Genomic DNA, 144,179 nt, shown 5'->3' on the forward strand with positions numbered 1-144,179 from the left:
CCTACAGTAAGATAACGCCAGTGAGTTCTCATGCACGGGAACAGCAGGACAGGATGTACAGTGTGAGCTTACATAAGACATGAGGCACTGCTGGGAACCCAGAGAAGTGAACAGCAGAATGGCTCAGGAAAATGCTGATGTCACTCGGATACCGTTCGGGTGGCGCTGGCCAAGTTTCTCTGATCCTAGAACTGGCCTTTCTCCCTGTTCATAAAACCTCACAGTTTGTTTTACCCACATCTTAAAGAAGAACTTACTTTCAAAAACTTGTTTTTTTCCCTAGGAGCAAGATGAGAGAAATAAAAAATACAAGAACACACCAGATTTACTGTAGCACTTATGAACAATAATCTAACCAAAAATGTAATGAAGAGCTAGAAAAAGCAAGTAGTTTTGTACACAAGTACTTGCTCCTAATACTTACTGAAAAAATAGTTCAAGCACAACTTCTCTGTTTTAAAATATGACCTCTGCAAAGCTAGTAAGGTCAATGAGACTTACAGTAGTTATTCAGTGAGCCTTGCTTGCATAAATTAAGGATGCCTAAGGGCAGCTCTGAAACGGGGTATTTGATTTTTCCAGGGCACCTACATATTATGAATTAACAATGAATTTTACCAGAACAGCTTTCAGTTTTTGTTAAGAAAAAAGAAAAAGAAAAAGCAAACTAAACAACCCAAAACTGTGTTGTGTGCACCTTCTCCTCTCTCAACACATAAAAGCTTTCCTACTGAATGTTAAAACTCGATTATGGAAGTTTCATATTAACTTGTGTAGAGCAGTGAGAAACTACAGCTCAAATTACTTTCAAAAACCCCCTAAGATACCAGTCAAACACTGCTTCCTGATGCATCCATCTACAATAAACTGATAAAAAGAAGGCAATCTAGCTGCAAAGTTAGTACAAAGTAAAACTGTAAAGAGGTAAAGCTTACTCAAGTCAGTATTCACAGAAGAAGCAGCAACTCCCAGCTCTATCCTTGGCTGCTCTCACCCCTTACTGCAGTGGCTGCACACTGCTTCCGAACAGTGTGTGAACCTCAAATCCTGTACAGTTCTGGGGTTCCTGGCTTGAAGCTTTTATTTATGGCATACTTAAGGCATTTGATTTTCTACAAAGAGCATTAAAGTGGGAGGGAAAATACTGTTCCTAAACCTGAACTACTCAGTTTCTCCTTTTATTACACGTGTAACGAACCCACTGTCACTCCCTTGAGCTTTTCTGTGCAAATACAGAGGCACTCGGAGACAGCTTGGAGTTAACACAACCACCCAACCCTGGCAAGTACCACTCAACGCTATCACAGCAAGCTACAAACCAGTGCCAGAAGTAATTTCTTCATCACAGCAAGTACATTATAATTCTTCTCTCTCTTGCAGTTCCCTACCAAAACACTGCGTCTAGTTCAGAGATGCCAACTATCAGAGGTAATCAGCCATGTTAGGGATTCATAAGGTTTCCTCAGCTGTGGAAGAGGGCATCAGCTTTGTTCTAGGCAAACAGAAGGAAAAAAGCACACACAAACTATTTGAAGGGTGAAATGGCAGCTTCCTGAAAGCATATTAGCACACACTCTCTCATAAATGTATGAAGAGTGATATGACCACAGTGCAGACCATGGAATCACAGAATAATTAGGGTTGGGCAATATCACAGAATAGTTAGGGTTGTGCAGTAACACAGGTTACTAACCATCCTTTTATGCAAGTGCCTGCTTCCAAAGTGCAGCTACTACTGGGAAATTCTGCAAGAAAAACACGCGCATCCTGGCTAGAGCCTCCATCCTCCTATAGTAAAAATCATATCTCTATCTACCTGTTATTACTACAGCAGATAAGCATTTCACAGCCATTAGTATGTTTATTCACAGGATGTTTTTGGAAAGCACCACTGTTCCCGATTCATAAGCAAACAGAGGGCTGATGCAGAAGGACTAAACCAAGGTCACAGAGTAGGTCTGCGGTAAAGTAAGAAACTTCATCTGGGTTTGCCTTCATACAACTAATACTTTCTATTAATGAGTCACTGCTGCTCCTCTGAATTATTCTTTGAGCATGAAGAGACAACAGACTGCCTGTGGCATTCAAACTCCACATGCTAAATAGCAGCTTCACTCCAGGGCTTGCTAAAAAATATCAAGCCCAAGGGCCTTGTTCTGTGCTAGCTCAGAATCTTGCTTCAGCACTGGGCTGCTGGAGGGAAAAAAAAAGGGATATATAGCTATATATAGAGATAGATAGATATAATAAGTGACATGCCTTGTTTGCAATCCAGCTAACTAGAGACAAAACCCAGTCCCTGAATAGTTCTACTCCCTCATACACAGACCACCGGGCAAGGGCAAAGTGCAGGGAGGAAAGAAGTCAACTGGGGAAACAAGTTATGCAAAGCTGGGGCCGGGGCAGGGGCAGAGCTCCCCACAGACCCCCCCTTATTCTCCCCCTAAAAATAAGCAGTAAGAAAAGCGCCCCAAGTTCTGTTCCCATCAGCGAGGCCGAAGGAGGGGACGTGGAGCACAGCCCCCAGGGACTGTGTGGTGGGAAAGCGACCTCCGGTGCGGGGGGAGCGGTGAAGGGCGCGGAGCTCCCCGCGGGCTCCCCACGCTCCCCCCCCCAGCCCCCGATGGCGGCTGCAGGCCCCCAACCCTCCCACCCCACAGCCGCCAGCTCGGCCCTGGTCCCCTCCCCACGCGAGACCGCGGCCTGCGCCCCCCGCCCCAGCCCGACCCCACCTCGGAGCTCCCCGTACCTGTGAGGGGACTCGGCGGGGGAGCACTGGAGGTGGGGTTACCTCACCCGGCCTGTTCGCAGCCCCTCGCTGGCGGCCGCCGCCCTCACTTCACCACCGGGTCCTGCGGAGCCGCTCGGCCGTGGCTCGGCTCGGCTCGGCTCGGCTCGGCTCGGCTCGGCTCGGCTCCCGCCCGGCCCACGGGGCCGCGTCTCCTCCTTCGCCTTTACTTTGACCTTTTCCGCGTCCCCGCTCCCTGTCCCCGGCACACTTTGACGTCACTCCCATGGCAACCAATCCCCGCCCCTTCCAGCCCGCGCGCGCGCTGCCCACACCTAACCCCTTATCCCCCTCTTTGCCCCCTAGCCCCCCCCCCCCGTGCTTTCTGCCCAGTTACGCACGCACGCACGCGCAGCCGGGAGGGGCGGGACATTCTTCCCCTCGTGGCCAATGAGCACGCACGGTGCGCGGGGCGCGTGTTCTGCGTAGCGCGTCTGGTGCGTGAGGCGCGCGGTGTCTCTGTGATCAGTTCCCGGTGCCCTAGGTACTGGGGGGGCCGTGCTTCGAATCCTGTGTTCAGCTCTGGGCCCCTCACTAAAAGAGAGACTTTGAGGTGCTGGAGCAGGGCCGGAGAAGGGCAACGGAACTGGTGCAGGGCCTAGAGCACAAGTGTGATGGGGAACGCCTGAGAGACCTGGAGAGGGGTTAGTCTGGAGAAGAGAAGGCTCAGGGGGGACCATATTGCTCCCTAGAACTGCCTGACAGGAGGATGTAGTGAGGTGGGGTCGGTCTCCCAAGTAACAAGTGATAGGACAAGAGGAAACGATCTCAAGCTGTGCCAGGGGAGGTTTAGATTGGGTATTAGGAAAAATGTCTTAACAAAGAGGGTGCTCAGGCATTGGAACAGGCTGCCCAGGGCAGTGCTGGAGTCTCCATCCCTGGAAGCATTCACACACCATGTAGATGAGGCCCTCGGTGACATGGGTTAGTGGTGGCCTTGGTAGTGAGGGGGTAATGGTTGGACTTGATGATCTTAAAAGTCTTTCCCAAGGTAGTTGGTTCTATGGCACCATGTGTGTTGTGTCACCACCACCATGCACGTCACTGCTTCCGCCCCAGAAGCCCCAGCAGTGTTAATGGGGATGTAGCAGGGAGGACTGATGAGCATTCAGGAGAGCACAGAGGGACGGCTGAGTCCTTGCAAGGCACATGCTGCAGCAAGAGCAGGGTTGGAGGGGTTGGAGCCCAAGCAGGGGGATGCTGGATGTGGCTGCTATGGAGCAGTGTGTTAAAGTAAATGCTACTCGTCCATCAGCAGAGGTAGGGGCAAACAGGGGATGACGTTATTTCACACTTACGGAGTTAGTATTTCCCCCTGCTCCAGAGGGAGAAGGGAAATCCTAACACATGAACTCAAACACTGCTTTTTCTTCGCACGCACATGCACAAGCCATGCTAATGCCATTGTAGTTTGCCTGCTCCTTAACATCTCTGCTGTTCTTCCTTACCCCATGGTATTCCAGCACTCCTCAACTCCTCAGCTGCTTCCCTACACCCCAGCTTACAGCATTCCCATTGTTTGGGGAGCTTATGGGCAATTGCATTTACTTTCTCCAAATACTTGGCATAGATAACCATGCATGTACTACATGACATACAGGAGGCTGCATAGCTCAATGCCTCAGTGCATAAATTTTTTATGTCTCAACACTTTGCTTCAAACTCTGTCAGCTGTGAAAAGGCTCCACACAAACGACATGAAACCTGTGCAAGGCAGGTGTGTGACTCAGGTTTGTACCTTGTTTCATGAGAGGTGTGCGCATTTACAACGCATTACATGTTGGAGGCTCTGAGCTGCGATAAGTACACAAGTAGGATGTTTTATCAGTTAGCAATTACACTGTATCTTTCACCTACTCTACATGAAGAATGCACTGTGTACTTTGTATGTGCCACATACTCATAATAGCTGTAAAATGACAGTTTGAAATGATTTATAATCATAAATACTCATTCAGAAATATAATCCAAGATCAATTGGGCATGCAGACTGAGATGTAGTTAACAAACCCTGCCTGAAGGTGTGTAAAAAGAGCATGGGTGCAGTTTCCCTGCATTTGAAATGCAGTTCCTTTCTCCCAGACTGTTAACAAACCAATTTAAATCCTATCCTGGTAAGACTTGCAGTGTGAATTCATATATAGAATGGTTTGGGTTGGCAAGGACCTTAAGGTCATCTAGGTCCAACCCCTCTGTCCCGTTAGGGACACCTAACACTAGATCGTGTCGACCAAGGCTCTGTCCAACCTGGCCGTGAACACTGCCAGGGATGGTGCATTCACAACTTCCCTGGCCAACCCATTCCAGTGCCTCACCACCCTAACAGGAAAGAATTTCCTCCTTATATCCAATCTAAACTTCCCCTGTTTAAGTTTGAACTCGTTACCCCTTGTCCTGTCACTACAGTCCCTAATGAAGAGTCCCTCCCCAGCATCCCTATAGGCCCCCTTCAGATACTGGAAGGCTGCTCTGAGGTCTCCACGCAGCCTTTTCTTCTCCAGGCTGAGCAGCCCCAAGTTTCTCAGCCTGAAACTGCTCTGGGTCTGGCACAAGTTTAATAATGAAATTATTTTGAAGGAAGCTTTTTAGCTATCAGTGACTTTATGACATGGCTGGCAGGGCTGTGAAGGGGATGAGTTTGGCCACATGGCAGCAACCGGGACTGACTTTATGCTAACATGTCAGACAGCCATCTGGGTCTGATGTGATGGTCAACCACCATGAGACATTCAGACACGAGAACTTGGGCATTTGTATTTGTAGCACTGAAAAACAGCAGTGTCCATGTTACCGTCTCCCCCTAAATCCCTCTTGAGTCAAATCAGGAGGAAGGCTTTGAACAGCAATGCCCTTGGGAAGGGCATAAATAAATGTGCCACCAGGGATATATCCATTTAATACCAGCATGTCCCCGGAGAAGATGTTTACTTCCTGCACACCTGCTGTTGACCCCTAGTTCACTGAGGAGAATACATCTTTTTCTCCCTGGGGAGAATCCATGCTTGTGTTCTATATATTGGGGTAGGTAAATAGCCCTCAACATGAGTAAATTAATGTAAAATAGACTTATTTGGCATTTTTAACCATGAAATCTTACAAATACCAACAAATTGGACATGACGAAGAGGAGATGGCACAAAAATGTCGGCGAAGGAGGAGATGGGGAAATCAGTCCTGAGGAAGGCTCTGGCACTCGCAGGATGTGAGAGAGCCAGAGCTCATCAGTTCAAATGTAATCTCCCAGAAAGAAAGAAAGGGGCAAGCAAGGGTGTCACCTTCCTGCACAAACAATGCTGGAGTTCTGTGCCTGATTTCCATGAGAAAGGCCACTCCTGGCATTGACATTCTGTGGCATCAAGTCCCCACCACAGACCTCCTCAATGTGAGGCTGAAAGAGGAGGGGAGGAATAAACTCTGCTTTCCCAAAGGGCTGGAGCTGCCGAAGAGGCCCATGGAAAGCCAATTGTGCAATGAGAGAAAACAGGGAGAGAGGATCCCTGCTCATAGCCACAGTGAAAATATAAGTGGGAGGGGGGCTAAGAGGTGCTTTGATGCATTTACATCAACTTTATGTGAGCAGCACTGGGTTAAAGTGAAATTGTTGATGAGGACACTGACGTAGGGTTGCTTTTGAATCCTGAAGTGTTTCCTTCGTATGCATAACATCCATAAGTGCTGCTGATTTCCAATCCTGGCGCACAGAGTTTTTATGAGTACTTTTCATCTGTCGATCTTGGAGGGCTTTACAAAGGAGAGAGCTATAAATAAGACAGATGGGAAAGTGAGGAATAAAGAGGGGCTTTTAAAGGGTGATAGATCGTTTCTTTAAGGGTTTCTGTGGATAAGAACTAGATAAGAACTGCCATTTTACTGAGTATAAAATATTTTGCAACTGCACACTGTGCCAAATTACTCAAGCATAGATATTTATGTTATTAAGGTGAAAGTTTTGTCATGCTGTGTGCAAATTGTCTCTAGCTAAGCTTTTGGAAAATACAAAAAGGAAAGCATTTAATGTTCAATTTTAACATACTGTATGGATGTTTTAGGCACTTTTAAACTGAACAGATCAAAGCCCTTTATTCCTAAATGCCAGAAATCCAGTGATATTTGTGTAACTGTGTAATTTGACCTGTCTGTTTTACATGTTCCCAAGGGCTTATTATAGGCAGCTTTCAAATTAAGTGGGCTGGAACATTTGATGCTCTCTTCCCTGGTTTTCAAAGCCTTTGCAGAGCCCATACTGGGTGAGTGACGCTGTTGTTAAAGTGGTCGCATTTTAGTTTTATCACGAGGTACTCAGCACAACGAGGGAATGGAGATTACCCTGGTCCTGATTCCAGCTCTGCCACTCCAAGGCAGCCATTTCATTTCTGCCCCCTTCATCTTTCCCCTCCATGGAACAGGGTACAATATTTCCTTATCCTCCAAGGTGTCACGAAACTTAATTAACCTTGAGGGAAGGAATGGGTGAATTGCAAGCAACAGGGATAGAGTGAGAAAGGCAGTTTAAGCATCTCTGTGTTGATACTCACCTGCATGGGGCCGCTTTACCACAGATGCTCTTCAGTGCCACAAATTTGGCAAGCTTGGGAGAGCCTCAGATAGTGTCCCTGCATTTGGAATAACATTATTGTATAACTGGCAGGCAGCCGTAGGCTGATGGCTCAGGGATGTTTTATGCAGCAATCCTTTCACCCAATGGTGACCTTGTAACTGGATCATAAAAGCCATATTCCACCCGCAATTGCACCTGAGCTGCCACTATTTACATTGCAATAGCACCTAGAGGCCCCATTGTATAAGGCACAGTAAAACTGTCACTGCAAGAGACTGAAAGTGGGAGGGGAATCAGGAACAGAAGAAAAATGTTTGTCTCAAGGACATATATCAGAAAAGGAGCTCAGACAGGAGCAAAACTCAGGTCTCCCAAGTCCTGGTAACAATGGGGTTTAAGGAAAAAAGGTGTATTTATATACTAGGAATGTAAATCGCTGGGATACCACAATGTCTGCAGCAGGTTTTTTCCTTTATTATTTTTCTGGCTGTAAATGTGCTTGTTTGGTAGTTTAGGGGTTTTCTTAGACACTAATATTTAGACAAATACTAAATTGCAATTAAATTGTCAATACCTTCATGAGATGCATGATTTTATCTGAAGTATGTTATGATTTTCCTAATAACAGACCCAAAGGATCAACATTTTTTGTGTTTGAAGAGCTAATTGTTTCTGAAGCAGTGCTTGCTGGGTTTGCAGTGCTCTTTTGTAGGTCATGAAACAATGAATTTTCAAGTCACATCATCCTGCTTTCTCTCCTGTGTGTTTCTATGTCACTATCAGCTCTGCTTTGGTTTGATCTAACCAGATGGTATCTCACAAGATGCTAGACATGAATATTTCATATGGTTTAGAAACTGTTTTTCCTTGCTCTTCAGTGGTAAAATGTGTTGATTTAAGACTTTTCACAACTTGAGACACTTTCTGGCATGGCTCCGTAACTCAGGCCAAAGACAGCTGAACATTGTTGTCATCTCACAATGTGGGAAGCAGAGGATGTTTTGGGCTGCTGGAAAAATGGAGCTGAAATTTTCCATTAAGGATAAAAAAAAGAAGAAAAGCATTTGTCAGGCAGCAATCTTCCAATCTAGCTGTACTTGGGTTACATTTTCTGGACATAATGTGGAAAGTCAGAGGCATTAGATCAATGCAATTTTTGATCCATCGAACCGGCAGCCAAGTTAATCTCCCATCTCTGAGCCAGTGAATACTTTGTTTTCATTCAAAGTCAATCATCTTATTTCACTTTAGGCCATTTCTAACACTGTTTTCTTATTTACAGTGTCAAAGTCTTCAGCCACCGTATCCTGTGATATAAATCAATTAGCAGGTACCTGCCTTTTACTCAGACTTTGGTTTTGCTTCTCTGTGGAGGCATGAGTGTTTTCTTTTTCCCTAGGTGTGTGTTGGTTTTAGTGGATAATCCATATCGAGTTGCAAGTGTTGCACTGAAACTTTGGAACTTGCAAACCCAGCTTATTCAGTTTCTTCAGCCACATACGAAACTCTTTATTTTAGCTCTAAGCATTCTCAGCCATGATCCAGCTCTGGATTAAGACACACAGAGCTTGATATTCAGTTTCCCACACATAGATCTTCAGTGACATTTAAGATGTCCTAGAGGATTATGCCTAACCTCCATCTCCTGCTGCAGAAGGTGGCAAATCCATTGTGTAATTTCTGCCAGTCCTGTAAATGCATCTGAGATACCCTAGGGCATCTCCAATGACACTTGATGCTTGCATATCAATTGGTTAAATGTAAATGCCTGTGTGTGGTTATCTACCTCCAAGCTGAGTGTCTGTATTCCCACTAGAGTCAACAGGGATCCAGTCGGCAGAGCCTGCAGAGTTGACCATACAGACCTTAAGCATCCACTTTAGGGTATGTAATCATCATGCTTTTCTGCTTGACTTTCAGATGACCCATTTTTGAGAGCAGGACATATTTTGCTCTTTCGTGAGCATGCTGGCAACTGATTCAGACACTCTGTATACCAAACAGTGCTACACAACTCCTTCTGTAACGTAGAAGGAGCTGTGTAGTAAAGAACTGAGGATCTAGGACTTTCTTTCCAGCTATAAGGGTGACACCTCAAAAAGGAAAGCAAATTGCCAAGCAAAATTCCTCCTTCACTCAGCTGTGCTGCTTCTTGTCCCCCAACAAATGCTTTGCAATCTCCTGGAGTCTTTGATGGTCCATTCATAGAAGTGAGCAGTTGTGGTCACTCAAGCCAAGCTTTATATCAATGTGCATCTGCTCTTGTTTAATTTATGCTCTCCACCATACGATACTCTAGTTAGGCACAGAATCTGGTAGGTATAGTTTCCATCTAATATCAATTTCCAGGTAAGTAATATCATGACACAGGGGTTGGAACTACATGATCTTAAGGTCCTTTCCAGTCCTAACTATTCTATGAATCTATGATCAGGGAGGCAAGTGGTGAATGGTGGTGGGAAGAAGAGCTGGAGTTGAAGTCAGCGATCCAAGGTGCTTGGGAAGATTAAGCAGGTGTAGCACAATCCAGAAGAAAAGAAATAAGAAAGAGGGAGATGGGAAGGAGAATATAGAGACAGAACTGGGAATAACAGGTATTACTGCTTGAGAAGCAGTGTCAGACAATGCTGGAAAACAGAGGATAAAGCACAAAGAAGGCGTTGGTCCTTTGGCTGGACTTCAGTATCTCCCTAGGACATCAGGAGAACAAAGTGTTGAGATTAACAAGAAATCTGTGAAAGCAAAAGCAAACACTCAGGGTGTGTTTATTAAAGCAACTTAAAGAGCAGTGTAACTTATCCCTGATGGCAGAACAGCATGGGGGATGCAGCATCTCTGCCCTCCAGCACACCAGCCCTGCAGGGCCAGAGGCAGAACAGCTCCTGGGTGACAGTCCCATCATGTGCTATTACAAACAGCCCCATGATCTGGTTCAAAAACTGCCAAACTCTGTCAGAAGAATAGTTTGGTTGGTCCCCCTCAATGCACAGCAGCTATTAGGCAGCCTTAGGACATTCCTATTTGGGTGGTTAGAAATCTTCTGGACTAATTCTTTTCTGGGCCAATTTATACCACTTGTTTTTTCACCAGAACTGGCTTTTCACTTACATAGTTCTCCCCAGTGTTTCCCTCCCTGCTGTATTTGTAGAAAGCAGTCATGTTCCGTTGCAGCCACTCTTCTGCCAGGCTAAACAAGACTCGTTATGAAACAGGACATTATAAAATAGGTTCTCCATTCCTGTGGTCCTTCAGAAAGTCCTTCCTTTCACCTAGTCCACACTGAATTTGCCTTTTCTGAACTCAATCAGTTAGATGTGATCACAGATTTCCAGAGGGGATTGATGGGTGGCAGCATTTGCTTGGGACCGTAGCTGCACACTACAGGCCTCTGAGACCCACTTTCAGCTTTGCCAGTTATTACACTCTTACAGCATCCATAGTTTCTATCAGTCACGGTTCCTACATCCCATTCCTGCTCCTCCCAATGGAGTACTTGATGGAATGTGGGTTTTCAGACTTAGCCGTTGCCCCCAACATAGGTAGGACCCTACAGATCTTCTGGCTGGTGATAGCTTGCCTTTAGGAAGGCCCTAATTTCCACTCATTCTTACTTCTAGAAATGTGGAAACCCTTTGCACAAGACAGGTTGGATTCATACCTGCATTTAAAATGGCAGCTCTCAGCTCCTGACTACTTTTGGATTTGCCACCTGTGTCCAAACACAATGTTTGGAGTCCAACAAAGGGACAGAAGATGTGTTGCACACTGAGCAGCACTTTTGGGCTCTGTAAGAGATCCCAAGCACACCATCCCTCCAGCAATGGTATGAACATAGCGCTAGTTTCTCAGCCATACCTTTGCAAGGAGCATTTACTGCTATGCTTCCCTTGGAAAGACAGAAGCGGGGTGGTTTTTTTCCTTAAAAATCAGAACAAAACAATTTATATGTTCAAAATAAAGAAGGTGTGATCTATCCTTATGACCCTTATTGCAGTTTGTCTTCAAGAGGACTTAATCTTCAACCTGCATATTCCAGGCATGGGAGCACTCTTGCAGTGACTGCAAATGTTCTTCCTGACTTATATTACTTTCCTTACTTATAAAAACTAGTTCACCACATTTTTGTTTCACCGCTGTTGTACTCACAGAGTCATTGAAGAGACTTCTGGAGGTCTGTGGTCCAACCACTCGTTCAAAGCAGGGCTCCCTCTAAGTAGCAGTTGGTGGGCTCAGCCATGGCTTTATCCTACGAAGCTATGAAAACCCTTAAGGACAGAGAGTCCACTGCCCCCTGTCTGGCTAAGGGGCTCAGCTTGGTCACATAGAGGAAGCCCTGAAACCCCATGGCCAGCGCTTGGGCATGGCCAAACCCTGCCAAAATCAACACCTTGAGCAGTTCAGTCCATCAGCTCATCCATGAGGCTGCTCAGGCAAGATCTGCCCTTGAGAAGCTTTCATTGCCTGTTTCACAAAGGGAGAACATACAGACGGACACTTACTTAGAGTGTCTTCAACACTGAAGTCTCTCACCCAGAACATCCAATTTTATCTATTTAAAAAACAGATCATTCTAATTTGTCTTCTAATAAAAACAAACCCTTCAAAGTCAACTCTCTTCTGGTTTGATGTGCTAGCTTTGGGAACAGTTTGCAAGTGGATCTTCAGTAAGGCTTTGGCTCTGCTTTGGTCTCATCACAGACCATCAAACCTGCCCTTGTCACACCTCTGCTCTCCTGCTACACCTATCAGAAGGATTTGGCTGGAGATCATTATAGTCTCTGCTCACTTCTGAGACCCCTCCACGGAGTCATCTGTCTCACTGAAAATGAAAAGAAAAGGTGTTTTTTGTCTGGTCTTAGTCCATAATTAGATTATCTTTAGCAATTACTCCACTCTGGTGAACAGATATACTTTTACCCTGTTCTCTTCTTAATTGTGATAGAAATCTTTTACTGTGATACGTCTTTTGCCTTGCTGTGTTAACTTTTCTCCCTAATGTCTCGCTAGATCAGAACAACATCTGTGTACACCATGGAGGCCATGGTTGCCATCACTTTTTTATGAATGGACCTCTACCAACCTTCAGCATTCTGCGCAGAACACCATGTACAGGTATTACCTAAAAATTAATTGTATACCTTATTGGAAACATGGCTTAATGTAGCTCCAGAGACTGGCTGTGAATTAATTCCTATGGCTGAATATACCCTACCTGAAATTTCTTCTGAACACCCTCAGGTGCTGAGGACAGACTAGATGGAGGGCAGAGGGAGTTATCCAGCCTTAGCAACTGATCTGCTGTCCTGAAGGGCTATGTGTTATGCTGTGTTTTACTGTGTCAGACCCCCTCTCATGGGGATGTATCGAACACACAAAAATTTTTGCCATCAGCCATTTCCCCAGTCTCTTTCTTTTGTGAGAAGTGGATCATGGTCCTTTGTTTACCTGCTTGGTTAATTATATCCAAAACCTGAAAGCATTCTGTTGGTTTTCTTCTATAGTGATCAGTGAGGCAAAATCTACAAAATCATAGACTCATAGAATGGTTTGGGTTGGAAAGGACCTTAAGATCATCCAGTTACAATCCTTGTGCCATGGGCAGGGACACCTCACAGTAGACCATGTTGACCAAAGCTCTGTCCAACCTGGCCTTGAATGCTGCCAGGGATGGAGCATTTACCACTTCTCTGGGCAGCCTGTTTCAGTGCCTCACCACCCTCATAGTAAAGAACTTCCTCCTTATATCTAACCTGAACTTCCCCTGTTTTAGCTGGAACCCATCACCCCTTGTCCTTTCACTACAGTCCCTAATGAAAAGTCCCTTTCCCACATCTTGTAGGCCCCCTTCAGATACTGGAAGGCTTCTATGAGATCTCCACATAGCCTTCTCTTCTCCAGGCTGAACAGCCCCAGCTTTCTCAGCCTGTCTTCATATGGGAGGTGCTTCAGCCCCCTGATCATCCTCATGGCCTCCTCTAGACTTGCTTCCATAGCTCCTTGTCCTTCTTATGTCAAGGATATCAGAACAGCACATAGTGCTGCAAGTGGGGTCTCATGAGGGCAGAATAGAAGGGTCAGATTCACCCTCTTCAACCTGCTGGAATAACAATACTGAGGCCATTATCTTGTTCAGGACTGACTGACATGGTTGGCTACAGCTGTATTCTAAAACTTCTACCATCCAAACTAGGATGGCCTCATCCAGGCTGCACCAGCTCTTGCATGGTGAGCAGGGACTGTTTGGGAAAATTGTAGCTGGCTGAGATAAATCCAACACTCTTCTCACAGGGTAAGATAGGAAGGATTCAGTTTCAGTGCCCAGCATCTTTCCTTGCATTTTTGCATCCATTTCTATGGGTGTAACCTGCATGGCAGCTCTGCTGATTTATGTTAAAACAAATCATGTCTTTAAAAAACGGAGGGAGGACCCATAACTGTAAATCAAGCATTGCAGCTCTGATACTTGGAAAGATAATACAACAAACTATTTGCTCATCCCTAGAGTATTACAAGCCTACTAGAAGCAGCCAACATGGATTTGTTAAGAATAAAGCATATCACATGAATTTAGTTTAGTTCTTTAACCCAGTGGATAAAGGCGAAACAGTTTTCTTGGCTGTAGTAAACATCTTGGCATAGCCCTGTGAAATGTCCTCACTGACAGATGAAGAAAACTGGTCTAGATGAGCACTGCTTAACCCAGAGGATGCCCCACATCAGCAAAGTCCAGCATATCAAGCCCCTGAAGCCACTTCTGTGATGAGGCATGAGGAAACTTCTACCAGCTGGAGCAAGCCATGGGCTTCCTGAGAAGGAGGAACATCTTTATTCGGAGGAAATTGCTATAAGGCAGAGAGCACAACTGTCTGAAAAAGTCATGCTCAAAGAGAACTTACAAGTTATTCACTTTCCACCACCCAAGGTCAGTTCTACCCCAATTTCACAATGGTTGGATGTTCTCGTCAGCTTTCCTGGTGATAGAGAGCATGCTCTTACACAGTTTGCAGAAGATAACATTATGGGAAGAGGTTCAAGTGGTTTTTTTGGAAGACAGCATTGGAATTCAAGTGATGGAGAATGCTTTCAGAAATAGCCTATAACTGACAAAGTAAAATTAAATAACAGCAAGTGCAAAGTACTTCACCTTTGGAAGAAAAATGAAGTCTAAAACCCCCAACCCAAATGGTGAATATTGGTCTATTCCCCAGTATAGTAAAAAAAGAGAACAGGGCTGTATTAGATGAGATGGCTGAATATAAGCCAGCAGATAAGATGCTGTTGAGCTATTCCCGTGTATGTCACATGGAACAGATGAAAGGCTATTATTCCACTCTGCTTAGCAGGGGCGAGACCTTTCCTGTGGTGTGTGTCCCATTTTGGGCACACACGCTTTAAGAAGTAGGGTGTGCATCTGTGCATGCATACATTTGTGTGTATCAGGGAAAGCTCAGCGAGAGCGACAGCAGTGCTAAGAGATTTAGACAGCGTGACCTATCCAGAAAGAGCAACCAAAGCAGGGGTTATTTAGTTTAATAAAGAGAGCATCAAGTGTGGATGTGGAAACAGGCTTCAAGCAGAGAACAGTGCTACAAAGGGGACACTCACAAGAGGCATTTGTTACACACCAAGAGCAGCCTTGCTTAGACATTAGGAAACACTTAACAATTAGGAGGATAATTACACACTGGGACACTAGGAAGGCTATGAAAGCCAGGATGGGGGTGGCAGGCACCTTTAAAGGTATATCTACCTTTCATCACACCTTAGAGTGAAGAAGTGGTGTGGTGTGAGTGCCCCTCTTGCACTGTGGTTCCCATTCCTCTCCACAGTAGGGCAGGAGATATTTCCAGTGGCAACAAAGAGTAGGTGGCTTTGTTATCCTGAAGTCTGTTCTCTGTTTCTATCCCTTAGGATATTCTTAAACTTCCCACTGAACTCACATTGATAATGTTTTTAAAGCAAAAATTGCCTTGTTATTTTTTTAATTTTTACTTGTTCTATTACAAATGACAATCTTTTTATTTTCTTTTGTTACTGAATATTTAGTCCAGTCATTTCCAAGAGATGGGATAAATTGTGACTGTATGGTTGCTTTTCAGTATCGCATGCCAGCAATTACGGTAATAGCATTACCTTCCTTGCTGGTGCCCAGTGTAACACGAGATCTTTGCCTTCCAAATCCTTTCTGCTTTCCCTTATCACCACATTCACTTTCTGGAAGCTGGCCAGATCCATGTCTGCAGGCCAAGGTGTTCAGACCTGGTGAGGGAACAGAAAAGCAGTGTTTTCCCTGCAGTTCTTTACTCTCAGGTGGGAGCTGTCAGGTTTCTCGGTTGTCAGTTCCTCCGAGGAAGGCTCACAAGCACAAAGCAGCTTTGCAAGGCAGAGATGGGTGACTGGAAAAGCAGAAGACCTGAAGGGCAGGTGCAGCTCATACCATTTCCCCATCCTAAAGAAAAGACAATAAAAGGCAATTAAAAGTGAATGCATAGCCCCCCTCTCCCTAATTCTAGTCCTCCTCTGGTAGATACATTGTATTTTCAGGATTTACCTATTTCTCCATTACAGTTTTTAATGTCTTACATCCAGTGAGTGTGAGGAGCAAAAGAAAGCAAAAATCGAAACAATATCCAGAAGAAAGGGCAGCAGTTTATTCCTCTGGGATATTCTTTAGGGTCTCTCAGTGCCTCCACTGCCCTACTTTGATTAGATGTCCCTTCTCCACCCCCTCCCCCCCCACCCCCTCCCCCCGCATGTCTGAAATCATGTTAACTTGTTGACACAGTCATTTTGGGCATGATGAGTTTTGAAACTACTGTTTTAAAGCAAAGGAAAATCCTGACATGTCCATGAAGTCAGGAGTTGTCAAAACAAACACTGCTATTTTCTGAATTGCCTCAATCTGCACCTTCTTGTGCTTGTTTCCTCTTTGCCTTGCAAGAGAGTAGAAGCAGAGCTGTGGTCAACAGGCACACAACCTTCTCAACCTGAGCTTTGTTTAAGCCTGAAGAGAAGGGAATGTGACCTTTGCAAGTCATTTGCAGCATCTTGCAGTTGGCTTTAAGCTTTGCATCAATTGGCCTGATCCTAGCTTGCTGTGCAGTCACAGCATGTCACGTGCTCCATGCATACAAGTGCTGCGTGAGAGCTCAAGGCAGATGCATGCAGACATAGATCATCACACTGGCATATTTCAGATACATCTTCATTATGCCATGGACTGAAAGACTAGTCCACATGAGCTCAAGCTGTACAGGACTCTTGCTCATTGCAGTGCACCCCAGACCGGTCTCATTTAAAAAGCTTATTATTTTACCTGTGTTTTCTTTCCTATACTGGATGTGGAATAGCTGTATTGTATTGCACTGCACTCTCTTGCATAGTAGCCAAGTTGCTTTGTACACTTCAGCTTATTAGTGAATGGAATTCTCCAAAAGCTGGAGGGGACAGCACATATTTGCACACCTTTGAGTCAGTTATCCAAAAACTTTATGAGGTATCTTGGGGTTTGCCTAATTCAGAAGCTAAAAGGGAGCCCTTATACTTCAAACTAAGAAACTTTGAGTTCTAAGGGGTTTTATTATTATTTTTAAGATTAAGCAGATCTGTGTCTTAACAGAAAAGTTCATAAGCTTCCCAGGAATGCCTGCAAGAGGAGCAGACAGCACAAGAAGGGGTAGTGAATCTTGGCAGAGCCAGGGATGCTTGTGCCAAGGGATGCTGGTAGAAGTAATGGCTTGGCTGATGCAGAAGCTGATGGTCGATGAAGTTGACCACCTGGCACATGAGCTTGGATGAGGTGCCCAGCTTGGTGGCAGGTGGTTTTCTTCCTGAGCATTAGCTCTGCCAGCACAAACCCATTCATCAGTGTGAAATCAGTGTCACTGTAAATACAGAATCTGGCCTGAATCCGGCAAAGCATTCAGTGCCCCTGTCTCTTTGTCAGTGAAGCTGGAATTGCAGGTGATCTGTCCTGTCCAGATTTGATGCTGTTCTGTATAGTAGAAAGAAACTGTAAAAGGCTGTAAAAGCCAATTTTTTTCCCCCAAAAAGGAAGAAAATTATAGCCTTTCTTCTCTTTGTTACCATGTTGTAAAACTGGTATTTAAACAGTATTTTCTCCCTGAAAATTCAGGGAAAACAGCAAAATTAAAACAGCTCAGATAAAAGCACCCACATTTTCTAGTGACCTCCTCCCATCTCTCAAAAAACCCTGAAACAAACCAACGAAATGGAAAAAGCAAACTAAGAAAAACAGGGTTGTTTGCTCATTGATATAACAGTAAAAAGAATCAGCCCTGCTGAGGAATTTCTTATTATTTTCAGTCCTGCTCGGTAAGTCATTTTTGTGAAGCACTATATTGTGGTGATGCCCTGCTGATGTGGTAACAGGAACGATCTATCCTCATTGCCATTCTGAAGCTCATCTTTATAACCTGGATGTGCACGTTTGCTGTTGCTTGGTATTTGTTATCAAAACAGTCAATTTTTTTAATGACCTGGTAATTCTTAAACTGGAAAAATATAAAAGGTTTCAGAAAGCAAAAAAGGGCAGTTTTAAAAAGGAGAGGAGAATCTATAAACGACACATTGTTAATTGTCTTTAGTAGTAATAGTGCAAGTTCTATTTGTATTGCAGTAGCGCCAATATACTCTGTAGAATGAGGTGCTGGACAAACATTTGGATTCTTTTGATGGGTTTAGTGCTCGCAGGAAGTGTTGGACTGAAAGCCCTTATGAATTCTTATTTATTGTTGGGGTTTTTTTGTCTTTGATGGTGCCCTAGTATCTGTCTGAGATTTGGCTTTTATTGTGATAGATGTTGTACATGTACTCAATTATCTACATTGTGAAAAGCACTTTAATGCATGCTTACTTTTAAAAGGGAGCTGAAACACTCGCCATGGAAAAGAGCATATTTGTGGAGCAGAGGACAAGCCTCATCAAATAAAACATATAATGCACAGATTTCTTGTAAAGCCACACTGCAGAGGTGTAGGAGATACCTGAGCAGCCTCCAAACATATTGGTGTGTTTACATGTCACTGAAGATATGGGCTGTTTGCTCAGATGCTGGAAGTGGCACACTATGTTAGTACCAAACTCATTGCACTAATCTGCAGGTATTACATGGAGCTACCTGCCTTCAGTACACCTCCAAACTGGGAGACCATTTATCTGCTAGCCCTAACTCAGTGAGGCCCTGAATATGTTCCTTGGCTCTGTCTTGCACAGGGAGGATTTACGCTTCAGCCTAAAGCTATATTCCTATATATTGTGGCTGTGTTGGGCTGCTATACAGTGCAAAGCCTCCATAGACTTGTGCTGTTGGTGGCACAAAAAAGAGCACTTTGCTCTCCATATTATGGAGACCATCATTTGGGTATTGGTACCCCACTAAGTGGCTTGCCCAGTGTCAGAGGGTTACAAGGCACAGACACCGCTGGATCCTAGGGACGTACACACAACCATGTTTCTGGCACAGTCAGTAGCTGATCCTTGGCTCCTTCATTTGCAGTCCAGTGCCTTGCACAGGATTTGATTTGTCCAGGATCCCTCTTGAATGGATAGCTTAATACGGAATGGTTGCTTTCTCCTGCCCTCAACTAAGCTTGTCAGCAGAGTCAGCCTGTGATGTAGACACAGGAATTGAAGCACTTCTAATTTTAGTGATATAGAGTTTATCCCCTTCTCCATGTCAAGTTTTGAGCACTGTACTCCCAAATTTACTTTAGTTTTTACTTTAGTTTTCTTAGCTTAACTCAGACTGGCTCTAATCACAAACTCACTCTTTGGATGCAGCATGCCCAGACAAAGCATACTGCGCTCTTTCTTTATGGTGAGTCATGCACACTGCTCATGTAGATTCACAGTTAAGGCTCCCTGTCTCATGATGCATTGTGCTGCCTCTAAAGACTAAGTAAGCTGTAACTTTCATTAAAAAAAAAATCATAAATATATTTTACTATTTGGACTTGGTGCAAATGCGCAACTGACTCACTGGCTCGATAGCTGTAATTGCTCTCAAGGAGCCTTTATGGTCTATTGTTTCAATTATAAGAGAATTACATAGTCCCTGAGTACTTACTCACTCTGCTTTCAAGGAGAGTGAAAAGACCAAGTCAAAGCAGGAAATTAGACAAAAAGAACATCACTTCATTGAAAGTCTTCACCTCCCAAGTAAGGAAGGGAAACACATCAAACCCAGTACCATCCATTTGTGAATGACATGTTTTATCCCTCTGAAACCATTACAAGCCCTAAATTGTATAAATTCAGATGCTGAGAGAGGAAGGCAAAAATCGACCACAATATACACATGGCAAAGATGCAGTCCATCAGGGATGAGGCAAGGAATAGAATGAAACAATCTTCTTTCCTGTGATAAGTGATTGGGCAAAGGGAAAAGGAACAAATCCCAAGGATTAGGGTTAGATCTGTGGGAAGCTGAACTGTATTTTGAAGGATACCCTGTTGTTTTCCTAGAAAAGTTTTCTCGGATCTGCAACTTCTGCTGCCGCACACTCGCCATCGGAAATCATGGCATTATCCAAAGAACTGTAGAAAATGCTAACATTAGGGAGGAGAAGCACAGATCTCATATTACTTTGTAAGATCAGACCTTCAGATACCAGTCGTCTCAACTCATTGCAGTGCTTTAATGACAATTTAGAATGAGTTCATCATAAATAAGAGACTGGAAATGGTTTACAATAATAGAACAATGCATGAGCAATAAGCAAAGATGTTCTGCATATTTCCTCTATGAAGTCTCTGAGAAAGAAAGCATTACAATCTTCCAAATTTACATTTTAAAATAGTGGTGTTTTAACCTATATTTCATCAAGAACAATTAATTTATAAATGGGAATGCGAACGCTTAAGGTAATCCCTTGGGATTTTCAGGTGTTTAATTTTCCAGGAGAGGATCAGCAGGTCTGTTGCAGCGTACAAAACCCTCTGAAAAATCCCATGTTCAAGTGGGATAGAGAAGATAACATCAATGGAATTGTTCAAATATCAGCTGCATGCACTGCTGACATCCCAGAACCACTAGACAGAGAAGAATATACAGGGTTGTTTGTGTTGTTGATGAAAGGATGCCCGTAACTCCTTGAAAGAGGAGTGAAATGTTTGTTTTCTTGTCAGTTAGGGACTAATTTGGAGCTTCTTCTCTCTGGTTGAGGTCTGTGTCTGGGTGCTTCAATTGTGGACACGTTTCTTGAGGAAGTTCCAGATGGAGGTTTTCTTTGCTCAAAGAAAGGATAGAAAGAACCCGTGGAAGAGATTTCGGGGAAGAAAGTGGAGAAGACAAAGTCCAGGGATGGGTTCAAGAATGAGGGAAGGCTGTGCAGACAAAGAGTTCCTGAACAGCAGAGCCAGGAAGGCAGAGCTGCTGTGTAGGTCAACTACACAAGTGTAAAGTTCAGTTCTGATGCATGATGTCCAGATGGGACTCTGTTTGCTAGCACCATGCCACAGCTTGGTGTTGATATCACTCTTCCGGGGCTACATGTGGCCTTTAGGTTACATCTTGTGAAACCAATGCTGCTTGCAGTCGTCAGCACCTAGAACCCTGAGCTTTTCCTTTGACTCTGTCTGTCTCTACACACATCCTTAAATCCTGGAGGACTTTGTTATTTGTGAGGTATAACTTTGGGTTTTTGCTGCACAAAATGCCAGCAGGTTACGTGTCTTTTTCTTTGGGATGTGCAGAAATTTAAAAGCACTGAATAGAGCTCAGAGTCTGTGTTTATTTAGCCTTATTATTAATTATTATTTTAATCCCATTCTTTGCTACCCATGAGGAAGCTTGAACTGATAGAAGCTTCAGTTGATGTCTCTAAACCACACACAATGCTAACATTCAGATTCAGAGGCTTGTGGTGTGCAGGACTCGGCTATGTCAGCTCTACCCTGTCTAACAAACTGACCCAGTGTGCAAGGTCACCTCTTATCGGTAGCATCTTCTGATATAATTAATTTAGGGAATTATCTAAGAGAGATACATTATTTCCTCTAGTCAATAGAGGGAAATCTATGCTTATCTAGCTAATGGGGACCCATGTTTGCTACACTATCAACGCAGTCTCTTTGAGCTGACTTCTGGTTCAAGTGGCACACCTCAAAGGTCTGTTTTTCATTGTTTTCCATTTGCCACCTCTCTGGCAGGAGGTCTTGTTTGATCAATACATGATTATTTATTTCCTTTCAGAAGTTTTCACTAACAGTAGGGTTCCCATCCCTTTCCACTCTGCTGACATATCCATATTCCAGCTCTGGACTCTGTGTAGGTTTTCCCACAAGCTGTGTTGCCTGTGAAGGGATGGGGTCATCACTTAATCCCAGGAGAAAGTGCAGTGCTTCCTACATTAAGGTATTTCTGTTTACTTAGGGGAGCCAGCCCTAAGGCACAGCACTTCCCACTGTGTTTCCTGGTGGCTTGTCTCCATATGCTATCTCCATATGCTAACATGCATGCACTCCGTTTCCAGGTGTCCAACAGCCCTGTTTGATCCTTCTCCCATGGACTGGCCCAGCCCAGCATGCTTTGTGAGGAACTACAGTCTTTCCCTGGCTTGTGTCCCAGACCACCCTCAAATGCATCCTGTCTTCCTAATGGAAGGAGATACGGGCATGCAACATTCTTCCATCCCTTCTTGTGGGATGAAACCTGTATGCATGGGCCAGAGAGGCACTGAGAAGACTCTCAGGTTGCACAGCTGAGGAGCAGAGCTGCAACTGGTCCTATAAGATGCTTCCCCACCATATACCCAGTCCAGTTCAGGTGGTTTTGAGACTCCTTGCACACAAGCTGGTGCCATGCAGCAACAAGAAGCAGCTCCTTTCACCTAACGTGTTGCTGTAACACAATATAAGATATTCAGGACTAATATGGGGGCAGTGGTGGTGGGGTGTGTGTTTGTGTCAAACACCAGCTATTTCACATAATAAATAGCTGGGCATAAGCCAGTGTAGGTAGATTTCAGATGACTGCTGGGATATAGAGAAATTGCACAAGAGAATGAAAGCAAATCCAAGAAAGTACATAACAGAATAATGGGATACAGAATAATTCTTTATAAAAATAGAATTATAATAATATCATAGTTTAAATAATAAAACATATTAAATAAAACTGTTATTTTGAATGTAATATTAAATAACTTTACATAAAATGGCATGAAAGTGACAGTGGGCATTATACACAGCATAAATAAAAGCAGTTTCTCCAAGTAATTTTGGATAAAGAAAAGGGATATGAATAAAGATCTTTTACTTCTCCCTTCCCCTGGAATAATTTCCCGTCTTCACATATCCCTGACTTTTTAATCAAATGCAGTATTAAATTGTGCAGATCACTAGATCTCTAAGTGATGGTTTGTTCTTTGACAAGCCACTGGGCTGTGCTATTACTCTACATTTTAAGATTTAGTGTCTCACATACCAGCTTCCAACATGTTCAGAAGAATGAGTACTTGCTAGTGGCAGATCTATATTGTACAGTAGCATAAGAATCTGATCAATAATGAATGCCACAATAGCAAATAAGGAGCTGAATTTTGTCTCAGCCACAATTTGTGTTTTCCTTGTGTACCTGTAAATGCATATGGTAAACTGATTACTGTTGGATCAAAGTCATTTTCAGGAACATAAAAAGTTATCTACTGATACAGATTACTTGTAATTGCTGCAGTCCAGCTACCAGCTTCTTTGCAAACAGATGCTCTGTTCTCTGTAGGTAAACAGAAAGTTTAACTGAAATTAAAGAAGGCTGAGCTTCTGCCCATGTTTTTGTCCATTTTTAAAGTGTCTCTTGCAGTTGATCTCAATCAGGAAGTATCCAGGTTCATCTGGATTGCATGGGCTTATTTTTTAAAGGTGTTGCTCCAGAAGAGTATGCAGCAGTCAATATACTAAAATATTAATCATATTTTAGCCAGAACAAACAGATCAAGCAAGTGGAAGTAACCCCCTCCTCTCCGGCAGCCTGCTTGGTTCTTTGGTTATCCAATTGCCTGTGTATTCCTTTTATTCTTTGTCTTTTCAGTGATCAAGCAGCAGTGTAAGGTGATAAAGGTTCCCAGTGTGTGCTCACTGGGATTTAACCTTGGTCACTCAGGCACAGATTTGGTTCCAGGATAAAATCCTGTGAATTCTATGTATGATTTACAAGAAAGTGCATTTTACTTGCCAACACACTTGCTCCTCTTTCTTAAGTTATCCACAGTGTTAAAATACTTATGAAGTCTTCTTACTATGCCCATGTAATGCACTGAATCTGCTTGACTGTGGCAGCACTAAATCAGGAAATAAACTTTGCATTCTTGAAATACAGCTTTGAGGAGTGTAATGCCTCTGGTATTATTCTGTGTGGTTTATATTACAGTAAGGCTACTAATCATGGATGGAGATCCCATCATACAGAGTACTGTAAAACACAAAACCAGACAGTAATGGCCAAGATCCTGCAATATCTAAGTAGTTTATTGGGGCAATTTGTGTTATGACTAGTATATGTTCCATAAGGTCTTCAGATCAAGAAATTCTATGGTTTAGAATCAAAGAATGCTTTGGGTTGGAAAGGACCTTAAGACCATCCAGTTCCAACCCCCCTGCCATGGGCAGGGGCACTTCACACTAGACCATGTCACCCAAAGCTCTGTCCAACCTGGCCTTGAACACCACCAGGGGTGAAGCATTCAGAAATATTCAGAACTCCCCTGGGCAACCCATTCCAGTGCCTCACCATCCTAACAGGAAAGAATTTCCTCCTTATAGCCAATCTAAACTTCCCCTGTTTAAGTTTTAACCCATTACCCCTTGTCCTATCACTACAGTCCCTAAAGAAGAGTCCCTTCCCAGCATCCCTATAGGCCCCCTTCAGATACTGGAAGGCTGCTATGAGGTCTCCACGCAGCCTTCTCTTCCCCAGGCTGAGCAGCCCCAACTTTCTCAGCCTGTCTCCATGTGGGAGGTGCTCCAGTCCCCTGATCATCCTCGTGGCCTCCTCTGGACTTGCTCTCACAGGCATTATCTCAAGTGAGGTCCCAGGTAGGACTGCCCGAAGAAGCTGCCTAAGTCCTTGCTTGACCTGGCAGCTAACCCAGGCCGTTAAATGTGCAAATGTCCTGGTGGTCCCTGCAGTGAATGGTGTGATCTCAGACCAGACCTTGCCAGGCACATTCACAACACAAGCCTCCATGGCCAAGGAATAATCCATTTCTACCTCATCTCATTTAGGGCATGACAAGGGAATAATGGTTGAAACTTGGTTTTGTGCTGACCAAGCTGCAGAAGATACACAGCAGCTCAAAGTCCAGTCTATCAGGAACATTACATTTGCTGTGATATCTTGCAAATGGCTTTAATTTTAATGCCCAGCTTGATCTATAATTAGTTAACAGGTCTCTCTTGAGCCAGCTATGACAATGAGTTCTAATTTTTAGTAGCATATTTATAGAACTGGTCACTAAGATATATGTAGTTCTTCATCTTTTTACTGCTGTCCTGAAGCATGTAATTAATTTACTGGATCTAGGCACACAGCTGAAAATATATTACTAATAACACAGTAACCATTAAAATAAATTCTAAAAATAATTAATTTACCTTTTTTCCATTAAGAACCTTTATTAACTGTTTGTATTATTCACATACTACTAGTGATTTTTACATAGGCTTGATTTTGATCTTTGGTGCCAAACATGGCCTGATAAAACACTGATTTGATGTCTTTTAGAGACACATGTTTTGACATGTCTTTGGAGCCATGGAAGAGAGAGATTACCTCTGGGAGAAGATGCAGTGGACAGAGGGAATGTTTCTCCTGGGGGTGGAATCCTCCTAGTTTGGGTCAGTTTGTGAAACATTGCTCTCTGCAGGGTCAGCTCCTTGCCCTCTCAAAGAGACTTTAGCATCCTTCACACACAGACATTCTCTTTCACACTGTAACAAGATTTCTAGAGGGTCGACCTCACTCACCAAGGGTGTTGTCCTGAGGGATGTGGCTCTTGGAAACACACCACCCTGAGCTGCCGAGGGGAAAGCAGCTTATTATCAAACTGCCTCTCTCTTCCAGTAAAGCAGAAAGCCCGATTTCTTGCTTCTAATCCTTTTTCACCCTTTCCTGAAAATAAATTAGATATTTCAGTGCCACAGGGTCTGCCACCAAGGACTCATCCTGGCACCCAAAAGGACCCAAGCTACTTTATGCCTTTGGCTTCCCTTTTTGCCTCCCTTTCCCCTCTGTACCAGGGCAATGTGGGCACACTGCTGTTATGCATCCAGATGTGGCCTTGCCCTGCAGAAGGCATCTCTTCCCTCTCTGGTACTACTTGTGGCATCCCAAATATCTCATTCAACTGACAGATTCCAGCTGATATACTAATTTCCTAGGAATAAATACCCTTGTCAATGGTGAAGCAGAAGGTGATGAAATAAACTTCTCTTGGATGCCAATTTCATGGATGCCCTGAAAGATGTTGCAGTGAGGGGCAAGAAAAGAGTTTTCAGTTTGCAACACAGTCAGATGCATGCTACTTAGCTTGCAGCTTTTATTCCCAGTGAGTGCTTTTCAGTGTCCTTGCCCAACAAGTGCAAACTTTTCCTCTGTTAAGCCAGCCACCTCCTCATAAAATGGTAATTCTAACTTGGAAAACAAACTCGAGTAACGCTCATAAACAGAGCCTGTGTCAGTGAGTTTTGTGAAGAACGCACAATGTGAGTCAGAGCTGGGAGAGCAGGGAGTCTGCAGGAGGGCCAAGTACAGGCATGGATGTTGGATGCTTGAAAGAGGACGTCACTGTCAGAGATTCTCCACTTTAAAGTGCAGTTATCATCTGGAAAGTGTAAAAGTGACATCCTGGTATGCCACATTTATTCCTCCTCCGTGATTTCTATTCCAAATTCACTCAGACTTCAAGTCAATACCATGTTTTTCCCTCTGACTGCCAGCACATCTAGCTCAGCCTGTTACCTGAGAATCAAGCTGTGCTCTTTCTGCTTATTAAAACATTGCCAACTGCAGAGCTTCTGGAATCAGACATTAACTGGCAATACTGTGGGAGAGGCAGGAGAGCTGAGTGCGACATGGCTAGCACATCCCTAGCTACAGGAAGGAGAGAGAGCAGGGAAACAAAAAGTCCTTAAACTCAGCACATACACCTTAGGAGACCCACAGAGAACATGTATTTACAGCACCTAGGTGCCTTTTTTATGCAGTTACTTTTCTATCACTAGATTTCATGATGCAGCAACTAAATACAGAACCAAAGAGCCTCTTACTCAGGTCCCAGCAGTGCCAGATTTCCAAAGGCTTCATTATAGAGGAAACAGGTGAAAAAAGAACACGCAACCAGGGTCTATTTGCTATTGACTTGCTCTGTCATCTCTAAACTGCAGCACCTCCTGCAGCATGCAAACCCGGCCAAGGTGCACTTACTCCTCACATTGTGTGTGTTCAGTTGCTGAAAGTGTTTAAACTCTATCTCCACCAAGGGATTAAGATTTCTGGGTAAAACAGGGAAATGAGAAATGATGGTAAAAGCTCCATCCCTGGCGGTGTTCAAGGCCAGGCTGGACAGAGCCTTGGGCAGCATGGTCTAGGGTGAGGCATCCTTTCCCATGGCAGGGTGGTTGGAACTGAATGATCTTAAGGTCCTTTCCAACCCAGACCATTCTGTGATTCTATGATGAGTGAACAAAAGCTTTAGACAGTTCAGAATATGCTGGATTCAGAAGAGCATTGCTTATTTGGAGCTTAGCTGACATGAATGAACTCCGGGTACCTGCAAGTGCAGGCAGCAGCTCTCAGGAGGTCTCAGGCACCGATGCTGCTTCCCCATCTGGAAGCACTGCTGGCTTGAGCCAGCACTGCTTTGCATCCCATCTGACCACTTATCTCCGCAAAGACTAAAAGCAAAGAAGGTGCAGAATACTAGAGGATTATGAGGTTTCTGCACTTTCTTTTGTGCACAGGCACATAAATGGATGTTCATAGAATCAAAATAGTTAAGGTTGCAAAGAACCTTAAAATCATCCAGCTCCAAACCCCAAATGAATGATGAACCCTTCAGAGCTGCTCAAACTGGTTCTCATCCCACCTGCTTTCCTCAAGGGCAATATGGCTACTGAAGGCAGCAGACAAGCTTCGATAGACAGCCTTCTTGGTTTAAGTACAAAATATATAGGACTAGAGAGCCTTTTGGGGATCTTGGTTTCTCCTTGAAGACTGCACAGCTAACAGGCCTGCTGTGTGCAGAGGATGTGGTCCCTGCTTATTGTGAGCTGTGGCATCATGCAGACTGACTGCATCAGTCAGTTACCAGAGTGGTTGTCTTTGGGCCAAACTTGAATGAAGGTTAATGGCAACGTGTGCCAGTGCTTGGTCACCCTCACAGTAAAAATCTGTGTCCTATTGTTCAGAGGGAGCCTCTTGTGTTTCAGTTTGTTCCCATTGCCTCTGGTCCTGTCAGTTAAAGATAACATATGTAGTAGCCTGCAGAGAACCAAGCAGTTGGAAGCTACTTCCTGTATTTCATTCTAGTGTCCAACTGAAGTGTGTAGCACAGGACAGTCCCTTAGAAAATCATTGGTTTGTTTCAGGGAAAGAAAGATGGGAGTCTTGGAGTTCACACTGAACCGTGCTCAGTGCTGTCAGCCACTTGTGGATGCAGGTTCAGCACTTGACTTGTCTTTAATTCCCAAGGTGTGAAATATTGTCTTCAGTCAACCTGACAAACATTTTTCTTCCAGAATGTAGCCTCCAAACCCACAAATCTCAGCAGCAAGTACCACACAAATCTTTAAATCTGAGCAGTAGGTAGGACTTGCTGCTTTTGGTTGTTTTCTAATCTTTGCTGAGGCGCTGTTCTATAAACAGCTGTTACAACTGCCTGATTTCCAGCCCCAGTATTGCCAGTTAATTAATTTTTAGTTAGTTATTGTTTCCTCTTGTCTGTATCACAGCAGACAGAACGTTGGTGGTGGCTGTATCACAGGACAGGTTGGTGATGTGAGTAGCCCAGGACGGGTGTGAAAAGGGCTGCCCCAGACCCGGCTGGCAGATGAGAAGCCAGATGATCAACAGGCTGAGAGGGGAAGCAGGGAAAGGTTCGGCAGGGGTTTCCTGTGATGGTGGAGGGCATCTGCTCTTCTTTTGCTTCTGTGTATTACAGCCAGATACCTGGATAAGGACATTATCAAACCATAACGCACTCCTGTTCTCTCCCTCCTCCAATACTCAGAGAGCTGTCAGCACACTGCAGGATGGATAACATAGCCCCAGCCTATAATCCGTTATGGTTTTACAACCATGGCAAAGCCACACATCCTTTTTCCCCAGGTAGCTGAGGCTTGGGCTACACATGAGCTGCTGGCACCAGCCCCAGCATCCAGGTCACAGCATGAAAAACACTGGTGGTGGCCAGTGTTGCAGTGGGGTTGGTGACATGGTTGGCTTAGGATTGGTGTCTCCTGTCCATCAGGGAAACATGGAATGGGAAGCCTTGACATGAGGCTGGGAAAACCCTGGTTAGGGAGACAGGGGGTGCCTGTCTCCCTGTGGCAATGGCTGGTGTTGCTGTCCTTGGCAGCTAAATCTCCAGACAGGAACATGACCAAATTATGGCATGCACCTATCTTCTGCTTTCTCTACCACTTCACTAGAGAGTGTTGCAACTTTGACCTTAAGATAAGGAAGCACACAGAGCCCTAGCCTGTATCCTGTCACGGTCCCATAGGCAGATGGAAGCTCTCCATAGCCATAAACAAAGGGAGCTCTGCACAATCCACCATCTTTGGACTATGCAGTTCAGAGTGAGAGGAACATAGGTGAGGAGTTATGCCATAGCACTCAGCAGTTCTGGTCTGTTTTGGGGCACAGCAGCTACCTGACTGTACCAATGTGCTTGTTTGACTGATGCTTGCTGCATTTCTGGCCAGGAAGCCACTAAGCTCCCAACCCATCTTCTTCCTATAATCATTGTGAGTCCATCTGAAGAGAGAAAATGAACAGGCTGCTTTTCTTCTTTCATGAATCCAAACCAAAATTTACTTTTCACATAAGAAAGCACTAGAGTAGAATGGGAACAAAATGTCCAGGCGACAACTGTGCCCTGCTACCAGCTTGCAATGTTTCCAAAGGCAACAGATTCACACTTTCCACCACACTGAGCTAGATGGTGCACCTCAGTGCACAGGAGGTCAAGAAGTATTTGTTTGCTAAATGAGTCAAGAAAGGAGAAGATGAATGGAAGAATAATTGCAGGGCTCAGTAACACATCTGATAGGTCAAAAGCAATGAATGTAAGAAGCCTATGCAGGCAAACAGATGGATGAGGCTCAAGACCCTGATATCCTGCTGTGGACCACAGCAGAGTTAGCCTCCTGGGAATGACCATAAGTGTTGTGCAGAAATTTAAGTACTGCCTGTACTTAGTGAGCTCTTCACAGGATGTAATGCTGCACAGGGAGGACATGAGCTTCCAAGCAGCCCTTTCTAGAGCCCAGCCCTGCTGCTGAAGGCTTAACAAAAAGAGTCAGACAAAAGAAAAGGTAGAATAGCACAGCAATAGAAAAATGCTGGCACTATCCGGGACTGCTGTTATACTTCCTTGCTGAGCAGGTGATGGAGCATGGTATTAGCAGCACAGATTCATATCATATCTCTCCCCAAAGCCATGTGCCTATGCATTAAGAGAGCTAATCCAAATTCAAGCTCTGCTCCTATGAAATAGAGTCACTGGAAGGCAGGATGCCTTGCTGAGCGCCACCTCTGCAGAACAGTCAATTATGGTAAGTTCAATGATATGGTTATGCTGGTGTTGAGGACCTCAGATGATTCTCCCTTTCCCAGCCCTCACACTTCAGGCACTGTATGAATTGAGAGAAATTTGCTTTGAATTCTTCAGCTTCATGGAATAAAGAGTCCAATTTCCCTCCTAAACAGCACTGGAGGATGATGACAGGGTCCCTCATGCTGGAACTGCTGGGGTCAGTGCTGATGTTAGACCCAGTCTAGGCTCTGAAGGTTGTTCTCTGCCAAATAGGACCAGTGAGATAGGAAGAGATGGAGTAGTACAATTGCTGGTTTAAGTAGTATTGCTGTGCTGTAGCTGAGGGTCTGGCCTAACCCCTCTGATGAAGAGAGTTACTTGAAAATCAGATGCTTTCCTTTGTGGTCTGTGTTTTTAATTCTCTGTCTCATACACTCCATATATAAAGGTATCTGTCTGCCTAGGAAGGGAGTGAAAAGATTGATTTGTTAAGTCAAATATTCATGACTCCCAGCAAAGGGAGAGGAAGTACCTGCAGATCATTTGTTGTGGGCAAGTAGCTGAGTTCCTCTGGAACATGATAGAGCTGCAAATCTGAGACACAGATGATTCCTGACAAGGGATGAGTTATCTCCCGTCCTCCTTGTGACACACCTGGAATTAAAATTGCTGACAGGTAACAATGCTGACACACAATGGCTCATTTTCCATAGATTTCAGTAGTTGCCATTACAAATCTTGGGGTCAGATTATTTAGAGAAGATCCCAGAGCATCTCTGTAGTGGTTGTGATAAAGCATTGTGATAAGGTAGGGGATTAAAGGACCTGCAGAAGACCAGGCAACTTTGCGAAGTCGAAAGGACTGTGCTGATCCAACCCTGGCACAACAGCCAGCTTAGGAGAGCTTTAGAGGGGGATTTTCCACTTGGATTTAACTAGGAAGGAAAAGGAATTATGTGAGTGAATGTTTCCAGCTGTGGCAATATCAACCCTTCGGATGCATTTAGCCAATGAACTATTAAGTACAGGGTACCTTTAGCATCACAGGAGACAATAACTTACCTTGCATGGCAGCTAATCACTGCTACCTCAGCTCTGCCCGCTCAGTGCCTTTGAGTGGAGTTACACCCACTCATAATAAGGCCATTCATGCTCAGTCATGCACACAGCCTTCTCCAAATTGACACAGTCCTACTAATCACCAGCTCTACTCTCACTTTGGTTGCCATTTGGAGTATGATTCAGTACTAAAATGGGTCTCAGCAGCATAAGAAGCCTGTCTTGTACTCCCTCTCATTTAATGTGGCAGTACCCTACTCTAATCATTCACCTGGTGTGGAGAGTAATCCTGTCACTGCAAACACTGCTCTCTGTAACTGCTGCTCTGTTGCATACACCAGTCTGTGAGCTTTAAAACTATGCTGCAAAAAGTGTGTAGATTTTCATAGGCACTGACGTGTCTTATGAAAGCAACTTTCCTTTGTAGGAGCAGGCGGTTTTCACCTTGAATTCCTGAATTCCTAACCAATGCTTGGGGATGGTCTGGCACATCAGCTCTTGGCTTAGTGCTGGTCCTGCAGACCCAGGGTTAACACCATGCAAAACCTCACCTCCAGGCCTCCACGTCCCAAATCTGAGCTTCCATAGATGCTGTATGGCTATTACAGGTCTGCATAATGCCTCCAGGGCAAAGCAGACTAGATGTCCTCCAACAGCATTTTGCTACCACTGCTTCTGCCTTATGGCTCAGGAGGGAAACAGGAAGCAGGAGTTGTCACTAGAGCTTTAAATACAATTTCTTTCTTCTCTCATCTATTCAGGCAGCAATGTTCTCTCCAGTGCACAGCCACGGTCCAAGCCTTGTGTCCTTTTGAGGGTCAAGAGGCGTTTTCTTATCTTTTATTTTAGGCTGGAATAAAGTTCTTGTGCACAACTGGCCACCCTGTCTCTGATGAGTCCCTGTAGCTCAGCACTGAGGATCTGTTTCTCATTGTGTCTCCTCAGATCTTGACATTGTTGCCTGCAATTCCCAAAGGTTGTTGGTGACAAACATAGAAATGTCCTGGATGTGCTTATGAGAGATTTGGATTGTTTTCGGTTACTCTTAGCTCTTTCTGTTTAAGTGGTCTTCACTTTTCCTTGGTCCTGTATATACAGGGACAATCAGGAAAGTTGATTTAAATTAACTAAAGGCAGGAGTTTAAAGTGAATTAGCCAAACTGCATTAAACCTCCCATTCCACAATTTAAGTGGCCTTAATATGACTTAGCCTTGGAAGAGAAGTAAACCAAATCAAATCAAAGCCACTTGAATTCTGACAGTTCCCACAAATAGCTTTAATTAATGCAGTTTAACTGATCCACTAAATATTCAGATCAACTTTTCTGGGCAGCTTCATGTAAACAAGCCCTTACAACTGCTCTCCACTGAAATGATTTTAGCCTGATTGAATAGTTTTCCCTCATAAGGTGCAAGACTTACTCCAGGAGTCCCACTACAGAGGCTTGCACTTGGGTAACCGTATTGACTGGGAAAACTGCATGAATATAAATCCAGGCTAGTTTAGCTTCTTGTAATGCCTACAAGCTCAAAGCTAATGTGTTTTCATACTATTACACACAGACACACACACACACACACACACACACAGAGACTACATCATCAGTTTAGGAAAGGAAAGTGATGGTGTGCAGCCCCATTTCTCTCCTTCGGTTAGCACAGAGGTCAGCTGTGTTGGTAAGTAGCTGCTATAATTTGCATTGTGCCCTAGTGAGTCCTTATACTGTATGCAGGCAGGCTGCAATCAGGCTGGGATTTCTTTTAGGTGGGATGAGACTTACATTATCACAAAATTCATCTGCTTCAATGGGCCCTAGAATGACATAAATTAGGGCATATGGTGATTTTGTCTCTTTCTTTTCCTTTCTTTAAAATTACTTTTACACGCATCTTATATTTGGCTGGTGTCAGTTCTGTCTGAGGTCACAGCAAAGGACATGTCTTACAAACAGCAAAGATCACAGATAACATTGGCCAAAGGGACAAAAAAGAAAAGGCTATTTCAGCCAAAACAGACATTTAGTCAATTTGAAGTATATCTCATCAGTGTGCACATCAATCTGGCCCATTAAATAGTATGTCCTTTAATTCCTTCTGCCTTTATGAACAATTCCCTTTGTAGCTAAAATGCTTAGTGAAGGTAGCACAGCCTCTTTCTTACCAGGAATGGGGATGTTTGACTTTCTCAGTTAGCTGAAAGTCCTTCAGCAGGGGGTTCCCCGAGGCACATAGCATTCATTGGCTGGTCACCCTCATTCCCTGTGATGCTTTACCCTGGCAGGGACAAAGTGCAGACTTTCCACCAGGGTTTCTTCATTTTTCTCCAAATTTGCCAGTCTGACAGCTTGAAACATCACCCCCTCTTTTGGGGGGGAATCATCTGTCTATTCCAGAATGCCCAGACAAGTGTAGGATGTGCTTCCCCTTCTCTCCTGGCCCTCCTTTCAGCATCCTGTTCAAATCTGTCTTTGAGGTGGCTTTCTTGCTGACACAACGGTACATTTATGGGTTTAGCCTTAATGCCACCTGCCTGGGCAGAGTGGACTGTTTCTTCTCCCATCCAACTGAGAAAACCATCTTCATGCTGGTTGTGTCCTTGGTGTCTCCTGTCCTGAACATCATTCAGCTTTTCTACATGTTTTTCAAGGGGATTTAATTTTGGGGGTAAACAGCCAATGAACTCAATTATATGCTGTTGCCTGCTATGTAACACTTTCATAGCCCATCAGCTAGATGCCCATCTCCACCACCCTGGGCTTTGAAGAGAAGATATGTGCTGTCATGATCATCAGCAGAGAATAAAGTCATGGGAAAAGCCAGCAGCAGCAGAACAGTCTTCAGGTCATCATTGACTGACCCTGACTTCCCTCTGATCATCACCCCATCTGATGGTCCCTGTGTGCTGCCAACCCGCAATGCCTTGTTCCAGACCGCGGCAGGTAGTTAGCAGAGCTCTTGCTTCCCATCCCATTTGTCAGGCTGTATCTTTGTGAAAGAGCTCCTCTCAAATAACTCAGGCAACTTGCAATGCTCCAGCACAAATAAAATATTCCCAGTGAAACGAAGTGTCAGCATCACCTCTGCTGGATCAAAAGTCGTGTCAGAGGAGATATCAAAGCATGAAAATATGCTTGCATAAAAAAGCCAAAAGCCTGAAGCCATCCACCACCTTCAAACGAGCCAGGAGTCTGCACACAGCCTCCGTGCAGTAGTGGTGGATCAAGAGGTAGTGCAGTTTCTAGCCAGCCTCTTTCAGATGTTGACATCTTCTCCCTGAGTTGTTTTCAAACTGTGCAAAGTTTAACTTCGGAAGGTCAAAAAAAGCCCTTGGTCAGTGTTGGAAGTCCTGCTGGATTCAAAGACTCAGCTCCTGCCAGGGATAGGGCAGGAGAAGTAGGACTCATCCTGTCCCACTCAGAAAGCAGTGCTGTAAGGGATCTGTTTTCTGTCCAGGTTTTGCAGGTGTGGGGAGCAGCTTGCTCTGGGGATGGGTAATGGGGTACGCAGGCCTCCAGCTCAACACCATTAGCTGAGGTGCCACCCGGGCAGGAGGAGCCTGCAAGTTGCACAGTCTGATGGAGCCTGTCATTTACTCACAGGAGCATCTGCCACACACAAGATGCTTTCCAAGCCCTTAAAAAGTATGTTGTTTTTTTTTTTTTTTCCTTTTCCCTAAGGAATTTTCAGTCTAACAGACAAGCTGCACTTTAGGCATCTTTGAAATGATTTTCCCATGGAACCAATTTGATTCACTACACATGACACAGCACTGAAGGCTGTTAAGTCCCCCGTGGGGCTGCAGAGCTGTTATTTGCAGGCATCAGCTTGGCAGTGGGTACCCATGGGGTGTTTCATGGTGGGCAGGCTGTTGTGTTCACTGGGCTGCTCATCCCAGGGCTCAAACTGAAACAGGGGAACTTCAGGTCAGATAGAAGGAAGAAGCCGTTTACTGTGAAGCACTGGAGCAGGGTGCCCAAAGAAGTGGGAAATCCTCCATCCCTGGCGGTGTTCAAGGGCAGGTTGGACAGAGCCTTGGGTGACATGGTTTAGTGTGAGGTGTCCCTGTCCATGGCAGGGGGCTGGACCTAGGTGATCTTAAGGTCCTTTCCAACCCAAGCTCTTCTATGATTCTGTGATGTCCTTGGTGCAACAGTGGCTGCATGTGAGCAGAGGGGCACAAGGGACCGAACATCTCCAGCGCTCCCAAGCACTGCTGCTCATCAATGGATTTGGCCTTGCTGCCTTCCTGCAGTGACGGGTGCTGCAGGTCTTTAGTACACACACTTGTCTCTTCTGTCATTATCCTAAAAGGGTGAGAGCTCATCTCCCTGCAGCCACAAGACAGCCACTTTGTGCAAACATGCATCAACCTTTCTCCTGGAGGCTTTGCCCTCATCAAAAGATACCCAGAGGGCCATGGATGAAGTGAGGACCAGCTTGTCACACTTCCCAATGCTTAGTTACTGGCTTGATAAAAACCCAAAGAATTCTGCTGTTTGTATTTTTGCATTTGAGTATTTTCATTCTTTTTTTTTTTTCCTTGGATATTAATGCAGGAGGATAATTTGTAGGAAAACCCAGGGGATCCCAATCACATAGTTACTCCAGATGTTTTGTGCAGAAGTCCTTCAGCAGCTGAGGCAAAAAGCATCCTCTGCTGACCCATAATACATTGTGTCTTTCCTCCCTGCACTATTTATCTCTTCCCAGTATAATTGTAAGGTAGAAGCCCTTTGCAAACACAGAGACTAAGAGAGGGGAGATAACTAACTTGTATCGCTCCTAGGGGAGACAGCTTTCCCCAGTCCTGCCCATCTGGTGTCCTTGCTAAATCTTGTTCTTCACCCCCTAAGGCATTTGAGAGTATTTCACTCTACGAAAACCCTGGTGCTTCCATTTCTGGAACCTAAGGCTGGAAAAGCTAAATCTAATGTCTCTACAATTTGATTCCTGGATGCTGTCGGTGGAGAGAAACAGCATTTGTCATTGATGAGGCTTATGATTACTGTGTTGGTGCATCACTTCTTGGGGATGTAGGTGCCTCCATTATGGTGCCATGTACCATTTTAGTCCTTTGCTACAGTCCTCTGTGCCTTCACAGGCCTGGCCAACTGCTTCTCTTACTTTTGCAAAGACACAGACTAAGTAGCTTATGTTCTACTGAAATGGGAACTCACAGTTTATCTCATAGCCTGAAGGACTCTGTTTCTTCACACTTGCTGTTGTTTTTTGTGGCCTTACTATGCCTGGCTGGCTTGGGTATCTCTCTGAGTTTATCTGTCTGTGCTGAGAGCTGCACTCTCTTTTGTATCCCTCCATGTAAACACACATTAGAGTGTGATTTCCTCTTATTGCTTTAAGTTGCTCATCTGTTTATACCATGTTTGCAAAATACTGTGTCTGTAGTATCAACCTACTACTATTCCTATAATTCTTGATCTTTGTAAACTAGGATATTGCTTAGATGTGTCATCATTTTGCAATAGTTTTCCTTTAGAAACACAAATGAAGCTGATAGTCATAATGTTGAGTTTGACAAATCTTATGTAAAGGAATGTGCATTTTCACATGTATGACTAATGGAAATGGTATGCCTGATAATCCCACTGCTGATACCCAGTCTCCTATAAGGCATTACTAGTTGGCAAGTGAAGCCAAATTGCTGTTGAAAAACCTAATCTCAATTTTCAGACTCTGAATTCTAAATTCTACTTAATATTATTTATGGGATCTTTTTGTGTGTCTTACAAATATACCGATTATTGCCAGTTATTAATGAAAACCAGCCCTCCCATTAGTCCATACGCATAGTTGGCTGGATGGTGATGGTAGGGTAAACTGACTTCCTGTACACTCAGTCAAGGAATCACATTGCCGCCACCTCCCGAGACTTTAGTCACCAAGACTTGGCAGTCCCTTTGTGGGGCAGATCCAGTGAACTGTGGGTACCTTGTGCAGACTCCAGACACACACACACACTCACAGAGACATTTTGCCTCCACCCTCAGTTTCCCCATCAGAGTCTGAGGCAGAATTCAATGCATGAGTTTATTTGGCACAGCAGCAAGATACAGCTCAAGCTGGGTGCCTCTGGAGAAGGACCCTGAACAAAGAAATCCCTGTGCAGTTATACCCTTACAGTCAAAGTTTCCCACTCCTCACACAGCAGTTTGGTCCGATAATAATATCTGGGTCTGGAGGCTCCTTGTTCTTCATTGGATCTCTTCATTGTCCATAGAAGGGCCATTCCATCTCTTATCTTGAAAGCTGAAGCTTCTGCCGATGGAGGTAGTGTCCTTCCTTGCTTCCTTATCTTTCAGTGGGAACCTGCTCTGGGGTCTCTTTCTACTTAAGCAGGTAAAAGTTTCAGCATATGAAAGTTCACAGCTTGCAGCCTGGGGCTTCAGCACACCTAGCTGCTAATGCTAAGCAAGTTATGCCAGTCAAGTTCTTAACAAGTAGTATACCAAATGGCACAACAGGGGTACCTGGACTTGGGGATACTTAATATTTGTTATTTTTCCATATGAAAAAAGATGCTCCGACAGTCCAAAGCCACGCTGAGAACAGCATCAAATAGTTCTGTCATGAGCAAAGCAAATATGAACAGTTCCCAAACAGCTCTGAATTTGGGATTTTGTCCAGAACCAAATCTGAAATCAGTTCCTTTAAAACCCAGTAATAAGTGAAATGTGCACGTGTGCAAAGTGCATCTGTTCAGAAATGTGAAAAGTTCTAAACATAGTCACACTTATTAAAATCATTTCAGTAAATAATCCTCCTAAAACCCCTCCTTATGGATGCCTATAGGGAAGAAAAGGATTAATAGAGTAAAAATTTGGAAGTCATGTTTGTACCATCAGTTACAGTGCTTAAGTACTGTGGTGAAGTATCTTGACAGGGTCTTCACATTGATCTGATTAGGGCAGTGTAATATTGTTTGGGTGTCAAACTAAAATAAGCTGCTTTATCTGTATGTTCAAAACCTTCCCTTTAGATTTAAATGGGTGTTTTGTTCAACCTGAAACAGATAATTTTGCTTGGAGGCCTTTTTCTTAACACAAAAAAGAGAAACCCAGATCCATAAAAGCAAGGAGGCAGAAACAAGCCAAGGTCAAGGTGATTTGAGACAGCTGCCTTCAGATCTCTTCTCTACTTGATCAGAGAAATGTAAAACCAGCTCAAAGCATGGGTTATGGAGGAAATGATGGAATTCAGCTCACTTTGGTGATTGGCCTCATCACTGGGTGAATATTATCATCTTGGCTTTCTTTCAGTGAATCCTACTGTCAAGAGCTGAGATGCAGAGAGCTGCTCTTGAGAAGTGCATGCAGTTGAGTGTGGGGGAGTCCTTTGGGAGCAGGAAAATGTGGATGCAGAACCCTGTTTTGACAGAGATAGGAAGGCCAGCTGAAGGAAGGGAGCGAGTGAGTGCTTCCACAGCAGCTTCCATTGATTTTGCATGGTCCAGTGAGGGAAGAGTCAAAATACTTGAGAAATCCGTGATAAAATATCACTGCTCCAGGTGAAACTAGCTCAGGTTTTGGGCTGTCCTGACTTACTGTGTTCAGCTCCAATGTCTAAACGATTTTGCATCAAACTGCAACTCTCTCTGGAAATGTGTGTCCAGCTGTGAACTTAACTTTTCCACTCCTGATCTCTCTCACTCCATTCTGTGGTTATGTTTGACTGTTCCCATGTTTTATTCTTGTACTGATCTGTTAGTATGTTTTTCATCAACCTCTAAAGAAAGAGAAGATAAAGGTTGGAACCCTGTCAAGAAACCCACTCTAATCCATCACCGAGGCAGGGCTTTTTGTGTGTAGCCTAGCCAAATGGCTGGATTGCCGTTTTCCTGTGAGCCTCAACCAGATCCCATACTTCCTTAGTGCGTGAGAGGATGCAAACAAAAGGCTTGGATCCTGCTCTGGCTTGTGACTAATGCACAAGCAAGTGGGAGAGTATAATATTCCCTTCCAATACTCCAAGCCATCGGGCATCTGGGACCTAGGAAGCAGAGCCTTGTGCTCCAGCACATGAGCACCACAGGCATGCTGGAGCTCAGCAGCACAACAACTGGGGTCTGGCAGCTGCTCCATGGGCAGCATCTGCTGTGCTTCGGAAAAGGAGGTGGGAGAATCGGCACCAACCACTTGGAAGGGATGTGCCTGTTTCTTCTTCCTGTGATCCTGTTCAAGCATTGTCCCCGTGTCCTTTGGCTCTGACCACTCTAAAGGAAGGGCCCCTGTGGTCTTCCTGGTGGATGCTCAGCTACCATCTCCTCCCACATCTGTTTGCACATGACAAAGAATGACTGTGGGAGACGTGCTGCACCCCACGTTGGGTCTCTGCAGACCAGAAGAATGGGTGTTAAATCCTGTGAGGTGCTTTGTTTTCATTTCCCTTCAGTTCACTCATATCTGGAGAACTCTGAATAATGAATGTGGCATTTACAAGCTGGCTGAGTTAAGCAGCATTCAGCTTAATTAGGAGTATGGTGATTCAGGGAGGAAATCAAGGTGTACAGCAGCTATGCAGTCCAGAGCAGAAAGTGGGCAAAGACCTCCCTGTAGACAACAAAGCAAGTGTACATGTGCCCTGTTTGGGCAATCTAACATGCCCACAGCCAGCCAGGTCTTTTCCCTGTGTTTGCACAGAGCTCTGAAGTGGCTTTTTACAGCACACCGTTTGTCAGCATAAAATAGTTTCCTGCTTGCTCCCAAGTTAAGATTTATTATTCATGTTACAATATCACTTAAGCATCCTGCACTGGCTGAGCTGGGAGTTACATGGACCCCAAAGATGATCCCAAAGTAAACTTATAAGGTTAGGTTTGTCTCTTTCTTGTGTGCATTAAGAAAATGAGGCTGTGGTATTTACTACCTTCCAGCTGAGCAGCTGTGACCTCGAAGGCACTTCAGGTTGACAGAAACAGGAAATTTCCATTCCCTGCATGAGCCTGAGTGGCAAGCAAAACCCCAAAAGCTCATTGCTAAACATACATAGATTTTTCTCTATTTGTGGTGGTAGAATAGATGGATATTGAGCTCTCATTTCCTAGTGTCTGAGTGTGTGATAAAGCCTTAGGTAAGTTATTTCTCTTTCCTGTACCTTATTTTCCTTAATGGTAGATTGCAGATAGTGGTGGAATTTGTAGGGTTTTTAAGTAGCTACAGCTAAGTAGAAATCTTAAGTGTGGACATTGCAGGTGTAAGCTTCTGGGGAGACAGAAACTCAGCCTCTCTCTGTACAGCACCAATACAATGGGATCCTGAAGCAGAACTAAAGACTAAGGGAGTATTCGAAATGAAGGTGCAAGTTCAGATACTTCAGCTCTCCTTTTTCCTCCCAGGCCTTGACTGTCTTTCTAAACATTACAAGTTCTCATTTTTTTTCTCCTGAAGCTTTTTGATTTTTGTTAATGGTTTTGTATTAGGTTTCAGCTCTGTTATTTTTATCCTTAGAGGTCAGGTTTTAGTCTCTGGCACATGCTTACATTTTCCAAGATACTGTAGAATTTTAATCTTATGAGAGCAACCCCGATGACACTCATAGAAACAGTCAAGTGCTCAAGTAAGGCATAAATTTAAGAACCTTGTTAAATAGGTTTAAATCTGGAATAATGCTGTGAAAGTTGGGCAAGTTGTCTGGGTTTATATTGGGTGTTCGGAAGGAGAATCAGGACTTCATTTGTTTTATTGGAAGCACCTCTAATACCTTAATAGGTAGGTGCTCTGTTGTATAAGTGCAGTTAGTGAGGATGATTTGAGACTTCCTATATACTATACTTTTGAAGGTTTACTGTAAGATATTGCAGTTTTAGCAGAAATTGCAGAAAGCACCATGTCCCCAAGGTACATTATGTGCAGCACTTCCCAGTGGCAGTAAATGTTCTGGCTTAATCAAAAAGGTCACATTTCTTTCTATTACTCCCTGCCTAGAGAAGCTAGAATAACTTTTGGCCAAGGAGTGCATTAGTTTAAATCTTAAATTTCAAAACTATATTACATGAGGACTTGCAGATGTGATTCATATGTCCCCCATTATTTCCAATCTCTTCCTTTTTTTCTCCTGCTAACTTAAATTTGTGTGAGAATTGCCTTGCTGTCAGTAGCAGTTCCACTGGTCAGAGGCTTGGCATGGCAAGCATGGCATCCAGGCATCCCCCGTGAGCTGGGGCTTTGCTCCCCAGCCCAGCCATCTTGCTGATGTCCTCTTGTTAGCATAGGAACAAACACATAACCACTGGAATGGTTATATGAGGTGCTTTACTGCAGCGCTGGGAAACCAGGGGTACGCACCCAAATCTGGCTTCAACCTCGTCACATCGCATTCGCAATTTATACACATTTAGCACGGGTTACAACATCAGCTAATGCATATGCATTAAGGATTGCCACATCATAAATGTTAGGACATCAACCTCTTCTGCGCTTGCGCAGCCCCCTCTGGTGGTCGTCCTGATGAAGTAAGGAGTCTTCCTCGGATGAAGTAAGAAGTCTTCCTCAGGTTGTCCTCTTCACCTTTCCCTTACTGGGACATATCCCAACCCTTGTGTGGATGCTAGCATTTTCTTATCAGTTTCTGGCATGCTCTTTTGGCTTTCTTAAGTCTAGGTTCTACCTGGGTATAGCTCCACAGTACATTCCTTCCTACACTCCCTGTGCCATATATGGTTATGTTAGTTTCTATTGCTAAAACTACAGAGTTACAGGATGGTACAGCTATTGCTGAGTTTACAGAATAGCTAGAATACAGAACAACAAAGCCCCAACCACATATAAAAACCTTCTACTAATTTATAAACCTTTTGAATATAATTATTTTTATTATGCTTTCTACTATGTTATAAGTTTATCCCATCACAAAACTTCACCCTTCCTTAATATCAAAAGAGGGAAGTTCTATGATAGAACAACCACACAAAGTTATGGAGAAAATTTTACCATTCTCAACTCTTGCTGGAGGTCATTTAGTTAGACTGTTCCTAGTGAATTGCCTGATCAGCCTGAGTCATTCTCATAACTTGCAAATTATCCTCGAGCAGCTATAGCTTTAAATTTAAATCACTAAGTTCTGCTGTTTGTCCCTGCCCATGGCAGAGGGGTTGGAACTTGATGATCTTAAGGTCCTTTCCAACCCTAACTACTCTATGATTCTATGATTCTCTTTGCAAGGTTCATGGGGAGATTTCTAGGGGCATTTGTTGGTCTTTGGGCTCTCCCTAACCTGATCACTGCAGTTTTCTCTCTACTGGCTGTGGTGTGTGAGCATCACAGCTTGGTAAAGTGAGGATAACGCTGGTTACCCACCCACTGCATATGCCTGCCATGAAGATTTATGAGGTGATATTTTCAATGTGTAAAGCATTATTTATGCCGAGTGCTGTGATCTGTCAATAACAAATGGGGTAAACATTGGGTAGTTAAATATTTAAAGCACAGTCCTTGGAACTGGGACATCCGTGGCCTTTTCCAGTTCTGCTAATGCCTTCTTGCCTGTCCCCGGACAAGACGCTTCCCCGTTCCTGACACTTCTCTCCCCCCAGCTTTTATGTAGTACATCTATTTAGCTGTGAACTCTGATAGTCGCTGGCTGCAAGGCAGGTACAACAAGCCCTGGATACTCTTGAGACCCTCAAGGCTGTGGATGGAAGATTTCAGCCCAATCTCAATCCAGGGATGGAAAGGAAGAGCAGCTCTTCCACCAGCCACCTTTGTTTTATTTCAATTCTAAACTTTCCTGTTATTGTCTCTTCCCAGTATTACATCTGCTATGTAGTTTGGTATGCCAAGGGCTGTTTTAGGGTGTCACTGTGTCACAGCTCTAGGAAACATCTGGCTTGAGGCAGTGATAGCTGCATGAAATGCAGTGACCTGAGACAGAAAATGGTTGGGAATAGACTAAGCAGCCCTTCTGCTTTTGAACTTAGATTTCATGAACAGAATGATGAATAAACATACATTCCTCTAGGTTTGACAACAAGGCTTTTCACGTTTTAAGAGGAACCTGATGTTGACTTTTCTTCCTGGTCTCTCCTTATTCTAGAGCTCAAGTATACAGATATATAGCAGGGTGCCTGCCCCTTTTGTGTAGTATCAAAATACTGATAAAAAAGATTGCTGCATATGTACCCAAGAACAATACATCAAATAGACATGGATCCAGTCAAACTGAGGCAGTAGCCCCAACTCCAGCCAAGAGAGATTGCTAGCTGACTATCATAGTTTATATGATTCCCAGCTGTAGATCTTGAGAACTGACACATCTTTAGTGGAACCTCCTGTTTGTCCATAAAAAAATGTCCTCATTCAGTACTCCTGCAAGTACTTCCCTTGCCCTGGAAGTACATCTTAGTCTAGTGTCCACTTATTTCACTGTGATCCAATGGAATACCCAACACAGACACCCTTTATAAATCACTTCCAAGGCACTTTCATGGCATTATTCCTTGAAGGACAGCAACACAAAGAGCACTGCTCCTGGATTCTTGGTACCAGCTTCTGAGTCAAGTGCAATGTGCATATTTTGTGATGGAGGGATTTTTTTCTGCAGTACTTAATGTTCGGAGAGAGTTTAATCAAGAAACATGAGTAATTGGCATTAACATTCACTTCTGAGCAAGAGAACAGCTTTGATAGCATCTACACTCATTAGACGTTTCGTTCCAAACACTGTTCATTACAGTGAGCGCTCTTTGTATTGGCTTTTACTTTGTAAATACAGCACAGATTCTGCTCGGCACAGAAGTATGCCTTGAGCAGACACTCTGTGGTTACAGAAGTAAGAAGTTTTAACTGTCAAAAAGAAGCAAATAGAGCACTGCAGGTGCTTTGGGAAAATTTCTGAGCTGTTTGCAACACGACAGCGAAACCTGCAATGACAGAACACAAGATTTATGTACTGGATGCTTAATTGGAATGAGTAGGATTGATTTTGTTCAGATACTGAAATGAATCCCTGAAAAAGCTCAAGCTTCAACTTTGAGAGGCCTGACGAAAGGTTGTTGGGGTTCAGTTATGGTGCCAGGACCTCTTTATGCAGTGCAGGATCATGAACTTTGCCAGCAGCAACATAGGAGAGAGCTAGACTGGTCTTGGTAATTCACACTTCTGCTTGCTTATGTATTTGCTGAAGAGCAAATGGGTTCTGATCCCCAAAGTGACTGTATCAGCATGTCTGCACTGCTCTCCCTGCCCTCATTCTGCTGGAATTATTGCAGGTGGGAGACATTCAACCCCCTCACAGTGTCTGTTTACGCATTTAAATGCATCTTAACTACAGATGTATGAATAAGCACTTCCTTTGTTCACTGTGGAAAAGACACACAGAGTGATGCTGATTTTCAGCTAGATTATAAAATAACAGTAAGGATATTGTGTTACTGTAATATCTAAAATGGCCCTAGGGCAGGAGATGGGAAGTGTGCTCTGTGTGAATTCACCCCTTCACTCCCTGATTGAATTTGCACCCAAATCAAGTCGTTCAAAGTCTCAATTTGTTTAATGAGTTGACTTGACAAATAGATCATTTTCTCTTTTAGCAATTACCCTGAAACTGGGAGACAGCAAGAGCTCTGATTTTCATATCTATCAATACAATGAGACTGGGGATCTCGTTCTACTGTTCTATTCTACTTAACATTTTCACAACTTTAAAGCATTTCTCAGGTAATGTGCCATCTATTATTTCAAGTAATGCTAACTAAGCTCATATTGAGTGAAGAACAGAAATGTCAATTGCTTTATGCCAGTGCTTGAGGATAACGTGCCAGTGCAAGGACTCTTGGATCCCAGTTGCCTGCTGTGACCATCTGACCTGAGCTTTTAGTCATTGCTAAAATGACTAAACATCCTGCAGGGTGATCTGTGATAGCCAAACCATTTCAAAGAGCCCATTTACTTGGTCTCTGGGTGTCCACTGGGTATGGTATAGCCAGAAAATCTTAGGGAACACTGCTCATTTAAAGAAAGTTTGTTTGAGAAAAGCTGCCTCTCTAATGCCAATATCATATGAGATTTGCCTGGACTCAGCAATGCAACCCAAGAAATAGGGCTTTGCTTGGTTTTGGGCACAATCTGTTCTCACTGAACTAAATGTGAAATTTACCCTGATGAAAAATATAGTAGTTGAGTGCTCTCAGACAACACTTTCCCAGTCACCTCTCCCTAGGTACAATGGGTTTTGCTCTTTACAGCCTTATATTCTTCAATCCTGGATCCCAGGAAAAAGGCTTAGGTGAACTCAAGCCATCTTTCTCCTTGGCTGGACTGAAGGCTGATCTGGGGCACTGGCTCAGCATGAAAGAGCCCTGCCTCCTGCTATGCACAGGTGAAGGTGCTACCAAGTCTCACCTCTGACTCTTATTCTCTGTCCCAAGCTATTTCCCATCACGGGCGTTTGTGGGATTACACTTGCAGTAGTAAGTCCATGCTAGGGCAGACCATCTTGAAGCTGTTGTCCTGTTGCCCACCAGTAGCAGCACTGGAGAAGCTGTAGCTCACTGGAGACTTCTCAGATGTTGGTGTTGTCTCCTTTCCCTTCATGCTGCAAATATCACCTTTCATCTTCTTAACTCAGAGAACCTGGCCTGCAGGACTGCATTCCAGGGCTGTAGCTCTGGTTCTTGCAGAGTGGAGGGAGAAGTCTGTTGAAGGGATAGAAAGTGAGGGAGTCCAAGCAAGAACAGGAGGATGACATAGCCCTGATGGATCAGAAGAAAGAAATAGCCTGAGAAAAGAGTGTGAGGGCAGAACAAGGGGTAAAGGATAAAGGTAAGACCATAAATATGGGTGGGAAGGAGCAGCAGAAGGCCTTAAGGGCAGAATTAGAGATATGATGAGAAGTGCTAAGGACTGTCAGTAAAGAGATACACAGTCTGAATGGTAATGGATAAGGAACTTTAGCTGCAGTGCTGTGAATGCTAAGGAATGTTAAGGAAAGGAGCGAAATGGACATCAGAGAGTTTGCAGTAATCTAGTTAGACAGAAGGGACCTTTAGACCTCAGAAGCTCCTTGGAACTAGGTGGGACTCTCATGAGAACATCCCCCCTTTCTTAAGGGATTCATGAGGCTTTCTGGATGGAAATAACATGGAAAGACCATTGCACAGCAGATTTCTGTCACTGCTGGCTTCACTCCTAGCTGGAAATGGAAGGCAAAAAGAAAAATAAATGCTTTTTTTTCCTCCAGCAATCCTTAATCATTGAACTATTGAGTGAGCCTGTGAGTTTGGTTTAATCAATGCTGGTCTGGTCAAACTTGTCACTTATAGACAGAAATGCATGTATGCTGGAAGAGAAAACAAGACCAGAAAAAACAAACAGTATTGACAACAACCTTTGGGAAAAAGAGGATTTTATTTCTCCTACCCTCTTATATTTTAAATGTCCTAGATCAACGTTCACAGGAGCAGTCAGAGCTAAGTTCAGCCAAGATCAGTTCACACTAAGGAGTTTGAATAAATGACCTGATTTGTCAGAAGTTCAGAACACTGATTTCCCGTAAAAACAGTGGAAATACCAAGCATTGAGTGTCTTCCAAATCAAAGTTTTAATTAGTTGGGACACTTTTTCTGATCCCAGGGTCTTTGACATGTCTCCTGTGATGTCTTGAACCTTTCAGCTTGGGTTCCTAGTAGAGGAACAATAAGTGATCCCAAGTCTGGTGTGTTCCAAGGGTTTTGTCACTGGATCTTGGAAAAAAAGCAGCTCAAACCATGCTGAATTTTATTCATTTTCTATGCTGAGGGGAATAACCTTAAGAAAAAGAAATCATCTGTTTATTCATGAAGCTCATTCTAAACAGAAAAAGCAGTGAAGGGTATTTGGTGTAGCTGAAACTTAAGTATAAACCAGCACATATTTCCAAGGCTAAACACTAGCTCATACTAAGAAATATAGTCTTGAAGACTATATGAAACCACACTGCTGATACCTTCCCTGTGCGTGTTATGGTAGATACTTAACTTCGGGCATCTCACTTTGAAAAAGCCAGCATAGGTTTTTTATGTTTATTAGCTCCATTTTGGCAAAAAGAACCAAGTTCACTATGGGAGAGATGGAGAAATATTGCACACCAGCACAATAACCTCGTGTGACAGCAGAGTCATGATAAATACGCTCCATATCCAGAAGTTCAGTCTGATACATAGTCTAGACCAAAGGGTTCTCTCGCAATGTGATAATCTATTGTATTGCCCAGCCAAGTGGAGTGGCATTAAAATGAATTATACTGGGTTCCTGGTTTGGAAATTGTCTAGTCCATTATTTTTAAGTACAAATTTCTTAAAGGGCAGAAGGAACCTTGGAGAGGGAAAATGAATTGGAAACAAATTGTAACCTTGACATTCTGCCCTCTTTCCTCTTCTTGCCATTTTTGGCAATCAGGGCATTATTTCCTCTTTCCTGTCAAGGACCATTAGGACTTGAAAAAGTCTCTTCAGTCTTTTGCCTTTGTTCTGATTTGCAGAAAGGGAAGAAGAGAGTAGTTTATCCTTCCATACGTGTGATTCCCTTTTCCTCTTACACATCCTTTTCTTGTTTTCTGATAGCTTCATAAAGAGAACATGAGAGATGGACCAATGTGACACCCAGGCTAAATCCTTAGTCTATTCCAACTCTTTAATGATGCTGCAGACCACGATGTGCTGTACTGTTCAACCAGTCTCTAGTTCACACACATTTCTGTGTATTTATTATAATCACATTTCTGCATGTTCTTCCCGTTGACTCATGTGTGAGGTTTCCAAGCTGTCCAATCCATTCTCAGGCTACTAGGTAAATTAATTCTCTTTTCTTTTCTTCTTCTTTTTTTCTTTTTTTAAATCTATGCTAACTTTAAATATTCTTTTATTGTGTTGACCATGTCCAACTGTGCAGCTACCACAGCTTTTGTATTTTTGCTGTAGCTAGAAGACTTTTCAGCACCACTTTTCATGCAACATGTGTTCTCTGGTAATAGGTAGTACTTTCATGATGTCAGAGAGGATGAGCCTCAGAAAGACATACTGATTTTGGCTTGTCCAAAATATCCTTTAAGATAATGCAGTTTTGGTCCACTGCAGCCTATCAAACTCTGCAAATCCTGATCTTTCTCACACAAAGCACACATACAGGTGCTGAAGAGTATCGTGCGAGTTCAGTGATTCACAGCATTATTTGGTTACTGTTTGGTCTCCTCATCTCCCCTTCACCTCCATTTGAACACTGAGCTCTTACAGGTGCTCACTTTGCATTTTGACTTCTCTGGCCTTCAGAAAAGTGTGCACTTTAGTGTGATACCCAGATAGACAAGGAGGTAGTTGTGGGTGAGTCGCCCTCCATCTTGGATGTGCAAAATTGCTTAGTTAGTTTATTGAGCCCACAGGTGGAGGGGACTTGCATGTGTTTCATCTGGATTCATACACAGTTGGCTTTGGATGTGCTAATCAGATCTCCAGGAAAGCTGCTCAGGTCAACATGGATTTGATTTCACATGAAGTGCTTACAACTGAAGTCCTAATTTTGGACTGAGATACCTAAGTCACCTGCAAGAAATAAGATTTTGTATGATCAGAGGCTAGTTGCTCATTCTGACATGCTAAAAACACTGGTACAATTACCTTTTTCTGACAGTTCATACTGCTGTCGGCATCACTGACTGTTTCTTGCATGGTTTTATGTAAACTTTTCAATGTACAAACCCTCTGCAGTGATGATCAATTTGTGTAATTTAATAATTACAAATAATTACATACTTTGGATTTTTCCAGTGTCATGAGCAGCTGCTGATGGGTCTACAAGCAGAGAGTCTTAGTCCATGCCCTCCCAAGGCTCTCTTGGAACTTCTCAGTGATGTTAAGCACTTAAGCAGCAGGGACTTTCTGTGAACAGTCCAGCTTGCTCTGGTATTAGGAGCCATTTAGCAAATGGTCGTAACAAATTTAATTAAGATCAGATGTTAATGCCATTTGTGAAGATGATGCCGTATGGACACAGGCTTACTGTTCTTTGGCTCTGAAGCATCCTTCTCGGGTTTTTGGAGTGCCGTGACATACAAGCACTAACATGCTGACAGCAGTACACAATAAATAGTTGGAGTATTCAGATATTTGTCATTCAACTAAGGTATTCTATCCACTCAGCTGTCAGATGCCGTCAAGACCAGCAGTTTTAGCTTGCTTGAAAGAAGTAATTCCTCAAAAGACTGACTCAAAATGATCAATGTTCTGAAATTCATCTCCCTTACTGTGTAATTTGCACTTTGGGTTGAATTTACACTAAAGATTGGTCTGCACTGATAGTATATGTCTACTTTTTTCAGACAATAAAGGGGTTCTGACTAAGTGTTGGTGCTTTTCTGCTGTCGTGGGGTATGTCTACATGTTCTATGGGCTGTCACTACTGTCTTCTGTCAGGCTGGAAAACAAATACCCTCACTCAATAAGTTACTTTGCAGGTTAAGAAAATCCTGTTTGTGGAAATCTGAAAACTGGCACAATTTCCAGCTATACTGTGGAGCTCCCTGCCACAGTGAAGGTACTAAAAGTTTATATGGTTTCTAGAAGATATTATACAAGTTCATGGAACCTATTGTAATGCCTTCTCTTTGTCTAGCAATGGTGTTGATGACAAAGGGAAGATAGTTTGGATCATGGAGTAGATTCAAAATATGCACATGCCTATACTTATACTATTTACACCCATTAGGACTTGTGTGAAGCATCAGTTGAAATGGTAGCTGTTAAAATCACTGTCAATGACTCACATTTTACCACAATCAAGTCTGGTCATTCTGTACAATGATATATAAACAGAAATAACAGAAATGCTGCTGACTCCTCTAGGTAGACTCCTGATGTTCCCTATCAGCAATGGATGCTGCAATGGCAACAGGATCAGGCTTAACAATAACCTCACTATTTTGCTCACGTGTTTTCTCTGGTCAGGTTCATTTTTGGTGTCCTGGTGGTAGCTGTTGTTTATCCCCTTATGTTTTGCCTATAGACTTAGCGCCTGGGAGTTACACTTATCACACAGTTGGATGAGGATTTTGTGTTTGGCAGCTAAGGGTACTCCGCCATTTGCAGATATTATTGTCAGTGCTGGTCGTGATAAAAGGCCTTTTATAAATAACTGACAGGTTGCACATCTAGGCATGTCCTTAGCTGTGATATTAGGTATTTAGCAGGATTTGTGGATTCATAGAATCTGACAGGGACAGCAATGTAAGCATTTCTGCTGGGGTCCTGCTATAAATTAGTATCTATGAAAACCACTCAATTTTCATTTTCTGCTCTCTGCATGGCTGCTTACAGGTAACTCCATAGTGAGAAAAGGAGATGAGTTACAAATCTTGCCTTGTCTCTGCATCAGAAAGCTTTAAAATGTTCTTGTTGATATACTGGAAATGTGAAATCCCTTGAAGTCTTGTCTTCTTTGTTTGTTATGAAGGAAGAACTAATGGCATCTATACGTAATAGTGAAATAGAGTTGACTCACTGCAAATAGATTTTTAACCAATAATTCTTTCTTATTTCATTAACTGAAATAAGATAGATGTAGTAATAATATAATTATTGTAGTATACCTGTAATAATAAATATACTGAGGGTATACCTATTGTGTGATTGAGGTAATGCCCCATTATTTCAGATTTGTAAATACCCCCCTCTGGTCCTCCAAGTTCTTCTCCAGCATAGTTATGAGAGACAGATTCACAGCAAGGTTTTTCTTATCTTTTCCTCACCAAGAAGCAAGAGAAAGAGAACAAATGTACATTTCATCTTTTGGTTTCTCACACATTCCCCCACAGTACTGTGAACACAGGAGAGATCTTGCTAGAGCCACAGAGGTTGAAGCCATGCATAATACTTCTCTGAATCGATGCTTTCCCAATTATTGTGTACAGTCATAGTCTCTAATTCTTGGTCAGAGCTTCCTCAATACTTTATTATTGAGATCCTTTGGAGGAGGGGAACAGCTTTCGGCAATGTATTACTTGCTACTGAAGGCCCAATGAAGGTTGGTGGTGTGTGGCTTTACCTCCAGTGCTGACATTTTGCTAGATGGGTTTTACACTCAGAGCCAGAACCCTCTTTCTCTCCACATTTAAATGTGAACTCGGAAAAGGTTTGTTATAAAAATGGTGCATTAGGAAGCATGATCAAGATCCAAAAAATGACAGCTGCTTAGATAGCCACTATCAATGAGCAGAGATCCATTTTCATTTACAGAACATGTAAATAGCATGAGACCATAATGTGACTAAAAAGGATTGATGAGAAACTGAGGCAGTATAAAAACACGTAAGCATGACAGTTTATATAACATATTCCTTGAAATCCCACATCCCCATTTCTAGAGTTATTCTACTTTTTCCAGGCAAAGTTCCCAGGCTCACCAATGTTCAGAACACATGATTTAACAACAGAGCACAGTGTTGGGTTTTTTTATAAGCAACCTTTGAGGATTTTTAAAGGATAATCCCAGTGCTTAGCCCCAATCAGAAACCAAAGCCCTCACTGTGTGACAAGTTGCTCAAATCTATAACCAGAGAATGAACCCCTGCCGCAAGCAACAGGGAGACAACAGGTACGTATTAAAGAAGGAAGGATGGTTGGTTAGAGGGCAGGAGCAAATGATGTAAAGACAGCAACGGGATGCTTTAATTTTTAAATAAGTCTCGGGTTAAGTCTTTTGAGGAGAGCAGCATTACACTGGTAAAGTGAAACAGAACTGCAGTTCTGAGCCCTGGAAGATGAGAGGTGTATAAACCAAATCCCTAACGTTCACAGCAAGCAAGAAAAGGCAATAGATTTCTAGCTACGAGTCTAGGATACTGCTGTCAAAAACTCTGATGACATTTGGTGCAGTAAATGAGACTGGAAGGTAACTTCAGAGTCAACATTTGCCCTGGCTTTTCTGACAAGTAGATGTAAACTGATGGTTGTCGGGACCCTCTGCTAGAGGAAGAACGTGTCTTAGGACATGTTGAAATTGAATTATCTTTGGAGAAATTGAGTTGTAAGAAATTAGCGTTTGTGTGAGCAGTCCTTTGAAGTGAACCAACAGACACCCTGTAAGGAGAGAGGAAATCGAATGGGGGGGGGGGGGGGCTGTTTCTGAACAGGCAGGTTTTAGGGAATTGTAGTTTCCCTTACAAAGCTGAAGAGCATTAGAAAGCAAAATACCATCTAGTGAACATGGAAACACTGAATATGCAACCAGATTTATGCATGCTGTGAACACAAGCCATAAGAAGGAACTGCTTCAACTTCCCCAATTATTTATTCTATAATCCTATGATTCTATTTGTTCGTGCCCAAAACATAGTTTCTTTAAGAGCTGTGAATTAGAATAAAAAGCAATGATGGCACTTCTCTTACAGAGCAAGTGCTCAAAGTTCTCCAGACCCCGCACTGTCCCAACTTTATTTCTAGTTCAAAAACCGCATATGTAATCTCTCTTTTTACAAAGCTTTCAGATACTGTTTCAGAGCTTTGTTAAATTGGGATTTATTGGTGATACAACATAAAGGAGCTTGCAGAACCCCTGTATTTTTCTGATTAAAAGTCTGCAAAGAAAGACCAGTGTTGTTTGATTTATGCCCCTGGCTGTACATGAGCCAGAAATTTAAATTCAGATTTTGATCCCGTATATATATATATATATATATATGTGTATATTTATACATTTAAATTTTATATTTACACAATGTGAAGACCTCTTCCTTTACCAGGTGAATGCTGTATTTACAAAAATATATTTAGAACTGAATGACAAAAATATGACCTCTATTTTGATTTTTGCTTGTCATCCAGAGGAAGACAAACTGATTTCAGTAGGATTTGCCTCTGATTAAAACTAGTGACTTTAACAAAGCAGCATTTACATGTAGGGATATAGAGTAACAAGCTCAAATCACCCAAATGCATTTACTGTTCAAGCTTGGATTTAAAGGTTCTGAAAATCTTATTTATGTAATTTTTATTTCCCTTTAACCCCTTGGCGATAGCTGGTAGGACTCCTGCCATAAGCACTAATGAATTTTGCATTGAATTCTGACTCTTGGCATTTAGGGCTTAATAAAATCTTCTTTCCCTTTATCTGGAAGATTCTTTTTCTGCTAATTGGTGTCAACATCAATCAAGATCAGAGGTGCAACAACACTAGTTTAAAGGCCTTTTGCTTATCTGCTTTACACCTCAAGTAATACAGAGCTGTAGGCAGCTTACACGTGAAAGTGCAATAAATGTCCTTTCACTCTAAAATGCACAAAAATTTTGGAAACTTTGAGAAGTTGTGTTGGTGTAATGAATTAAAAGCTGCTCCTAGAGGTCTGTCAGTTACACAAGTGGGATTTGAGTGTGTGAGGCTGTGGTAAGTATTTTGTGTAGCTCTAGGCGAATTTCCTTTAGACCTTCAAACTGTGGGTGACACCAGGAAGTTCTTTAGAGGAAGCTCCCATAGAAGATGAGAGCTGGGTGCCAGCTCCATGCATCTGCATGTCTAGTATCTTATGTGATAGGCATATTCAGGGCAATTTACATTGCTTGTGTGAGTTCAACACATCATCAAAACCTGTGCCTGGGTGAGGGCAAGGTAGGAGTTTGAAGTATGGTTCTAGATGGACAGCACCGTGTTTCCGTACTCTGTGCAAGGTAGGAGATCTTGGGTTGCACTGAATTAGGAGTTTGCTTAGGCTAGAAGCAAGATCCTGGAAACCAGCAGCTCCAAGTGAGTCCTTGCAGAGGCTGCTGGATGCTGCATCACGTGTATCTATGACACATAGAATCATAGAATCAGCTAGGTTGGAAAAGACCTTTAAGAACATCAAGTCCAACCCTTACCCCAAGACTGCGAAGTCCACCTCTAAACTGTGTCACTACAGAATGTAGAGCACTCCACTGACAATTGTGTCAGCACTGGAGTTGCTCTCCTCAGCAACTCTAGGTGTCCGCTAAGAAATTCACATTTGTGTTCCAAATGGAGCTTGGTGTTAATAGTCAGATGGGTTAAAACCTGCTATTTGATTTATTGAAGTCCACAGGCTGAGACAACTACGATCAGGTCAATTTGAGGTGTTATGGAGATTTCATTGAATCATAGAACAGTTAGGGTTGGAAAGGACCTTAAGATCATCCAGTTCCAACCCCCCTGCCACCTCACACTAGACCATGTCATCATACTGTGATACTGTGATGTCACCAAAGGCTCTGTCCATTCTAGCCTTGAACACTGCCAGGGATGGAGCATTCACAACTTCCCTGGGCAACCCGTTCCAATGCCTCACCACCCTTACAGTAAAGAACTTCTTCCTTATATCCAATCTAAACTTCCCCTGTTTAAGCTTTAATCCATTACCCCTTGTCCTATCACTACAGTCCCTAGTGAAGAGTCCCTCCCCAGCATCCCTACAGGCCCCCTTCAGATACTGGAAGGCTGCTATGAGGTCTAATTAATTACCTCAACTGGATCACTTTTATCAAGCTGGACAGGGACTTAGTCTTTCCTGGGCTGGGATTTCAGGGAACATTTAAGAACTGCACCATTCGTAATCATACCCACCAAATCTGTAGCAACTCTTTCCTTCAGCTGGTGCAGAGGTGACCAGGATGCTATTTGCCTTCTGTTTTGAAGACAGGTCTTAGCAACCTATTACAATATTCTTAGTGACAATCCTCTAACAAAATGGAGATACAGTGAAATAGTCCTTCTTGTCTATGATGGGACTGTTCAGTCTGGAGAAGAGAAAGCTGCATGGAGACCTCATAGCAGCCTTCCAGTATCTGAAGGGGGCCTATAAGGATGCTTCGGAGGGACTCTTCATTAGGGACTGTAGCGATAAAACAAGGGGTAATGGGTTAAAACTTAAACAGGGGAAGTTTAGATTGGATATAAGGAGGAAGTTCTTTCCTGTTAGGATGGTGAGGCACTGGAATGAGTTGCCCAGGGGAGTTCTGAATGCTTCTGAATGCTTCACCCCTGGTGGTGTTCAAGGCCAGGTTGGACAGAGCCTTGGGTGACATGGTATGAGGTGTCCCTGCCCATGGCAGGGGGTTGGAACTTAAGGTACTTTCCAACCCTAACTATTCTATGAGTCTATGATTTTTTATGAGATGCTCCACTGAATGCCTATGTCCCAGTGCCTTTGGTATTGGCTGTACCCCAGTTTTCTTCCTTGTTCCTGAGGTCGGTGCAGCACTGCATGAAGAATAGCAGCCTAACTGGTGAATAAAGGGAAGATTTTATCCCTGTGGGCTACCAACCTGGTAACTTTCTCTGGAAAAAATGTCTTTTGATGCTACTTTATTACACGGTGCTATACAAGGCTGCCTCTGGTCAATAGACTGATGGCAAATCTTTTGGTGTCCCAAAGGCCATTGTGCATTTTGAGTAATAGCTGCCTGGGGAGCAAGTTAAAGCCAGGAGCAGGCATTGTTTGCTGTAACTCACATGAATAGCTATGAACAGAAAAGCTGAATGTTGCGATGACAACACATCAATAAGCAAAGCCACTTTCTCCACCTTTTGACATGCATTACCTGTCTTGGATACTACACTATAATCAGCGCTTGCATTGCCAGGAGGAAAATAAAGGCCAGTTTGACCTTCTGGAGCAACAGGATCTGTTTTCCTGGACTGATGAGAGAGTCATTAGTCTAGAAAGTTACTTGGACTGTCAGTACCATGCTCACTGCATGATGTACTACCTTGGCTGAGCCACGCCTCAGAGTTTAACTTGTACCTTTTGCTTAGGGTGAGCTCTTTAGGGACTGTTAGCACCACTGCATCTGCAGGCACGATGCTGAGCAGCCTGCAGGATGAATCTATACAATGACAACACGCTATCTCTGCACAGATTCCAAAGTGAGCCTTTTGAGGAGGGTCAATGGGTTACAGAGGGAGAGAATAAGGATGAATAGCTTTGCTGTGACTGCCAGCATCCCTCCTGACCAACCTTTATATGTTGCTGGTACTGGGGCTGCTGCAGGGATGCAGTTATGACAGCAGTGGGACTACTTCTACGTTAGAGGGGCAATTGTATCAAGGCAGAATAGAGTGTTTTGTCTCCTGTTCACCTTCTAGGCATACCAGTGCAGTCCTTAGTGCTGGTCTTAGCTATTTCCCTCTTCATTTCACACATATTTCAAACAAACAAGGATGACAAAAGTATGCAATTTATTGCAACACACAATGCTGGTAATTCTACGGGATCTGAGGCCAGCTAAGCAATATGCTGCTGACCTTAAATTGCTCATTCCCCTTTGCTGTTAAGTAAAAGAATAAATCAATGGGTAATTCCTTTCTCTCACAATACCTCCTTTCCCTCCTCCTTTTTTAAAGCCAGACATCAGTCCTTTTTATTTAGCCGTGACAATACAACTAGTGCGGAGAAAATCTTAGTATTACACCAATAAGTTTAGTTTCTTTCATCGTGTTAATTAAGTGTCAAAGGTATGCTTAGTGCCTTCTGAGGAAGCCATGATGCTAACCGGGGAAGCACAGATAATCCTATTGTCAGATTTATTTGTTTATTAAAATTGGGGTTTTTTTTGCTCTAGAGGACAGACTCTCCTCTAAAAAACAAACCATGGGATTGCTGGATGCCACAGTGCCATTGTCCAGAAATCAAAGTTACCTGCTGCTATATCTTGTCTGAGGATTGTGTGCATCTACAGCATAGCGCCTGCTTGAGCAGCTGGGAGAGATGTAAAACCATTTTAATCCTCTGTTTCTTGCCTGAAGTTCTCGACTAGCAGGATATTAGAAAAAAACAGATGGCTTTTTTGTTTTAATACATACAAAATATGAACAAGTTGCTCCTGCTGCTGCTGAGCGTGTTCTTCAGTAACTGCAGCTTAATTCACATTTGGAGGTAGCTCAGAGGAACTAGTTCTTTCTTTCATTTATGCACATACAGTATCTGAGTGGGCCAGTCTCGTTTGCAGTGAACCTTAAGTGCTTCAAAGAGGTGAAATGGCAGACAGGAAAAGGGACTTGATAATGGCAGAAAGCCACACCATAAATGCCTGAAGTCTTCTATAAGCTCATAAATGTAATATTCTGTATGTGTGTGTATAGGCATGTGTACTTGTGGTTGTTTTTACTGAATCATGATCACACTGTCTGCCAGGAGTGTGTCTGGCAGCATCTCTGAAGTGGGATCCCTGAAGTGTGTTTCCTTACCTCTCAGCATCTTGTCCAAGGCACTGACCCTGTGCAGCAGGAGGTTGTCCTGCCTGACCTGCAGTACACAGGGCAAAAGGTACATTGGCAGGCAGGCACTTTATCTAAGCTATCCATCTGGGAACAGTAATAGGATTTCCTACCAGCACAGAAAACTATTCTAATATTAAGAAATAACTCAACAGGGAATTAAATTATGAATGTATATGCTGCCCTGCGGGCATGTCAGTTTGTATCACAGAGTATCCATAACCATTCACTTTTGTGCTGTTGGGCATGGGAGGCCAGTTAAGTTTCTCTCTGGCAGATGAACTGTTAATATCTGAGGCACCATTTAATATAAAGAAGAATGAGGGCACTATATCAGTTTATTTTAATGCAATAAAATATGAACCACAGCAAAAATAGAAGAAGAAATCTGTTTCAGTGAACAATCACATTTTACATGTTTTTTCCCCGGTGGTGGAAATTTAATAGAACAACTGGAAGTCATCAGGAATTAATGATTTTCTGACTAAGGAAGAATGTTTTTGGCTAGTTCCGAAAATCTGAATGTCACTCTCATCTCTGTTTCAGATGAGTCATGTCACAGAGGCCAGCCGCGATTCAGTTTATCAACAGGCTAATTCCTTTTCTCAAACTTTCCTTTGCTTATGGTAGGGGTTTCAGGTCTAGTTAGGCCTTTGATTTCACTCGATATTGCAGTACCTGTGTTCTTGTGAGCATCTTATTCTGAAAGATGGACAATCAAAAATGGGATGATAGGGGCCAGCAGAGCAGTCTTGTGAAGCACAGAGCCATGTGATGAGTTGTCCCTGATACACAGCGGAAGTATCTGGCTGGTGAATTACCACTGCTGATTAATCTGAAGTGTTGCTGGTAGCAAATGTCTTCTGTCACATCATTGTTCTACACGGTCTTTTGCAGAAATTAATTTTACAGAACCAACATCCAGCATTTTATTTGTTTTAAATCTATCTGCCATGAATCCGTTCTTCTGCCCCCAATTCCCTTCTTCAGTGGTTTTCCCTTCCTACCATAAGACAGAGTGAATTACAAGAAACCATTCAGCTTCCACTGCTTTAAAACTTGTCATCCTGTGCTTCATGACTTAGAATTGGTCTTGCTAGGAAGAGAAGCCAGTGGGAGCAGAGTCTTATTCCATGTTCAGACTGACAGTGGGATAGACAGGTGTCATCTCATGATGACATTTAAAGGTGGACAAGCCCCCATGAGTGAGTGATTTCAGTCTGGTGTAATCAGTGTCATCCCTGATGAAGATTATTTTTGTCAACTTTATTTATTCCTTTGAGAGATCACTTTATAGTAACAGGGAGACTGTAACTGAAATGGTTATGGGGGGGTGGGTGGCTGAATTATTCATTCTTTACAGAAGGCAAAGTCTCAGTTGAAACCCAAAAGTGGCTGGCTGTAATATCCTCTCTCTTTCCTTCCCACCTTCAGTGCCCTGAAATACAAAAGGAATACTATGGCTCCTGCAGTTAATTCACAGGGATGGAAAATTAGCATCTTCCCCTGTTATTTAAGGGAGATGCTTCACCCCCGAGACTTTCCCAGAGACACTTTAATTGGTCATCTTTCAGAGCTTTAGTTTTAATAAGAAACAGTGAGCAGCATTTTGCAGCCAGCCTAAGCAAAAAGATGCTGAAGTTTATTATAGCACGGATCTCCAAAACACTGAAATAAAGACTCATGCAGATGATTTGCAGTGGCTTCTGCTATTTAAATGCAAATGCATAGACAGTTTTGTTCTAGATACCAATCATTTGATATGCCGTGGCTTTTGTCCCTGCCTTTAAATACCTGAGCTTCCTTCTGAGGTGCACCTTCCTTTAAAAACAAAGACAGCAAACCAAATCAAAAAAAGACCCTGGCCTGAACATCTAAAGTCAAGATCAGCATCTGTAAAGATGTGTTTCATTTGGGCTGGTCCCTCACCTTATCCATATGGCCCTGAGGCAATTGGTTGGGGCAGGGAGGCATTTATAGAGGAATATAGTGGCCATGGCATACCAAACACAGTTGCCACAGCAGCAGCCCTCTTTTTCCCCCTCTCTTTTCCTCTAGGAATCTTGAATGTGTTTAAATATTAAAGCTGGACACATCTCAGAGAATCCCCTGCGGAGTCTTTCTATTGAAAACATCTAAAATCCAATAAAATTAGCTGGTCCTTTTGATGTTTGCAAAGTGGCTGCTCACTGAGGCAGCTGGTTTGGGAGTCCAGTTTCAGACTCCTATAAAGATATCTACAGAGCATCTCCAATAGTGCTGATATCTGTAATCTCCTTGTTAGTTATTCCATTCTGCTCACTAGCATATCCTTTATTTTAAAAAGGATATTTAGGAGGGTTTGTTTGCTTTATTCCTACTTCAATGCAGCATTGATTTACCTTGTGTAAAAGGAGAAATCCCTTAACCAAAAAAAAACTCTGAGCTTACAAAAATCTATTCACTTCCTAGGCAAAAAGTGTTGATAGTACTCCCTGAAACAGAATCATTTCAGTTTTACTAAGGAGGGAACGTGGTTGCTGTGTCAATAGGGTGAAAACTCAGAAACTGTAGTATTTAGGGTTTTGCCTTAATAATGCTACTTCACTCAGATCTCCCCACAAAAAGCAAATGAAGGACAACAGACTCTGCTCATGACCACAGACCCAAGCACAGCTGGGAAGAACAGCAGCCTCCAGAGCCATTTAGGATTAAGTTAACATGCAAAATAAGCTTATGTGCTTTGCTTTACAAAGCACACCATTTCTGTGCTCTCCAAGCAGGGCTGGTAAAATACCAGGACAAACCCTCAGCTCCTGCAGAAATATTTATACATCCATTTAATTTTCACATCAGGCACAAATGCTATTCACGGAGATTAAAAATAGGAGTCAGAAGACAATAGAGGTCCTCAGCCAAATTAGTATTGTCTGTCAGAAAGAACAGACTCTTTCAGCTGCTGCCACATTAACCATTGGCCTAAGTTAGTTTTCCATTGAGTAGCAGGCGCTTTTCCAATTTTCTAATCCTATTGCCTTGGCAAAGAATAAATGGGACCTGGTGCCAGGACACTTGTATCTGGAGCATACTTTAACTCCTTGCTGTATTTGCAGAAATTCCCGGTACACATCATTAATCACAAAGCCTGTCCTATTCTTGAATTATTTAAGACAATATTGGAGCAGTTCTGAATTATTTAAAGCAATATGCAAAAGGTTCTCTGTGATACACATGCAAAGATTATTAAGAACCTTGCTAAACAGATTAAAATTGCCAGAACCTAATATCAGCTTCCCATGTTCCACAGCCCTAACACAAGGAGGGAAAGAAACAGCGTATTCCTGTCCAATAGCCTCCTGATTTGCCCTAAGATTTACTGCAACTCTTATAAATAAGTGAAATGATTTTAATCTAACTCATCGGAAGCTGCTCAAAACATGACAGGCAAAAAGAAAAGGCTAAGTGTGTTGTAGGTTGGCACTAGAGGAGAATGGAAAAGCCAGATTTGTGTGATTCTCCTGAACCTGTGAATCACGCACAGCAATAACATGGAAACAGATTGTCTTTCAGAGTACTTTAATTTTTACTGAAGAGACCAGGAATGAAAGAGCAACTTTTAGAATGAATCTGTGGTCCTTCCTCCAGATCCATTAACAGTGGAATACATTCCTTATATCTACTTGAGAAGTTAATTCAGCTCCTTAAGTCACATCCAGAATGGGGGGGACTCCTGCAGGCTGCTCTTCCATGGGCACTATGCTCCCACTTGCAAAGTTCAGTCTCCTGAGCAGTCCCTACAAAGCTACTACTTCTGCTGTGCATGCAGGAGCTCTCAGATACTGGCTGAAAAGTTCTTTCTCTTGAGTTCTTCCAGTGTGCAAATCTGTTCAGACCACCAGATTATGGACATAAGGGTTGAAAGACTCTCATCAGCACTCTGTTTCCATACCCAGTCTCAGGACGGGACTGCCCATGAATTCATGTAATAGATAAAGTTGGAGTGGTAGCCCAGACTGCCTTGCCTGTCTTGAATCAGTCAAAGGGCTAGACAGAAGAGTGATCGTGTTTTGTCACACAACAGATTCATCTCCCTGGTACACTGCAACTGTCAGGCTACACCTGTGATTTCCCACCCAGAAACATCAGCTGGATCACCACGAGATCAGTGCAAGCAGTGTTCCAGGAACCCAACATCAAAGTTGGACAGCAAAATGTGACTTGAGTGTAGCTTCGCAACTAGTTCAGCCGATTCCTAGACAGTGTTTAGATCCAGACTTTGAACCTTATTTGTGCTTTCCCACCGAAATGGTTCTACTTTTCACGCTCACCATAATGATGGGCTGGGAGAGACTTCTTTTACCTTAGAGAAGGGAGAAGAGGCAGCTGAAAAAAACTCAGCATCAAATTATCAGTTCACACATCCTTCATCCTCCTCTTCATCTTCTTCTTTTACTCAGTCACTCACTAAGATGGGGACTAGATCTTTAAAGGCCCCTTTAAAGGCTGCATATAGAATTAGGACCCTATAGAAATCATGCTAGGTGACCCTTATCTGATTTGCTGTCTCAGTTAGGCTTTGCATTCAGACACATTAACAGATGGACAGAAATTTCCTACTGAATCTTTCTCTTCAACTTGACAGAGAAGCTGAGGTTCTCCTTCAGTCACAGGACTGCAGGAGCTGCAGCTTCATGTGCAAGTGTGCCTATCCTTTAACCTGGCCCAATAGGGACATCTACATTAAGGAGTCATTTTCACTACCAGTATTATTTTCTCTCTCTTTCTAAGTAATTTATCTCTGAAGAAAGCCTGATCAGTTTTCCCCATTGTTAACCTTAAAATATGGCAATTAAATGGTGAAGAAGGGCAGAAGAGGTATTACTGGCATTTATTTTTTAGCCAAGTAATCACAATGGAAGCATTCACCTTTCCACTCATTTCAAGATGGCCATGAACTTATTATATGGCCAACTCTAAACCACCAGGATAATATATGAGGGTGAATCATCTTAGTTTATCCATTCAGCTTGCCCTATGAGTTTACAAGGGCTTAAAATCTATTTGCTTTTCACCTCATTTAGCCTTGATTTAAGGGTATGACAGCAAATAAGTGGATGCTATACTTCAATGTCTCTCTCTATGGGATAAAGCATGTCATACATTGTTGCTGATGTTTCTGGCCTAGTATGTGTATGGGAGTACGACTCCATGTGTTTAAGGGACAAAGGCAAACACAGCTCTGTGCATAAAAAGAAGACAGGCATAAAACTTGTGAGCTTTTGCCTGCTCTGTGTCCAGCAGTTTGGTTATTGGAGACATGATGGTCATGAGTGCTGCTGGGACTGTGCAAGGCATCAGGAGACCGTGCCTTGGCAGGAACTTGAATTTCTACACCTAGAAAGGTACAGAATTATTCTGGGATAGATGAGAGCGTTTGGGGGACAGTTCTGCCCAATGCTTCCATTGGGTTGGAGCATGACCCATTTGTGATTATTTCTTTTATAATGTTATATAAACCAATGTGTTCTCCTTTCCGTTTTTTAATCCCTCAAGCTCTGCTGGTACTGAATGAGGTAGATCATGCCCTTTCCAGTCATTCATTTAGCACCACACTCTCTTTACTTCATGTACATACAAAATTACATCATAAAAGTCAACCAACCTTTGCCTTATCTATACTGAAAACAGTATAACCGTACCACAGGTACAGCTGGCTTGTATTTCTTTCTCTCCTTTTCCAGTTTTCCCCATAATCTTTAATTTAAACAATTCTAAAACCAGATGAAAAGTTCAGTGGATGTCACTTTATGTCTTGACTGTTGAAAAAGGGCTTTATGAATATATTATTTTTGTTTCATAAGCGTCCGTTCTCATAATTTTATTCCTTTGAAATCAGTTTTGCGCTTGTAGAACTTGAGCTGTGCACTTAATCTTAACATCTAATACAGATTTTCAATCAGTCACTTATGTTAATCCTGAGCCAACAATATCCACCGTAAAATTGTTTTAAGGGCAATGTAGACTTTCAAAGGCAAAAGTGCTGCAAAATAAATTTAACTCATATTTTCCTCAACTTCTGGATAATTTTAATTGTCTGCTTTGTTGAAAGCAGTATCTTTGGTTTTTTTTATGCAACGTTATTTATCCTGCAGAGCATTCTTTGTGTTACACAAAAACAGTAACACAGAGATACCCATCTTCTTGTGCCATTATCATGGTACTTCAAGACTTCTTTGAATTATTTGTGGTGCTGTAAGGATTAGAAAGCTCACGGTTTGTACAACAGGGTCTTTCATTTTATTCAGATGCAGCCACTGCTATTTATCAAATGCTTTCAATAAGGTAGCACCATCACAAAGAAGCAAAAGGCTGCTCAGTTCTTACTGTCACTGCAAGTTTTGCATCCTGCTGCAGCTTGGGGTCTGTTATCTTTTGCAGTGTTGGTTTCTTTGCTAAGTAAAATATTTATGGTAAAATTCTGACATCTTATTCACTCCTCCAATAACTTCTTCCACTGATTTCAAAAGGACTGTTCAAAGGATGAATAGCTACATAATATGTTTGAGGTAGGCAGAATGGGATCCCTCAGAACTGATCTGCAGTTCTTTTCCTTTTAGTCTGCTCAACAAAGCTTTATTAGAACACACATAACCCTGCAGTCTGCTCCAGCCCACATGGAAATGCTGCTGTTACCAGCCCACAGGAAAATGCTGCTGTTACCAGGAGAGTTGGATTCAAAACAAAACTGTAGCCCCTCTAAAAGATGTAGAAATAGAAAGGGAAGCAATTACAAAAGAGCCACTAATTTAGTTATCAACGATCTGCAGAATCCATATAAAGCAATTATATTGTTGAAAGGCAGGGAAGGAAATTGCTCTACAGTCATTTCCACAATGTCATTCAAAATGGAAAAAATTGTTAGGGTGGGAAGTCTGACAAAGTTATGGTGACCTGCAGCTTTTATTTGATTCTTTATTAGTAGCAAAATCATCTTCGGATAAACATTAAAACAGGCACATTTACCTGTCTAAGCTGAGAAGCTGCTATTATGGTTTTGCCCAAAGCAGATGTGATGAGAAAAGAGACTACACATTAACCCATGTATACTGGCACTGCTGATGTCCCTCAAGGACCTTTCTTTGCCTTTCACAGCTTCTTTCTCTGCTCTCATGCCTGAACAATATTCTCCAACAAATCACAGCATCTCCTCTAGAAGAGGGTGTATCCTGAATCCAGCCAACCTTGCAGACCCCAGCCCTGAGAGACCAGGAATCCATAGCAGAGCTGCTGACTTCCCGTGTACCACTCTTGGTGTATGTGTTCACAGGCTGTTAGAGGGATATTTTACCCTTCTGCCCTTTTCTCAGGTGATATGGAAGGTTGAAGAAAGTGGTTCAGAGACCTGAGCAGAGAGGAGATAAGACAACCCAATCTAGGCAGCCATGTGATTCTGCTCATGTAAAGACACACCAAAAGAAATAAACCCTATTGTTCTTATTTATTTATATTTTTTATTATTATTTTAATGGGGACATCTCAAATTATTAATGCAGTGGGAGATCAAACTTCCAAACTCCAGCAGATAAACTCATACGTCTCATTAACTGCCTGTTCTCCTCAGTGGTCTCATCTTAACATTTGGATTTAAGAGTTTGTTTTGTGCTAGTAAAGCCTCTGATATGACTGTGGTTGATGACTGTGTCTGTTAAGCCTGGTTGCAATAAAAGTAAAGAATAGTGAGCAATAAGGATGTGGGTGAGGCCAAGAAACTGATGAAATGTGAAGATTTTTGTGTTTAGGTCTTAGCATGAGAAAGTTGGGGATATGCATCCAGTTGTTGTCATAGACTTCCAGAAGCAGAGCTTGGGTTTCATGTGGTAGGATCCTGGGGCTGTAACTGAGATCAATCACTAACCATTTTAGGCCCCAAATCACACTGGGAAACTGTCCTGGGTTCAGCAGTAGCAGTCATTTTTCTCCTTCTTGGTAGCTGGTGCAGTGCTGTGTTTTGACTTTCAGCTGGGAACAGAGCTGAAAAACAATGATGTTTTGGTTTGGCCAAGGACTTTGTGGGCCTCATGCTCTGCCAGGGAGGAGGAGGGGAGGAAGCAGAGACAGACACCTGACCAAACTGACCAAAGAGGTATTCCATACCACAGCACGTCATGCCGGAGTAACGGGTACCGGGAAGGTGGACGAGGGTTGGAGGTATCGGTCGGTGCTTGTGGCTGGGAATGTCCTGGTGATGGGGTGTTGTATCTCTTCCCTTGTTATTTCATTTATCATTACTATTATTGTGGTAGCAGTAGTGATTTGTGTTATACCTTAGTTACTAAACTGTTCTTATCTCAACCCGTGGGAGTTGCATTCTTTCTGATTCTGAAACTTAACACATTGTGTCTTAATTTCCATTACAGAAAGCAGGAGAAAACTTCCTTTTCCAATTCTTTGTTTCTTCTTCTTCAGTAACCATTTTGGGGCACCCACTCCCACTGCTGTAGTGACCTGGACTCAGATAAAGTATCTAGATGAAGCTGTAGTGAGAGTCATGACAATAGATTTGCTTTTCAGCTTCTTGGCTATGTTATTGCTATAAATACATAAAAACAAGCAAGCTTGCATGTTATGGAGGTGGGACCTCTGGTTTCTTGTTTTGAGCAGAGTCCAGAAATGCAGAGTCATGCTAAGAAGTTAAAAACAGAAGTTACTTGAACTCTGGAACTGTTTTAACTAGCACTTCAAGTTCTGTGCAATGGTTTTGTCAGCACCTTTTACACCTGGACTAATTCATCCATCCCTTTCTGGCAAATTCATTGTTTTGTGTCATTCAGCATCAGAGAACAGAAGTGTTTTTCATGATCTCTATCATAATCAGTGTTTTTACCAGTTTCTCTTGTCTTTCACATTGCAAAGATGTGTATTCCCAAGGTGCCAGATGTTTACACCCCCAAGTAGAAGAAATCTAGTAGAAAACAGTGTCATTTTGATGGCTCTCTTTATAGCATATTCCTACCAGTGCTCATTCGAGCATCTGGGATGACAGTAGTAAATAAAGCTTAGTACTCCTATAGCATAGTATATGCTAAAAATTAAATTTTAGTAGTAATATGCTTAGAGATTTCTGAAAAAGTGAACATGTACCAAAGGGATAAAAGTTAACCCTTGACTGTGATAAAACCACAGCAAGCCAAGAAGTATTCTCTGGGGAGTGACTCTTTTCATTCAAAAGAATAACTGCTCCCACGAGGAGGTAAAAATATGCATCTAAATGGACTCCAGGGAAGTTATTGCTGGGGAAAAAGTAATTGTTTAATTTCTCACTACAGATCAAGCTTAACATCTGATAGGGGTAAATATCCAAATTCAAGAGAGACATAGTTATTTTACTTATATGTGAGAATTAGGATGTTTTCAATCCAGCCTGACATTGTGCTGTCAGGATACTACAGAGAGATGGAGGACTTCATAGTTTTATCTTCCAGATATTTGGGAGCAGACTGAGATTTCAGACTGGAGATGCCTTGTTCTGAAGGCCATATTCATAGGACAAGGTCTAACACTGTAGTTTTGAAGAAACACAGATAGTATTTGGGTCAATGTTGTTGCATGTCACCTAAAAGGCACAAAGGAAAAACATACCATCAATATTTTGGCTTTTTTTCAACATGTTAGCATTCTGCCACAATAAAAACCATTCACTTGTGTTCCCTAACCTCCTCCTTCTGGCACAGGATGCTGGGTGCTAGACACTAAGCCATTTCTTCACACTATGCAATGCAAAACTCCAGTCAAAAGCCTGCCCTCATAGAGAAAAACGAGTTGTAAACCTGTGGAATTAAACACAACATGTTACATATACATTTTGGAACATAAGGGATGAAATGATAAATATTAAAAGTCATCGCAATAATAGGACTGCATAAGATCTCGGATGGTTCCTGCAGTATTTTTAGAAAGCGATGCATTGCTGCAGTGTGCGACTGAAATATCACCCAGTGAGACTCCAGCATAATTAAGCAATGATTAATCAATACTTAACTGAAGAAATTAAGCTCAGGAGAAACAATTAATTGAAGTTAAGTGAACTTTGACAGCTCATATTAAACTAAGGCTCTAATTAACAAAAGCATTGTGCATCCTTTAAATGGAGGGACAAGCAGGCTTCAGGTGCTAGAGATGAGGTGTTATTTTGTAGATTAGGAGGAGTCACTGGTGGAGAGATTCGTTCCAAGGCATTAAAAGAAGATGATTTTTGTTTGCACGCCTGAGATGCTATTTGATGACTTTAATATAAGATCTGGTGCCAAAGGTGGCTGTCTGGAGGAACAAATGCTCCCATGGACTTCAGGCTTGTGTAATGTAGGACCAAGCTGCTGGATGAGTGGCAGGAACTGCCTTAAGCCTGTGCCGTTGCCAAACTCCACAGCACCAAAGTGCTTTGGACTTTTGCATCACTCAAGTTCTATTCTACGATCCTATGATTCTAAGTTCTCAAAGATCCACAGCCCTGTTACCCCTCACAGCTCTGTGCTCTTTCCCTGCATATGTACTTGTCTCAGAATCTTTTGTGCAAAGCTTTATCATGAAACCACAGAGCTGAGATAGCTGGTATAACCTTTATGAAAAGATTGATTTATCTTGGAGACAAAACTGGTGGAGCAGAGGAGAAGAATGTAGGGAAGAGAAAAGCTCTAAGCTACCACTGCTGTCTCTTGGCTTTCAGGAACTGAAACGGCACCAGTTCTCTTTAAAGTAGCCAAGCCATGTCCATCAGGGCCAGGTTGATGATGAGTTTTGGGCTCTGGACCCAACTCCATCAGTCCAAACAGAAGGCCTTTTTCTAACCCATTTCACTACTAGTGAAGCATGACAGGAATGAACACATAAGCAGTTTATCAGGCAGGAGATGGGACATAGAGGATGGTATCTCCCACTTAGGGCTCAGTTGCAGGCAGTCATCTCTTCCACCAGCCCATCCCCAAGATGTGTGTCTACAACCTGAAAACAAAGATGACATGCAGGAAGAGGAGTAACGCAGTGGTACATGGCAGCACTTCCCAAGGTAACATATGCATAGAGATGCACCCTTCTGCTCTTGTAAGGGTCAGGAATGGGGATTAGAGCCTGCTCTCAGTCCCACCCCAGGGGAGTATCCAGTGCAGGACCTTTCCTTGCTATTTTTGGAGGCACTAGAAAGTGGCACAAGTCTGTGAAAATGGAAGAAAAAGACCAGAAAATCAAACAAAAAGAGAGAGACTATTTGCTAATGGCTTAATTGCTCTGTTAATTGTTTTGCCTCTGGTGCTCCCATACTTGAGGAGAAAGGGCCTGAGGGTTGTCTTAGACAGGGATAGTTCTCCCTTCAGTGATGAGCAATTATCTCCCAGGCAGCCACTACCAAATGTGGATGTCACAAACTACCTCCATTCAAAACGATGGATGAACACAAAGCCGAACTTCATCCTAGGAATTAGCACTTATACTGGGAGCTGACATGCCCTTATCTGTGTTTATGGGGCCTGACTTCTCAACAGTGTGAATGTCCAGTCCTACCACACTAAAGTTTTGGGTCCTGAGCCGAAGTCCATGGCTCTTGTGGCACATCTACAGGTCTGATTTACCTCTTGTCAAGACCTTTACAAGGTTGCTGTAGTCACAGAAATAATCTGGGGGCTCTGAGTGGAGGTGGCATAATTTCTTACTGACCAAACCTGTGCCAGTTGATCCCGGGTTGGACACTTGGACTCTGGTCACACACAGCTGGTAGAGGTACGGTAGCAGTCTGTTGCTTTGAAGCCAAAAAGGAGGAAAACCAAACTGAGAACTTGCCCTGGTTTTGCTCGTTGGGTATCTGTACAGCAACACTTTGGAGCTCCAGTTGTGCCAGGGTCCCCATACTGAGGAGTACCTGGACTGTGAGGGGTGAAGCAAACCCTGCAGGAAATTCCAAATCCTAATGAGATGGAGAAATAAAGCAAAGCAAGCACTTCCCAGCCCCCCCCATAATTGCAGGGCCATGTGTGTTACCTATGGACACACAGTAAGGCAGTAGCAGGGTGAGGAAGCACACCCTGTGCTGTTCCTCTCTGTTAAGAGTGCTTGACCAGGTGTATGGTGTATTAAAGTGCATGTGGGTGAGTTCTCCCAAGCAGCTATATAAATGTGCATTATTACTGTGCTCCTGCCTGCCGTATTTCCTCTTCTTTATTCACCAAGTGGTAGGAGCTGTCTCTAGCTCATCAATTAAACCCAAGAGTGATGATTTCCACAGGTATTGCTACTTAGTGAAAGAAATTCATCCTTAGGCTAAAGGACAAAGCACAAGGCCTAAGTGTTATTTAAATGGCTCATAAAGCATGTGCTGGCTCTTTAGACAGAGTGAAAATCACCCTTTGCTAGCATAGGAAATATCCTGCTTTCGTCTGCCTTCCCAAGCCTTTTCATGATGATGAATCTGTTTCCTCTTGCTCCCCATTATTTCTGTAAATGAGAATATGCTGTAGCATTGCTGAGGTTGGACTAATTAAATCAGCTCTTTCTTATCTCATTGATCTGCATTTTAAAGCTGAGCTGATTAAGGATGGGAGACTATATTTGATTAGAAATATGTTTTTGCCGGTTAGTTACATCAAAGGGTAGATTACAGGAGAGCAGAGCAGCTGAACTCACATGGCTACTGCTCCTCCTGGTTGTTAAAAGGAAAGACAAATAATGTGAACTAAAAAACAAACCCCAAGATGCATTTTGTGCTCATATTTTTTCACAGCAAATGACATTACAAAATTGAATAAAAGATATGAAACTGTGATGGAGTGAAAACATTTCCATAGGCTGTGTGATGCTATGGACAATGCTCTATCTGACATCAGGCAGAAAGCATGCTAAAACAGTAATTGCTTCCTGGAGTTATGGTATCATTAGAGTCATTCAACACCCAGGACCAAACCCTTATGTGGGCTCAGAACAGGGCTGCAGCCTGGTTCTCTGCATTGGCAAATTGCTCAACTGTTGTGCAGTGTTGGTGGCATTTCCTGCTGGCACGTCTATATATACCAGTAAAGAAAATACTACCCCTGCTGTGACTACCTGACAAAGACCTCCGTTAAAGTCCTCAATTAAGCATATCTCAGCAGTATGTACATGATATATATGGGTACAGAAGTGACAGGAGGAGCCTCCCTACAGCTATTCTGAGTAGTGCAGCACAGCCTCATTCAGAAGCAGTCTGGAGGAGGGAGGTCTAAGAGGATTTGCTGCATCTCCTAGCATGGGTCAATAGTAGTACACAAGAACAAAGTCATTCATTAGGGACTGTAGTGATAGGACAAGGGGTGATGGTTTTAAACAGGGGATTTCAGGCTAGATATAAGGAAGAAGTTCTTTACTGTGAGGGTGGTCCAGAGAAGTGGTGAATGCTCCATCCCTGGCGGTGTTCAAGGCCAGGTTGGATCGAGCCTTGGGTGACATGGTCTAGTGCTACGTGTTCCTGCCCATAGCAGGAAGGTTGGAACTGGATGATCTTAAGGTCCTTTCCAACCCTAACAATTCTATTACTCTATGGTAACTCTAAGGATGCTGCATCCTCAGCTCAGAGAGGGCTTTCTTAGGGGAAGTGGAAGTAGAGAAAAGGACAGGGGATAGGAGCTTCCAACTTCTCTTCCTCTTCGAGTTTTCCAGAAGGACTCAGTACACCGCAAATAAGGAAACCAGCTCTCATGATGGTTTGGGCACCCTACAACCATCAGAATAACTCTTAATTTCTCCTCAGTAGGACTGGGACTGAACCAGTGACTTTGTTCTTGTGTACCACTGTTGAACCCTACTACAAGGTGCAGCAAAGCCTCTTAGACCTCCCTCCTTCAGACTGCTTTGGAGTGAAGCTGTGCTGCACTTCTCAGAATAGCTGTAGGGAGGGAGGTTCCTCCTCTCTGTCACCTTGTACCCATACATATCATGCACACTGCTGAGTTACTCCTCTTCACAGTTTCATCGCAGGCTTCACCATGGTCCTGACCTGAACTAAAATGGTAACTAGTAGAAGCAGTTTGTAGTATTCGTTTCCTGCAGCCTGTGTCCTGATGATGGTTTAGTGACTTATGTCATCAGTGCCTTAAACAGGTTCTTTGGAAGAGCTTGTTGTAAGTGGGTGTCAGGACACATTCATTGCTTGGCTCTGAGGTCAAGCAATCAGAGCAGGAGTTACAGACAGCAGAGAGAATCCCATAGATCTGGCATGTTTATTCGGAAAGGCAGCATAGCTGTGACAAAACATGGGCTCGGAGAAGAGAGGCATGAGGTTTACTCCTGGAGTAATACTACGCAATATTATGCTTTATTAGTGAACTGTAATGAACAAGTAGGGAAGAAAAGAAGACTATGGACACTTTTAATTTCAGTTTCCTGAAAAAGTTACCATAGTTAGAAATAAGGCACAGACACCAACATTAACCACTGTCCCTAGATCAACCCAGTGCACTTTTCTGTATACCAGAAGGAACTGCAGGAATGAGTTTCCCTCTTTAGCCATACCCCTCTTTTCACTTTACTTGAAATGTTCATATGAAGGGATTACAAATATGCAATCTTGTATGTTTCATGTTTTCTATTCAAGGGCAGTAATAGCTGAGGATGGCAGGCTTATTGCAGGAAGATACTTATTAAAACAAACACCCAATACATCAAGACCTGTAGGTTCAGACACAGCTTTAAACCTAGCCCTTAAAATGTGACCAGAAGACATTTAAAACTAACCTGCACACAAGCTCTAACCACAGAGTAAGAATGGTCAGCTCGTAGGACCTTGCATTGGGTTTCTGAAATGTTTCTTCTGGAGAGAAACAAAAGTAAATATTATCAATTCATGCCTTATAGTTTTTCCTTTGTGTCGCAAGTGAGGTGGTGCAAGGGCTCATTTGTTTACTATGAATACTACAGGTATATATGCTCAAATGAGGATTAAAGAAACTGCAAGAGATTAATAGCAATATGCTATGATGTGATTTGATAAGCATGAGATGCATGTAGGAATTATTCTTCTGTTTCTTGTAGTGGCAGTGTTATTGTTCAGAGTAATAGCAGCTCTAGTGGCATTACTATTAAAATCCATAAATTTCCCTTGATCCAGAAGAATCCTTCCAGGAATAGCAGATGAGTAAGATGATTCCAAAGCTAGTGAGTCTCCCAGAAGAATGGGATTGCTGTCAGTGGTCACTTAAGTTATAAGGGACTTAATGTGCTTAGCCCTTCAAAGAGGTGGATTTCATGTAGCTTGTTTTGTTTCTATGTGTTGGGAATAGCAGAGAAAGTGGTCAGGATGCAGGTTTCAGGATTTACCCTCATATGTTCATGTATGTTCTTCACATAAAGCAAGGCTTTGCATTTTGGGTAGCCATCCACAACTGGAGGTGTATCAATTAAAATGTTTATTAAAATGCCAGTTCATCTTTGAAGCCAATATCCAATCACCCAGCTGAGCTTTCCTTGTTAGATGCCAGTTCCACATGGAATTTCATTTATAAGTAAACAATTACTCACTTTTATTAAATATATGACAGCAAAATTGATCCCATTTAAAATCTCCTTAAGTTTCTTTTTAATAGGTGAACGCAGCAGCCAACAAACATGGCCTCCATTAAACCCAAATTAAAGGCTGGTTTATGATATTCAGTTATTATATTTTTCCAAACAGGAGGCTAACTTCTATCCCAAAACAGTCCAACAGTTCACTCTGAACTTGCTATGAGCTAAGGTTTCATTTAAAAGACCTGTTTCAAGAACATTCATACTTTGATTCACTAGTTTCCTCTGTGAGGCAATACAGGAGACTGAGTTTAAGAGGCACTGCAACGGAGAAAATAATAGTGTCCAAGTACTACTGGGGATGGAGTTGACAAGATGTATTGCGGAGGCATTTGAGTTAAACTGTGTTGTGAAGTGTGATTTTTTATTACAGTGATTAATGGAAATTGTTGTTCTCCTGAATTCAAGGTTGTTATTTTGCCTGGGTTTATAAAGTTATCAATAGGAACTGTGTGTACATATTTATGCCTAAGTGAGGAGGCCACTAGCCAATTCATTTCCTTAAATGCAATTGAACATAGTGTGGCATTTCTAAGGAATACTTCTCCTGAAGAAGATTTTGCCAGGGACTGTGACTAGAAAAAATCTTCTTAGGCTCTGACCTTGATTTCTGAGCCTGTGGGCATTCTTTGCTGAGGATTCAGGAGTTTCGTCCAAGCCACAGTTCATGAAGTCAAAGATTTTTGACTGAAGAGTGCTGGATGCTCACTTAGATTTCAGGGGAAGAAAAAAAACAGGAGAAAAAGGAATTTCCCCCCTTTTTTATTATCATTGGGGGTAAAAGCTAGGAGTACTCTAGCCTGAGGAACTGAGCTTTGAGCAGGACTAAATAAAACATAGAGGTCCTTTCCAACCCATGTTTTTTGATGATCTTTAATGTATTTTGAGCCTATGTGTGTTTGTGTAGTATGGGATTCCTGTCCCAAGTCTCCTCTCCATCTATTCGACACCCAGACGTATTCTAGGAAACTCTCAACTTATTGAGCTCTATTCAGCCCAAACTGTGTACAGAATAGACCTCAGCAGCAGCATCACTTGCAGAAGTTCAAGTCTAAGCAGAGCAGAATTTTTTCTCCCTCGGACTCCTTCCTCAGGTCTTGGTAGCACCGTGTTATGCAATGAAGAGGGATAATTGAGTCTTGGACAAGTACCATGTATAACGAAGTTTCCCACAGAAAAGCTGAGAATTCATGCTATCCATACTTGCTGGATGGACTCATGTGTCTTCAGCAAGTTTCGCCTGGATGGATGAACTCATTCTCATGACTGAGATGTCAGTCAAAAGCTCAGGAAATGGAGGCACTAGTTCAGAAAGTCTCACTGATCAATGCCAAAGGGGACTACCTGGAAAGTGTTTGTAATCATCAGGGCATTATCATACACAGTAGAGCTCTGTTCTTACACCTTTTGCAGGGTACCAACAGCAGTGCTTGCCACAGTGACTGGAGAGAGCCTGAGCAATCAGCTCTGTGTGATCAGAGCTACCTCCCATACACCCAAGATTGAAGGGCTCATGCCTCATGGGAAAACAGAACTGCAATACAGGCTGGTGCCCATCCCTACCAAAGGAACTCCAGCCAGTGCAGGTCAGATTCCACTTTGTCCCTATCCTTCTGTATGTGCTGTCATCAACCCTTTGCCTTTAATAATCCTCTTGTTAGGAGAGCTTTTCATATTTGAAACAGTCTGAGACACAGAAAGCAAACAGTGATGGTACCTCAGGAGCCTCCTTGAAGGCTACAGGGTGAACAAACTGTGGTAGCAAACAAAGAAGGAACCATTGTGTGTGCTCCTCTGATCTCAAATATCTCATGACTGTCTATCTCAGGGTCACTATCTGTATGGAACAGCTAGTAATGGCAAGTGATTATGAGAAAGTGGAACTTGTCTTTTAACATATTTAATTGTTAAATTGATTTCAGCAGAGAACAAATATTTAGGATGCTTCACTGAAACAGGAGATGATGCTTTTCAGGTTAGAGAATGTTCTTCAAAGGGTTGTATGAGGATTAAAAGTTAATACTACTCTTTTTTAAATGTATGGTCTCATTACTACCAATCCTACCGTAACTGACATATCACACATTGTACACTGGCTGGGGTAGCATACAGAGCAACAATTTGTGGCTTCTTTAACAATCTAAGAAACTCAAATTGCAAAAATCAACAGCTAACTCTGCACACCAGATAAAATAAGCAATAAATCCAGAGTGGAAACATTTAAATGGCAGGCAAAGCACATTGTAAAAAAACCCTGTGTGGGTCTAAAAGAAAAGCCTTTGAACTCCTGTAAGGATAATGGGTTTTAAAGTCTTAATGCTGATGCCCTGCCTAATAGGGCAATAGCCCTTGAAAGCATAGGTCAGCTTTCCACCTGTCTAACATTGTGTATCCAGCCAGTTTTTGTCCTTTATTCCCCCAGTGTTGTAAAGCTGATGAGGGACAGAAGCTGACTGAAGACTGCAGCACCCAGTTTTTCAAAGACCAAATGTTATTTAATGTTCAGCTAGAAATCTGTGTGTGGATTTAAGCCTGGGCTGGTACTTTGATAATTGCTCTGGTTGTTAAGTTTGCCCAGATAGAGGTCAGCCTAAGGGTTGCGTTAGCCTCTGAAGTCAATTAGAGTAGCATTAGAGCAGACTCTGTTTATCATTGTAGTTATAAAAGGTATTTTGTTTTCTTCCCAGCTTGTTGGGCTATGTAAAGTGTGACAAGGGATGCTGCTTCACAACAGCCACAGACCTCACAGAGGGAACAAAGGCTGACTGATTACACTTAGCTGTCATTTTCTGATGAACCCTTCTAAACAAAAAGGAGTTCAGGTGTGTGGTTAATGACAGTTCTGAAGGACAGAATGGGAAAATATGGGGAAACTTAGAATTTTATCAGGGTTATTGAAGATTGGAAATCAGCTGGAAGGGTGGGTAGAGGATGCTTTAAAAATTATACAAATGCTATAAAATGAGCCACGGCTGCTTTGCTTTTTATAAGGCATCTTTATATGTACAGCAATGAAAAGTCCTGCATCAGCTTGTTTTGGAAGTAGTAAAATCAGATGTGAAATGGGGTTTGTGTTCTGTGGACAGCTCTTTTTCCAACGACTTACATTCACAAAGACAAAAGTAATGTACAGAATTTCACACACACACTGCAGAGGAAAACAAATTAACTAATATCCACTGATCACACTAAATGTATGTTCAGAAGGCTGAAATATCATGCAGGGATATGGTCATAAGTGCTGGAGAAGCAGCAGTGGAATGAAATTCAGCAGCTCAAAATAGGTCATATGCCTTGGGCTGATAAGGAGTTCTGCAATGGCTGAGGACATGCAGGAGACAGAGGTAGACATAAAGACTAATCACAGGAAAACCATGAGTCAAAACATAAGTCTGTATTGTACAAGGGGAGTTGTTCCACTGGGGAAGAGTAAGGAATTTAATAGCCGTGTACTAGACTCTCTGAAAGCTCATCTACGATACTGACTGCCATGTGAGTTATGCTTCTGCAAGAATCCAGCACTCAAACTTAGTAAGATTCAGCAGAAAACTATTAGTTGTGATAAGAAAAGCTATAAAGAATCAGACTAAAGGAATATGCAGTGCAGTAACCTGTCTCTGATAGTGACTAAGAGTAAAAGCTTAACAGAGTGTAAGATAGCAATAAGCATGTGTAATAGTTCCCCAAATCACTGTCAGTCTTCAGCAAATTTCAATTTAAAGGCTTCCTGAGCAGGAGGCATTATCTTTGCTTTTAATATCTTCAGATTACTTTTTCCTTTACTGGCTTCCCTCTCATGCCTTCTTTTGCTCACCTTGCAGTTTGTTTTCTGAACCAATGTGAACTTTCAGTGTCTCTGTGTCATCGGGGACTTCTGCAGTCACAAGATGAGGGAAAACCATCAGCTTTTGGTTCTTTAGAAACTGATCCTTCTTATTTCCTCCAATGTCACTAATTCTTGTTTTTAAGATGACAAAGAACAATCATTCCCTGTTCATTACTTTCTCCCTAACAGTGATCTCAGAAATGGAAGTACCTGTCTTACACCAAGACAACTTAGCTTGTTAATTTGAACACAATTAAGGACGAGAGAACGTGACTGCCGTCTCTAAGTGGGTACTGGGCACCAACCAAAGGAAAGAGTGGTTTCAGCTAAAGAATAATTTGGTCCAGAGGACAAAAGAATATTGAGAAGGAATAGATTTAAGTTGAAAAGTAGAAGGAAGCTTTTAGCCATGAGGAGAGTGAGACTCTGGGATAATCTTCTGGTCAGGGGTTGGATTCAATGGAGCTATAATTGTACAAATAAATCTATTACTTTTGAAGAAAACAGCCTCACCTCTTTCCTAGGAGATCAATTGAATCAGGCAATGTTAAGTTTGCACAAACGGAAATGGCTTGGCTAGCATCACTTCACATTGTCTTTGAGTCTCTCATCTGTGTAGTAGTGACCCATTTCTAGGAGCATCAAGCATGGCCTTCTGCTCATGTCTGCAGAGGTACTTGAATGAATGACCCAGATGCTTTAATCACTCAGACACCTCCCTCAGTGGTGAGTCTGGAAAGAATCTTGAATGATTTAAAGATAGAACATACATTTCATTAATGAAAGAAGCCATTCTCCACGATGGCTGAGGCCCCACCCTATTTTGGGGAATGAAAATGTAGTTTTCAGTACCCACTCAATTCCTGTCACTGCAGGACTATAACACCCTATCTCCCCCCACAGTGTTTTACCTCTGCTATCTTTAAAACCTCCTCTGATGGAGTTTTGTTCCAACACTTCCCCCAGAGGACTCTGCTCTCCTGTCTAATAAATTTCACAGCTAGGAAGCTTTCTTTGATGCTTTGTCACTCTCAGCCACATGAGAATGGATAAGGAGCTGGCTTCAGACGTCAGAGATGAAGGGTACTTATGTACATGGGAACTTTCCCGAAAGGAGTGAGATGAAGGACTACTGCAAATATCAACAGCATGGTTACCTTCACTCACCTTATATAGCAGGGATATAGCAAGAAATGTGAAGGTGTGAATTTCAACACTTACAAAAATGCCAGATTTACAGCCTTAAACAGCAAAGTCTTCTGCCTTTCCACAAAACAAATATAGCAGGATGTCCACTGTGAGAGTTTCCTCACAAGGTGGTGTCAGCCCAAGGATGGAAGACGGTGAACAAGCACTCACAGTGGGGAAGAAGTGGTCTTTTGTCCTCTGACCTACAGAAATTGAAGCAGCGTCACCAGTTTTATTGCGCTGTTGACGTTTGACATGGATCAAATGAAAACGCTCGGTTGTTCTCGATATGGGTTCCTTTTAGCACGGCAATGGAAGATTTCCTTTCCAATTACCAGCCACCGAAATCACCCTGTCACCTGTCAGTGGCTTTAAAAACAATGTCATAGAAGGTGATTTGGGCTGAGATGTCATCTATAAAATATTTATTATAATGAGATATATGGGTTTCAGTCACTTAGTGCATCTCGCAGTAGCTGCTAGATGGGTTAAAGACCAAATTACTCAATCCTAATGTCATACACAGTTCTTGCACAGTATTTTTATTGATAATTACTTGCTGGCATTATATTCACATAAAAGAAGACCAATATGGACATGGCTTTTTGGGCAGGCGGTTTGGACCTCTCCTGTGTAGCTCTTTGCCTTGTCAGCGGAGGTGAATCACTAGTGGGAGCAAGATCTAAACTGAAGCGGGTGTGTTTAATTACCCTTGAAAAATGGAAAGGTCAAAATAGGACAGAACTGACAAAGTCAATTCAGGCTCTGGGCAGAGTCCGAGTGTCAGTCCTAATTCTCATGTCCCTTCCCTTCCCTTCCCTTCCCTTCCCTTCCCTTCCCTTCCCTTCCCTTCCCTTCCCTTCCCTTCCCTTCCCACTTACCCACACTGAGGAAGCTCTTATACCCCTGCCACATATTCATCACAGAGATATTATATACAGACACACACACACACATGCAATCTGTACATCATAACACTTTGCATATGCACATCTGGTGCATAAATACACACAGAGGCACATTAACAGAATCAATCAAAAGCTCTCTCTTTGACACTCCAGTTTTTCTGATCATTAATCACAGACATCTGATATCTTTTTATCTCAAGTCAAAGATTTTCAGTCTCCTTCATAGTGATCAATACACTGGGACTGTCTCACAGCATCCATGGATTTTTATGCCAGAGATCTGACAGGACAGTAACCGTGTGATTCTGACCCATGTAAGAGGCTTTGGGTAATGCATGTGTAATACTGCTTCTATTATATCTATAATTCATTTGCAGCTCGATCTCTTGGGGGACCAGGGGGTATCATGGCAGATGCTTAACAACCCACAGGTACAAGAGAAAGTAAAGGGAGCTACAATCAGCTTAAACATCATGTAAAGATTATGCTCACTGGGACAGAGAATCTGGACTAACACGCCTGTTTTTGTGAGAAGTGTTGGGGGATTTTAATGGCCATAGGATTCTTGACTTTACAGCTTAGTCAGGAATACAATAGCCATGATAACATAATGTAGTGATAGTATTCTTACAACTACAAAGTTTCAAGGATGTACAAAAGGAAAATTTAGCGTGGGGAAGTACTACCATTTATTAGACCAATAGAGACACATGGGGAAAACCAACAGAGCTTTCATGCACAAAGGCCTTTCCATAACTCTCAGAGAAAATAGATATGAAGCTAAGTAGAGCAAGGTGTAATTGCTCTGAGTTTAACATGATCATGTTAATTGTTTGAGAGAAAAGGTGGCTGATGAAAGCAGCTCCTATGGGACACAGAGGGATGGGTTATTACTGTCCAGGTAACTGTGTGGGTAGCAGGATGTGCTGCATGTGGAAAATGGCACTGTTGAATCATGTACAGCAAGTAAATACAAGGGTGCAGCTTGAGATAAGAGATTTCTGCAACACATTTCCCCAGTTGCTCTGTTCTAAATCTGAACCCCCTAATTCCAACAGGTACAGCCCTTTGGGGGCACAGGCTGGTTCTTTCTCTTATGTTAATGTTTTAAATACTGACATTTTCAGCTTTCCAGTTCATGAACAGAGAGCAGAAAACACCAGCTTAAAGTTGCAAGATATTGTGACATTCTACACAGAGTGAGGATTGCTGCATCTATGGATACAGTCAACAAATCATTCCATTTTTCTGTTGTCTGCAACACTGGAACCCACTCGAGGGAGATGAGAAATCAATTGTACTCAGGCCCAACTCCTTAAAATAAAAGTGAATAAGAAAGAGAGATTCTCGGGATAAACTTAGAAGGACTATTCCAAGATTATTTGCCCTTTCCCCTTAATAAAGACTGGCAAACTTTCCTTAAAAATTACACGTTTTTGAGTGATAAATACTGAGAAAGGACAGAAAAACCTGAAGGGAACTTTTTCTGAGCATTTTGTCATGCTAAAACCAAAAATTCATTGGAAAGTGATGACAAAGGCCAGAAAAGAATGGAAAGGTCTCAGAAGCCAACTTCTTGGGTTTTTTTTTTATTTATTTTTTCCATACTATAGAGTTAGTCAACCTTAAGGTGCCTTTGTGGAGCTATAATCAGACAAAAGCACTGTTGGCTAATATGCCCCATTTTAGTTTTAAGTCTCTTGCTTCTTTAAAAACAAACAAATGCAAAGTGTTTTGAAGATGACATAGAACTAAAACCATCAGAGGTTTATGTATGTGCTTCAGATGAAGTATATATGGTCCTTTGAGTGGTGGATTCTTTTCTCCAGTCATCAGTAGACACTGACCCAAGGCTATGTCTGTTTCTGAAAGACATGCTCAGGTTCACAGATGATTCTTTCCTTCTGTGTTGATGAGGTGTCCTCTTCTGGAAGTGAAGGTGGGGCCAAATCACTGTCTCATCCTCTGCTTCATGGTTGGGTAGGTGTATGCACGCACCATAGAGTGCTTGTGGAATGCAGAGATTCCAGCATATCCTTCACATGTGACTAGTCTATGTGCCACCTTTTGAATGCATATGAGCAGGCAGCAGCTGGGCACATCCTTGAATGTTCCCCACCAGAGATTCAGGGAATTACAGGATGCCTCCAGAAATATATCTCCTATCTGCAGCTTTCTCTCTGTGCATATCCAGGGAGACCTGGTGAAAGTTGGTGGCTAGGAGGGAGTTGAGTCAGCTTTGAGCTGGTGGAGTTGTTCAGTTGAGAGCTGGAAGCCTTGTGGGGATTTCTGCATACCTGAAACTGAGTTGAGTCAAAGGCTCACCACAGAGAGGGGTAAATCAACCCCAAGCAAAAACAGAAGTTCAGGTTTTTAAATGGAATCCCTCAAATGTGTTTGTGTTGCAATCACTCAGTGAGTTATGGCTGAATAGGCATAGCTGACCCTGCTCTGGCTGCAAGGTAAAACTGCTCTGACACTTATTGTGCTTAGATTGTTTAAGCTTTTTGTTGGTTTGGGTCTGCACATGTGTCGTGGTTCAACCCCACCCAGACAGCTTGTTACCCACTCCCCCCCCCCCCTTTCTTGCCCTCCCCTTACTCCTGGAGGGACGGAGAGGAGAATCAGAAAGAATGCAACTCCCATGGGTTGAGATAAGAACAGTTTAGTAACTAAGGTATAACACAAATCACTACTGCTACCACCAATAATAGTAATGATAAAGGCAATAACAAGGGAAGAGAATACAACACCCCATCACCAGGCCCCCCCCCAGCCCGACCAAGCACCGACCGATACCTCCTCCAACCCTGCAGTCCACCCTAGCCCCTTCCTGGTAACTCCCAGTTCCCTCCTGGGCATGATGTGCTGTGGTATGGAATACCTCTTTGGTCAGTTTGGGTAAGGTGTCCTGTCTCTGCTTCCTCCCCGCTTCCCCTCCTCCCTGGCAGAGCATGAGGCTCACAAAGTCCTTGGCCAAACCAAAACATCATTGTTTTTCAGCTCTGTTCCCAGCTGAAAGTCAAAACACAGCACTGCACCAGCTACCGAGGAGAAAAAATGACTGCTGCTGCTAAACCCAGGGAAGTTATAGGAGTTTGGCTGACACACCACAATCCATGAAAGCCCTGTAAAGTACATCATATGCTTCTATCCAAAGAGGAAGAAAATGAAACATAAGCTCAGTGCTCTGCAACAGTAAAAAAGAAATGGAGAACAGGTAGGTACGCAGAGTGTGTTTCTAAGCAGCTGCAAAACTACCACAAGCTCTGAGATTTTGGATGCTGTATTTGTTTTTTTATCCTTATAGACAAAGCAATGCAACTCGAAAACATAACATGTATGAAATAAATAATGAAATAGGTTCCAAAGCAAAAGATATGGCTAAAGCTGTCCATCACTGCCTTCTAAAAGAGGTGTTTGCAGCGGTGGCAAGAGAGGAGACAGGGCTAGGTGGGCTAGATGCATCTTGACCTTTAGGCACTAGAGCTGTTTGTATGGTCTTACTGGACACACTGAACAGTGCTCTTCTCTGGTTCATAGCCATGAGCTAAGAACAGAATCAAGGGATCTTTGCTCTGTGGTACTTGTCTGAGCTCTGTCTTGAGTCCTTTACAAGTTTTACTCCTGCCTTTGTTCAACTCCAAGGAAACCAATGGCTCTGTCAGCCTTTAACAACAGCACGTGCAAGGACAACATTTGTAAGACAAAATGATGAGAGTAAGATTCCTCCATAAAGAAGAAGAGGGTTCTTGGCTTTATTAGAAGGTTTGTCTGCACCCAAGAAGTTAATAAATATTCACCGAGACTCATCAATGTCAAAACTAAAACCAAACAGGAAAATGGCAATCTCTCTTTTGTAAAGGAACTTGTTGAAATAACTGCCTAAGTCTGCCCTCTGTTTACTAAAACAGCTTCGGAAATCTCTAAATCCATTTATCCTGAGGATTATCATCATCTGGTTTCCAGACAACATTCTCATTTCCTCCAGTGAGGTTTTTTGATACCTTAGGCCATTAGCTGTGGTATTGATCTTTCCTTAATACGTGAGATTTCCTACAGCAAAGGCAGCTCTGCATCTAAAAAACCCCCAGCCAACCCGGTTTTATCTGAATAGCCAGAATAGCATTTTGATAGAGACAAAATTTAACATTCTTTGGCTTTTGTTTATAATAAATATAACAGGGCAGGCTCTGAATTCATCCTCTGCCAAATAGACTGAGCCTGTTATCAGGCATTTGGGGAAATTCTGTTCCAGAGACAAAAGTTCATGACATGCTAGCCTTTCAGCTTCTAGTGCCATGGCTGGATCCTGGGGAAAGGGTAGCACTTAGGGGTACACTCTCTGAGATCTTCCTATTCCCAAATCCACCCTCTTGACAAATCCTGTACAGTGTTCCACAGAAAATTAGCAACCAAATTCCTTATTCATCCTACATCACCTGATGACGCTAGTCAGGATGGTGCCTCTGTAATAGGAATTGAAGGAAGAAACCTTAAGCAAAGGTCTGATGAAGAAACTCAGCACACCTTTATTCCTTGTTTCCTGCTTTGCTGCCCTGTTTCTGCTTTTATCTTCCACTTATAGGCAAGGTTGGAAGTCCACAGTTATTCCTCCACTTGAGGAAAACAATCCAGTAACTTTGGGAAGAGGGAGATGGAAGCATCTGGGAAAAGAGGCCAGAACATTTGGACCATAAGTGGCTTGGGCATGTGGGAATCTATTGCTTCTTCTAATGAACTAATTGGAGCTTGTTCAGAAGCTTAGGTTTCTAAGAGACTGTTTTCCCTGTAGCTGTAATCCCAGAGGCAGAGAACAAAGAGTTAAATTCATTAACCTTCGCTATTGGGATGAACTTGTTTTCCTTTGTCATGAGCCCAAATCTGTAGATAAACCAGGCTTGTTTTACCCCCAGTACCGTGATGTTCAGCAAGTCTCTCTCCATGACTTCAGGAGGGCCAGGAGACCTCCTTGGATGGATAAGGAGCTCCTGAGGAAAATTCAAATGAAAAAAGAGTTTTATAGAAAGTGGAAGCAAGGACAGGCGGCCTGGGAAGAGTACAGGGATATTGTCCGGGAAGCTAGGGACCAGGTTAGGAAAGCCAAGGCCCAGTTAGAATTAAACTTGGCTAGGGATATTAAGGATAACAGGAAGGGATTCTACAGGTACACAGCAAATAAAAAACAGATTAGGGAGAATGTGGGCCCCCTCAGGAAACTCTCAGGTGAACTAACTACACAGGATTTGGAGAAGACTAAGGTTCTGAATGACTTCTTTCCCTTGGTCTTCTCTAGCAAAGGCTCTGCCCACACCACCCAAGTCTTGGAAGGCAGACACAGGGACTGTGAGAATGAAGACCTTGGGCCCACTGTATGAGAGGAACTAGTTCGAGACCATCTTAAAAATCTGAACGTGCACAAGTCCATGGGTCCTGATGAAATCCATCCGCGGGTCCTGAAGGAGCTGGCGAATGAAGTTGTTAAGCCGCTGGCCATCATATTTGAAAAATCATGGCAGTCAGGTGAAGTTCCCAACGACTGAAAAAAGGGAAATATAACCCCCATTTTCAAGAAGGGGAAAATGGATGACCCAGGGAATTAGAGACCAGTCAGTCTCACCTCTGTGTCTGGCAAAATCTTGGGGCAGATTCTTCTGGAAGGCATGCTGAGGCACATGAAAAACAATAAGGTGCTTGGTGACAGCCAGCATGGCTTCACCAAGGGGAAATCCTGCCTGACCAATTTGGTGGCCTTCTATGATGGGGCTACAGAACTGATGGACAGCGGTAAAGCAGTTGATGTCATCTACCTGGATTTGTGTAAAATGTTCGACACTGTCCCACACAACATTCTTGTCTCTAAATTATAGAGACATCAATTTGATGAATGGACCACTGGTGGATAAAGAACTGGCTGAATGGCCACACACAAAGAGTTGTGGTCAGTGGCTCAATGTCCGGCTGGAGACCAGTAACGAGTGGTGTCCCTCAGGGATTGGTGTTGGGACCGGTCTTGTTTAACATCTTCGTCGGTGACATGGACAGTGGGATTGAGTGCGCCCTCAGCAAGTTTGCTGATGACACCAAGCTGTGTGGTTTGGTTGATACGCTGGAGGGAAGGAATGCCATCCAGAGGGACCTCGACACGCTTGTGAGGTGGGCTGATGCCAACCTCATGAAGTTTAACCATGCCAAGGGCAAGGTCCTAAACCTGGGTTGGGGCAATCCCAGGCACAGCTACAGGCTGGGCAGAGAACAGATTCAGAGCAGCCCTGCGTAGAAGGACTTGGGGGTGCTGGTGGATGAGAAAATGAACATGAGCCAGCTCCAGTGTGCGCTCACAGCCCAGAAAGCCAACCGTATCTGGGGCTGCATCAAAAGGAGCGTGACCAGCAGGTCGAAGGAGGTGATCCTGCCCCTTTATTCTGCTCTCGTGAGACCTCACTTGGTGTATTGTGTACAGTTCTGGTGTCCTCAACATAGAAAGGACATGAATCTGTTGGAACAAGTCCAGAGGAGGGCCATGAGGATGATCAGGGGAGTGGAGCACCTCCCGTACGAAGACAGGCTGAGAAAGTTGGGGCTGTTCAGCCTGGAGAAGAGAAGGCTGCGTGGAGACCTCATAGCAGCCTTCTAGTATCTGAAGGGGGCCTGTAAGGATGCTGGGGAGGGACTCTTCATTAGGGACTATAGTGAAAGGACAAGGGTTAACGGGTTAAAACTTAAACAGGGGAAGTATAGATTGAATATAAAGAGAAAATTCTTTCTTGCTAGGGTGGTGAGGCACTGGAATAGGTTGCCCAAGGAGGTTGTGAATGCTCCATCCCTGGCAGTGTTCAAGGCCAGGTTGTACGAGGCCTTGTGTAATACGGTTTAGAGCGAGGTGTGGAACTTGATGATCTTAAGGTCTTTTCCAACCCTTACTATTCTATGATTCTATGATTCTATGACCCATATAGTCTTCATGGGAGGAGGGAGGTTCCTCCAAACATTGCAAAACATATTGACTAAAAATGCCTATCATGGAATAGGAAAAATATTGCAGGAATTTTCTTCCTGCTACTTTGGTTTTCGTTTGGTGATTGAAGCATAATGTTCAGCAGTTACAGAGAAGTATGATTTAAAATATATATACAAACATCAGAAGAGCCCTTCAACGTATGAAAGTCTTCATTAGCACCAAGGAGAAGTCATTATGGTAAAAAAGTTCAAATTCAGGTGCCTTAGGAAAGAATAAATATATACTTTATCAAATTTTCAGCATGTCTGAGCACCTGCAGATAACATTTAAGATGAGTTTATTACAGCAACCTAAATATGGATTAAAGGATTAGTTTTAGACATTAAATTGTGGAAAGTTTAGCTTCTGTAATTTACCAGGGCCACATGGCAAGTTGTTGGATTATATGTAGGATTATATCACAAATCTGAAGCAGGATGCAGGATGCAGTAGAGGTTCCAGGTTTGTCTTCCTTGTTTGCCACAAACCACTTCTTTCAGAAACCCAATAGAGAATGTTAAAAACCCCATAGGACTTAGTTTTCTTTCTTAAGTCCCTTTCTCAGTGGTATTAACAATTAGGAGTGAGCTGTCAGTATAACAAAACCCCAACGAAAACCAAAATCCCCAAACAGAACAGTCATTTTAAGCCACAGACAGATGCTCAGTGTGCAAACACCTCCACCGGTTGATGTCATTATCAAGTTCAGCTGCTAGCTTACCCTCTGAATTTGTAACTCTTTTCCTTTTCCCTTTCTTGCTCTGCCAACAAAATGAGTCCTGTGAACACTCCCTGACTCAAACTGTAAAAATAGGTGATTAGAGTTATTTTTTCTATTTTTGGTTGAAGAGAATATAACAGTGCTGAAACGGGGGCTGAGAGCAAGTAGGTTTTGGCTAGGAACATGAACAGCTTCAACATAGAGAAGAGAAAATTTGGAAGAGGACACTAGTTGTATGAGATGAACATACTGTATTCAACCTCACAGCCCCCAGACTAATTAGCCTGAGATAAAGCAGGTGGATTTTAACTTTTCTTTAAATAGTGAAGATAATCCGGTAGTGATTTAACAGTAAATGTCATAGCAAACAGATTCAGGACTAGAGCTAAGCCAAACAAGCACTATTCTTTCACATGTGCTTTCACGTGGCAAATCATGTATTAAACAAATACCTATGCTTTTCCTAATTAAAAGTTTCTGGCTTCCCTCTCCTTCTCCCAGAATGTTCCAGTAAAACCTCTGCATTTTTAGGAGTCTATCTAGTTATATGCAGTATCAGTCAGGGTCAAAGATCTTCCTTTGCTGTTATTTTGAGCCCACTTGCAGGACAGGAGCTGCACAAAATGTCAGCTCGCTTGTGGCTGGCAAAGGCTGTGCTTGAGCAGCACTTCAAAGAGGTAGCTTGGGGTAAATTCCTTCTCAGCTCACTGCGGGGGCCTATGTGATTCATAGAGCCCCTGATGATGCTGGTGACAGCTATGTAGCCAGAGCTGTGAGTATCCCTGTATGGGGAATAATGCTCTGAGATTTCACACAAGACTTCCTACTTCAGGCAAAGTTTGGGTACCTGTTAGAAAAATCAAAGCAGCTTATATCTCTTTTCTCATGCAAATAATATAATACGGATGCTGAGTGGCAAATGGGGTCAATAAGACATTCCCCATCGTCGTTACCTGCTTCTGGCATTAAGTGGCCCATGAAAATGTTACAGCAAAACCCCACAAAGTTCTTATAATAGCCTAGAACAACCATCTTTATAATTAATACAGTGCAGAGGAGTACGAAAGGCATGGGGTAGAATCATGTTCCATCAAAATACATTATTCCATTAAGATAAAAGAAAATAGTTATAGAAATCAGATGAGCTAATGAGAATTTTGCTTTTGAGAAAACTCACAGAACGCCCATGATATCAGGGCACAAATTCTTTTCTTTTTTGGAACTTAAATTTCCAGAAGGAGATATTTTTAATAGAAAAAAAAGTGAATTAAAATAATTTATAGAACATAATAAAGTTGTTAATTTTTTTTTTATTTTCTGCCTAAAGATTAGGTTTTGGATCACCTAAAACAATTTGTTTTGAGGAGAAGAGGGAAATTTGCTTTCAATGAGAATATCTACTTCTTTATTTTGCATCAATCTGAAATAAATTCTATTGTCTAATATTTTTCTATTATCAAAATACCTCACAGGCAAGAAATACTCCTTTATCACAGACCTGTGTTACAGGGACATGGGTAGTAGTTGTGTGTGACACAAGGGTTATTTCTGGTGGATAAATTCTGCAGTATCTTTGGTACTCTTGCAGTTAGGGACTCCGACTGATGAGTGGAGATGACTTATCTTGAAAAGCTGATGATGTAATCACTGCCAGTTCACTGCCTTCTTCCTCCCTCCCCTTTCTGCCCTACTTTACCCTCATCCTGCTCACCAATACCTCCACTATTTCTCAAAGAGCTCCAGGACTACAGCGCAGAATTTTAAGGGATCTAAAGTTGGTGCTGAGTTTCCTTAAAACGTAATGCTGATGGCTGCAGTGATGAGGAAGCCTAATGGATGAGCTGCTCAGATGTCTTGCTGTGAAGGGCAGAGGGGACTGCCAGAGGCAGGACTTTGTCTATTGGCATCTTAATTGCCAGATTGCAGAACTGCACATAAAAATTCAAACCCTGATGCTGCCCCTGGCAGCTTCTTGGAGTTGGTCTGATTTACACCAGCCTACAACACGCTGAAGAAAAGCTTTGAAGATCAGAGAATGATGGGCTTATAGGGAGCACAACAAAAAAGGTAGAATTTAGGAACAAGATCTATAAATTAACTGTGAATTTCAATAGCTACAGCACAAAAGTTGACACAGTGAAAGCAAGAGGTATCTAAGGAGATAACTGTGGATGGATATGTCCACTATTAGGAGCAGACTAGGACTGAAGTCTGCTTAAATAGCCAGAGAGAAAAAGTAGACAACGGCACTGAGAGCAGCAAATGGAAATTTCCACCTTTTTTAAGGACTTTACAGTGCCTATGGGGAAGTCACAAACTGCTGGTAAATCACAAATGGTTATGGGACTGGTGCCCCAGCTAGGGGTTCAGCTACTTAGACCATGGACTCCCCTTGAGAAACCTGGTCCACTGGGGGATAATGGGCTCCATCTGTCAGAGGAAGGGAAAGGCACCTTTGGTCTTTAATGAAGAAGAAAGCTTTAAACTAATGTTGACAGGGAGAGAAATCTCAATCTATCCCTCTCCTACCAGTTTGATGCCAGTGCCAGCAATAGGTGCCCAGAGCCTGAATAGCATGGAGTTCAACAGAAGAGCTAGAGATGTGTGCAAGCCTGCAAGGCTATGATCTTATTGGCACCACAGAGAAATGATGGGATGGCTCCTGGAGTGCTGGAATGGAAGGATACAGGCTCTTTAGGAAGTACAGGAAGGGGAGATGAGGCGGTGTTGTTCTCTATGTCAGTGGCCAGCTGGAATGCAAAAAGCTTTGCCTGGGGATGGGTAAGGAGCTGAGAAACTAGAAAATATTATTTGACAAACATATAGTATTTTTGTAACTTCTGGAGACTGCAGAAAACCTGAATTTCTTCAGCTAGACTAGATGCAAGAGTAGGTGAGATTTTGGAAGCAGAGGTTGTCCAGAGAGGTTGTGCATTCTCCACCCTTGGAGGTTTTTAAGGCTTGACTCAATAAAGCCCCAGGTAACCTCCTCTCACCCCGTAGCTGACCCTGCTTTGAGTAGGAATTAGGGTTACAAAGCTCCCGAATTCTCTTCTAGGCTGAATTATCTTATGATCCTATTTTTATTTTCTAGTACCAATTAAAGCAAAACGGTATGAAATTATGAGCAAGAGAATTTATGCAATATCTTACAGTTCCCTTAGTATTGCTAATGAGTGCAGAAACATAAAAGTTCCCCCTATCCTCTAGAGGATGTGGGAGATAGATCTAAGGAGAGGATGCCTTACATGCAGAGCATGACTCTTAAGAGGTTTAGCAGGTATCAGTTCTCATTTAGTGCAGTAGAAGACACAAGTCTTTCTACTGTGCTTGTTACACCACCCCTACATGCTCCCTTCTGCCATTTGCAACTCTTGCTATGACATGCAGCAAAGTCTTCATTTCACCTCCCTGTCAATATTTATTGTGCATGTGTAATTTGAAGGTTTAAAGATAATGAAATAAAATTCTTGCCTACATTCATCAAGCCCAGTATGTCTGCAGCATGCGAACTGAATACAGAACAATGTAAAACTACCATAGGAGACAGCAAAATAGATCAAGCCTTGTGAAATTGAATGAGAAAATTCTCAGTCATAGTAGTGATGCCAGTGGGCAAAAAGAACTGTGGCCTCCCAGGTCCATCAGCAACACCATTTTCTGGCAATTACATGGCTTCAGAGCAGGAAAATGCCAAAGATTCATCATCAAGTGATCTTTGTTTTCATACTGATGCATAAAACATGTAAGACACTTGTGGAAGATGTCGTTTTAAGGTACTGTCCATCTAAAGGAGCAGCTCTATAAGTGGAGATAATTTTAGGTTTTAGGATTAGAAATGGTCTGCTGTGCTTGAACTGCAAGTGGTGACTTATGGTTACTGCCTGGAAAATGTAGTTCACCTGAAAATTATTATCTTAAGATTGCTTAAGTACCACTGGTTAATGTGAACAGAGTCTTGATTAAGGCATTTTTAAGGAGGTGCATTGCAGGGTATACAGATTTAAAGGAAAACAGAGTTTTCCCAGAGCTGTTCACATATTTTCTATAATCAGCCAGACCCTCCTTCTCCCTCCAACATTATTTTGATACTGATGAATCCATTTACATAAATTATTAGATATTGAGTGGGGAAAGGGAGAGAAAGAAAGGAAGGGAAGTGTCGCAGGCAATTCCTCTGGGATCAGTGGGGGAGGCTACCAGAAGGGAGTTGAAAATTGGGACAATTTAAATTAGTCATTGGTAACTGAGAAAGTAGAACAATACCCTAGACACAAAGTGAAATGTGGAGGGAAAGAGAAAGAAATCTCTGGATAACTGAACACATACATAGATGTTCTTGGGTCTGCATTAGCAGGGATTTGTCGAGGCCATAACAGCTCAAAGCATGTAGTGAATTTAAAGGGAAAAAGAAGCAAAAGTCAAAGGTTTACTATTGTTTTCATATATTAGCCAAAACAGGGTAAGGTATCTTACCTACCACAGGTCAGAGTAAATGAGCTCCTACAGGGAAAAAAGGAGCCATTTTAAAAGATACAGTTTGATTGCAGGCATCGACATCCCAGGTGAATTCGTAGTCTTGGGGCTGGAGTCTTACTCATGCTCTACAGGAATGGGAGAGCAGCCAAACACATCAGTGTCACATTGAAACCTGGGCCCTGGGGAGGCAATCCCTCTGAGAAACCCCCACTGCATGCTGGTACCATGAGTCATGTGTGATTTATGCTTGTGCTCTGATTGCAGCTACTTGGGAATTATTTTTAGCTTTCCATTGAGAAATGAAAATTCATCAGAAATCCTTTCCTTTTTTTTCTCTTTTTTCACATGCCCCGCCCCCAGCTGAGATGCTTTAGTGGAGCAGATTCTTAGATAATGTTTCTGAGCAAAAACTGAGAAACAGAGAACTGTAGGGAATAACCAGGACAGAGATGACACCAGCTGGAAACTAAGCTTATTAAGCTTATTTAGCTTTATTAAGCCTATTTAGATTGGATATAAGGAAGAAATTCTTTACTGTAAGTGTGGTGAGGCACTGGTTGCCCAGGGAAGCTGTGAATGGTCCATCACTGGCAGTGTTCAAGGCCAGTGGGTGGCATGGTTTAGTGTGAGGTGTCCCTGCCCATGGCAGTGTGGTTGGAACTGGATGATCTTAAGGTCCTTTCTAATGCTATTGATTTTATGATTCTATTAAGGTACCTCACAGCCCAGTGTTTTAAGCAGGCAAGTGAAAAGCTGAATGAAGATCACTTCTATGCCCAGTTTGGCCTGTTGGTTATTCTATTTAGTGCAGTACTGTGTTGTGAGTGTTACTGGGGGCTGCTGATCAATGGAGAAAGGTCTCTGAAAGGCTCACAGTGTTGCAGCCACCACTTTTCTGAAGAGTCTGTCCTAGCCAGTTCTCAGCTGAAATCTCTTGATTTGCTTATATGTTCTTAATCAGGTTTTGACTTCAATGACAATCTCACCCAGAAAAAAGAAATAGAAAAGGATGGTGTACTGGGGGCACTCCACGTCAACACACAGACTCACAAATTCACACTGATAGTTTCTTCTTCAGCTGATTCCTTCCCAAACACTCAAGAGGACATGAAAACTGCTAAGTGCTTATAGTCTTTTCTTTGTATTGAAGGTCCCTCTAACAAGGCCCTGCATTGCAACCATGTTGCTTTGCATTTTTTATCCTCTTCTGTCTGTTGTCTGATTGTGGTTGTAAAAGAGAAGACTGAGGGCTTGTGTTTGACTTCTAACTTCACCTCTGCTGTGTGCAATCAGCAGTGTTTTTCAGGCAGAAAGAACACCGGTAAAGTCTCATGTTTGCTTTTCGTTCCACACGAAAGGACATCACACATCCTGTTCATCAGTCAAGGTTATTCCTCATGGCTGCCTGCTTGCTTCTCCCATTACTTGTGCGTTAAACTCTGCCTTATTCACTTTCCTGTAGATTAATATGCCCCTGGTTTCTATCCTCGCTTTCCCCAGGCTTACCAAGTTGGCAATAGGAAGAGTTAGCGGAGGGCATGGTGCTTTTCAGTTATCTGTACTTCTGACACCCTCTGTCTTCCCTGATTTTGGGAGAACAAAAATGTCACATCTGTACCCGTGTGCCTCTAGTTTGGACTATGAAATGTTCAGGGGTTATACAAGTACTAAAATTAACATTCTGGCTCAGAAGGCAAGACTAAGGCATGAATGTGGAGTCAGGAACTGTGCTCTTGGCAGTGCCAACCTCCCGAACCCACAGTGGTTTGGCACTGCAGGAGGGTACCACGAGAACTCTGTTTGAGGAAGGAATATGGAATATGGTTTTGAAGTCCAGCTTTGTTCTAAGCCGAAATGAAACCAGACAGAAATACTGATAACCTCCATGAATGAAAAGTCTGGGGAGAACTGAAAAAGTTTTTGAGAACACAACAGCTTCATTCAGGCTTTCCTCATTCAGTACACTGCAATCATTTTTAGTATGTATATTTTCTCCCCTTTTGGTCAGAACAGAATGAGAAACAAAAATCCCCCCTTTTCTCAAGTGTCAGAAATGGGACAGACTGACACTGCTGTCACACCTCTCCCCTTCTCCTCCTCCTCATCCTTCCCAGTTCTTCCACATGAGATTCTGGCAAAAAATAGATGAGATTTTCCATATGTGAAGTAAGTGATAAAAGCACCCACGCCAGGTTCTGATTAAATCTACTGTCATCCCAAAGTAATGTGACGTTGCCAAGCAAGGTGATTGATTTGTAGGGTCTATCCTGCAGTGACAACTGTGAAGTTGTGAGATCTGGATACCAACCAGAAAAATGTACCGATAGACTTAAAGCAATGTTTCAGCAAGTTCTGAAGTTCTGCTTAGACCTGATGGGCTGTTATCAATTGCATCTTCATATCATTGCTGCCTTGCTTCACATGGATAACGGTGAGAAACCTCAGTGTCTAGGAGTCTGCCCGTGTCTTAGAGTATGTTTGTGAGGAAGTTTGATGCTTGAGAAGGTGCATGGGAAGAACCACTGACATAGCTGTTCCACAGCCAAGTAATAAAACTGCCATTGTTCTGCACTGCAGAGGTCACAGTTTGGATACCTGAAGGCTTGAAGCCTCAATTTTCTATTACTTCATATGCCCACAAGTGCTTCTTAATGCAAAGCGTAGACAAATAGTGAAATAGGTCTTTGTGTATTTGAAATTAGTCTTCACATAGGGCTGCCATTTTTCCCATCAGGGTTTCTCACAGAGAAATGAGTGTACACAGGCTGTGTAGTGTATGTGCACTCAGCCCATCTGTTGCATCCTGGAAGTGTCAGCCTTGTAGTGCGAGTGCCCTAGCAGAGTGAAGGCTGCCATACTTATTCTTGGGTTTTCCTGGATGGAAATATGTGCAAATACAGCGGGTGCTCTGGGAACATATGGACTGAAAGCTAGCACCTCTAGGAAGCATTAGTCATGCTGGGTGCACACTGTAGGATGTTCAGCACATATGCTATGGTCATATCCAGGATCTATTCTTTGTCTACACAGACAACTCTGTACCTGATGGAGTGACTGGATAGATACTCAGCATTTCAGGTATCTTCTGTTAGCTTCTGGACAGCTGGGCTGCTGAGATGACTTCCATCAGCCAAGGTGAAGGAAAGGCTAATAAACAGGCATCACATGTGAGAAGCTGTTCAGAGACACAGGAGTGTAGAAAAGCTCAAGGGGAGCTCATGAGCTATAGTAAAAAAAAAACCAGTGAGTTCACTCTGTTGATTTTCCTGAGACCTCCAGTATTGTACCTTCACCATTATCTCCCAGTCCTGTGACTGCTGCTCACACCTTTTCCATCTTACCTGTTCCATTCTCTTCCCCCACATTTTTCCTGCCTCACACCTTACTGTCCCTTCAACTGAGCCTTTGCTTCTCTCTTATTACGTCTCCTGTCCCTGCTGTCTCCTTTCCTGAGCTGGAAACCAGACAGCACATCTAATTTCCCCTGGGTAGCTCCATCCAGAACAGTTTTGGGCACTCTAGATCCTGGGAAGTGTTGCAAAGTCACTGGTGCTTTTCAATGGCTGTGCTGACCCCTTAGAGGTTCCTACCTTGAGGTCAGTGTCTCACTGAGCTTTGTGTCAATAAGGAGATGTGCCTTGCTGGTTAGGAAATGGCGGCTTGTAATAACATACTTGAGTCAGGTAGTCTATGAGGGACAATCTGTTCCTCTGTGAGGAGGGAATTGCTTTTGGAAGGGGCTTTCTCCATGTCTAATGCAAGCTCATCTTGCTGTCTCAGACTCTTTGGTGAGGTTAACAGCTGTTTGGCAGTGCAAACAGTAATAGAGCCATAGAATGGTTTGAGTTGGAAGGGACCTTAAGATCATCCAGTTCCAACCTCCCTGCCAGTAGCAGTTTCTTCATAGTTGCTTTAGGAGGCTATTGTCGGAAAACCAGGTCTGCTGATCTGTTCCAATAGACATTTGTGGTGGTCCTGGAAGACTTACCTTGCAACTCATGCAAAGCTGCTCTCAAGGCCTTGAAGAAGATGTTCCCATTGAATTATAGCATAAATCAGGGACACATCTACCACTGAATTATTATTGTCTCCTTGCTCAGCACTGTACTACTAATCCACACTTGTGTCAATGTAACACTTGCTCTTCTGTGCGTTCATGGCTGTGATGGTTGATGTATACACATCTTCAAATCACCTCTTTCAAGAGACAGCACTTGATAATTACAAGGCCATCTGTTTTCCAGGGAAATAGCAGAACTGCCCAAAGTGTTTGCTGAGACATGTTGGCTTCTTTACGATCTGCCAGTCACCTCCCTAGAGGGTAAATTGGTTCAGCATCGTTCTCACGTTTTGTTAAAAAGTAACTCTTCTACACAAATCATCACTGTATTGTCTGCTTCTTAACATTTACATGCTTAGTGCTGGATGATGGAATTTACAGAACTTCCTCTATTACTTCCTTAATAAGAAAAATTTGAAGATATAAAACGTGGAGTTTTATGCTTTTTGAAGGATGTTGGTGTAGTTTTTCTGTTGCTGGAAGGCAAAGCTCAATTTCTCTATGTGCATTCAGACAAATCAGGATAAATCAACTTGCCAATAGGCTGTGTGAACCTGGGGAATGAAGAAAATACACAAAGACCATGCAGACAAAGCATACTAGAGGCAGGACTGTGTGCACAGGACAAGATCACTAGGAGGTTTTTATCTATTAGGGCACAGAAGACAACTGGGATTCTATAATTCTGCTACTGGTTCTGAAAGAAAATCACAGTGAGATGCCAGGAGAAAAACTTCAACCCAATTTCAAAAAAGCTCTGTCTCCTAGGTTTTTCACTGTGTTTTTCTTCCGAGAAGCTGTTACTGTGATGTACGAACATGATTGCTGCTTTCAGTGTGACTACAGCTTCAACAGCTTCTCATGTGAGTAAGCATGAGTAGGAGCAATGTTTAATTTCTCTGTGACGGCACAACATTTAACAACCTTGGAGTGCAGTGAGCAGGAAGGGTTAGCTTTACCCAGTGTTCTGGGATATTTTGGTGTAGGTTGCTGTGCTACAGAGGGCAGGTTTACAGTGTGCACCCATTATAAGAAGATGCTATTATTTACCTGTTGGATTCAAACAGACACTTGTTAGACATAGCATGAAGGCACTGTAACATCAGACTCTCGTAATTTCTAGTACCTATCATTGTTAATCAAATGGTAAAAGGTATTTTGAGAGTCTATCCCTCCTTCCCCATCCCTACTTCTCACCAGCTGCTTCTTCATTTACAATGCAAAGAAGAAAGTGTTTGGTGCCATTAGAGCAGGTATGAAGGTAGGGTGGAACTGGCAGCTCTCAGCAGTGAAATACGTCTATCAGTGGGGATTACGGAAGAGTGGGGACAGCAGGAAAGGGAAAGATGAAGTGATCCTATTTATAAATGTATTCCCCCACTCCCTGTCTGTACCATGCAGATATCTCAGCAGCGCAGATGGATCTGCATACTGATGAAGACATGGGGCATCTATGAAAAATGCTGGATCTGGCTGAGCTCCCTGCAGGCACAGGGTCTGCTTTCTCTTATTGCGTTTTTCAAAGCTTGGAGGTGAATGCCAGGTTTTGGTGCTGCTGGTGTGGCTTTGCTTCTGCCTAAGGTCAGAGCCCAGTTTCCACTTCAGCAATCAGATAAAAGAGTGCAAAGTGACTGAACAAGAGGCTGAACCTGCAAGCAAGAGGTAACTTCAAATGAGCTCATCAGTAAGCAATGTGAATAGGGGAAAATGAATATCACTACCAAAAGGGCCATGTAGGATTACCACTCAGAATGCCTGGAGAAAGCCAGAGCTGTCAAATATGAGAGATCATCTTGCTGAGATGCCTGGAGGATTGCAGAGAAAAATCTGGGCAATTCCTCAAAGCCTAGGCATTGTGCTACACCAGCACAGTGAGAAACACAGCAGAGTGACTGCAGCTCCTTTCACAGTGTGGATGTTTGACAGTGCCATCTGAATATCAGCAAAGTGGCACAATACCCTGTGGAGGTAGGTATGAGAAATCACATCTTTTCATTACAGACATCAGAGAGTCAAGATGATGGGGTTTCTTTGGTTCCAACAGACAATGCTTCCTCTGGAGTCAGTGGGAAATGTGGGTTTTCTTTATGTTCCAGTACCAGGCCCTCAGTAACTGGCCTGAGATCACACCATAGACCAGTGACAGATCTGTTCAGAGCTCAGTGCTTCTCACTCTCAGGCCACCTGCTCTTCCTCTAAGATAATCCTACCCTATAGTCTTATGCCAATCTGTTTGAAAAAGGGAAGTGTAAGGTCTGTGCCATTAGAAGTTTTGGGGGGCTGGGATGGAACATATTAGTGCCTGAAAAAATGCTAACCTCTCAAAGGTCAATCTTTAATAGGCTGGCACAGATGGAGTGATCTCCTGGAGGCCAGGGCAACCATGATCCTTGATGAGCTACTGGTATATGTATGCTTTCCTTAATTCTCTTTCTTATCCATCACAGCCTTAATGCCCTTTCCAAAATGGGTCTTATGCCAGCTCCTGGTGAACAAAGTTCCGTGCTGCAAGAAACATCATCACAGTTGGCTGCAGGGAGCCAGGCAGAAGCCAAAGACCTGGATACTGTGAAATCTCTTGGGAAATCTTCCTGGAAAGGAGAAAAAGTTAACTACAGGAATCCTAAACAGAAATGTTGGGTCTGCCTGGCTTGGCTCATCTGTTGACCCCAGCTATAAGACCTACAAGCTTCTTTGAACTCCACATGCGAGGAAGGACACCCACTGGACCAGGGGAGCACCGCATGCCTGAGATCCTTGTTTTCCATCTTTGATGCTGGCTTGCTTTGAGCCACGATCTCAGGGCAGGCACATGGCTAACACAACAACATCCCTGTCTTGAGTGGCTCCCAAAGACCACAAGAGGAAATCTACCTTTGTTCATGAAGTGAGCCACTTGAAGTACCATACAAAGGGATCTCAAGGAAGGTTTTGATCTTTCCTTCCAAGTGTGGACCAGACGTTCTCGCCAGCACAGGCTGTTCAGCCTGATCAGCATGATAGATACTCCTGAAAGAAATACAATTTTAGCTGGTTTAGTACATATCTGCCATCACCATCTGCTATTTGTTGGCATGAACATGTACTATAAGAAAACTAGGTTCAAGGGGCAAAAAGGGACTCGCAAACCTTTTAGACATTCAAGTTCATCTTATGGTTTGGATTTTGTTTTGTTTTAAGCATCAGAAAGTCTCACAGAAAGTACAGAATGTCTTCTGAGCTTATGTTATGTTCTCTGTTTTTTTTTTTTTTGTGAGCATTGGTATTGCTAGAGATCTTCAAACAAGGGCACTGTCCTTACAATAAACACTGGAGTCTCAGTTAACTTGGTAGGATAGCCTGTACAAGGTGTAGAAAGCCTCAAGATGAGTAGGAGAGTTTTCAGATGATGTGCTCGAATGAGTCTCACTGCATTCTGGTCCAGGGCTTTAGTCTTTTTCCTTTTCTCACTGGGATTTTCTGTTCCAGTTAACCTGAGATAACTAAAGAGGGACCTGAACAGAAATCCATCGACAGGAAGATGAGAGACATCAAATAATCTCATCCCTCCTTGAAGGTAACAACACAGAGGTTTGGTGTGTGCTATAGTGAGAAATGTGCAGTGTTTTGAAGTTAGGAAGCACTATATAAATGCTAAGCATTATTAACTATAAGAATCAATCATCAGAGAAATGTAACACTACTAAAGATGGGAGTTCAGTCTCTTCCTTTCTTAATGGTAATCAAACCCCAAAGTTATTAATAAGAAAAAATACTTTTAAAAATAGATCAAATGGTTTCCTCATCCTGTGATAATTCCTCTGATTGCCCCTGTGTTTCAGTTCACTGTATCATCTCAGAGATCAAAGCATGTGTCTGAAGTTGGCAAACCGGTCCCACGAAGAAGAAAACCTTCTTCGGCTGTAGATAAACAGAACACAATTTCCAGATAACATCGTGGTGCTGATCAAAATACCTGCTTTTCCAATTAGATTTCAAAGAATTCTTAATTGTTATTGATTTAATCTGGAGATGTGCAGATTTTTCCAGTCAGGAACCTGTTTCACAGGGAGCTTATTACCACAGGGATTTCAGTTACAGACAGGTTTCAGTAAGCAGCAACAGCTTGGCTGTCAGGCAGGTGACAATAAAAAGGGAATCTGTCCAGGTGCAGAAGACAGCACTATTTGTGTTTCTGTTTCCTGCAATAATTTAAAGCACGTAGCCTTATCCATTCCGAAATGGCAGCAGACCTCGTATCTGCATAAAGGCACTTGCCTTTAAACTGTAATAGGCAGAATACTTAAAGATACTATCTCTAGTTACCACCTTAGTCTTTCTTACTGTTTTTACACTTATTAATTCAAACCATGGGGGTCTGCCCTGAAAATTCTTCTTGCTATTCCCAGATAAGATTCCCATGTTCAGCAGATAGAAAAATAGGTAGAAATGTTTGTTGTTTGCCTTGAAAATAAAATAAAAATAGAGGATCCTATAATGTCTGCTGAACTGCCATTTCAAAGTCAGGTAAAACAGCAGGGTGTGGGAAGAAGGGAGGGAAATGGGGACTGCTGCTCCACAGACAGGTGACGTTTTTGAGCAGAACAACATGAGATGGTTCCCTGTCAAGCAGCAATAAGAGGAGGAAGAATGAAAAATAGCCCCCCAAAGAAAATTGTTCTGTCCCAGGCAAATGATGGTGGAAGGGTTTCTAATCCTTCGGTAAAGTGACAGTGGGAGATTTGATGCTGTCAGGTAGGTGTGACAGTGTCAGGGAGAGTGACTCAGGAAAGGTGAGTCAGAGCCATCAGGAAAATCAGTGCCCGACCCATGAGCAAGATCCATCCCTCTGCCTTCTTGCAAGGCAGCTTCAGTACAGCTTGATGGCAAAGCACAGCTTCTGTGAGTGCCGTGTCCTGTGTGGACCATGATGGGATGCTCTGCCAGGTGAAAAACCTGCTATCAAAAGGAACACAGTGTTTGGGTGAGAGTCACTATCTGTGGTAGTGCCACAGTTCCTCTCTGGCTGGATTTTCTGTCACCAGGCACCATGCTGGCAAGAAGCTGAGCAGTTATTCGTAAAGCAAGACTGAAAGGGATGTAAATCTTCTCAACTAGGTCAGAACTTAACCTTTAACTTTATGAGTTATTTCCAGCAATGCTGTATTTCTAGGACCCATGCAGGAATGCATGTGCCTGGATGGCTGTTTACACCATCTACAGTCTAAAGTAATATGAAAGCAGAATTTTATGTATAGGGCTGATATGAAAAGCTTTGGAGTAAGGGAAAGTCTCATTTCTAAGAGGCTGAAGGCACTAGAAACCTCATGGAGATCCTTTCCATTTCAGATTTCTCTTTCCCAGAGGCTCTGAGAAGCACCAGAACTTTTGTATCTCTGTGAGCAGAATCTGTCTCCTCCAGACACTGTATACTCAGGCTGAACTTGCTCAGAAAAGATTATTCTGACTTAATTCCCATCTCTGCCTTTAAAGCCACTTCATCAAACCACAATAGGCTTTTTTTCCCTAAAACCAAGGTTTCTAAACAGCATCATTAAACATCACCTGATGGTGTAGAAAATAACTGACTCTGTAAGCAACCAAGCCAAAACCACATCTGCTAAAGTCAAGGTTACATTTAGGTTAAATTTAGCCTAATCTCAAGAGCTATCATTTTTTCTCCAATGTTCTACAGGGAAATGGTGTTTCATTAATAAAAGACATTGTAAAGGACATTTCCCTTAGATGACAACGTTAGAGGGCAGTACTCAGCTAGCAACCAGTGCTGTCAGTTCATTGAACAGCTGTGTTTATATGGGGCTGTTTATAAAATTTATGTTTGAGTTTGGTTTAACCTTACTTTACTGCTACTGGAGAAACAATAGATCTTTTTCTATTATAAGTCACTGAGAGCCACATTAAAATCCAGCAGGAGGGGTGCCCCTTTTCTCCACAAATCTCTGATTGTATATATGTATATATATACATAAACAAAATATCCCTACATGATGTGAGATACCTTCTTCTTGGTGAGCTACCAGAATCATGTTGCATCCATCTAGGTTCCTGCTTTGCTTTTTTCCATGCATCAGGGAACGTGATGGCTGGGTTAGGCACAACATGACCAGTTTGTAGCAGGCGAAATCCACAGCAGTTCTGTAAGGAAAGCACCTTAATCCTTCCCATGTATCCCTTTAGTGGGTAGGTAGATGAAACACACTATTTCAAGCATCTCCTCCCTCTTCTTGGCTTTGTCTCATCCCAATCCACCCCTCTGTTTATGATTTCTCCTTTCTGCCTTCCTGCAAGGGAACATCACCTCCTCCTCTACATTTTGTTTTTCTGCCCCACTTTTACATTCACTGCAGATACCAAATGTGCAGTTTAGGGGAGAGCCTTGTGAGATCTTTATCCAGTTCTAGAAACTTAACCCCATTCCCACCTGAGGCTGATTTGGGCTTCATCTCTTCCAAATCCTACCAGTAATCTAAGCTTTTCCTTCCTTGATTGTCTTATTCCTGACAGAGACATCTTCTGTTGTAGCAACCAGGTTACTGGGTGCTGTACTGTGGGAGTGTTTCCCTGTCCCCTGTGTGAAGCTCAGTGCTTCGAGTTCATCTTGACTCTAGGTGACCATCAAGCCTGTATCTCAGCATCCTCAGCATCACCTTCTGTGGTATACTTAGCTTTCCTGCTGTGGATTTCCATGTGGATCCTACCCTGAGAATCAGGAGTCCCAGCACAGTTCAGATGCCCTGGCCTGCTAAGAGCAACTTTGCTGTTACTACACATCATCTCCTGGATTGATGTCCTCCTAAGAAACATGGTCATTCTTGGCATCATCTCTTACAGGCTGAAGGCCAGGGTATAACGCTCTCAGTCCTGCCACTATGTTATCCTTGCTTCTCACTGTCTGTCTTCTGCAGCTCTGGAAAACGTTCATCTTCATGGATGGGCTCCATGTGCCCTTACTTTGGACTGTGTGTGTATTCCTGTTTGCCACCATCCCAAATGGAGATTCCTGCCTGCCTCCCTGATACTCCTTGAGCCAGTTCACAAAACATTGGGGATTAAAATGAAGAGGGAAAGCCCACAGAAACTTGCCTCATGTACAATAGTGTGTTGTATCCATGATTGCTTGCTTGTCCATTTATATACATGAAAAGGACTTTCCATTTACAAACAGAAAAATTGAGGCTGAAAAGCTGACTTGATTTACTGAATGTCAAAAGCAGGTATGGAAATAGGACCAGTTCCCCACATAACCTGTCTGGTCCATATACACTCCATCTTGGAGCAGTTCTGCAGCCACTGATGACCACTCCTTCCTCACACAGTGTGTAATCAGCCTACATCTGCCACAAGAGGTCAAAGAGGTTGACATCAGAGATGGATTTTAAACACAATCCTTAGTAAAGCTGCCAGCCCCAAACCACCTGTGCTTATGTGGAAGTTGCCTTAAACCTCCTGATGTGAACGTAACAGCAATGGGCTGAGGAAGAGCCATCCTCACCCTCCCCAGCATCACCTTCTACAGCAGCTATTTGGTGCTGTGGGAAGGACACCAGGAATGATAGACTGAAGCTGCAAGCCTTTACAGCAAATTCTGTCTCCCAAATGCTTCCTCAGCTCGTTGCATCTCTGCAACCATGGCAGGTACATTGATCTAGCTGACAGACTAAGGTCCTATAGCTCAGTTTTATATAGATGAACTGTAATTTTAGTAATAGGATATTTAAATAATATTGTGTCATTTTTACATCTCCCCTCCCTTTTCTCTGAATGATAGTGCCTGTCTCCTTTTGACAGGTGGAGATTTTTATTTTCTTCTCCTTTTCCCTACAAAGACTTTTGCTGAAGGACATCAGGAATCATAATAATGCTTGATGCCTTCTTGAGATCCTCACAGATTACGGCTAAATGGAACAGTGCTGTAATGTGATTACCTCCCCATTCTTACTCCTGCTGTGCCATGTAATGGCATGGCGGGACTCTCCACTAGGATTAAAGCCAGTCAGACTGAAAATTGACTTGCCTTGAGGGCCATCCAGCAAATTTAAATGGCTGCTTCAAGATTCTGCCTGCCAGTGAGACATTTCTTCAGTGGATTAGCAAAATGAATGAAATACGGATAGGGGAAGGCACTGTGCTATTAGGCATATGCACTCTATCTCCCTGCTTCTTTCTGTTCTTGCTCTACACATTTATTCTAGACCCTTGTAGTTTCTTTCTGTGTTCTGCTTTGTGCTGGAAATGGGAAGGGAGCTCAACACTGAAAACCAGCTGTAATGTATTCTTCACCTAGCTTCAGGTGTGCTGTTCTAGCAGGCAAGAGGGAAGGGACACTTGCTCTTCTCTTTGTGAATTCCTTCTGCAGATAGAGGCTCTTCTATAGAGAATTCAGGGTATGTAAACTTGATTTCTTCTTGGAGTCATCCTTGGGTGTAATTCTATCTGCAAGGCTGAAGCTGAGCAGTGGGAAGGAATGGTTGTTCCCTACTGCTCTTGAGATCAGGGTCTTCTTTGCTGTCACAGCCACAGGGAACTTCTGCTTCCTCCCTCCTCTGTTTATACGACACTGGAATGGGGTTTGATTCCCTCTGCACTGTTACTTCCTGATTGTCATTAAACTATAAAAGTCTATAAAATAGGGTAGCAGTCTGGGTAGAAACAGGTTGCTTGGCCCTACAAGCGCCCGTTTGAGGTGAAGGCTCATCATAGCAGAGTGCTGCCAGTCGTCTTGTACTGGGGAACATTGTGGCATCTGAGGAGGATTCACATCTACTCCCTTGGCGTCCAATGCCTTTCAGTGCTCCATCCAGTGCTCCAGTTCTACTTAAATTCCCTGGCTTTTCAGACAATGTGAATGGGATTTAAGCATGTTTAGGTACTCCTACGAATAAAAATATTTTCCCGTCTCAACCCCCAAGGATGCTGAGATAGCACTAGCGTGTTCTTAGCCTATTTACAGAAAGGCAGTCATGAGATGTGACTTTGAACACCGCAGTCACACTACCACTTTCTTCAGCAGCTCAGCCTAGACTTTTTTTTTAAGCTATTTTCTTAATATTCTATCTAAAATTTTCCCTGATGCAGCTGAAGTTTAATTACTTCTCTCTCTATCACTGCTGACTAATGGCAATAATTGCTTCCTGTCCTCTGGTGCAACATTCCTTTCTTTTTTCTGCAGACAGTTATTGTGTCTCCCCTTGGTATTATTTCCTCTACTTTGAAATTGCCCAGAAGCAAAGTCCCATTTCTTGCCTTGCTGCTAAATAAAATCCAGTAACATAGCAGCAAGAGTGAAACCTGGGTGGTAGCTGGGGACAGAGAGGTGGGATGATCCATGGAACCAGAGAGCTCTGGTAAGGGTCACTTTGACAGCTCTTTGACAACTTACACAAAAGGAACTGATGGTCTCAGCTCAGTTACTAATGGACTAAATTCTACATTACAGGTATGGGTAGTTGCTGTCTTTATTACAGGTAGTTTCATAACAGAAGTTCAGGCCTGAGTGGCTATGGAGATTGACACATATAGAAAGTCTCCTTCCAGAGATGGAAGGAGGAATCCACTGGTTCCACTTTTAGAGATGTAAAGTCAAGAAATGCAGTGAGTTGCCTGAGTTCACAGAGTCAGGAGGAAGAAATATGTCTCACTCCGAAGTCCCAGGCAGCGTCCCTAAATCATGTTGTTTAAAGTATTCACAATTTTCTTCAACATAATAAACCTCTAATTATCTTCAGACGCGCAGGATGAGGCTCAGACAAGACTATTCACATGATTAAAGCTGCAAATATGGTTTTAAGCATTTTGCTGGCTTGGGGTCGTTTTTTCAGGTAAATCTACGGTGAAATTCAGCATCCACAGAGAAACTCAGGCAGTGTGTTAAGGCTTCTGTCACTGATTAGACAATATACACTCTATTTTTCCCAATTCATTTTTATGAATCAACTTCTTCTCAAATGCAAAGTTTTTTTCTGCTTCAGGGAACAAAAAAAATTACAGCTCCGTGGGAAGAAAGAGACAGATTTTGTTATCTTCTAATGGCATGCATGGGACTTCTTGAAAGTATCTGTAAATAGGTCTCCATTTAGTTAGCAAGGCTGGCTACAAATAAAACTCCTCAAAGATTCTTTCAAACACAGTGTCTTATTTTTCACCAAGGAGATTCATCTGAAATTTAAATGCCTCTCAAGCAGAATTCTCTATTTTGGTGACTTATATAGAAATAGCTTCCAAATCCCATCTCCAGACACCAAAGGCCTTTATTTGGGAAAAAAGTGTGAAAACTGGCATCTTTGGGGAAAGGCTGAGGCTACCTCATTGTTCCAAGTAGAGGCAGCATGGTTCAGTGGATATGGCACTGAACTGAGACCGTGGAGTTTCTGCTGGTTGACTTGATGTGCTCACCTTTCTCCTGTTGTGTGCTTAAATCTAAATTGCATTGGGGCACAGACTTTTTCTTGGTAAGCATTTCCTTGACACCTAATACAATATTGTTCCTAACAAGCACTTCTTTATGCACTAAAAATATTATAGAATAAAACAAAGAAATGAGAGTAAGCCCTGAGTCTCTTAACTGGTTTTTGTCATTTTTCTGCCCATCAGCTCTTTTTAATGTGCATGTTATCTGTGGTTAAATATCTGATAAAGACAGACCTTGTCCAAAAGAGATAAGATACTAATTTAAGATGAGGACTGGCAGAAAGAATGCAGAAAGGAAACAAACACGGTAGGTGTGCTGGGTCTGGCTCGGATGCAGTTAACCTTCTTCATAGCAGCCTGTATGGGGCTTTGTTTTCGATTTGTGACCAAAACAGTGTTGATAACATGGGATGTTCTCGTTACTGCTGAGCAGGACCTACACAGAGTCAAGGCCTTTTCTGCTTCTCACCCCGTCTCACCAATGAGTAGGCTGGGGTGCACAAGGTGTTAGGAGGGGATAGAGCCAGGACAGCTGGCCCCAAATGAGCCGAGATATATTCCACACCATATGGTGTCATGGTCATCACATAGAGCTTGGCAAATAAGGAGGAAGAGGGGAACGTTTGTGGTTATGGCATTCATCTTTCCAAGTAACCCATTATATGTGATGGAGCCTTGCTTTCTAGTAAGCAGTTGGACATATGCTGGTCGATGGTAAATAATGAATGCATTAGTTATTTTGTTATGCATGTGCACAGCTTTGTATCACTTATCAAACTGTCTGTATCTCGGCCCAGGAGTCCTCAGCTTTTGCTCTTCAGATTCTCTCCTTTGGGTCCTGCTGGAGGGGAAATGAATGAATCACTTGTTGGGTGTTTGGCTGCTGGCTATGCTCATCACACCACAATAGTAAACATCAGTCATCCAACCAGGCCACAATGGCCTAATGCTTAAAAGAACTCATAGCAAATTATTTCCACCACTGCTCAATGACCAACCCTGTCTCTTACCCACTGGTTCAAGGTGATGCAGCTCCTGTGGATGATCATCAGGATAAAAGCAGGAGGTAATAAGCATAACAGGGCTAACCCTGTTATTTGGTACACCAGCCATGAAGGGCAATTGGTTGGTGAACCAAAGTGCAGTTTTGTCTGCATTGGATGGGGTAAGGGGAAGGAACAGACAAAAGAAAATCCATTTCTGCTCAATGAACAGATCCAAGTAGTTTTCTCACCTACCATCAGGTAAGTTGCAGCTCATTATTGCTGTGAGGATAGAGGTGGTAGCACAAATGAATGGGATGAGACAGCAATAGCTTACTCATGCTAAAATTATGAAGTCACTGCCTTTGGGGAGAGGAAGTCTCTCTAGCAGATGTCCTTGCCTGCCTTGTGGATAGAAGAAAAATACCCCAACTGATCCACCACCATCAAATATAAGTGTTGGGAATTTTTGTTGTTTGTTTGTGTGAGCAATGGCAATACTTTTAGCCAAGGTTAATTGACCTCCATCTTCTGTATTATGTTAAAATGACACGTCTTGATTTTTTTATTCAGTTTCATCCTTTTTCTCCATTTTGCAAGTTTACTTCCCCTGCTTCTCTAAAGGCAAACCAAAGGATCAACAACCTCAGGAGACTGGAGATGGTGACCTTGAACACACTGAGATGGCTTGGCTAAGCACGCAAATGCAATGAGGCAGCACTAATTCTTGTCCAGGTGTCTGGGAGGCAAAGAACAATATAACTCAACATAACTAAGCCATGAGAGGTGAGGGGGTGAGGGGAAGGAGTGTGTTTTCATAACACTCTGTGTTTAACTGAGTAATGATGGTGACACCACCATTTCCACAGTGCCATTGCTGTTTCTCTGTGTGTCTGTGTTGTCCACTCCCTGGCTTTAACCCATGAGCGATGCCCAAGTGCAGTTTTGCTTCACCTGGACTTTGTGTTCATAATGACCTTGGAGATAAAGGTAATGATAAAAAAAACACATGGACAAATTTCACCCCAAGGAATTGAGACCCACTGCTTTAAGTAGCCTCTTACCAAGGATTTTGCCTATCCATGTCTCAGGCTGTATCATTTTATGCAGCTGTTGTTAAATCAATCCAACATGAATGCCTTGATGAGCCAAAACTGTACCATGTGCAGCTTGTATTAATTATGTCTGCATGAACCCCGGTGTAGTGTTTATTCTGATTTATTATTTCAATGTAACTTGAACCTGTTCCTTGCTGACTTAACCTAAACCAAATTAAACACTTTCTTAGGCCACAAAAGAGACTGTCCATTATTTTCTAGTTAACTTCACTAAAGACACCTTATCTCAAACTGAAAGTAGCTAAGGTGGTTTGGAAAAGAAATCTTTACAAGCAAGCCAGTTAATGGAAAGCATACTGAACTCTAGCCAGGGCTGTGCTGAAAGCAATTCAGTAAGTTTATATTTAACCCACTTCTGAAGCCTAAGCCAGCTATCTAACCCATTTCTGAAATCTAAGCTGTTAAAATTTGTCTTCAGCATGCTGTCTTCTGCACTGTTGCTGTCTCCATGTGCAGAAACCCAGTGTTTATGCTTGGCTCTATCGGAGACTTCTTTTCCCTGCTCTGTGCTTAGAGTCCAGCAAAGGAACAGATGCAGTCTCATCTGTTACTGAGATTAGAGTAGAAAGGCTTGTTACTCCAACTGCTTCCTCATACATCCTATTTCCTTCTTCTGCCCCTAGACTTGTTTGAGGGTGGAATAACCCTGGAAATCTGTTTAGGAGCAAATCACAAGTAATACTGTATAAGATATGTCTACCACTCAGTACATACTGTATTCTTATCTCTTAAAATTACTGGTTTGTGGCAGCATGGAATATGAACGTTTGATCCTGTGCATCCACTAAAGTGATGCTTAGAGTTAACCTCCATTGCTTGCACAATAAATCAAAATAAAAATCTGTTTTTAGTTTATATACCACTTCTGTTTACACAATAGTTTTGGGTTGTATCCTCCACTCCTGTGGCACTTGATAGGCAGATCTGGATGCCTTCCCCAAACTAAACTCAGAGAAAGAATGTCAAAGATGGTACTTCACAGTCTACAGCTAGCCAGGAGTTTCTGCATCGTCTTTGTGTGTTATCTATGAGGGTGTTGGCATTGAGCCCGTGACTGCATAAACTGAGAGCCTTCCTTGCATGGGGGACAAGGCGGTTGTGAACCAGATTAACAGGCACTGGAGAGGTAAAGTACCAGGCAAACTTTTCACAGGGAACACCTCTAGGCTTCCAGGTTGTTTCTTCCTTTACTGCTTAGTATATAGGGTATAAAGTTCCGTGTGTGTCTATGGCTTAAAAAATACCTAAGTTGGTCATGGAGTGACACATTCCCCCACTTGGCCTTCAATTTGTTAAGTAATCTGTACTAAAATGGTAGCCATGTAATGAGATTTATAGAGAGTCCTCAATATATTAGTTATAATACTCTAAATGTGGAAGTCCTCATGTTTTGGTGGTGGTGTGTACAGAGACAGATTCTTCCTTGAAGGTCTTCGCTGACTTAGACCATGACTCAGAATAAGCTGCAAGACAGAAAGGACAAGTTGGTAGTGATGCCACTGGAGCAGAATTAACAAAGCGAAACTCGAAGACGGTGGGTTAAGGAGATAGACTACCTGGGGTGAGAAAAAGCATTGCAATAAGGACCTATTGAAAGATACTTCCAATTCATTGCATACAGTTAAAATAATAGTTGTAGGGTACTGAATCCCTCCACCACCGTCAGTGTGTAATATATCCTCCCTTTGGAGGAACTTGAATTACTTTCCAAATGGTTTGTCCAATTTCAGATGAAAACTGTGTTTCAGACAATAGCGCAGCAGTGTCTCCAGGATGAGAGTTGCTCTCTTCTATGCAGAAAATTAATGGCTTGTTTTGTTCAAACATTGCCTGTCTTCTCCCCATGCTGATAATCTTTTCTGAATTACATTTTGCAGTAAAAAAGCTGCAGCAGTGGAAGCCAGGCTCAAGATGAACTATGTTCCCATTTAAAAAATAGAACAGCTGTCTTTCAATTGAGATACAAAATGAGAGGCCATGAGCAGTTGTGGTTGCTGAAGACTGGCATGCAGAGCTACCTGAGAAAACAATGGTCCATTTGCTTGTCTTTGGCTTGAAAGTCCTGTTGCAGATTCAGACTGGTAAAGTTCCTTACTTCTTTTCCAGAGCTCTTGTGTGCTGTTTGTATCTCTGTTAGAACAGCCACTGTCTGCTGCAAAGGCAATTACATTTAGATGGTGGATGGAGATGAATCTAGAGTGAGAAAATGCAGAAAGACAGTGTTGCCAGAAAGAGATGAGGGATGTTATTTTTACCATATGTCAGAAATGTTATGGTTGCTACAAAAGTATTGCAGCTGGGGGAATGAGGTAGACAATGGGAGCTGTTCAAGGAACAAAAAGATAGATGTCTAGGATAGGATATTTTTCTAGTTTCAGAGGAAAAATAGATTTGCTGGTTTTGGTGGTATCACACATCCTATTACCCAGACCACTTGGAAAGCTGAGGAAGGCAAGATTTATTACATGGACTTCTGAGATCCCCTCTTCAAAACAAAGCCTATTAAAGCTATATTTTCAGAACAGCTCCTTTGCAGCTATTTAAGTATATGGGCATATTTCCAGGAGAACTGAAGCTTCCAAGGAGCCAAACAGCATTGAACATGGATGCTGAGCACCTTTGAAAATAGGTCCCCATACAAACTGTGTCCTTTTAAAATAATATATTACTGTAAGGGACAAGTAACTTGGTGAATAAAGAGCTGAAAGGTTTTTAATTCTTCTTATGCACAGGGTTATCTATTCCTCCCTGAGGAAAAGGAGAGACTAACTGTGAACTGAACTATCGCTGAGGTACTTGAAATATTTGTGGTACAAGTGGTTTGATTTGGAAATAGAATCAAGGTGTACTTTTTTGCTCTTCTAATTAATCAGGGTTGAATGTCTGTCTTTGCTACTCCTTCAATTAGTTCTCTACAGATTGGCCCCCACCCAATCTATTAAGTTCTGGGATTTGTGTTTGGAGTGAAAGCACTCTAAAGATGCAGAGCTCTCTGCTAAATTATTTCTCTCAAAAGTTATGTTTCGGGAGTTTAGGAAAGCAAAAAAATGACAGAGTTTGATAATTGCAGTCCAACTTTTCCCTTCCTCCCTTCAAACCAAATCATGCAAGGAGTCAAGCAAGCCATACACTGTCTGCAGCGTTGTTGTTTGATGTTCAGGTTCTGTTTTTTCCCCCCCCTTTGGCAACAACGAAGACCAAAGGGATTCTACAGCCGAGTTTTAAATAGCCAAAGCCTAATGAGTGTAAGTTAAAAAAAGAAAAGAAAAAAAGGAGAAAAGAAAAAAAAAAAAGAAAAAAGGAAAAAAAAACACAACAAAAAGTCACCAAAAACTAAACAAAAACCCCCAAACTCTTCTCTCAGCTGTTCAAGTAGCAAAATAGCAGTTCTGAGACAGTATAGACTCATTGCAAGTCATAGAATCATAGAACGATTTGGGTGGGAGAGGACCTTCATATCATCCCGTTCCAAACCCCTACCATAGGCAGGGACGCCTTGCACTAGACCATGTCTCGCAAGACCCTGTCCAGCCTGGCCTTGAACACTGCCAGGGATGGAACATTTACCACTTCTCTGGGCAGCCTCTTCCAGTGCCTCACAACCCTCACAATAAAGAACTTCTTCCTTATGTCTAATCTGAACTTCCCCTGTTTAAGTTTGAACCCATTACCCCTTGTCCTATTGCTACAAACCCCCCAAAATTCAAAAGAAGTCTGTGGAAAAGAGCAGTAAGAAAAGCAGATACTGGAGACAGTCCTTGGTAAGGTGGTAGGGACTGAAACATGCTCAGTCCAGTCTCAGCTTTGGGAACAGCTGAATACAAGGATATTGGTGTCTCCACTTACCCCTGTACGGTAGTTTTTACTCCACGCAGTTCAGATCTCGATGGCCAGCCTCCCCACAGGCTGCTCACAAAGTGAAGCAGTTTGACTCACTCATATGCTTTTTAGTGGCAACGTTATTCTCAAAGCCTGTCCTTTTTTTCTCCCTCCTTTTCTCTTTGGGTGAAATTTTTGCATCATTTAAGTGAAGAATCTGAAACTGATTATTTATCTGAGAAATCAGCCTCCCTAGCCTGGGCTGGGAAGTTAAGAGCAGGTTAGTCAATTGTTCAAGCTATTATTGCTCATTTTGACCAGCTATTTCTGGTATAGGGCTATTGTCTAAAGTACCTAGAAGCGTTTCTCCTTTAATGTATATACTTAGTACTGTCAGTAAGAGGAGATATTTATAGCAGTGGACGAGTCTTTCCACTCTCCAGGCAATATTTCACAGTGGAGACCTTGGAACAAAAGCTTACGAACCTTCTGACTCACAGCTCTCAGTTTCAGCTTCAGGAAGCCTCCTTCCCTTGCATTTTGAAACGGGTCTCAAGTTTTGAAGTTGTTTCAATAGGAAAGCTTCCTCTCTCACTTTCAGAAAATCTTTGTTAAGTTAGAGTGATTTAAAGACAAAAGAGTATATTCTCATAAAACCTCAAAGTTCAGAGGGAAGAGTGTTAGACCACTGAAAAGGTGTTGGTGAGTCAGTTTTGTAACACAGCCTGCTTGCCAAAGCCCATGTTCCCTCTAGATCCCAATGCTGTATTTTCCTGAGCATGTCGGGACAGAAAGCTGTTGTAGCACTGACAAACTGCAAGGCTTGCACAGGACTGAGGGAAGATTTCTGCTTGTCACTGCACTTGCAATGATTCCCATTCAATGCGACTCAAAGTGAGTACACACGGATGAATGTGTACCATATCCTTTCACTTTGGCTAAGCAGAAAATTAATGAAATGCCCATATGGATGAAAGTATTTGCTGTAGGAAGTGCCACAGCTCTGAGGAACTCAGTGCTGGTCTGGTTTTGACTTAGACAGTTGTGATATGGGTCATTGAAAGGCGTGAGAGGAGAAGAGAGAAAGGGAAATGGAAGCACTTTGATTATTCTGCATTCCTAGGAAACTGTTCCATAGTGGGAAAATGCACAAACTGCCCAGTTATGTCTTAACAGAGGCACTTTGCAGTCATCGTTCACTTGAGGCTTCTGACTGCTCTGAGGTGAATTTTGTGGCTTTCTGAGTTCAGTTACCATGGAACAGTCTAGAAGCTGGGGAGCAGGCTTGACAGCTTCCTGGGATTTTTATTTCAGTGTGTTTATTTTTCAAGGAGGTGTTCTTTGTTATCAGCAGGAAATAGATTGCACAAACAGCTTTTCATTAAGGGTGCTTGACCATAGCCCTGAGCCACAATGGATGTTCAAAGCATTGAATAAGTTTCCCAGCACATCTGTAAGCTTCAAGGGAGGTGTGTGTAGGCTTTCATGCTGAAGTCACTGATTAAAGCGAACTCCACGCAAAAGGAAAACACAGCCTCCTTTTGTGAAGAGCAATTCCAGGCACTGTTGGGTAAATTGGTAGGTGCACAGTTACTACGGGGACAGAGATGGCAAGAGAAGAGGCACATAAACACTGCGGCAGAAGTGAAGAAGCTTCTTGAGGGTTAGAAGTGAATAAAAGATGTTACACAAATACAGATGTATTTATGAAGTTCCTGTTGGTCATCAGGAGCTGTCATCAAGGTGGTGTTCCTGTCCTTCTTTGTTACAGAGTAGGAGTGAGATGAAGGGAATTGATTCACCACAACTGACAGTAAGAGAAACTTTACTGGTAAAGATCCAGCAGGACATAATCGTGTGTCTTCCAAGGTGTTCATGTCCAGGTCAGGAAGACCTGCTGGGAATAAAAAGCACCTTTGCTTTCACATCTGACAGGTCTTGGTGAGCTATAGATGCAGCTTACACTTCTCTGATGTTACAAGAAATTTTCTGCCCCTCTTAGGGAGGTGGAAAGAGTTCAGTCAATGCCTGGAAGATTTTTCCAGGAGAAGCCACCACCTTTTCCAACTTAAATCAGAAGATTTGGCAATCTGGCAAAAAAACCCTAAAAGAGGATGGTAAATGTAGGCCTACTTGTGATAGAACAGGGGAGGAAAATATCTTTTTTTTGCTTTCCAGATTTTAAATCAGAACAGCTTTGAATTTCATGGCCCTTATCCCACCATTTGGCCTCACAAGAGCAAAGCATCCTTGCCAGTACGGTGATACAGAGGGTGCCAGAATAAGGTGATGGCTGGGGTGGCATCAGTCTGGGGTAGGTACCAGGCTCCCAAGGTGGGGGTAAAAATAAATGAGAGGACAAGAAAAGAGTCATTGTTTGGCTTGATGCCCTTTTCTTCAGCAGCTTCTGAAGAGAAATCCTTATTAGTAGGTGAAATCTCTATGATCTACAGTGAGAGCAGAGGGCATAATCCTCATCCAGGGCTTTGCCTTTCCATAAGTCCAGAGGGAGCTGGTTGGCATTGAGGGCAGTGTCTGAGCTTTGCTTTGATCATGTAGATTGCTACTGCATGTCCTAGAAAATTGTAGCATTATCACCACTTAGATAATTGTTTGTTGGGCAGTGAAAAGGGGGTTATGGTGAAACTAAATAGGCTCAAAAAGTTGACATTACTAAAAAATTCTTCTATAAATGACATTTTTACATCAACTTCATAGCCTTTGTAGCAGGGGTCTTAACAGCATTTTATTTGTTTTATGTGGGCCTTGAACATGTCCTGTGAGGACCCAGGGCACTGAGTTGCACACTGAAAGACAATTTCTCCAATGAGATGTTCTGAAGTACATTTTTCCCTTCAAGATCTATAGTAAGAAACAAGACCAGTGCTCACTGGAAAATAATTTTTGCTGCCCTATTTCTGCGTTTTCACACTCCTAAAAATCAACTTTGTAAATATGGTCTGTGTGAATCTGTTCCTTTGGGAAGTGGTTAAGAATGGGAATTTTCCCTCAGAAATACCCCACTGACTGCTCTGATTACTGGGCAGAATGGTTTTCCTTTGAGGCTGAGGCAGTGAACTTGGGAAAGGCTTATGGTCACCAGACAATGAAAGAAGCTGTGGTGAAGTAATAGAGGTGAAAGTATATAATTTGAATTATTGCCTTATGAATTGCCAGGTAATGGCCTCCAGTCTTTGGTCTCCGCTCAAAGTACTGCAGCAGCACAAGGATTTTGTGGTCCTCAGCACATGAGAAAAGTCCTGCCCCACAGCACTAACTAGATGCATGTGTGTGAAAGATTTAAAGTGCCAGATTTGGTGCATTTTCCCTGAGGAGCACTATCTTGCTGACATTATACACAAGCAGACACTATATGTATACAAAGTAGGGAAGAAATGAAAACAGGACGTTAAAAGAATCATGTTGTAATGAGACTTTTCTGCTTTACAATGGTATTAACAGTGTGTTCCTGGCTCTGACTTTTTACTAGAGCTGGGGTTATCTGGAAGTTATGCAAGCTTTATCTTGGACTGGTGGATGCTGTTGAGAATGGCTGTTATTTCAGCTCATGTTGCATCTGGAAAATAAGATATGTTAAAACCAGAATTTCTTGTTGTTTCTGCACCTTTCTGAAGAGACCAGATCCAAGGACTCAGAAGCTTTCAACATATCATCAGCTTTTGTGCTTCAGCCAGCTTCTGAAGACACAATACGCAGTGGGTTCAAGACTTATATATATATACATCAGTACACGCTGCCCACTAGTGAATGTCACTGAAGGGCACAAGTCACACATAAATTGGTTAGACCCATCACATCGATGGTGTTGCCCAAAAAGGGGACCTTTACAACCTGCCTTTGGAGCACAGCAACTTGGGCTTGTGCTCAAGTTTTGCTGGCATTTCACAAAGGCTCCAGACTGCAACCCAGTGCTTCACATGGATAGGACGAACTGTTCTGATAGTTCTTTCCTCTTCCTTTTCTAGAGTAATTGAAGAAAGCAAAAATGAGGCCTACTGAAACTTTCTCTCTAAGGCCAGAACCTGTTGTGACAGACTGGAAGCCTGCTGCATTCTGTGCTGTGAAGTCATCAGGCATTGCTATAACTGCCTCCCTGCGGCATATGCACTAGATGGAGATCATTTTTTTCCCAGATATATGAATTGATTAGAGCTAATTTGTAATCCACAAAGATGCCTTTTATCTCCCTTGAGTGGCAGAGACATTCGTTTCTGATACCACTGCTTCCTGAGTCTCTGAGCTATGTTAGCTTTCTCCTTTAAGGAGTGGGAACAAGGAAAATAGTCTCTCACTGTTCCTGGACCAATAACCTTAATGAGAGAATGTTCAGGTCACGGATTACATCTTACGCTGCTGTTTTATTGCCTGGTATGACTTCCTTACACTCTTTCACAGGGGCCATCAGCATTTTCAGGCTTTGGTCCGTTCCTCATCCCCACTGACTATTCCCACTGTAACTCTTACATAAGCCTGTCACTCCAACACCCCCCTGGTAACTATTGCTTCATTTTTTTCTACAGGTCTTACCATACCCAATGGCTCATCAAACACGTTTCCAAACTTCCACCCACTTTTGAGCTGCATGCCAACAATTCTGCAGCTTATTTCTCTTCCCTGCTTGCCTTTGCTATTGCCTGCAATCAGGTATGTTCTCTAAGAAAAGAGGGGAAAAGAGGAGCAGATAGGGGATTTTGTAGAAAACCTTGTTTGTTCTTGTTGTTTGAGGTATTTGGCAGCATCTATTTGCTAACCTGAGGCCTGGCAGCAGGAGCAGAACACCTCTGTGCACTCACCTGTTTTGCCTGTACTTTGAATCAAACCTAGTTTAATACCACTCTCTAGGCACCTTGGACTTTAAGAAGTAATTGGAAGTGTATGCTCACTGTGCCGCACACCGGGGGATACAGCTGTCAACTTCTTTTTCTACTAGGAATTGAGGTGCAATCCAGCAACGCTAAGGTCACCACTCTCTTCCCCTGGAACTGAAGTAACATCCCTCCCATGCAGAAGAAACCACTTCTCATCTTTCCCGGAGCCAGGAGCTGGAGGCATGAGATCACAAGCACTTCTGTGTTGAATTTAGCTGTTCCGTGTCCCCTGGTATCTGCACCACCATATCAAACACTGAAGTCTGAGATCAAGACCTGAGGTTTTATACCATAATATCATGGACTGCATTTGCCTTCTCAGACTATGCTTTGCACCCCGTTGATAAAGGCCACCTTGTGATGAGGCTAACAGCCAGGTACGCTGGAGGGATCGGCACTGTAACAGCTACATGCTTGATCTCATTCTTATGCAATCTATGTACAGAACTCTTTCATCCTCACCCTTAAATTATATTTGCTCAATGAAAGCAGCACGTAGGCAAATAACATTTTGCATTTTAAAAGAGTTTTAATTTGTATCTGTTTTCAAAGTACACATCAAGGCTAATGAATAGTCACTCCATTCTCTAGGACACACAGGAGCAACTGACTAAAATTAGCATTAATTAGCTGAATTACTGTAGTACCAAGAGGCTTCAGCTGAGCTTGGGGTCTTGCTGCAGTTGGTTTAGGATGAGTATTCTATGTGAAACTGGTACAGGTTGGTGTAGTTGCCATTATAACTTAAGGGAGAGGTGATGGGGAGTGACTTCCTTCTTGGGGTGCTATAACTAAAGCTGCAGACCTGGCAGAAAGCTGTAATGAGCAGTGGATCCTCTTTGCTCCTGAGTTCACTTGGCTTCCCATTTGAGTGTTACTACAGTCCCATATCTCATTTATTCACTAGTTTTTACTCATTTCACTGAGTCCACCTAAAGCGTGGTCCCATGAATGCTTGCACCAGCCTATGAGAGGAGCTGGAACAGCACAGTGCAGAAGGGCAGAATGGGAATCTGGTGGGAATCTCTTCATCAGGAGAAGTATTTAAATACTATCCCTTTCTTAACAAGGGCAGAGGTTGTTTGATATAGCTAGACAAGACAAGGGAGAGGGGGGAGAGAAGGGATGAAGCATCTTGCTTTAGGGCACTCTCATCAGTGAAAGTAGAAGGTAGTTCACATCTCTTGGGTGCTAGCCTCCAACAGTGTCCTGATGAGCTCCTACCTGAGGGGCTTGAAAGTGGCAGAAAGCTCAAAAAACCCCTTTTTGCAAGAAAAAGGGTTCCTGTAAACCTACCTCTGTTCCAGGCAATCTTCTCTGTAAGTGAAGAAGGGTTACTAGGAGATTTTTGCAATAGGCAGCACAACAGGTTTGGTAGAAGCTCCTCACTACGCATGGGATCCGCTTGTTGTTTGGCATCACATAAATGTCAGTAAGCATTTAATGTGTCCTGAGCATGAATGAAATGTACCAGATTTGTGGTTCTGAAGTTGAGTGCTCTGTTCTCTTTGGGATGAAGTTCACAGAAACCATTGTCCCTGCAGGCTTGTGCTTCAAACCTGCCACACAAAGGAGAGGAAATAAACATACCTAATTTTCCACAGTTCTTCTTCTGGCCTATCAGATGTGCCTTTTACTCAGGGAAACTTCCTTCTGGATTTAATGGCTGTTTTCATGCCTCAGCACCAGTCTACTTAAAATCTGATGGAGAAAACCAATTTATTTCACTCAGGCCCTCTCACTACTGATGGATGATTAATAAAATAGTGGCAATGTCAGGCTGAGATTACACTGCAGAAACTACATTGTATTTTGGCTTAGTCTAATGAGGCAGGAATATTGAATATTGCTTCTTTCCAACTTCCTTTTACTTACTGTGTTTCCCAAAAGGAAGCAGTGATCTCTTTGACCTGTGACAGATCCATTGACAACCTTGCAAAATCAGATTAAAGAGTAAGAGAACTAGAGTTACAAAAGCAGATGCAAAACTACAATTACAGAAAATGCACAAAATCACAATGCTAAAATTCACCGAAACTACTGATGTGTGGAAGGTGGAATTCTTGACCAGTTCAAACAAATGGTAGTTTCAAGAAATCTCACTGTTCATCAACTTCTAATGCTGTCTCCATCATGTTCATTGCTGTCTCTATGAACATCCCTGGAGACTAATCCATTATTTGGGTGTATCTCCAAGACACGTTACAGACAAATGCCAGGACACTCTGCCTGTGCTGGGACATCAGCCAGTTGTGTGCTTCAATAGCAGGGCACTAACCCTGAGCCAATGCATCCAGCTTTCACAAAGTTTCTGGCCTCTCAGCAAAGCAGAATGAACTTATTTTGCCATTACACAGCTTTTCCATGGGAACTGACTCATCTTTTCCATGCATCTGCCCACAATCTACCACATAGACAACTTCTGAAATCTTAGGGGCATCTCATCATCCCACACTTCCAGAGCAGCCACGCTGTGAATCTAATCTCTCCTCCCCTCTGTCTGAAAGAAGTAGGAGGGAGGAGGCTTATCTAGCCTACATCACATCTCCTAGGCCATGAGGGGTTTCTCAAGGTTTCCTTCTGAAAGAACAGTGCTCACAGTCTCACTCACCGCCTTCTTTGCAAGGAATGGTGGGTTTCAAGCATCTACATCTTTCCCCTAAGGAAAGAGACTCATTTCTCCTATATCTCCCATAAAAGGTGATGGCAAGAGACAACCTCATTTCCTCCTTTGTGTTTGTTCAGCAACACTTCTTGGGAGGGTCTGGCAGATGATCCCTTGATGTGCTGTATCTGAGATCTGGGTCTGCCCCAGCCCTGCTCGAAGCCCCAGCAATCCCTCCTACTCTCAGTGAAGAGCTGTGCAAGACACAAACACACTGATTAATCAAGGTTATATAAAACATGAATGCATGGAGAGGGGCTGGAGTTTAGTTGTTTAAGTGGGTTAAACCTGCAGGGCTGCTTCAGACTCAGGTTTGATTTCTTTTGTCTCTTCCAAACTCTGGAAGGAGGATTTTGCAGTGAAAGGGCTGTTTTGGACATGTTAAAGGTGTAAGCAGTGGAAAAGAGAGGAGAATGGAGGTACTTCTGCATATTGCTGCTGCTGCCTTGCATTCCCTGTAGGGATTCAGGGAAATGGTGGTGGTCCTTTACTGTTTCTTAAATGGAAGCAGAAAGGAATTTATACGGTGCAGCACTCGGTATTTGATTTAGCCTATGCTCCATTGTACTTGAAATAGGCTTTCTTAATGTTTCCTGCATTAGAAAGTATTTTTCTGGCAGTCAGCAGAAGAGAAAAACGTTCTGATTGCACTGATAGCCTCTAGCACATAGTATTGCTTTGCTAAGTGTAGGAAGAGGTCTCCTGGTTGTTTTTCCTTAGGTGAACATTTCTTTTCTGGAAAGCGGAAGCACCTGACTACTAAGCTAGCAGAAATATCCAGCTGCACATCAGATCATCACAATATGTTTGTTGACTAAAACACCTTGTGGTCTGCCTGACAGCACTACCTTTCTTTGTGGCCTGAGGTCAGTTAATTTGTAATCACCAAACAGTAATATCTTGCTCAGGGCTTGCCACTTCCTATTAAAGATGAGCAAGTGGACGGTATTCAGGAAGTCAGTGAATAACGTTAGTTTCACAACCGCATAAAAACATACCTTTGTGAATGGATACTCTTCCGAGATCAAGATATTTGAGCAGGAAATTAAGAGAGTGGAAGAACTGTTAGGTTGCTGGTCAAGACAAGACTGTGTTCCTGTGTGGTTTACATATTTCCATGTAAGGGGAGGAAAATGTTCATCTCCTGGGGCAGTCTTCATCTTTCTAAAAGATCTCAGGCAGAAAATTTATAGTCTTTAAGAATGCCACCCTTAGGTTATAAAGTTAATTTATTTGAACGCCCCAGTCACATATGAGATGTACTCAGTTTACAAGTTAAAAACTTAGGGTTTGGGTTTTTTTTTTGTTGTTGCCTTTTTGTTTTGTAAGATGCTGGGTTTGCAAATGCTTCCTGGAACTGGCAAAGAAACTGTTGCCTGCTTCCAACACTACTTCTAGCAACACCAGCTTTTAGGGTGTAAAAGGAAGGTAGGTTGTTTCATTGGCAAAATGGGAAGCAGGATAAACTCCTGTTACCTTCTGTTTTGTGGCAGTGGGTGTGTAAAGCTGGCTAGAGAAAAAACTACACCTTAAGATAGATCCTCTGAAGGTCAGAACTAGTATAATTTATGCCAGCTGCCTAGAGACACTTGCTGTTAAGGTGTTACACTAATAAACATTGAAGTCCTGGAAATACATTGGTCTAAAATAGCGTAACTCCGCATATCTCATGGAAAGAGATCTTAGTTTGCATAGTTGTGCATCCGGCCCTGTGAGCTGATTTCATTTTTCCAGTTGGAGTCATTATTTCTGTGGCTGTGGGAAGACACAACCATATTTATGCTCAGATGTATAAATCAAAAATGTCAGACTCAGTAGTAATATATATATAAACCTGAGCATTATTGAACATCTTTTTGCTACATAAATATGCCGATAGACCTGAACAAAATCCCAAAGCCCCAGCCTAGTATTCAGTGTGATTTAGTTTATGGTGTGTATTCCCCACACTATTTTCAGCAGCTTAGCTGAGGAACCTGGAGAAAGCATGCCAGGTTATATGAATCATCAGAAATTCACATCTGGGGATGGACACCCCAGATTAACATTCATAAATACCATGCAAAAATCGGCTGAGCAGTGAGTTTTGACAAAACCAGCTGTTTTCCTCACCTTCATAAAAGCTGGTTTCAATCGGCACCTTCAGTCTGTGAAGTGCAATGAGAAAAACATTAAAGCCAATTGCTATTGAGGCTTGATTCTGACATCAGTGGGCATAAAAAATGCCTATTAAACAAGGGAAGTTCAGGTTAGATTTAAGGAAGATGTTCTTTACTGTGAGGGTGGTGAGGCACTGGAATGGGTTGCCCAGGGAAGTTGTGAATGCTCCATCCCCGGCAGTGCTCAAGGACAGGTTGGACAGAGCCTTAGGTGACATGGTTTAGTGTGAGATGTCCCTGCCCATGGCAGGGGGGTTGGAAGTGGATGATCTTAAGGTCCTTTCCAACCCAAACCATTCTGTGACTCTATGGTTCTATGGTTCTATATTTTATCTATCTGGGCTGTGGTTGAAAGGGTCCCAGGGTCCCATCCAAGAGCTGAAGTTGCCCCATTGTTTGCCTCTAGCTGAAGGAAGTTGGTATGCCTTTTACAGACAAAATGTTGTGATTAATAGCGTTGTATTTGCCCCACCTGAAATTCATAGTCCAGCCTGTCCTGAGGAAATCCAGGTGGTCCATTTAAAGTTTAGAGTGTGAGGAGGGGCAGGGGACACCGGGTATGTGGTGACATTTTAAAGGTGACATTAAAGGTCTCCTCCCTTTACATCTGAAGAAAGAAAAACACTGTTTTGCTTGCATTTATGGCTGCTTGGTGGCTCTTTTAACAACTGAATTGATACTCCTGCTTGAAGCTTGACACAGAGGGGCCACTGCTCCTTGCAATGCTGCTTCATTCCAGGCACGTTGCTTCTTGTTCTTTTAATGTCATGTCTCTTTGATGGCTTGCAAACACATATGACCAAGTGTACAGGTTTTCACTGGGATAGCATTAACTTCTTCATAGCATCTTGTATGTGCTCAGTTTTGGATTTGTGACCAAAACAGTGTTGATAACACAGGGATGTTTTCATTACTGCTGAGCAGCACTTACACAGAGCCAAGGACTTTTCTTCTCCTTGCACCACCACCAAGCAGGCTGAGAGTGCACAAGCAGTTAGGAGGGGACACAGCCAGGACAGCTGGCCCCAACTGGCCCAAGGGATATTCCACACCATATGGTTTCATGATCAGGAATGGGAGAATGAAGCAGGAAATAGGGGAACATTCTGAGTGATGGTGTTTGTCTTCCCAAGTCACTGAAGCCCTTTTTCCCTGGGGATGGCTTTGCTGGATGATGGCCTGCTGCTGGGAACTGGTGAATGAATTCCTTGTTTGGCTTTTCTTGTGTGTGTGGTTTTTGCTTTACCTATTAAACTACCTTTATCTCAACCCATGAGTTTGCTCACTTTCACCCTTTCAGCTCTCTCCCTATCTCACCAGTACAAATGAGTGAGTGGATATGTGGGGCTGAGCTGACCACTGGGGTTAAACCACAAACCAAGGTTTCTTGAACAGGCATATCCAGACCTGTTTACAAGCAATAGGCAAGAGCCAAAGCTTCCTGTGACCAAATGTCCTTAATTTTGCCTATGACTTATTTGCTTTGGCAGCATCTGGAGCAGTAAACGAGCTCTATGGACACTTCAAGTGATGATCTGAATTACAGAAAAGGCATGTACTAAAAAGAGTCAAGCACTGCACCTTTCCTGATTTATGGCTGTGAAGCCAGTGCCCTCTGCAGCAGAAAGTGGAAAGATGAAGATCTACAATCACGTGCATTTTCACCCAAGGAGTGGAGAGAGGTGGCTCACATTTTATTCTAGCAGCAGACACACAGAAAAGGTCTCCTCCCTTGCCTCCTTCCTTGCTTTGCCTTGTGGTCCTGCTGCAGTGATGGACCGAAGGATGCAAATGATGAAGTCCAGTGGTGCTACTCCCAAGGTAGCAGTTTCTGTATGATGGGAGAGCTACACTTTAAAAAAGATTATAGTGTATGATAGTAAGAGAAATAATATCTTATATAAAAACAAAACCATACGTGCTGTGAATGTTATCAGTAATCATGATCTGCCTCATACCTGAGGAATTAGTATCTGACCTCCCTTGGCTTCTGTGACAGCAGAGTGAATCAATTTTACCTTAGGGTAAGATTTTGCAGCAAAGTTTGAGATTTCTGTATCTTTATTTTTGTTTCATATTTATTTTTGTCTCCAGCTGTTGGCATTTAGGGATTTTGAGACCCAGAGAAGGTTATTTCTGAGGAAAGAAATGTATATCCTTTCATATGCAGATAAATGATTTTATTATTACAGGAAAAAAACTAATGAACTGTGAAGTTTACAATTCAGCTTTTCTATTATTATTTTTATTTTTACAAATATCAATATTTGCATGAAATCTTTAAAACCTCAGAAATCCTGAGACCTTAATCACAGGAAAACACAATGGCTATTTACAGCCTAGACTGCAACTGCCTACTCAGGGCTTGAGGTGGAATTGAGCAGTGCTGAAACAGCTCAGAAGTGACCAGCCAGAGCTGGAACACTGAACTCATCCACTTGGGTAAAATCCTCATTGCACAGTGATTATGAAACTAATAAAAGATTTGCAGTTTTCCTCTTTGCACATCCATGCAGAAGGTGAACATCAGCCTATATACAATGTGAGATGGATAGGAAGAGCATCACACTCATGTGCATGTGGGGAGGGGGGTGTGCAAGTATAGGGGGTCAGATGGTGGTTTAGGGTCCTTTACATAGAGACCTTGTCACAGGCCTCCTCCAAGTGTGTGGCTCTTCCAAGCAGTCAGTTTACCTTGTGCTGCAAGAGCTATTGCTGCTTTCCTACCCCACGGGTGAGGTGCATTGGTGCATTGTGGCTCAGGCTGCTTGGCTGCATGTGGGACCATGGGGTAAGAGGTCCTTCATTGATGCCCTCTAAATGAATGAGATGCCATCCTTGTAGAGGGGACTGCGGAAAAGGAGCTGTTTTGACATTAACGTCAGTGGTGGCGGTGTCTGGTACATAAGCTTTATCAAATCTGTGCAGTTAATTCTCCCCAAAGATGTAAACCAGTCGTGGTCTTTTTAGCAGGAGGGAGAGTAAAGCTAGGGGAAAATGCATCTACTTGGTTTTAATGGGGTAGTTTTTCACTCACTTATATCTCAGCAGGCTGTAAAAGAGAAAAACAATAGTATTAAGGCACTACATGGATCTGCTGTATTACATTGACCCAAATTCTACATCTTTATGAAGCTGCAGCAAATGGGAGCTCCAACAAGGAATATCTTCCCCAGTGTCTGTAATATTTCTCCTTTTTCCTTATTTGTGCCTGTGTAAGCATGGCTCATTCAAAAGCCAGTGAGGTGGTTATTGTTAACGCAGAAGAGAGCTGAAGTAGTAGTTTACTGGAAAGCCTGTCTTACAGCAAACGCAAAGCAAAGGTTTAGGTGAATCAATTTGCTGTTATTATTGTGTCCTTACATGGTCTCCAGTAGAAAGCTCCGCTGAATTTACAGCCACATTTTGTATCACTTTGAAGTATTAACTACTTAATTCTACTGGTTCTGCTGCTGATGATAAACCAGATGTTTTATCGTGGGCTGTAGGGTTGATTCTTGCAGGTACTTATGTGCCAGCTCCTATTCATTTCCGTAGGAACTGGGCTTATCTGCTCATCTGTAACCAGAAAATGTAGCACTTTGAGCACAAGCTGCCGCCAAGTTGTTTTCATTTTAACCTGCATTAGGGGATGTTTTTCCTTTAAAATATCTACACATTACACTCCTGGGATTATTAAAAATAAATACAGTTTTCATTGGTCCCCTACTTTTTAGGCTTTTTTTAGTTATTTAAAAAGCAAGAGGCAAAGTTAGAACTTCCATTATTGGAAGAATTGCCATGCTGCTTTGTTCCACTTACTTCGAAGGAACATTAAATCAGCTGAGGATGTGAAAATTTAAAAACATGACCTGAGGGTATATTAACAGCTAAAAATCCCAATCAAAGATTACATTCTAGACCAGCTACATGCCTTGGGCCTTGTTTTCTTTATGAATCTTGTTAATGGATATTATAAACTAGTTGGTTTTAACTTAAAACACTGATGTTAAGCTCTTTTTGATATTTGGTTTTCATGATGAATTTTCATCTTAAAAGTCACAGAAATACAAAATATTTAACTTATTATATTTTCCATTTTTGAAACCTTTGTATACAAAACATTACTGTTGTATTAAAAAATAGACCTCTACAAGCCTTTTGGCCAAGTTTTAGTAGATTTCTTTTCAAATACAATATTAGACGTGAACCACGGTCCCTTAACTCAAATTATTTGTAGCAAAGAACTAGGAGAACTTGTTGGGACTGGCCTGGGGAAAGGGAAATATATTTATTCATGTCTCTTACTGTAAATACATATATGTGGATTTGGGACTAGCATGCACAGCAGATGGCAATTGTTTTTCCTGCTTTCTTTACCTAGAGTTAATATGCTTTTCACAGACAGGACGTCAAAAAGTAGTATGTCAAAAGGAGAAAAACCACGACTTAGGAATCTGTAAGTGGATAATATTCATGTGAATTACGACCCTTCTGATTCAAGACAGTGCTGGACTTGGGGTGCTCAAGATGGTTTTCAGGCCAGATCTTGCTTCAAAGGTGTCTATCCTTTTCTATGATTCTATGTTTCTGTGCTTTGCATGAGGTTGAAGTAAGTGAATTCTAGAGGTCCCTTTACACCTAAATTATTCTTGTGTTTCTACAGTTTTATATTAAAGAGAATGCCCTTATTTCTTTCTGAAGTATATTTTGTTTTCCCTTCCACAGGGTTTATTATCAGGTTCAAACAACTGTGTTTCATTACACTTTTTTTATGGTTGAATTGAAATGAGACACCTGGGAATTGTGTATCCATGAAACATATTCTCATACTCATTTGTGTACATGAAGCCCCCAGTGATATGCTTTAGTGGTGGTCTTGGCAGTCTTGGAGTAATGGTTGGACTTCATAATCTTAAAGGTCTTTTCCAGCCTAGCTTCTGTGATTCTATAAGAAGCCCTTTCCAAGAGCAAGATGAAACACAACTTCATATGTACTTGTGAGACTTAGAAAGTTGGAGGAAAGGAAAATGCTTTTTTAAAGTCAACTTTTTCCCTATCTCTTGGGTCCATAAGCGCTGACAGTTTTGATTTTGGGGCTTAAATTATATTGCAGTGGCTGTTAAAAACTGCAGACTGAAATGTCAGCGTGGCTGGAATACAATAGCTGAGTGCCAATAAATATCTCTGGATTTAGCTCTTGCGTAGTCTTTTTTTATTTAGTATTCCATCAATAACTTTGTTGTACATGCTTTCACACAGATAGTTCCTTTCTTTCAAGGTGGTTTAACTGCCTAGCAACCTTATAAAAATAAACTTCAGTGCTCTGTAGTAATGGCTGGGAAGACTGTAGCTTACATTAATGTGACTGCATTGTTTTGAGAGGTAATGCCTGAAATGGCCTAGCCCCTTTATGCTTTTTTTGTCAGAATTAATTCTAAGAGGAGGTGGTGTTTTTAAGGACTTAATGAAGCCAACTGATAAAGAATCAAGTAAAATATGGCTATTAAGTAAAGCATCCTACTTAAATGGGGACTTTCAAAGGTGTTAATAATAGATGGGCATGTTCTTTGTGCCTTTGAAAATGCTGTTTTCTTCCTAGGAGAAGTAGTAAATTGAAGCCTTCTGGGAAAAAAACACACAACTATAAACTGCTATACATTTATCTCACTCAGCCCCCAGAGATGTAGATGGCTGTTCTAGTGTGAATAACATATGCACTCTTACAAAGATTTCAGTGTGAAACTGTAAAGACTTATTAACAATTCCAGGGCTTACTACCCTGAGTAGTTCCACCCGGTACTATCGTATGTATTATTTCCAAACTGAAATTATGTGCCAAATAGTTTCTAGAAGATCATGCTTGGGTGAAAATTTGGTAGTGCAGAGGTGACTATAGACTGTTTAGGAAGATAACTTCTAAATGAGAGCATCACTAAACTGTCTGATCATTTGTAAGCATGTAATGAGGTCAAACAAACTTAAAATTAAACATATAATTCTAAGTATTTTATTGTGAAGCTTGTGATACTGAAGGCTACCAGAGGGAAATCAGAGTCATTTAGCTTAGAAAAGACCTTTAAGATCATCAAGTCCAACCATAAACCTAACGCTTTTTGGCTGCTGCTTCCTTCCACCAGGGCTGCAGCCTCTTACCCATGGCGACTGCCAGGCTGTCAATGAGTTAGGTCTTGGAAGAGCATAGCTCCATCCATGTACTCCTAAGGCACTATCATGAAGCAAGATGTACATCAAAACTGAATGCTTATTTTCCAAAAGAGTGTCAGTAAGGGAACTGTAGGCCCCTGCTGGAACCTGCTGATTCACCCTGCACTTGCCATCAGGATATCAGAAAACAGGCGCTTTTTCCTTATCAAAAATGAGACATCTTCCAACCCTGACAGATCCCTCTCAGAGTGTTGTTTATGGGATTTCCTTGCGTGACAAAAAATAACTAACCTTGTCGATTATTTAGTAGAGCTTTTGGTTTTGCTTGTATATTGTACCAAAGTAAAGAATTACTGCCCCACAGATTGTGTGAACCCAACCACCTCTCTCATACGCAAATCTTTTATAAAGGCTGAAAAATGCTTTTCAAAAAAGCTGTTTTTACATTGTCAAGAGAAAGAAACAACAGTCAATGTATCAATAACACAGCATAGCAAAGGTGAAGTCAGCAATGCAGTATTCTACTCGTATACACATTTTGCTTTTTGTAGTGTCTATGATCTTACAATTAACATTGTTTTACAAGGGAAAAATAAGTAAATACATCAAGAACTAAAGAGTCTGATCATTACAGAACACACCAAGAGCTAAGGAAAATAAAGAGTTTGATCATAACATGAAACAAGAACACTTGAAATTAGGCACAAAAATCCCATTTTTAATTGGACCTGAATGTGTATCGGTGCCTCTACATTAGCACTTTAATTAGGATCTGAAATGCCACTTTGAAGCAATTCTTCCAATTATCCCTATTTTCTGCCCTGTGTTTTGAATCCTAGAGCAGTCCTCAAGTGTGAAAATCAGATTCATTTCAGGTGAAACCAAACCAGAAGATTGTGTCTGGAAGGTGCCCTCATGTACTCCTACCATTACCGAGTTTTTCAGCCTTCAGGACCAGACTACATCTGGACCAGAGTAAGCCTTTCTCCCTGCAGAACTGGTATACAGGTCTGGGGAAGCTCAGTCTTTAGCGTAGGCTGAGCACTGCACTGCTTCCTAAAGTAGAAATAGCATCCAGATCTTGCCAGCCAAGGCACACCATGAAACACAAACCTGTGTACACCAAGAATTGGGAATCTGGGACTACGTTTATGCTGGCAAATTAAATGGAGTCAGGAGATGTCCCTTGGCACTGAAACTCAATTGCCTACCTTATTAAATTGTTGGAATTGTTCCTGGTATCCTTTCAGTAAACCAGCACTGTCCCAAACCATTCCTCATCACAGCTCAGTAATTAGCACAGGCAAAAAACCATTCCCAATAAGCAGTTTTTATGCAACTACACTTTCCTGGAAGGGGAGAGAGTGAGGTAGTTTGGACACCTTAGGGTAGTCCTTTCAATGCCCGATTGCATCAGTGCCAGAGAATGGTCCTAAGCACATTTAATTTCTTTGTATAAATCTAGTCTATGTATCCTGATTCCTGGATGTTTACTCTAAGCAAAATATTGTCTGAATATTCAGTTCCAAGCTTGGCTGCTGATACCCAACAAACATCTGAGCTGAAACAGAGATCTAAGACTGGAAGGATTTAAGTGATGAGGTGAACCCTGATTCTGGAAGCTTGCACAAAGTGCACACTCATGACTGGAAACAATATACTGCTGACCTAGTGACTGTTCTTTCACCAATGCAGCTTTATTTTCTTCATTTTGCGTTACTATTTTTTTTTTTTTGCATTGTTTCAAAAGGGAGATGCTGCTTATGTGAGAGCTTTGCCTTAGTATTAGCAGCTGGCCAGCTTTGGCTCATTAAAATGCACCACTCCATAATGCCAGCAATGGCTTGAGCTGTTTGAGACGATGTGAGCTCTGCTACTTCCTGCAGTGGGAGCAGCTGTAAACTTGGTGCAAGCAGGAGTTGTGCCTGTCTGTGCTAGTGGTTCGTGTTGCAGCAGCTGTGCCAAGGATTGTAATGTGGGAAAACCAACAGCATAATGGAACCTCGAATATGTCATCCTTATTGGGCTGGATAGGCTTCAGACAAATGTTATTCCTTCCGTCCTGATGCACTGACTCAGGACTTAATATCTGTCTCTCACTCTTGATGATATGAGTCCACTATGCAGTAAGGAAGAACCAGGAAAGGGAACAGTAATGCTTATACTAGACAATGGGCATTCTTTGGAATCACTTATACTTCAGAGGGCACTATCACTAGGTTACTTAAAATTAATGTTTCCAGTGCAAATGAATCAGGTTTTCAGTTTTTCACAATCCTGAAGTACTGTTTCTAAGCTGAAAATGAGCCATTTTGGGCTGAAAGCGTTTCTATTCCTTTCCTCTCTTCTTCAGCATTATGTATTACATCTTTCACAGGGCTTATCTGTCAAACCAGCATTTCTATCTCCTAGTGAGCTCTTTTCTTAGATGTCTGATATCCATAGAGGTATTTGTAACCAATAATCTCAGAGGCTGGGTTTCCTTTATGTGTGTAGTAATCAGAAACTGCAGATTTCCTGCTTGAATTAAGTTAGCTGGTGACAGATTTCACTATTTCGTATCTATCTCCACCTGCTCCTTCCAAGCACAGTACGTCTAGACTCAGGGCCTTGCTTGGAACAAATCCTGCTTAAATACATACATAAAATCAAAATGCTACATAAATAGACCAGGATAAAGCTGGCTTTGCAAGCTGCCAGCATACCTGAAGGAGGCTTGGAAATTGTCCTTAATAACATCCATTTTAACTTACAATAATTTAACAAGCTTACATATTAAGAGGGGAGATACCAGTGTGCAAACACCAAAGGACACAAGAAAAAGCTTGATGAAAACTTTATCAGTACACATGGTAATTTGAAATGCTTTGTAGATCATGTTGTTGAAATTTCTTTTCTGGAATTGTTTATTTTTTTTTTTTTTGGAAGAAAATTCTGGCCTTTTGACATTTGCAAAATCAAATATTTAAATATTTCATTTTGCTGCAGATTTCCCTTCCCATGTGTTCATTTAGTGTTCACAGTGTTATTATGTCCTATTCTGATGAAAATCTGCTTGTAAAAAGGTTGAAATCTAACAAAACCTTTCAGTAATACCTAGAACACTAGTTTTTCATTATTGGTGCATCATCCTAATGTATGTTTTCAGCGGAACAGATGCTATGATGCTTACCTTAATCATACCATCAGTTCCTCACCACTGCACCTCCTGATCATGGAGTCTGAAGGACAGTCTAAGTAACAAATTTGATGCTTCTTGCAGCGAGTGAAGGCTAAGCCACTCACCTCTGTGATGATTTGCTAGGTCCAGTGTACAGGACCCTTCCTTTCATTACTATAGAGATTTGGCATAAGATCACTTAGTATCCAGCTATAGACCCCATAGAAAGGTCAGCTACATTACTCCACAGTCCTCCATATTTCCTCCACCTAGTCAAAGATATAACCCCATTATCTCTTTTACCTCCCATTTTTGGTAGATCAATGTAGACATACCTTCATCTCTTCTCTTGAACTCAAAGCCTTCGATGTTCCTTGTGGAGTGTTAGGAGGATCTCAGATAATGGCCCTGGAAAGGTTAGGCTGGAAACTTACTGGTTAGATGATTCATCTAAGCTAGCATTAGGTGTCTACCGCTTAGACTTTTGCTATAGTCAAGAATGACCTGATCAATATAGTTCATGGAGGTTAGTTTGTGATTCATCTGGCCAAATGCAGCTCTGTCCTTCAGGGTGAGATGAATCACACCACAGACTACATTAACACTACTGACTAGCTCTCTGTTGACTGCAAAGATGTCCCAGAGTGACTTACTTAGAAGTAAAAGTCTGACTGTATAAATAATCACATCTAGTTAAATAGATCCCACTGCACGCCTCTTAAGGGCTTTCATCACTTCTGAAATAACTTTCACACTTGCATTTGAACACCTGAATTAGGAAAGTCCATGTTTGAGTAATCATACTTGAGAATCCTGCTAAAATTATGGCATCCTTATTGATGACTAATCCACCTAGCATTGCTAGGAGGACAGAAGTCATGGCTCTTCCTGATACAGTACACTGAAGTGTGTTGCAATTCTTTCCCAGTTGTGGGGGAGAAGTTTTGTGTCTTAAGGAAGCATCAAATATATTATGGAAAGGATTCAGATGATTCAGTTTGAATACATACAGCAAAGTAAATATATCCAGCTGACTCATCTACCTCCTCTCTGGTCTGTTTCAACCACCTGGGATTGAAAGCCTTCCTTGGATGAGATGATATTGTTCATGGAGAAGAACAAAGGAAAAGCAACTTCAGAGTTCAAGCAACTTCGGTTTGTCTCTTGCTATGCTGTTCTGTGGGAATAACACCTTGTCCCTGACAAACGCAGAGGGAGTCCTGGCTTTGACTTCAGTAATACCCAGAGTTCATCCCAAAAGTGTAAAGCTGAAAACTTACACAGCATTGAGCTGAGGGATTACAAACCCCACAACAGTAACACTTGGAGTTTGCAGTTGGGATCTAACTTTTGGGGTCAAATGAAACAACATATGATAGATATTCTGCTAAAGCCAAATGAGGAATAATCTCTCTGACTGTATAACAGCAGGCAATTTTTTTATCTCCACTTATTCCCTTTTATAACCTGTGATAAGGAGAGTCAACACAGTTACCCACAGAGTTACTTAATCATGCCCTAAGCATCAGAAGACTCTGGATGGAACCAAAGTTTACTAAGCCTATATATTTATTTGAAGTATAAAATTAGCAGTAAGGCTGATGTATGCATTATCAGTAGATGCGAAACTAGAGCTTGAAAACAAAACAAAATTAAAGTCAATTTAAAACATCTATCTTGAACATGAAAATCTCGAGTCTTGAAAATCATCAATAATGCTTCAGAATGAGGAAAACCATTACCCTTGGATATGTTCTGCATCTGGCCTCTAGATGTTACTGCAAGCTGCATGCTAAAGAGTCTTCAGGAGGTGCCTATGTCAGGGCTTGAAAGAACACACCGGAGATATTGGTTATATTGCATGTGTCATAGTCCTCCTTTCTGATTAGCTTAAAAGAAACATCTGCAATGCCCCTCCTGGCATTGCAGATTTAATGCCAACACAGTACAATTTAATCATGTGCTGTAGCAGGTGTTTAGCAGACTATTCAGGACATTAGCCGAGAATAAGACCAGAGCTGTTGTCTAGGGGAATGAACAACATGATGTGAGAATCTGTTCAGTAGTTCCCAGCAATGCTATGATACCTTGATACCCTCCACACATGCACATAATGCTGTAAGAATATAATGAGGTATTCTGTGCTGGGAGAACACATCTGGGAATTCCTGCAGGAATCTGCAAATGTTTCTTTTGTCTTTGTAATTTCTTGTCCTCTCATAATGACTTAGAAAAAGACTTCTAGGACACACAGATCTCCATTTTCATTGCTGCCTCACCTTTTTTCCTTTTTGGAAAGGAATCTATTACCTTGCACATAAAAATATTCCAGAAAGGTTTCATGAAAAATTAACCCTAATTATACACTTTATTATCTTTCAGGGAATAAAGCAGAAGCTTGAAAGACATTTCATTATATAGCTGTAAATGAGTCACTCCAGCCTGTAGAGATGTGATCAATATATTATAGATACTGCTTTTGTTTTGTTTTGTTATATGGACTGCTTTTGTTTATTAAATATCCCTACTGTAAAGAAAGGAAGGGTATAAGCTTTTTTTTTTTTTTTTTTACTAATAGGATGGGTTGCCTAAGGAAAGGAGAATTCCACCAAGGTGTTGGAAAATGTATGTCCACATAACTGCCAGAGAACTTCTATCGCAGAAATCAGCAAGGCAAAAGAGCACTCCAAAGGAGAAGTAATTCCTTGCTTATAACGGAAAAAGGCTGAGAGTTTTAATCTCTTCCTTATATTCATTCTTATCTTTGGAAATAAGACTAAAGATTTTGTTTCCTGTATTTTACAGAGTATATTTCACCTAGACAGAGATATCTGTGGAGCTATTATCTGTCCATGGAGTCAGACAAACCCCTTTATTTCTATTTAGACTTCCCCCATAGAGTAAGTTTTCCTTATCACAGTGGCCTAGAAGGCTCAATTAGATGATTACAGTTAGGTGAGCTGAGCTTTATTCATAGTTCTTTGCTGGCGAATATCATTAATTTCTATAGCACAGGATCAGGCACTCTGTGCTAGCATGTAAAGTAAAGTATGTGAAAAGGTATGAGAAAGTATGAGAAAGGAGGTTGCTCCACTGAGACTGACTAAAGAGAGATTCTTTGATTAACCTAGACATGGAGAAATGGGTTTCTCCCACCCTGGTTACCTTTCACTTCTTTCTTCAGTGTTCCCAGAGATGCTGATTAGCTTCATTTCTGTAAAGTATTTCCCCATTCCTTTAGACCCCATTTCTTTAAATGTAGATTCCATTCCTTTAAAGCTAAGAATTCCTGATGATTCTGTTGCACCTGAGTCTTGCAAGATTGGCTTCTTCCATTATAAAAACCAAAACATCACTTTTTTCTCCCATCCTGAAATTTTGAAGAACTATTCTATCACAACCAGAAAGAAATGTTATAGATTAAAAGAATGGTGGACTTCTCTCTGTTCTAACTGGGAGTTGGCTCTGAAGTGCATTGGCAACGATAAGAATGAGAAGCTTCAAGCAGCTCCAGTCCAGCCTTTGTATGACAGACCACTGCACTTAGCTGTGATTTATAGACTTAGTAAGGATGTTCTTAGCAGCCTCGGAATTAGCATGAGACAGATTGCTGCATCTGAAAATATGATGTATGATGTTGCATTAAAGCTGTTAGGCAACTGAATCTTAAACGTGTCATTTCTATAGACACGTGACTCTGGTTACGGGAGGCAAATGAGTCATTAACATGCAAAAACATTTCTGAAGAGAACGGTTGCTCCTGAGCACAATATGGAGTGTGGACCCTTTGGATGAACTCCAAGTTGTCAGTAGTAGAGTTGAGCGAATGATTCAGAGCTAGTAATGTGACTGAAGAATTTTTCTTTCTGCTTGTAAAGTGTCTTCAGACACATTAGCATTTCCTGGGACTGATTTGTCTCCAAACAATTTGTGGAAAGGGGGAAAAAACCCAACACAGAACCAAATAAAGCCTAACACTATAGACTGATCTTGAAAAATCTCCTTCAGAAGACACAATATTCAACCACAGCAGTTTAAAGCAAAAGGAGATTTTTTTTTTTTAATTGAGAAAACCACAGAGTAGATGCCTCCTCTTAACATGAAGCTGCTGTTCAGAAGGGGATATGGTAGACAAATTCTGGTGAGTCTGGCTTTATTTGTTAAGATGTTAGGTTAAAATCTGAGGAGGAAGGTGATGTGACTAGGGAGGAAGGTGATGCACTGAGCACCACTGCTTAAAAATTACATTTGCAGATTTCCTTTGGAGGAGCTTTTCTCTGCAGTGATGGGGCAGTTATCACACAGGAACAGTTCTTTGAGACTGGTGGAACAACTAAGTTTCTGGGAAATCCACACTGAAGGACCTCTAAGATCCATTGTTCTGCATAATACCAGGTCAGGACTCGACCAAAGAGTTTTGCAAAGGATGCTCTAAGGTGGTTGAGTTTGGTTTCGTTCTCTTGCCTACAGCTCATCTGGAAAATCAGGGATGTTTAGATGAAGATCCCAAGCTTCATTTCATATTTCTTAATTGGGAGTTCGATCTGGGAGGTTTCTCACCATTTACAAATAGCTGGTGAGAACAGAAATCATCCATGTGCATAGATAGCCCCACTGCACTCAGGACTTTCCTGTAAATGGGTTTCTGGGAAAAGGCATAATAAATCTCCTTGATGATGGGAAGTAATGCAGTCAGTGGGATATACTGGCAAGCCCCTCAAAGATTTGCTGTTTATCTGTTGCTCTCCTGAGTTACTTTCCTCCTCTCACACCTTGTTGGTTCAGAGTGCAAGTTGAAGGAGGGTTTAGTCCTGTGCATGCAAGATTCTCATTGCAGTTAATATTCTGGCCTCAGGGAAGGCCTCCAAGTGTCTGCACTTCAGAGGTAATACACATGTAAAGTCTTCTTGGCTATCTTCACACCACCCATACACTTCTTCTCTACTACTACCCATGCATTCCTTCCAGAAGATTTGTGGCTCACTGTTCTGTGCTTCATGTACTACTTTCTATCTAAAATAGAAGAAATATTTTGGGGTATATAAGTGATCTTCAGTGGTTTAGCAAATACCATTTCTCTAAAAGCCCAAGAAGAAAACAGCTGTGGAAACAGAAAATGGATTTTTCTTTAATGGTAGAAACACTCCTGTCACCTCTTCCTAAGCTGATTTCTTTCCCCCATCAATTCCTGTTTAGTTAGCAGTGTTTAAACTGCATCATTATAATCTTTTCCTCTAATAAATGTTTCAGCCTTTCTACTAAAGCAAGGTGGTTTATGTGTGTGTACACTGTAGAGCCAATCTGCACTGCCTTGTGGCAGTGTTTGCAGAGGATGTAATAAGAGTTTAGTGCCATCTCTGGGGAATTGGACCACTATTATTTACGGTCATGTGAATGTAACTCCTTGCATATAATTTCTGAAATGTCACCCTGATACAGTGCATTTCCAAGTGTGAAATTCTGTGCATATTTGTGCCATCAAATTTTGGCATGGGTTTGGAATTTGAAAAGCAGAAACTGGTCCCTCTAAATAAAATGAACTTCGAGGAGTCATGCCAGCTGCTTCCTGCTAATGTGACCTTTTTGTCCGTGTTTCTCTTTTCCTGTCTTGTTGATGGATAGGATGATTTTAAGAGACTTTAGTACATGATAAGGCTGCCAGGTTTGGATCCACATCCAATTATTTCCAAAGGTCAGAGGCACTTGCACTGGGCATTCTCGTCTGTGTTCCTTCTCTTAATTTCCAGGAACACTCGTGACAAAAATAAGGCAGGGCATAACTCAACTAAATATATGGACCCTTGGCTTGATATTACTGATATCCTTCTTACTATAACATATATTAAAAAAGAAAGCAATTTATTCTATAACTACCTGCTGTAGGGCTTTTTGTACCTTCCTATTCTAGTATTGGGCTTCCCAGGAGATAGAGCTGAATCAGAGAGATTGTTGGGCTGATTCAATCTGGCAGCTCCTGTGTTAATATTGGTCTTAACTTCTGGAGTTGTCAAACAATAAATAACTGAATTCCAAAACAAAACATGCCAGGGTTTTTATTTTTGGCATGGCAGGAGAAAGAAAATCCTGGAACACATGGCCTCTCTAGTTCGCTGTAGTTCACAAGTCTGACTATCAGGGACATTTGCCCCTTCTTGGATAAAATGGTAGATTTGCAATTCTTCTAAGGAAACATAAGTCACTAAACACACAACTGGAACTGCTGAGGCTCCCCACTCTGCTATGTCTCTCCTGAAATAAGAAGATACCTGTTTAAAACTTTTCAGATCAATGTCCATGAAATAACTTATGCCTAAAACAATCAAAATGAGAAAATCATCAGCTAAAATCATAGTCTGGGTACGTATAAATTAAAACTCAAGTTTATGTTCTGTCAGCCACATTTTCGTTTTGAGCCCTTCATGCTGGCTTCAAATTTAAAGATTCTGTATCTTTTCTGATTTATTTTTTCATTTTATCTTTCTGTGGATCCAGATTTTTGCTTTTGGTTAGAGGGAACAAAATTCCCAAGGACTACACCATTTCAGATGCTGTGCAAGCTGTAAAGTTCCCATGAAACTACTTTCATTAATTTTGCAAGAGTTGCAGCCTTAAGGCTTTAAAAAGTGCTAAGCAATCAGCAGTCACTCATTTGGGAGTCTAATTATGGAGTCAGGAAACAAATATGTCTTGGTCTATCACTTTCTTTGCATAATATGTATAATGGGACATAACCCCACACCTGCTTGTACAGATGTGTAAATACTTGTGACTGCTGAGTACCAACACAGAGGTATCTCTTTCCAAGTACGTCATTAAGTGTCATGGGAAAGCACCAGGATCCTGCAACCCATCAACAGAGCTCTCCCAGTGGCTAAAATAAATAGGTATTTTATGATTTCAAATTACACCTGGAATATTTGAAGCATTCCAGAGGAGACAATGATGACCTCTGGGACACGACTTGATGTACTTTCTCACATATCTATTTAACGTTATGTGGGCAAAGTACAAACGTTGGCCTTTCAGATGTGGAATAAACAGACTTAAGCAAGGATACACTGTTCTCTGAACTGCTTTTCTTTTCTTATGTTATCCTTACCAACTCACCTCAATGTTAGCAACAGTTTATTTTTCTCCCATCTTCCATTAGCAGTAGCAATAGGCACTTCAGTTTTTAAATGCAAAGCAGAATTACTTTGAATAGACCTGTACTGATAGTCCGACAGAGGGTTTGGAAGAGCAACTAAGCCCTCTTGGATGAACCAGGCAAGCTATGACCTTGGACTCAGTTGCTCTTCCTTCCATTTGCTCATCACGACTAGACTGATTCCCCACCCCATCAGTTCTTCATTTTCCTTGGATGATGTTTGCTGCATAGTTTGAAACTATGAGGCTTTGGAGGAAGGTAAATCGGAATTTTTCTGCTCCTACGTATGAGATGAATAACACTATGATGGGTTAGACCTGGCTAAGGACCAAACTCCCATCCAGCTGCTCTCTCACTGCTCCTCCTCAGGAGGTGCAGGGGTACAGATGGGGCTCATGGTCAGCCCAGCACAGCTTCTCTTGGCCACTGGCCCCTCCTCACCCGTCCAGCATGGGGCTCTGCACAGCTGCAGCTGCTGCAGGAAATACCCCTCTTCCATATTCCTTTTACATACTGAGTTTCTTTTTGTTTTCATGCCCATAACTCCTTCTAGTGTGAAAAACCCTACCACTGATGTTTCTGCTACAGTCTCTCTTCTCCCGTGCCTACGTTGCTAACCTGTTCTTCTCAATGAACTGTGAATGCTGTATTTCATTAGAATGGTTCAACATCTTCTGAAAGTCTCAAGCAGAGGGGTTCCGTGAGGCTGTTGAACACAGCTCTCTTGGAACACTTGTGAAGAATTGGTAAAGAAGGACAAAAACCAAAGGTGTGAGTTTAGGTAAATTGCCCATTACAGCAGTGGAGCAAATGGTAATGGTCCCCAGTGCACATGATTCAGTAACTGGGAGTAAAGGCACCCTAATAAAATCTGCAGCTGATGTTATATGGGGAGGAATCATGGATGACAGAGAAGACAGGAAGATAACGCAAAGAGATTGAGGGAATAGTAACAGGGGAAGGGAAACAAATGCTATTGAGGAAAACACAGAATCAGAACACAACTGATATTTGTAATTAGAGCCGACCAGATGATAAGGCAGCTTAACTTTCAATAACATTAAAAGTCTTGCAAAGAACTGATCTGAAATAGTATTCAGGGTCAGACCTATCACCTCTCTTTTCTGCTGCTTTATATCTGGGATTGCCAGCCCTGCGGGCGCCAAGGAAGAAAACTTCACCTCAGCCAGAACCTGATCACATAGCTGGTTTTCCTCCTGATATCTGATATGAAGTAACATCCCCACTAGAAATTGCCAGTTTAAATCATCAGTTGCTAATGATCAAATTAGCCTTGGCCTGGTTGCTGTCAAAATGATCAGTTCCATTTGGAATTACATTTATGAGATGTCTGATTTTGCAGAGATTGAGCAAAAAAGTCTGTTTTGAGGAGAGGTTGCTTTTATTTTTATTTGTCAGAGCATGGTGAAATAAAACCCAAACAAATCAAAACATCAACTGGGCCTGAATATTCAGGAAAAAACTGAAAGGCCATTTTTTTTAATGACAAGCAGTGTGAATGAAAAATGTGAACCAGTCCTATTTATAACTGGGGATGGGCAGAGAAGATGCATTTAAATGTGGATGTGGGGAGTGTTCTTACTTCTGCAGTTTGTGAAGGCTCTGCTTGATTTCTCTGAGATGAAAAACTAGGCGAGCAGGTAGGGTCTAATTCTTTACTGGCATAATCATTTCAGGAACTCTGAAGTCATCAGAGCTATGGCAATTTATGCTGACTGAGATTTCCTTCCCAATACTCTGAAGTTACTATTCTTTGGCACGTAGTAGAAAGTGTTTATTTTAACTACTTTATTGCAAACAGCCCAGCTACTCTCTTGGGCCATGACTGTCCTTTTGTTATACTCAGTCTCCGGCACTGTTCACTGTATTTATGTTGATTATTAAGTCCCCTCTCATTCCATGTTGATCAGTTCCATTCAGCCTTCATCCGGAAATGCAGATTCTCTTATTCTTAGCTTTCAGTATATGCAGTCATTTTAATGCCAAAGCAGCTTATAGCTAGAAATATATAATCAGATATTTGGTTGAATTAAGCATTATTCTGGCAGTAAATGGAAGATAATAATTTGCAAGATTTTAGCCTGCTTTGCTTATATTATTTTGTCATTAGGGTCACTCCACTGCTCCATATGTGTAAGAGAAAGAAGACGTGGATAAACAGTATTTGGCTGCAGAAAAATGTGAAATTCAGCTTGCAAGTGAGTAATTATTTCTAATTAGATTCGAGTGACATCTTCCAGCCCATGGAATATTCCAGATACTTTATTTTTCTCTTGGATTTCAAACTTCCAAATGGAATCTATTCCTTAATAGATGATGCCATATCCACACTGGTAAACTTGTTGTCATCCCACAAAAACACAGTAGTGCAAGCCACTTCGTATGGCCTTATTTGTGGTGTGACATCATATAATTCTTAATCCCCCCTATTAAGAAGACCCGTGTCAGTTACTAAGCTTTTGTGTTTTATTTACAATTAATCATTCATAGAATCATAGAATAGTTGGGGTTGGAAAGGATCTCAAGATCATCCAGTTCCAACACCCCTGCCATGGGCAGGGACACCTCACACTAAATCATGCCACCCAAGGCTTCATCCAACCTGGCCTTGAACACTGCCAGGGATGGAGCATTCACAGACTCCCTGGGCAACCCATTCCAGTGCCTCACAACCCTTACAGTAAAGAATTTCCTCCTTATATCCAATCTAAACTTCCCCTGTTTAAGTTTTAACCCATTACCCCTTGTCTTATCACTACAGTCCCTAACAAAGAGTCTCTCTCCAGCATCCTTACAGGCCCCCTTCAGATACTGGAAGGCTGCTATGAGGTCTCCACGCAGCCTTCTCTTCTCCAGGCTGAACAGCCCCAACTTTCTCAGCTGATCTTCATATGGGAGGTGCTCCAGTCCCCTGCTCATTCTCGTGGCCCTCCTCTGGACTTGTTCCAACAGATCCATGTCCTTTTTATGTTGAGGACACCAGAACTCCACACAATGCTCCAAGTGAGGTCTCATGAGAGCAGAAGGGCAGCATCACTTCCTTTGACCTGCTGGTCACACTCCTTTTGATGCAGCCCGGGATACGGTTGGCTTTCTGGGCTGCAAGTGCACACTGAAGCCGGTTCATGTTCATTTTCTCATCGACCAGCTCCCCCAGGTCCTCCGCAGCGCTGCTCTGAATCTTTGCCCAACCTGTAGCTGTGCCTGGGATTGCTCTGACCCAGGTGTAGGACCTTGCACTTGGCATGGTTAAACTTCGTAAGGCTGGCATCAGCCCATCTCACAAGGGTGTCAAGGTCCCTCTGCATGGCATTCACTATGTGGCTTTTGCTTACAAGTAATTCATTGCTTTATTCGATCAGTCACTAATCTGTGTGACAACATTTGCGGTGACAGAATCATATCTTGAAGCAACTTAACACAGCTAAAACTGCATCCAACTTCGTTTTGACTTAACCTTTCCCCTCACCGAGTCTTACCTCCCCAGCTCATGATTTTCAGAACACCCACTGCTGCAACTGAAGTGAGCAGATGAAACCCTGGCTTCTAGCTGCAAAGCTCTTACTGACCTCAGTTAAAAAGAAAAGGATTTTACCTACTGGCAATCATTCGGCACCTTTGAAAATCAGGGATTTAAGAACTGGCCAAAGGTCAGAGCAGAAATCAATGCTGGAAAAATATAGACCCTCTATAGGGTCTAACTCCCAGTGCAGCCCTCGAAGCACAAGGTGCTTTCTTCCCATGTCCCATGTCACAGCTTTTTGTGTCATTTCTAAGCTTTTTTATTACCTAGTATATCCCGGGCTGGGGGAAAAAGCATGACAATTTAACTGATAAAGTTGGAAACATACATCAACTCCTTTACCCTGCAGGGTGAGGGCATTCCAACATTCTGGGAAGAAAAATGTCTCCAGACAGGAGGGGGAGAAAAAAAAGAGTAAGTTTTTAAAAACTCAAGCTGTAAAAGAAAAGTGAAAAACAGAAGCTGTTAAGATTAGGGAAGGTGCAAGAGGGTAGGAGCACTGATACCTTGAGATTTTAAGCAGGGCTGTGTTGCCTTAATAGGAACTTAGCCCAGCTTTATTTTCTACTTTTAGAATGGGGAGCATTACCTACAGAAAGAAAGAAAAGGAAGAAGCCTGGCTGCTTTGAAGGCTGCTAAGTGTGCTCACCTACTGGGGAAAGGGAGAAAAGGAAGAACCGGCTCAGGAGAGTTCACAGTGCATCAGAAAATGAACTGCTGTTAGCTCTGGGAGACCATTAGGATTTTCTTGATCTAGTTTAACAAGTTGTCTTGCTAATACAAAGGTTATATCCTTGTCTTCTGGGCAAATATTAGGCTGTAGAAACTGTTTGTTGGGGTTTGGGGCAAGATTGTCAGTAGAGCAGCACAGAAAAGAAATCTTTGATTAGAAGAATATAAAAGATTGAAAGCTGTAGAGAAAACACACCTAATCCAGATCCTGCTTATATCAGCATAAACACTGGTTTGTTTCAGATTAACACTGGCATGAAGGATACCAGCTTCAGTCTTAATATTTATCACTGCCTTCTGCGCACCAAGTGTCTGCGTTTTCTCTTTTCTCCCAGAGTACCTAAACAAAAATGCAGTTCATACTTGCATTTGTGCACTCAAGCATCCATTTAAAACATGAGGGGCTTTGGCTGTTTGCCTTTATTGTTGCCCTAAATAAGAAAGCCTTTTTTTCTCTGAGTACAGAATGTCTAAAACCAGGTTGAAGCACTGTAGGTGCTTTATAGGATCTGCACAGAAAGTGAGGAACTGATAATAGGTAGGTAATGAAGTTCCCTCTTATCTTCCAGAGAAAAAATATTCAGTAAGAGTGCAGCACGTTGGTATCCAAGGTGCTCCAATGTAAGGGCTTCTTCCAGTACCTGAAAGGGGTCTACAAGAAAACTGAAGAGGACATGTAGAAATAGGACACAGAGGAATGGATTTAACCTGAAAGAGGGGAGATTTAGGTTAGATATAAGGCAGTTCTTCTCTGTGAGGATGGTGAAGCACTGGCACAGGGTGCCCAGAGAAGCTGTGGCTGCCCCAGCCCTGGCAGTGTTCAAGGCCAAGCTGGATGGGGCTTGGAGCAACCTGATCTAGTGGCAGGTGTCCCTGCCTGTGGCAGGGGTTGGAACTGCATGAGCTTTAAGGTCCCTTCCAACCCAGACCGATGTGATTCTATGAAGGATCTGAAGATGCTTTGGTTTGCTACATTATACATCCTACATCACTTAAAACTCTACAATAATGTAGCGTGATGAAAACAGGCCTCCTATAAACTTCATGCTTTGGTTACAAGTCCTTTCAGGTGAATGTTGTGTTATGCATCTGTGAAGGAACCTGTGCTGTGGGGTTCCTCTTATAGTGTGCATAGACATCTGAAGTATATACAGAAAATGGGACTGTGGTTAGGATTCGAGCTATCAGCACTCTACAGCTGTGAACTGGACAATCAAAGAGACAGAAATGTGCCATGGCCATTTGCCTGACCCTGGAGACTGGTGTTACCTTAGTACAAAGAGAAGTAACGGATTCTGTATGATCTGCTTTTAAATCTGTAACTACTACAGCAGAAACCAGGTTTTGTTCTCTCCTGACAAGCTGGATAGGTGCAGGCTATCTGTGCTTTGTGTCTATGGTTAATGATTTAACTGTGATTTAACTCACACATGGTGAGAAGGAATTCTTGGCATTTGCTCTGTGGGCTGGCAGTCTGTCAAGTAACTGCAGGATTAACCGAGTCTGGAAGAGGCTCTGGGCTGACCTGCCACAAGTAAATGATGTTGTTTCCCTAATCAGTCCACCAGAACTGTTATCTTCAGTGTCCTTCATCTGATTTTCTTGCATGCTGGAATGTTGCAAGTACAGTAATGGTATTTTTCACTCACTTGTGGTAGCGCTTTTCTTTCAATGGTATGAATCACCCCTCAAATGCCAAAATTCTTTGAGAAAATATCCACGTATCAGTTTTAGTAATATAAAATGATTATTGCTGCCTATCTCTCAGGGGTTTTGTAAAGCTTGTTTAATTGAGGTTTGAACTGTCATTATTTGTGAGATGAGATTATCTATCATCCATGAGCTTTCAGATGAACATCAGTTTGTCTGGGAAGAAAAAATGCTGGCAAATCCTAAAAGTTTCATGCTTTTCAGCACAAATAATTATTCCTCCAAATATTCATTCTGTATAGTTTGTAATTTGTTACTTGCTATTCATTACCCACATTTGTCATTTGTTACATTCCTGTCTAGAAAATTCAATCACCCAGCCAGGTACCAGAAGTAATAGTATGTGACTTTTATGACCATTCACCCACCATAAGTAACACATAGAGGAACTTGACCAACCAAAGCAAACAGTGCGTGAATAACACGTAGACAAAATTTGTTTACATGAGCTATTCTGTGAATATTTGTGAACTATGAACACATTTGTAGAAATAAAGACCAGAGTGCAAAGAGAAAGGCAGGGCCAAATTTGCTGTGATTCGAGTTCTACTCACAATTTGTTACTATGTCGGAGT

At 42.3% G+C, this 144,179-nt stretch overlaps 1 long non-coding RNA gene across 1 annotated transcript; it reads left to right on the plus strand.

Moving 5' to 3' along the window:
- Positions 1 to 9,787: 9,787 nt before the first annotated feature.
- Positions 9,788 to 83,705, plus strand: LOC133223453 (uncharacterized). Its single transcript, XR_009728578.1, has 2 exons — positions 9,788 to 12,458; positions 83,453 to 83,705. It is a non-coding gene; the product is annotated as an uncharacterized LOC133223453 (long non-coding RNA).
- The last annotated feature ends 60,474 nt before the right edge of the window (positions 83,706 to 144,179 follow it).

Source organism: Neopsephotus bourkii, unplaced genomic scaffold (assembly GCF_033783945.1).
Source record: "Neopsephotus bourkii isolate Nb327-2 ecotype Australia unplaced genomic scaffold, CSIRO-AGI_Nbou_v1 NB_1637, whole genome shotgun sequence".
NCBI lineage: Eukaryota > Metazoa > Chordata > Aves > Psittaciformes > Psittacidae > Neopsephotus > Neopsephotus bourkii.